At 42.7% G+C, this 144179-nt stretch overlaps 3 protein-coding genes, 1 long non-coding RNA gene and 1 pseudogene across 4 annotated transcripts; 2 read left to right on the top strand and 3 right to left on the bottom strand.

Annotated features, from left to right (window-relative positions):
* Positions 1–9226: 9226 nt before the first annotated feature.
* On the bottom strand, positions 9227–30397 carry eif3i (eukaryotic translation initiation factor 3, subunit I). The gene is made up of 11 exons (XM_080211337.1): positions 30331–30397; positions 27219–27311; positions 25546–25633; positions 24138–24203; positions 23208–23357; positions 21570–21697; positions 17615–17725; positions 16740–16829; positions 12111–12184; positions 10703–10795; positions 9227–9684 (listed from the first exon to the last, which is right to left on the bottom strand). The coding sequence occupies exons 1-11, from the start codon at positions 30331–30333 to the stop codon at positions 9603–9605; spliced, it is 978 nt and encodes a 325-aa protein (XP_080067463.1). The 5' UTR covers positions 30334–30397; the 3' UTR covers positions 9227–9602.
* Positions 30398–30413: 16 nt separating this feature from the next.
* tmem234 (transmembrane protein 234) lies at positions 30414–40055 on the top strand. Its single transcript, XM_080211336.1, has 5 exons — positions 30414–30448; positions 31338–31489; positions 34160–34226; positions 36827–36919; positions 38393–40055. Exons 1-5 carry the CDS (start codon positions 30436–30438, stop codon positions 38467–38469), a joined length of 402 nt encoding a protein of 133 aa, XP_080067462.1. The 5' UTR covers positions 30414–30435; the 3' UTR covers positions 38470–40055.
* A 2134-nt stretch (positions 40056–42189) lies between these two features.
* Positions 42190–42331, bottom strand: LOC145358046 (U2 spliceosomal RNA; annotated as a pseudogene).
* Positions 42332–63357: 21026 nt separating this feature from the next.
* LOC145357860 (uncharacterized) lies at positions 63358–74787 on the bottom strand. Its single transcript, XR_013889377.1, has 3 exons — positions 74577–74787; positions 64656–64766; positions 63358–63639 (listed from the first exon to the last, which is right to left on the bottom strand). It is a non-coding gene; the product is annotated as an uncharacterized LOC145357860 (long non-coding RNA).
* A 4133-nt stretch (positions 74788–78920) lies between these two features.
* On the top strand, positions 78921–135698 carry dcdc2b (doublecortin domain containing 2B). The gene is made up of 11 exons (XM_080211322.1): positions 78921–79241; positions 98323–98380; positions 105362–105435; positions 111441–111572; positions 112892–113038; positions 115578–115617; positions 117263–117319; positions 118684–118867; positions 124653–124756; positions 129212–129274; positions 135104–135698. The coding sequence occupies exons 1-11, from the start codon at positions 78964–78966 to the stop codon at positions 135122–135124; spliced, it is 1158 nt and encodes a 385-aa protein (XP_080067448.1). The 5' UTR covers positions 78921–78963; the 3' UTR covers positions 135125–135698.
* Positions 135699–144179: the final 8481 nt, after the last annotated feature.

Below are 144179 nucleotides of genomic sequence, written 5' to 3'. Positions count from 1 at the left end.
CTTCGAGCCTGCCCCGCCATTCAATAAGATCATAGAACATTACAGCGCAGTACAGGCCCTTCAGCCCTCAATGTTGCGCCGACCTGTGAAACCAATCTAAAGCCTATCTCACCTATACTATTCCAATATCATCCATATATTTTTCCAATGACCATTTAAATGCCCTTAATGTTAGCAAATCCACTACTGTTGCAGGCAGGGCATTCCACGGCCTTACTACTCTTTGAGTAAAGAACCTACCTCTGACATCTGTCCTATATCTATCACCCCTCAATTTAAAGCTATGTCCCCTCCTGTTAGCCATCTCCATCTGAGGAAAAAAGCTCTCACTGTCCACCCTATCTAATCCTCTGATCATCTTGTATGCCTCTATTAAGTCACTTCTTAACCTGCTTCTCTCTAATGAAAACAGCCTCAAGTCCCTCAGCCTTTCCTCATAAGACCTTCCCACCATACCAGGCAACATCCTGGTAAATCTCCTCTGCACCCTTTCCAATGCCTCCACATCCTTCCTATAATGTGGCGACCAGAACTGTACGCAATACTCCAAGTGCGGCCGCACCAGAGTTTGTACAGCTGCAACATGACCTCATGGCTCCAAAACTCAATCCCTCTGCCAATACCATACATCTTCTTAACAACGCTATCAATCTGGGTGCCAACTTTCAGGGATCTATGCACATGGCCACCAAGATCTCTCTGCTCATCCACACTATCAAGTAACTTACCATTAGCCCAGGACTCTGTATTCCTGTTACTCCTTCCAAAGTGAATCACTTCACACTTTTTTTGGTGGAGGAGGGTGGCACAGTGGAACAGTGGTTAGCACTGCTGCCTCATGGCGCCAGGCACCTGGGTTCAATTCCTGGCTGGGGTCACTGTCTGTGTGGAAACTGTATGTTCTCCCTGTGTCTGCATGGGTTTCCTCTGGGTGCTCCGGTTTCCTTCCACAGTCTGAAAGAAGTGCTGGTTAGGTGCATTGGCCCTGCTAAATTCTCCCTCGGTGTACCTGAATAGGTGCCCGAGTGTGGCAACTAGCGGATTTTCATGGTGACTTCATTGCGGTGTTAATGTTAGCTGACTTGTGACAATAATACATAAACTGAAACATAAACCTTGGATGGAGCTGGAATAAAGTGATTGTATCACAGCAGCTAGGTAATAGGCTCAGTAGATGTGATACTGAGGGAGTTCACTCTGGAGTTTGTAGTCTTTTGGATGTGAAATGTCCAGAGTAGGGCAAGGAATAGACCACAAGTCCCAGAGTGCCAGACAACCTACTTCTCACTGCCCAATAAATAACATGGGAACAGCCTATGGCGGTAAGCTCACTAATGCTCTGTTATCAGAGAACAAAGAAAAAGAACAATACAGAACAGGAACAGGCCCTTCAGCCCTCCAAGCCTGCACTGATCATGTGTTCCTAACTAGACCATCCGTTTGTTTCCCTCTATTCCCAGTCTGTTCACGTGGCTATCTAGATAAGTCTTAAATGATCCTAGCGTGTCTGCCTCAACCACCTTGCTTGGCAGCACATTCCAGGCCCCCACCACCCTCTGTGTAAAATACATCCCCCACATATCTGTACTGAACCTTGCCCCATTACCTTGAACTTGTGATCCCTTGTGTTTATCATTTCCAGCCTGGGAAAAGCTTCCAATTGTTCATCCTATCTACGCCCTTCATAATTTTATAAACTTCTATTAGGTCACCCCTCAACCTCTGTCTTTCCAGGGAGAACGACCCTAGTTTACTCAATCTCATCTCATAGCTAATACCCTCCATACCAGGCAACATCCTGGTAAACCTTTTCTGTACTCTCTCCAAAACCTCCACATCCATCTGGTAGTGTGGCAACCAGAACTGGACACAGTATTCCAAATGTGGCCTAACCAACGTTCTATATAGCAGCAACATCATACGCCGACTCTATGCCCCGTCCAATAAAGGCAAGCATGCTGTACATATGCCTACTTCACACCTTTTCCACCTGTGCTGCCACCTTTAAGGATCTGTGGGCTTGCACACCCAGATCCCTCCCATCAACACCCCCATTTAAACTACTTACAGCCTGTGGGGAAAGGCAATCCTGATCTTTAAAGAGAATTTCCTCAGCATTTAGCCCAGATATTATAGAACACTGTGGGGTGAGATGAAACATCAACTCTACAAGTTTTCATGTTACAGTAGTTAACACATTTGAAGGTGTTAAGAGAAGAGGGTAGAATTGTTCCAGCATTTCCCTTTCCTTCTGGATCTCATATCCAATTTACATCAGACATGTCAATATCTCTCCTTTGCAATTTGTTTTTCCTTGCTCCCCCCAACTGGAGTTTACTTTTACAGTTGAAATGGAATATTAAGCCTCACGTGTAGCGAGGTTGCTGTCTCTGAGACATTGCTATTGCTGGATTGGTTAATCAGCTTCATTCTGCTAATGTCTACATCAGCTCACTGTTCATCATCAATGAATATTGTTTTAGACACAGGAGAACGGTGAAAATGAGAATGTTGCTTTAATCGCTTGTGAATGGAGAATAGAATTTAAATGGTATGATGCAGAAATGAAAGATTACATTACCGACTGTATTTTTTAGGATTTGAATGTTTCAGAGACACCCACAGTTTTTTAAATGAACGGCAGTTGGGGTGAAATGCAACAATCCTGCCCAGGATCCGGCAAAATGAAACCTCAACTTTCATTATTCAAATCAACCAAATCTTAAAACAAAATCATGTTTAAAAATTAATTCCCCTTTTCGATAATTAGCCCCTCATATCTAACTCTGACTGCCAATCATACTCAGCAGAGAACACAGTAACTTTCTGTTTGATCTACATTTTGATAATGACAATAGGATAATTGATGTTCATAATAATCGACAGAGGAACATCTGCTTCCAATACTCTCACTGTTACAAACACACAGAAAATATTATACAATTCATATATATAATGTTAATAATCATTTCCAGAATAAAATGTGTGTAACTCAAGACACTTCTTGCTAAAATGATTAAAACAGTCGTAATTTACACATGGAAGAGTAATCTCACAATCTATTTTTTCCCAGAAATATACTTAATTCTTAAAACTAATGAAAGTGAATTATACCATGGTTTAACAAGGATGAAGTACAACAGATCATCTTCTTTCAATACAGTAGGTGAGGTGTCTCAGTACTCTCGCTCTTACAGATTATATTTACAATGTACATTTACATTTCGTGTCAAACATTCGCTGAGCAAACTTCCCCAGGGGCTTTAAATAATGTCCAACCCTCTGTATAATATAGCAGCAAGGTGTCAATCTCACAATCCTATTTCCTTTAAGGTTCAATAGTGAAACTGTACTCCTTTCAGTTTGAATTTTAAAATTGGTCAAATCAGAGAAGTCGTATCAATAATTCATTAACACGTTACACTGATTAAGGTCACACTGAACCTCACAGAATAATTTTAATAGGACAACGCCCTGAAACAAACAAGAAATCATACACATATTTATTCAAAACCTGGAATGAGACAGTAAGTTTCCTTCATATTATTCTCATCATTCCAACCCACACTGCGAATGAACCTGCGATATTGGGGTGACACAGTGGTTAGCACTTTATCTCACAGCACCAAGGACCCGGATTCCATTCCCGGCTTGGGTCACTGTGTGTGCAGAGTCTGTATGTTCTTCCCGTGTCTGCGTGGGTTTCCTCTGGGTGCTCCGGTTTCCTCCTCAGTTTGAAAGGCATGCTGGTTAGGTGCACTGGCCATGCTAAATTCTCCCTCGGTGTACCCGAACAGGCGCTGGAGTGTGGCGACTAGAGGATTTTCACAGAAATTTCATTGCAGTGTTAATGTGAGCCTAAAGAAAAATTGCTGGATAATCTCAGCAGGTCTGGCAGCATCTGTAAGGAGAGAAAAGAGCTGATATTTCGAATCCAGATGACCCTTTGTCCAAGCTGGTTTCAGATTCCAGCATTTGCAGTAATTTGCTTTTTTAAAATATAACCCTACTTGTGACAATAATAAATAATCTTTAAAAAAACTTTCAACTTTAAAAATTTAAAAACTGCTGCAAGTTTCTGCCGTGACTTTTCATGTGGCTAAAGAGACCAGTCCCTGCTCCATGGGGCAGAACTTTCCACAAGGTAGCAGAATTTGGAGTTCAGGATTTGCTTCCTTATCTGCCTCTGCTCTGCCTCACCATTGGGACCTATTTTAGCTATGAGGAGAGATTGGACAAAACTGGTTTGTTTTCACTTGAACATTGGAGGCATCGAGGTGACCTGATAGAAGTTTACAAAATTATGAGAGGCATGGACAGAATGGATAGTCAGACTTTTCCCCAGGATGGAAACATCAATTACTAGGGCATCTAGGTTTCAGGTAAAAGGGGAAAGTTTAGGGGAGATGTGAGAGGCAGTTTTTTTTTACACACAGGTCAGTAAGTGTCTGGAATGTGGTCAGAGGAGGTGATAGAAGCAGATACACTAGCAATGTTGAAGAGGCAACTTGACAGGTACACGAATAGGCAGCGAATAGAGGGACATGGACCATATAGAGCCAAAAGTCTTAGTTTAGAAAGGCACCGTGTGTCAGCGCAGGCTTGGTGGGCCAAAAGGCCTGCTCCTGTGCTGTACTGTTCTTTGTTCTAAAGCATGACGCAGTTGGACGGGTAAGTTCTCATCATTCTGAATAATTGGTAACAAGTTGCTGCCTATCATTAATGTCATTGCTGCTGAACTAGAAGGAGAGCTTCAGAGTGTCTTTGAAGCATTTTCATTTGCAGTATACATTCCTGTACTCTAATCTCTTTTCCCTTATTTAAAACCCCAACTTCCTCAGGCAAATATGGTGTGTGCGTGTGTGTGTGTGTGCAATTTCCAAGTAATCTGTCCATCTGGTAATATTTAATCAAATATCACCACCCTACTAAATGCCCTTCCACTTTTAGAAATCTGTGGACCAATATGCCAAGGTCCCTTTGTTTCACGGAACTTCCTCATGTCCTCATATTTGTTGAGTACATAAATAATTCTTATTTCTAACGGAGGTAATGGCCATCTTTCCAGCTTCTGTTTCCACCAGTGTTTACAGTGTTTAAGAGCTTCTCCAATCTGCAGAACCTGCATGAATAATTGAAACATCCCAAGTTTTCACTCTTTACTGCAAAGTATTTTCTGAGATGTCTTGAGCTAAACAATCTCCTCTGGAGAGATCCAGGTGGCCATTATGATCCTAGGTAAGAATATCATCCGAGCAACACAATAAAACCTTCCCTTTGAACTGTCATTATCCCAGGTCTGTTTGATTTGTACTTGCTTCAGGGTTGTTCATCAGTTTCTCAATCAGGTATTTCCATTTACCTTGCATTTGAAATTCAATTCCTAAAACTAAAAGCAATACCTATACATGAATTACGAACGCAGACATTGATAACATTTATCTCAGTCTAAGTTACTGTCAAGTATGCTTTTGTTACAGTGTTTTGTATTCCATGTTCATCTACACATTCCATATCATTAAAATAAGGTCAATCCCATAATCCTCCCCAAAAGTTGTCTGTCAACCAGGATACACATTTCAAAGATATAAGAAAGGGTTGTCTACCCAGTTTTCCATTTGTTGTTCTGTAAAACACACTAAATCAATCAAGCTCATTCTGAGATGATGACCAGTTGAAGATTGAGTTGCCAGCCAGAGTTTCCATAGCTTCTCTCTCAATGCCTTTCCATTTTTGTATGACTCAATAATGTGTCGATTCCTCTATCAAAACTCCAACGTACCCAGTTGAAAGTCAGATAAAAATGATTGACAAACAGTTTTTATTTGTCTTTTTCTAGGTAATAGATGTTAACCGGCCTGCAATGATTTGCGCTTGAAGGGGCAAGAAAAGCTGTTAGCCAGAACAATTGTTGCAACGTGCAGAGGGTATTTCAAGGACTTTTTAGGTTTCTGAGATCATCATCTCAGCAATTCACCAGATATGCCGACCATGGGCACCAAGAAGCTGCTAAAACCCAACTCCCCAGGATCTTGATCACAAGTCTCGAAAGTTTTTAAACAGCTTCTGGTGCTGTTCTTGTTCCTTTGCAATTCTGTACAAATGGTGTTAATGCCCTTGGAATGACCCTAGTTCTTTGTTGAAAATTGCTTCTTTTACCTTTCCCCATTATTTCCCTGTGGAGCTGTTGCACTCTGTGTGACCACCAATAGACTGGGGCACACTTCATGATATTTTCATTTATGTTGCTTCTACAAATTGGGAATGGATAAAAATGGCCATTCAACATCAGCTGAATTGGGGCATGCCAGTAATAAGGACTAAGCACAAAAAAAAGGGCAAGTGTACTCTTAAATCTCACTTTATTATTTTATAATAGATTTGACCACATTTACTGCGTTCTTGAGACAAAGTTCAAACTACTTCCAATCCCAAAGTGTAAAAAATAAAAAAACAAGTAAACTCTGAAATATCTATTGTTTGCAGTTTTCAAAATCTGATCCTGTACTTATTCTATTGCTCTGATCTCACAGCCAGACATTGAGCCGATAAAATTTCTGAACGTTGAAATTCAGAGGAAAGATGGAATTAAATGTCTAATTTTTAGTCGAGGGGAATTTGCAAGAGAATCTACTTCCATCAGGATTCCGGGCCATTTGATATACATTCCAGTGGGAATAATCAGGAACAACTCTTAAATTAGGAAGATCTCTGATTTTTGACTGGAACACAGATTTAGCAATTACTGTTTTGAAATGTTTGAACCCAACAATGACATTGTCAGCGCTGTAAATCACGCTGACCGCAGTCCCACTCCATCACCATATCACCTTACTCACTCAATTCTACCTGCCCCAGTTCATTTGCTGCTGAAACCTATGTTCAAATGCCTTTGGCTTAGACTTAACAATTCCAAAAAATCCTGGCTAACTCTACAAATTCCATCCTTCATAACCTCCAACTCATCCAAAACTCAATGCCTACAAAGTCACATTCGTCTGTTACTCACTGTGCCCCTGAGTAATGCCTCATATTTAAAAATTCACATCCATGTTTTCAAATCCCGTCATCACCTCTGTACCAGCCTCCAGCCCCACTACTCTCTAAGCTATTTGCACTCACTCAGCAGATGACATGCGTAATTAATCAAGTACATCAAGTCTTAGAGTCAAGTAAAAACAAACAAGGTGCACCATCACTGGCTACTTTTTATCATGTTGGCCAAATGCTGCCAAGCATATTAGTAAAACTCTTACTAGACGATGGTCTAATGGTATTTTGCTAGACTATTAATCTGGAAACTCAGCTAATGTTCTTGGGGACCCAGGTTCAAAGCAGATAATGGAATTTGAATTCAATTTTAAAGATCTGGAATTAAGAATCTACTGACAACAATGAAACCATTGTTGGAGAAACCTATCTGGTTCACTAACATTCTTTAGAGAAGGAAATCTGCCCCCTTACCTGATCGGCCTACGTGTTACTCCAGAACCACAGAAATGTGGTTGACTCTCAGCTGTCCCTCTGGACAAAAACTCATTCAGCTTTCTGGAATGAGCAGTAAGTGTTGGCCCAGCCAACAACATCCCATGAATGATTAAAAAAAACAATTTTCTTGTTCCTTTTCTCCCAACTATTTAGCTGATGGATGGCCAATGAGCTTTGAAGACAGCAATGCTCAGAGAGACTGGGGTTGGAGGCAGGAGTATGATCTCCAGGAACCGGAGACTGACATCGAGGTCGTAGAGGTTTACAGCATGGAAACAGGCCCTTCGGCCCAACTTGTCCATGCCACCCTTTTTTTTAAAACCCCTAAGCTAATCCCAATTACCCGCATTTGGCCCATATCCCTCAATACCCATCTTATCCATGTAACTATCTAAATGCTTTTTAAAAGGCAAAATTGTACCCACCTCTACTATCATCTCTGGCAGCTTGTTCTAGATACTTACCATCCTGTGTGAAAAAATTGCCCTCTGGACATTTCTGTATCTCTCCCCTCTCACATTAAACCTACACCTTCTAATTTAGACTCCCCTACTTTTGGGAAAAGATATTGACTATCTAGCTGATCTGTGCCCCTCCTTATTTTATAGGTCTCTATAAGATCACCCTTCAGCCTCCTATGCTCCAGAGAAAAAAGTCCCAGTCTATCCAGCCTCTCCAACTCCACTCTAAACAGCAATGATGTCAAGTTGGCTCAAAATAAAAAACTGCATTGAGCCTTCTTCATGCATTGCATTTCAAACTCTTTGTTGAAAAGTGTGACAATATATACTAATTATTTACACAGACCTGAAAAGCTTACATTGCTGTATTAAGGTTTCAGTGTAGAAATTGTTAGTCAAAATTGAACACGTTACAAAAATCAACTCAAAACGTACTAGGGTTGCAAAGGAACATGCCCACGTCCCTGTCCATTCCAAGCCATTATTTGATACTTGACAAGAATTAAGCCTTTTTAGACTTGTCTATAATATGTTAATTGGACTCAAAATTTCTTTGAAGTTCTGCTGTAACTTCATCAGGAGACTTTCCAATCTGAATATATAATAGATATTGATTGCAAACAATCACAATTGTGTTGGATTATGTAAAGGTTTACACTGAACCCAACAATTCAAGATTGAACTATCAGCAGCTGTTTTATTGCATATTAATTTTGAACCTCAATAATGGTGTTTGTTCATAAAATAATCAATTCATAAAATCATCATTAATACTTTTCACTCTGACAACGACAGCCATGACCAAAATTTAGACAACTGGTACTGGATGCAAAATCTAGTACGTACATTTCTTAAACAAGTTACACAAAAGGTTTGGTCGAAATTATATGCAAATCAATAGAAATATCTAACTGTTGGAGGACCGAAGAAATGGTTCCTGTGCTGTAATTTCCTTTGTTCCAAAACATATGCAATAAGATCAAGGCAAGATATTTTTAAAACTAATTATTAGTGGCTTACAGTTAGCAAAAAAAACCGAATCAATTGTACAACAAAACCCATTCAGGATCAACTTTTGTCGCAAGATACGATTCAATTGTGGCCGTGAAACCGAGAAATATGAAAAATCTGGTTTGAATGTCTTTCTTTCACAAATACACTGCACTTGTAAAAGTCCTCACTATACACAAAATCAAATCAGCTACAAGAGCCTGAACATCAAATCATCTCAACAATGTGGACAATACTGGTTTAAAATAACTCCACAGATAACAAACTGGTGCTCAAATGGCTAATTTTTATTTCAGAACATTGGTGAAACAGTTCTTTATGCCAGTGCTCTAATTCAGAATATAACTTACAAGGGTAATGGAATTACATATTGTACCAACTTCATAAAAAACAATTCATTTGGCAACCTTTGCAATTTGGTCCAGATTACACATCTGCAAAATGACACCAAATTTAAAGGGGAAAAACGATTTGGATTCTTTTGTGTCTAAATTGTATGTTTGCTTTGTAAAGGTCCAATGAAAAGAACAATTGAATAAATGAATTACAGAGTAATTGATGTCAATGATATTAATGTTCTTTTGTATTCCTCTATTTAACAAAATAAATCTTGAAATACAATTTGAAAACAATGATCTCGCTTTAAAATTCCATCTCAAATTCAAAATACTGTGGGTCAAAGTGATGTATTCTCACGTAACCATCTTCACCTCCACTACTGTAACTATAAAGAAGAACAAGTATTGATTAGATTAGATCGTTGTACATCCTAATCTTCTCCAAAATTTGAATGAGAAAACAGGGCAAACATTTAGGTACAAAGATTGGTGCAAATATCCACATCATCAACTTTGGAATTGAGTTTGTGGAACTCATTCCTTCTTTTCCCCACTCTTCACTCAGACAGTTTGTCGTTCTTGGAGTGTTTTAGTAAGAGCTTTCCAGAATTCAATCTGTTCTGGCAAATTCAAACCCTTACTGCACCAATCTACTAAATTAACTTCCTCCATCATGTTACTAAGACATCCAAAAAATGATAAAGATAATTTTTCACCGTGAATATCTTCTTAGCAGTCAGCCATTCGATCCAGTTGTGTAACTTATGTAATGATAATTTGTTTGCATTAAAATGTAAACTAAAGCCATGTAAACTAACATATCTGTAATATCTTTAAATGTGTTAGCAGTTAAGTATAAAATCCCTTTAGTTTCCTACATACTCTCAGAAGTAGGAAAACAAGAAGCTCCATGTGACAAGTTGTCTCTGAACATTCCTGAATGGAAATAAAATAGGTCTATTTGGATCACTGAATCCTTACAGTGCAAAAGGAGAACTTTCAGCCCTTCATGCCTGCACCAACTCTCCAACAGAGCAATCTACCCAGGCCCTAATCCCATAACCCCACATATTTATCCCGCTAATCCCCTTAACCTACCCATTGTGATACGCTAAGGCAATTTAGCACGGCCAACCCACCCAACTTGCACATCTTTAGACCATGGGATGAAATAGGAGCACCCAGAGAAAACCCATGCAGACGCAGGGAGAACGTGCAAACCTCACATAGACAGTCACCCAAGCTTGAATGAACCTGGGTTCCTGAAGTTGTGAGGCAGCAGTACTAACCACTGTACCAGCCACATGTATAACATTCAGGATTTAAAACAATAAAAATGAAAATCCATCTTCTGCTAGTTTCAATGCAACTCAACATGAGAAAGTTTCAAATGACTGCACTAACCTTTTCCCATCAGGGTGGAAAGCCACACTGTTGATTGGTCCAAAGTGACCCTTGACTCTACCAAACTCCTCTTCAAATGACAAATGGAAAAACCTACAAAAGGAAAAGGAATTGATTTAAACTATCACACACATACCTATTCATTCCATAGCTACCGATGGACAACAGCCCCCAAGTATACTATAACACTGGGAGGGTGAAATAAACTGATTTACAGGTTGTTTGGCAACTCCTAACATTACCTCTGCAAGCATCCAACTGCACAATCTTGTGCCTTTGCTTACAGCTTCTCTTTCCTCAAAGTTGGGCTGCAAATTCATTTTTAGTTAAAAAAACTAAATATCTTTGCATATTCTGCCTCATCTCTGGTCAATATCAGCTTCATTAATAATGGCCAAAACATAATTATCCAATGTCACAATAGGCAGTTTGTACTGGCCATTCAGAATCGTATTGATTGAAACTCAGTCACAGACATCTACAATCAGGAAACCAAGTGGAAAAATTTGGTTAAACACTCGATCAGTAAAGTCCCTCAACTAAGATTACTGATGACAATTTTAATTTAGAACAATTATAAAGAGCTGTTTTGAAGACAAAGTAAAGTCTCTGTCTCCGTTATCAAGAACGGAAAGTTCCTGGTTGAGTTGCAGGTTTGTGTTGAGTTTTGAAATAGGGAGCAAGCAATAAAGCTCGACTGAACTGTCCCCAAATTCAGCTTCTGCACAGATGGTGCAACAACATTTCAGGCTGGGCAATACAATTCCAAAGTGGTTTTATAAAACAAAAAGAATAAAAGATGTGCAATGGAGCAATGTCTAGCATAGAGGCAAAGCTGCAGTAACAGCTAATCTGTATTCCACTGTGAAATCACAAGTCCAACATTTAAGTAGACATTTCCTAATTCAAAAATTGACAGGGCAGCAGCTAATCACATTCTTCTGAAAGTAAACTTTTCAAAGACGCAAGTCTCCCAGTGGTGCACAATAATACTCCTAATTAATTGAGGTGATGTGGAGATGAACTGCATTGGACTGGGATGGGCACAGTAGGAAGTCTCACAACACCAGGTTAAAGTCCAACTGGTTTGTTTGGAATTGCAAGTTTACAGAGCTTTCAGGTGAGTGGCAGTCGGTACATTAGCACTCACCTGATGAAGGAGCAGTGCTCTTAAAGCTCATGATGCCAAATAAACCTGTTGGACTCTAACCTGGTGTTGTGAGATCTCTTAACTGTAATTAATTGAGAATAGGGCACAAAGCTTACTGAACAAACTAGATACTAGTAACGCCATCTTAGATGCATTCATAAATACAAAAGCATTGTTAGGCTAAACTCACTAAACCAGCAGATGACATATCAAAGTGAAGGTCAGTGAATTAATTCCAGACCGGTATCTGCTGCTTACCGGGCCTCAAACTTGCCAATTCTGGTGGAGGTCGTTGTAACATCCATTGCTTCTTGACCACCACCAAGGACAACCTGTCAAATCAAAATCTAGTGTTGAGACAATTAACCAAAGCAGACTGCAAGAATATAATATTAATAACATCATTCACTTGTCAGACTTGCAAAGGATGTTCTACGATGCAATACAATGGCTTTTGGCAATTTATTGAAAGGGAGTGATATCCAGGCATCGAAACATGTAACACAATGTATTTTTTAAAATTAATTTTATGGGATGCAAGTGTCGCTGGCTGGGCCACCATTTATTACCTGAACCCATTTTCCCTTTCAGACGGCAATTGAGTCAACCACATTGCTATGGGTCTGGAGTCACACGTAGGCCAGACCAGAAAGACTGTAGATTTCCTTCCCTCAAAGACATTAGTGAACCAGATGGGTTTTTACGACAATCGACAATGCTTTCATGGTCATCATTAGCTTTTCAATTCAAGGTTTTATTGAATTCAAATTTCACCATTTGCCATGGTGGAATTCAAATCCAGGTTCCCAGAGCATTACCTTGGGTCTCTGGATTACTAGTCCAGTGAAAATGCCACTGCGCCACAGCCTCCCAATATACTAACAATAAGCAGAATGCAGCCTAATTGGGGAGAATTGCAATAATCAGGTATGTATTAGAGCTGTTATGGTTTGCTTCTTTTTAATATATCAGTTTTCAAATTGTGCAGAGTCAGGTAAAAAATCTTCCACATGAAAAAACATCCTCAGGCCATAAAATACAATCCAACCTGCACACCATCAAGGTTTAACAAAAAAAAACAATCACCCTTTAATGTTCATTGCATGCATTGCAAAGGGTGCTCTCATCACTGTTTAGTTCAGCATTGGATATGGTCAATTAAACAGGAAAGTGTGTCATTTTTCATGAACACTGCTACTGTACAGATATGCCCTAAAGATCCTGTTACATGACTTAACACAGAATGAGTCGTACTCAGGATGATTTAATTTCACATGAACAGTGTGTTGGGTCACAAAATTACATGACACTTTAACCATGACAGAGTAAAATTTGATGACAGCTGTGTTAGTAATCAAAAATGTTGCCTAAGAAACCTGGTGTTAGCTGTAAACCATTATATCGATGATTTCAGAATCAGTCTACAATACGAGAAGAAATTTCTTCACCCAGAGAATGGTGAGTGTGTGGAATTCACTACCACCTAATATAGTTGAGGTCAAAATGTTATCTGATTTCAAGAAGAAATTAGATATAGCTCTTGGGGCTAAAGGGCTCAAGGGACATGGAAGGAAGAGGGGGAGATCAGGATATTGAAATCGATGATCAGCCATGATCAAAATGAATGGCAGAGCAGGCTCGAAGGGCCAAATGGCCTCCTCTTGCTTCTAGTTCAATGCTTCTATCTGACACGTCATTTCTGTTGGCAGCCCTGATCTAGCAGTTAATCTAGATCAGCAGAGTTCAAGTTTTTTGATGTTGTGGCTGATGAGCTGTAAAGCAATTCAAATTAATATTCTGATGAATTTACACACAACCCAAGCCACCCATACTAAAAGATCCTGGTGCTTTGATATAGAATCTATGCACAACATTCAAACTGAAGAAACTCATGAATTGGTAGAGTGAAATTAAACTGTTTGGCACTGCAGGGTAGATTCCTGTCAATCAGGCCACAGAACCATAAGGAGAAACCCTTGATTAGATAAAGATTTTCTTACAACTGTAAATTGCAGGACACAACTGAATGTCACGAGAACCCGTTATTTACTTTCAGTGACTACACTGCTTTAAAATGTGTTTCGTTAACATGTTTCTCCCACTGGAGGAGACATAGCATTTTTCAGTTTTGTGGAAACAACAGGTTTGACCACCAGCAGTAAGAAGTCTCACAACAACAGGTTAAAGTCCAACAGGTCTATTTGGAATCATGAGCTTTCAGAGAGCTGCTGCTTCCTCAGGTGAGTGGAGGAGTCACATCTACCGGAGAATCACGTACAGCTCATACTGCGGAAGCATGGATCTGTATTCATCTCAGGTACAGAAACCAATCAAAGTGATGCTGCACTGTTTAAAACAATTCCCCAGGCCAGAATTTAACTACAGCTAGATATTTTAGATTAAAATATTTGTTTTTAATCAGCAGACAATATTAAACATTAGTTAACATCCATTGGGCTTTAATTTTTGTATATTTAGACAAAGTAATGTATTATCAACTTTAACTTGGACATCAGTTCTGGTGTGAAATAAAAATATGAAATAAGAAATATTAATTCTGTTCCTGTGGTTCATTCACACAGACCAGAATCTGCCTGTCAATCTCAATACAGGCAGATAGTCTCATAATATCCAGTAGTTTTCTAAATAGAATGCAAATTGATTATATTCCAAATATCTTTCCATTGTGGGATATTTAGAGTAGCAGACTCTATACAGATAAAGGGATTTTGCATTCTAAACTCAGACAAAGTAGCTATGGGTTGTGTCGTCTTCCATCCCTTGCAAAGAATGAGCCGAAGGAAATGTGTGGAGAACAGTTTAAATTATAAACCCATAGTAAAATATTAAACTGTGGTAGAAAGCACTGTTCTTTTAGAGGATTAAAATTGGAAGCAGTTGCGTCAACCTCAGAGCAGGTCTCAGCAAGTAGCCAGGCAGATAACATTAGTACCAACACATGAATAACTTTCATCTCTAAGTCACTGAGGCAGAAACAGCTTAATTGAAAATGACCTTTTCCATTAAGCTGAATGTCTACAAAGGGTGATGTATCGAGTCAGTTATTGCACCCATAGAGGTAACGATAGCAGTATCAGCTTTCCTCTATCTACATCATCAGTAGGAAAAGACTGCAACTTGTGTGAAAAATAGAGCTGGAAGCCAAAAGTGAAAGGTAGCCTTCTACATTGCAATATAATAAATGAAGTGTAACTGAGATTTAAGTGGAATACTAATCCTTTCTGAGATAGCCTACTCTAAATACAGTAGTGCTATTCCCAACTGAACACTAAAGAGATAAATGGAAGTCACAGAATGAAGTTTATTTACAACCATTTGACAAACTATTAATTTATCAACCATCAAATCAAATCATATGCTTCAATTACTAAACAAATTCCCTAAAATTAATTTGCATTTTGTGCCTTCGACTTCATCATAAAAAGTCCTTTTCCTCCTCCAAAAACTCATTAAATATTTTCAAGTATGAATAGCATTTAAAAAAAAACTTTTAACCCTGGATGTTACTTTCTAAATGAATAAATCATTTACCGTGCAGAACTTTCACCCTTCAACTCCATGAAAAACTGAAACAAAGCTTGTAAAAAAGTTTGAAAATTTAGTCTATTTTTAACCATTTCTCTGCTCTGGAAGCTGAAACATCGTTCCTCAGGTATTAACATTGTCTGTCAGAGCACTTTCACAAGAATTGCACTCATCAGTACTAACTAAAGCAGACAGTACCATGAGCAGGAAACATGAAGGTTAAAGACAATGAGTGGCATGAACTGTAATGAATCAAGCTACATAACCTGAACTCATTTTAACCCCAATTAACCATTTTAAAAATCAATAAAAGCATGCTGAAACTTGCGATAGCAACAGGAACACTGCTTTCCACAACAGCTTAATACTTCACCATGGGCTCATAATTGAAGCTGCTCTCTATAATCGCAATAAATTAATATTGCTGTAAGATATTTTAGAATATAGTGGAATCGTGTAAAATGGAATCCTGTAAAATAGAAACTGATCAAATGAACTTTTATTTCACACAACAGGATCAGTTTTGTAACATTTATAAAATTTGCATGAACTATAGAAGCAATTTGTTTTTATATCAAAATACTGCATCATTTTAATTGTACTTTCCTCACAGGATCATCAGTAGTAGCCCATTCGGCCCAGTCTGCCCATTCACTAGATCAGGGCTGATCTGCTTATGACCTTAACTCCACTTCCCTGCCTGTCCCCCATAACTTTTGATTCTCTGGCAGAAGGACCTAGTTAGAAACTTCCAAGCATTTTCTATTGATTAAATTGCACTTAGAATAGGGAACAGTCACATTGGTGAGCTATCTACATCTACCATTCTTTTTGTAGTTTAGAGTGCGTGGAAATAAAACAGTGTGTAAATGATCTGGGGGGTGTTCCAGGAGTTACCGTGCAGAAGAATCATCGATAATTACGCATGGCCCTAAATACAGGAAGGGAAGGAGCATCAACTAAGCTAAGTACTGTAGTTTGGAGAAGAAATATTACTAGCAATATAAAGTACATTACACAAATGAGCTGAACTGCACTAGTGTTTAGTAAGACGTATTCATGCACATGGGGCGTAGTGGCATTGATCACCGGACTAGTAATCCAGAGATCTAGCCTAATTCTCTGGGGACCCAGGTTTGAATCCTTCCACAACAGATGGTGAAATTTGAATTCAAAGGAAGGAAATTTGCTGTCCTTACCTGGCCCACAGCAATGAGGTTGATTCTTAATTGCCTTCTGAAATATCCTAGCGAGGTTCAAGGGCAATTACGGATGGGCAATAAATGCCCACGTCTCATCAATAAAAACACACAATTCATGTATGATAATTAAACAACTTACATGTTCCACAATAGGTGAAATAGCAGCTGAATTCACAGGACGTTCAGTCCTGAATGTTTTCAAATGTTCCAAAGTTGCAGAATCAAACAGCTGTAATAGAAAAAAGAAATTGAAAAAAACTAGTTCAAACTAAGGTGATATATTTGTTGTTATTTACACACCTTTAAATATCTGATTCTACCTTCACTGCACCAGGCCGTCTTCATCAATAAACTTCCTACATGCTTTAATTCAACCTTTCTAAAGAAGTTGGTTTTAGTTTGGAGACAGCAGGGGTAGCCAGTGGGCTGGGTGGGTGTCAACATGGAAAATCTGGGCCGGCTTAAATGATCCTGATGGTCTTTTATCACCCACTTTTTGTCGACTAGAAAAATTACATCAATTAAAGGTGAGAAAAATAATCACTTCACAAATATGCTTACATTAGCAAGAATATTTAAGCTACAAAATGCTAGACAAGCTAAATGGTAATTTGCATTGCAATAACTTAAATTCAAACTGCAATTAATAAAGATTTAAAAAATTGGTGACACCGACTACTAATAAACTGAGCTTCAATGTTTAGTTTGATTGTGCCAGAACCATGCTGTTCTAACCTTGTTCCAGCCCTGATCCAGAACTGGGAGCAAAAGCTGGATGCTGGCAATTAGAGAGTTGCTGCATTTGACTGAGTAAGACAGCAAGGAGCCTTAGTAAAACAAAGCTGTAAACAAAATTCCACACTTTTAATGAGCAGACTTTGTACATAATGTATTGATATTGGTGAGATTGGAACAGTGCGCAGAATCTGGTCAATCCACAGCTAAACTTACACCCAACAAATTACAAGTGATGACATATGAATCAGTGGCTGTTAAATAAGAAAAAATCCATACCTTAGCAGTACTATCCTTTGAAGCAGTGATAAACATGGTCAGGTCTAAGGATGTTTGGATGTCGTTTATTTGCTTGGTGTGTTCTTTTACTTTTGTCATTATTTCCCCAGACTGTCAATAAGGCAAGATGAAAGAAACATTAATAACTGGATAAATCTGTTCTGAGGAGCCATATTTGTCTCAAAAAATTAATAGATGCTGCCAGACCTGCTGAATATTTCTAGCACTTTAATTTTAGTTCAGAGCTCCAACATCTGCAATATTTTGCTTTTATACAAATAATGAAGCACTGATCAGTCATTTTCAATATACACATTTCATAGCACAGTCAAGATTCTCAATAAGGAAGGAGAACTCTCCCAATGGTTCAAATTCACTTATTTAATTTAGCAAATGCAAACTCCTTAAATCAAGTTTCTTCCGGCCCTGCTGCGTTGAGTGCAAATAAGCTTCCACTGACTCTGTGGATGGGACACACTTTATAAAGTAGTGCAGAGTTTGTTCTCTCACTCAAATTCACTGACCGAGGTAGAACAGAGACATCCAATCCAGGAACACTCTTTTCATACAAATACGTTTAGCGATAAAGAAATGTAACCGACAGATCTTAATGTGTTCCAACTGAAAACAAGCCAAAAGATAAAGGACTTGGGAAAAGTCCTTCAAAATTCACCATTCTCAAGACCTGTGATTTTTTGAAACATAGAAACTAGAAGCAGGAGTAGACCATTCTCCCATTCATTTTGATCATGGCTAATCATCAAATTCAATGTCCTGATCCCTCCTTCCCCCTTGATCCCTTTATCCCCAAAAGGTATATCTAATTTCTTCTTGAAATCTTACAATGTTTTCAATGTTTTCAGGTACTTTCTGTGGTAGTGAATTCCACACATTCACCACCCACTGGGTGAAGAAATTTCTCCTCAGCTCAATCTTAAAAGGACTACGACTCCAAGCTCTGGACTCACCCCACCATCGGGAATATTCTCTGAATCGACCCTGCCTAAGCCTGTTAAAATTTTATAAGCTTCCACGAAATGTTTATAAATCAAAACCGCTTAATGGAGAAACATCTTGAATCTCATCAGAAGAAATACAAGCAACGATATTCCTTGCCAAGATAATATTAAAAACATACACAGTGAAACAGCTTGCAAAAAATTGTTTAGAAAGGGAACTGAGGAGGTGCTCAATTGTCACGTGGGCAATCACAATTTAACATCACTCAAGAATCAATTAACACTTGCAGACGATGTAAATTTGCTGGTTAGCAGTGACATTGCAGATTCATGTCAAGCAGGGATACCTTTCCATTTCTGGCAGGTGACCCAAATTTGAAAATATTCCACAGAAATCAGACAGGATCATCTATTAAATTTACCTTGGTGATATTTCATCCTAAATGCCTGGGCTGGAGCATTTCAGCTACAGAGAGGCTGGTAAGGCTAGGGTTATTTTCCTTGAGCAGAGAAGGCTAAGGGGGGATCTGATTGAGGTGTACAAAATTATGAGGGACATAACTAGGAAAAAACATTTTCCCCTTAGTATAGAGGTCCATAACCAGGAGGCAGAGACTTAAGGTAAGGGGCAGGATATGGAGGGGACTTGAGGTAAAAACGTGTCACCGAGAGGGTGGTGGGAAAATGGAACTCACGGCCTGAAAGGGTAGCAGAGGCATTTAATAAGCATTTGAAATGTTGTAGCATACAAGGTTAAGGACCAATTGTTGGAAAATGGGATTAAAATAGGTAGTTGTTTGATGGCCAAAGGGCCTCTTTTCCTGTGTAAAAATGCCATGGCAGGAACCTTCCCAAAAATGCAGAGCGCTGGTTCAGGCAGAAAACCAGCATGAAGTTTGCAGGCCACAGAGCTGGCTTTTTTCGCCATATTGAATTGCAACGTGTGACATTTCAAAGGGAAAGCAAGATTCAGACAGTCGGCTGGCGGGGCAGGGCGTAAGAAAGTTGGCAATGCTTTTTAAAGGGTTCCCTGATCTCCGCTTTTATGTAAAGGCATCCCTCCAGGCACTGAAATGCCCTACAGATCAGGGGATCACCCCTTCCATGGATAAGGGGAATCCCCTGCAATGAGCTCACCAGACGGCCCCCTGGCATTGCCAGGGTACTGCTGGAGTGCTAGGGAGCAATGTTCAAGCATGCCCCACCCCCAGGAGCTACAATTGTGGGGGCGCCCCTGGCACAGACATCAAGTGGTTTCTGCTTTTGAAACCATATAGTGATCCGTACTGGCATGATGTCACGACAGCTGGGTGAGTAGGTAGTTAGGATGAGGGTAGATGTAGTGGCTTAAGCCTGTTGATGTGATGTTAATTCATGGAAGTCAAGCTCACGTCTTTCCTAGGCGTGAACCTGATAACGTCACCAATGGGGGGAAAACAGGAAAAACCTCATTCTTGGATCTCACCGGCACGTATCCTGTTTTAGCCTCGGGAGATTTAGTGGCTATTACGGGATTTGTGCCTGCAGTCATTGGAGGCCATTTGATGGCAGCTCTGATTCTGTAACTAATGAATTAACAGTAATAGTCAGCAACAAACTAACTGCATCCCTTTTCCAGCATTACTGATGAGAAAAACTGAAGTCATATTTTCCTGGACAATTCCTTGTATATCACTGATATACAAGTTGAGTAATTCAAATGTTACAAGATTGATATGTAGTGGGAGCTGATAACATGTGGCCCTTTCACTCCATGTAACTACAAATGAAACAGGTTGTTAGAAAGTGTTAATAAGATAACTCCCAATTTGAACCAACTAATATATTTCTAATGAAAAATGAAATTAACTTAATTGTATAATCAAAAAATATTTTCTAGCTTTAACCAAGTACTAAAAACATAGCATTCTTAGCTGACCAGATAAATACACTTCTGTGCAGCTCTATACACGTATTAATTACAACAGAATTGGAAAAGCCTGATTGATAATCAGGTAGATGTTCGAATACTACTCTAAGACATCTGGACAGGGATATCAGTCTAATACATACACGGGCACTGTTATCCATTTTGCAAAGCAGGGGCTTTATATATTGTTTTTCTCTCTCTGACAGATATCCTGAATTGTAAGAACAAAATAAATTACAGCACAGGAACAGGCCCTTCAGGCCTTCACTGACCATTCTGCCTGTCTTAACGAAAACCCTCTACCCTTCCGGGACCATATCCCTCTATTCCCATCCTATTCATGTATTTGTCAAGACGCCCCTTAAAAGTCACTACCGTATCCACTTCCACTACCTCCCCCAACAACAAGTTCCAGACACCCACTACTCTCCGTGTAAAAAATCTGCCTTGTACATCTCCTTTAAACCTTGCCCCTCACTCCTTAAACCTGTGCCCCCTAGTAAGTGAATCTTCCAGCCTGGGAAAAAGCTTCTGACGATCCACTCTGTCCATGCCTCTCATAATCTTGTTAACTTCTATCAGAAAACTTGAATGATGTTATTTTTATCCACACTGATTTTGTTTCCTACCTCCAGTTCTTTGATGTGCTCATGCTATTTCTTGGTCTATTTAATTATTACTGAATAATCTATAAGTTAAGAAATTCTTCAACAGATTTACTAATACCCCTTGAAGAAAATTAAATTGCTGTAAACTATAATTATTTAGGCAAACCTCCCTTCTTGCTCACATCACTGGAGACAGATGAGTTCTACCTCACTGTTTAACAGCATATGGGTTCCTGATGCATTGACTTGTCATTCCAGCTACAGATCTTCTGATTTTAAAAGTTTTCCATAGGCCAGTAACAACAAATTTTGTGGCACTGGGAACAGTCAATTGCTTTTGTTTTGTTTTTCGTCTAGAGGTGGAGAAGAAACTAACCTCTTTAGGTGATAATCCCTGCCCCAGGAAGCATACACAGCACTTCATTTATATGGCAAAGCTGCCACTAGGTTCCAGACAACCATTCTGGAATTTCTTTTACCTTAGCACTGTATTGCACCAATTCACCACTCTCATGTCCTGCAATGACAAATTCTCCAAGAGGTCCCCAAACAGCACTAGTGATCTTTGACTCACTTGCTGGAACCTTCATGTACGGTTCATTGTTAGCTAAAGAAAAATAAGGAAAATAAGAAATGAAATTAGCCACTTTAATATAGGCAAATCACTGTTAGAGAATAGGAACAGCACCGTCTCTTTCCAGCAGAGCTAATAAAGGTAAGCAAAAGATTAAATGAATAGCTCATGTTTTGAAAAGAGGGGGTTGGAAACTCTCTGACTGACAAGCGAATGGGGAGGTTTGGTAGAATGCACCGGAGGCCACAGTAAGGGGGAGTCAAGATGCTGTGGCTGTAAGAGTGAAGAAGATTGCAACGATGGGATGGGTTAATGTTCTGACTTACTATTGGCTAAGTTAGGGGTTCCATTCGTAAACATGCAGGGTAGAATAGGTGTAGGGTGATGCGGCGGCGCGGGCTTGTTGGGCCGAAGGGCCTGTTTCCCGTGCTGGGTTGTTCTTTGTACTATTGAGATTACAATAAAAATAGAACGGTGGGATGTAGCACTGGGAGGAAGAAATTATCCAACGAGTGGTAGATAAATTAATGCAAGTGGCATCATATGTAGCATGGTTTCAGCCGCTGGTGCACAGTAAGTGCAAAACATTGAGTAATGTAAGCCAAACAGTAATTGGGTTTGTTCATGGACAACTTAAAACTAGGCACAAAATGAACAAGCTCCCTATTGCCTTTGTTCAAATGTGCCACATTGGTGTACTGTTTATACATAGCACATGTAAAAACATATAATTGGCAAACTCTGAGCAAGCAAAGAAAAATGAGAAAAAATATACCAAAAAAGGAAAGCCTATAAAACCACACTGCCATAACTTCAAGGGCTGTGGGCCAAGCACTGGAAAATTGGATTAGTGTAGTCCAATTTTGCTGACCAGCGTGAACTTGACAGGCCAAATGGCCTCCTTCTGTGCTGTAAACGTTTATCAATCTAGGGGTAGGGAAACCGCTACTGGTACAAAAGATTGTCGAAGAAGAGAGTTTGCTATGCAGATCCGCCTCACTGTGGAAACAGCACCATCAAATGGAGATTACTGAGAAAATCAAGTCCAATTTCAGTTCTAGAAGGCTTTTATGTTAAAACTTGACTTTTCAAAAGCCCAACACAGGCAAGTCCAATAACAGGGTGTTCCATCTTTAAATTGAACTGCTAAACATTCCCACTGGCCCATTTAACTAGCAAACAATTTTTAAAAACTGCCCCAAATTAATTATGTTACAACATAAAATTCCATAACAATTGTAAATTGATATGTAGCAAAGGGAAGAGCGTATTTATTGTTTTTATATTCCCAAGTAGTTGGAAACCACACGGAATCTACCTATCTTGTAAATGTAGGCATTGAAAATGTTCATACCTACAGAACTCTGCCTACTAAAAACTCAAGTGGATCAAGGAGGATTACAAAATTAAACTGCTACAGGAGCTGTGCTTGTACCACATCTCACGAGGTATCTTAAAGACAGGTTTCCTCTGTAAATTGAACAGCTGGTAACACATTTGAAAGATTTTTTGAATATATCCGTATATAATACATTCTCCTTACTTATCTGAGCAGGATCCCGTATGTCAAAGAAGCTGACGTAGCAATGATAGCCCATCTGTTTATCAGTCGTAAACATGATGATGTTGCCGCCGAAATCAAAGCCGCCCGTCCTGACTGCAGAGCTCGTCTTAAACAAAGCAAGTTGCTTCCCTAATAATGAAAATGATCAATCAGATGAACGCAAAACAAACAGAGCCAGCAATAAAAATGGCAGTGCTACAAAAATGATAAAAAATAATGAAACACAGAATTAAAATCTGCAGAGAACACACTTAACAAAATTACCAAACCTTTTTTAACACCAAATCATAACACAAAAAAACTAATTTTAAAATTAAATACCATATTTTTGGCAGTGTACACTACTCCCCAAGATGAATGTCAGACTTGGATTTATATAAACATGATCACTGGCTGTCTCAAAGTATTTTGTAGCCAATGAAGTTCTTTTCAAGTGTAGTCACTGTAGCAATGTAAGATCTCTGCTGACTCAACCATTTTATTTAACAAGTAACTGAGGTGTGAGAAACCTCTGATCCAAACTTTGTTCCATCCTGAATTAGCTGATCTCAGCCAGTTGCCGTGGTAGAGCATTCAGGGAGACTGAAAATAGAAATATTTGGCCAGAGTTTCTCTCGCTGTTCATCTCTCTAGCAACTCTTATTGAGGTGCACATGTGTGGAAGTCAGACACAGGGTTAAGCACAGTTTCCATGCTTACCACTTCAGAAATCATCCTTACACTGTCATGGTTTGGGCGCCAATATTGGTGAACCGAGCAGCATGCAAGAGGATGCAGCTCTCAGTGAAACAACCCCTAGCTGGAAAAGTAATATCCTTACAAAGACAGGGAGATGGTGGGGGAATCTCTTCTCTGAAATAACAAAGAGCCACAAATGTAAACGCGGAAAGTAACATTGCAATATCTCACCTGTTTCACAATCCCAAAGTCTGCATGAGTTATCTGCAGAACCAGTTAACACTTGCTTTGTGTCCCCTGATTATGAGATTAAGGATAAAATGAATCACTTAATGGAAATTCAAACACATGAACAGGTTGCTGAAGGAAGCAATTTGTATTCCTTCAAATAACATTGAACATCCATAAATGGCAATCAGAAGTGCCCAAGTACAGTGTCATATCTTAAAAGTGACATTATGTTATTTGATGGCCTTTTAGAGTAATCAAGATACGTCCAGTAATAAGAATTTTCTCAGTCTGATTAAGATTTGCCTGTAACATGTGAATCATTATTTTGCCAGGTGGAGCCCTTTTTAGAAAGGAGGATCACATTTCTGGACCTTTTATAATGTAACTCTGCAAGATTTCACCCGTGCAATTACAAGGTCAGAAGCTACAAAATCAAAGCTGCAGTAACCAAAGACATTTTACTATCCATTAATGCATAAACTGCACTAGTCCCATCAGAGATCAGCACTCAAAAGAATGGTTGACACAAACAGTAACTGGCAAGTTTCAGCGATTATACAAAAACCACGTGGACATGTTTGATATCAAGGGTCATTACAATCAACATGGGCTTTCCAGCATTGCTGCAGTAGATTTTTCCATTGGATAAGAACTGAAAACGTGTTTTCTTTAGAAAATTACCAATTTTATGAGACTACACAAAAACGGAAGTATTTATTATTGCTCTCTGAAGTAATTTATATTATCGCGCCACAATACCAACAATAACCCATCTGCCAGGAAGAATTCTTGACATTCAAATTATCCAGTCTTACAATTTCTGGAATCTCCCAAGGAGTTTCCAGAAGAGTATCTCCCAGGAGGGTTATGACAGGTATCAAAGTCTTTATAAAAATTGGAACTCGGGTTCCCTAGGTTGTGGAAGTGGAAGAAACGCATTAATGTCGCATTGTGAAACCATCACGCAATTCTAACTGACCGACCTGACCTTCCTACATCTTCATAAGTTCATAAGATATAGGAGCAGAATTAGGCCATTTGGCCCATTGAGTCTGCTCTGTCATTCAATCATCAACCTCTAGAGCATATCAAAAAGCCGAATAAAAACAAATACAGAAAACTAGAGGTTTTGGTGGTTACAGCGTAGTTGACTGAGTGTCAGAGTGATACTTGGAAGCTCACAATCAAATCCAAAACTTCCTTCAAAAATGGGTATTTCAGTAGAAAACAAGCTCAATCTCTGGACTGAAAGATGTTGACATAGTGCCTATTATAGTTTTAGCCATTTTGACCATTCTCATTGCATAGTACTCTTAACCATGAATATATGTAGCAAATGTATCCACGAATCACACCGGCTACTATCTAATATGTTAAGTACAAATTACAACCTTGCCATTAAGGATACAGTCAACATCCACACACCATACTGCTCCAGTGTGTCCATTGTACGTGCCAAGTCGTTCACCATTCAGAGAATACCAGACATTAACAACCTGTACAGCACAGAAAAGAAAAACAAATACATTTAAATCCGTGGACAATTTGCATTATTTTATCAAAATACAAATAAATTACTTTTTAATACAGCATTCCCTTGAGTTGAAGCAAGTATTGTTAATTTGATTGGACCCAATTACAAGTTAGATTTTATTTTAGCTAGTTAAACATTTACACTACTTAAACATTGGACATGCGTTCTTCATACGCATGCCCGGGGGGTAAAGTGGAACCATGTCTGCTCAAGAAGGTTAACACATGGATTCATCCATTTTATACTACGCAGCAATGGCCCAGCCAGGGTGCTAGAAACATATAAAACAAAATCAATATCATCTGATGGTCTTTGAGTAACCAAGAGTTGATTAGCAATAAAAGTTTCAACAGTCATTGCATATTTTAGCTCATTTTCTTAAATATCTAGCCAACTTCACTTTTGCATATTAGAAAATGATCAATGTTCTAACCTCACAATTCAAAGTTAAAAGAAATTTTCTACAATTTACCACTCAAAACATGTATTGTCATTGCTGTCATTATCTGAGATGAGCAGAAGGAGACTGACAGGAATTCATTTTTTTTCTGTTGGATTACAAAAAACTTTTCATTGAGATTTCAGTTTAACTCTGAGTTCAACAACATCACAGATGTTAACACCGGCCGTGGCCCGGGTCACCAACTGGCCGCGGCCTAAGACAGCTGGTGGAACTGGAGCCTCAACCAAGGTGGAGGTAAAGACAAGAGCAAAGTAAAAGTTAAATCAGCAGTTAGTCTTCAAACACAACTGCAATTAAAATCGTACTCACAGACAGCCAAAGCCTCAGGTACATTATATCACATTTGCAATGCTGATCCTTCATAAAAAGTTATAAGTAATTTTGCTTCACCAAGGACATAATGAAAAGATTTGCTGCACTAAGTGGCGTAAAGCTACATAGGACAGCCGCTCAGTTCCCAGTTTGAGTTGAATTAGCCTTTGGTTGAGCCAGTACAATTATCCACTGCTCTGGGCTAAAAAAGGGCAGAAAACAAGGTAGAGTCTACCATTTTACAAGCTGGGTGAAATTAACACTGAACCACTAGAAAATGCACCTGAACCAAGGAATGGGTGCATCTTTACAGCTTTTAAAAGATACAACTGGAGACTCACCAGCAGTTCAAGAAGACAGTGCACCATCATCTTTGCAATGGCAATTTGGAATGGGCAATAAATGCTGACCTTGCCAGAGATGTTTACATCCCATAAACAAATAAAAATGGAAGAATTTCAAAACATCACATCATAATTGATTTCAAGAGTGCTGTTTTAATTTGTGCTTTTAGGAAAGTCAATAAATATTTTTCAGTCTCTGAGAGAAGGAAAGGCTCATAACTCTGCACACTGTGCTGAACTGAGTTACCAGGGATTTTCACAAAGGCATTAAAAATACATCACTGTTTCAATGAATGATCAGTGATAGCTTATTATATAATTGGCCACAATTTCATGTATTTATGATCATTCATCTTCACAAGACATGTCAATACCAATTTCATGAAATAAATGTTGACAATCTTCTATAGTTTGCAAGTTATACTTACAGTATCTTTTGCACAGGAGAACACCAAGTCACCTTCTCTGTTGTATTTAATCTGTGTGATTGATCTTTCATGACCTTGTAACAAGATGGGTTTCTAGCATACAGCAAAACAAATGAAATAGGATACATCACAGTGTTGATACAAGGTGGATTAACTCTTTAACATCAACACATCCGTCCTATGTACATGGTGGTAAACATTGAGAACTTGAGAAAATTTAGAGCTTTGGCAGTCAAAGGGCTACAGTGTTTTTTTTAATCTGAAAAGCAAGTGAAAACATTCAACTGCAACATGAAGAACAGTGTCAAGAAAAAGCAATAACAGGACAGTTATAACTAACCAAAACAATTTAATCGCAACAGTTTGAGAGTTCAAGATTCACATTATTGAAAATCCAAGTGCATAGGGAGCACTGGACTGGATAAAACATTAAATGGAATCATCATCTTTCTCTATACCTTAGCTATGACTCTAACACTACATTCTGCACACTCTCATTTCCTTCTCTATCAATGGTATGCTTTGTCTGTGTAGCTCGCAAGAAACAATACTTTTCATTATATATTAATACGTGTGATAACAATAAATCAAATCAAAAAATCTGACAATACCACAAGATTATTAAAACAGTCCCAACGATTAGTTGTTCCATACGCAACAAACACAGGTTAACTGGTCATTTATCTAATTTGTAGTTCAGGAGCTGGCCACCACTTTTGTTTAGACAAGTGGCCACACTTGAAAAGTAATTCATTGTCTCTATAACACTTTTGGGTGTACAAACCATCTAACTAGGGCTGTTTAATATACATTTTTTTCAGGATAAATTCATCCATCACCCCTGCGCTTGCAAACCTATAATCGGCTCTCAGTAAAGAAACACCTTCATTCCAAACTTCTCACCCTAGTTTCCAAATCTTTCCATGGTCTCACCATCCCCACCCCTTGCTCTGCAATCCTCTCAAGCCCCATGACTATTCTGAGGTATCTGCACTTATCTGAACATATGAATTAGGGGTAGCACTGGGCCACTCAGCCCTTCAAGCCTGCTCCACCATTCAATAAGATCATGGTTGACGTGCTTGTAGCTTCAACCCCACATTCCTGCCTACCCCGATAACCTTTCACTCTGTTAGTCAAGAATCTCGCTAGTTCTGCCTTAAAAATATTCAAAGACTGCTTCTATTACCACTTGAGGAAGAGAGTTCCAGAGATTCACAACTCTCAAAAAAAATTCTTAATGGAGTGACCCCTTTTAAATAACGACCTCTAGTTCTACATTCTCCCAAAGAAGAAACATCTTCCCCACGTCCACTCTGTTGATACCCCTCAGGATCTTAAAGGTTTTGATCAAGTTACCTGTTATTCTTCTAGACTCTAGTGGATACAAACTTAACCTCTCCAATAAGACAACGTGCCCATCCCTAGAATTAAATTCTCGTGAACCTTCTTTTGAACTGCTTCTAATGCATTTACATCCTTACTTAAATAAGGAGACCAATAGTGTACAGAGTACTCCACACATGGTCTTAGCAATGCTCTGGACAACTGAAGTGTAACCTTCCTATTTTTGTACCCAACTCCCTTCAATATAAACAAAAACATTCTAATTACTTGCTGTACCTGTATACCTATCTTTTGTGATTCATGCATTGGGACACCAGATCCCTGTGCCTCAGAGCTCTGCAATTTCCTCACCATTTAAACAATATGCACCTCTTTTATTCTTCCTGAACAAAATGGACAATTTCACACTTTCCCACATTATATTCCAATTTGCTAGAATTTTGTCCACTTACCTAATCTACATCCCTCTGTAGCATCCTTACGTCTTCACAACTTACTTTTCTACCTATCATTGCATCATCAGCAAATTTAGTAGCTATACTTTCAATCTCTTCCAAATAATTTATATAAATTGTAAAAATTTAAGGCCCTAGCACTGATCCCTGTGGCACCCCTTCCTATTCTGGACCCTGGATTCCTGATTTTAATTGCTTCACCATTTGTGGCCATATTTTCAGCTACTTTAGCACAAGTTCCGAAATACTCTTCCTAAACCTCTCTTCTAAAAATCATTTTGCCCATTTAAGACACTCCTTAAAATTTATCATTTTAACCAAGTTTTTGACTATCTACACTAATATCTTTGTATGTTTCAGTGTCAATGCTTACTTTATAACACTCTGTGAAGCACCTTGGGACATTTACTACATTAAAGATGCTATACAAACAAGTTCTAATTGTTTTGCATTTTGCATCAAACAGATTACATTGAGATAAAGTATGCTTGGAATTATGGAGATGGTTTTCTAGTACAGGTATTTAGAATGTGGAAAATGCTCAAATCTGAATGACACATCTAAGCTCGAACAGAGGCCAGGCCTCTCCCTCCTGACACTGAGGCTTCTCCCAGCGGTTTTAGGACTACAATCTCATCTAAACAACCACCTGTATTTATACAGCATCTTCAACACAGTAAATTAAACCAGCCAAAACTACTCCACAGGAATGTCGTTACCCAAGAATGTATTGGGACTGGTGACCAAGAGTTCAGAAGCAGATTTGAAAAAAAGGAGAAGCCACTCAGCCCCTCTATTGGATTCTGGCATTGGGTCACTGTCTGTATGGAGTCTGCACATTCTCCCCGTGTCTGCCTGGGTTTCCTCCAGATGCTCCAGTGTCCTCCCACAGTCCAAAGGTGTGCAGATTAGGGGGATTAGCCATGGTAAATGTGCAGGGATGGGGCGGGGAGGGGATGGTCATGTGGGGGTGGGGATGTTCTACTGGCCAGTCAGTGCAGACTGGATGGGCCGGATGGCCTCTTTCTGCAGCGTAGGGATTCGATCTCCTTCCAGCTGCTCGGCCCCCATTTAACAAGAGGCCCGAATGGCAGTAGAGCAGAGAGAGGAAGGCAGAACAAGGCCCCTGAGCCAGGGTGGGAGAGTGTTCTCCAATTCCCCCAGTCTCAGCCACACCACACCGGCCCCCCCGTCCCCCCTCTTTCTCACATTCACCACACTGTCTGTGTGTGTGTGTGTGTGTGTGTCTCTCTCACCATGCTGTCTCCCTATCCTCTGTCTGTGTGTGTGTCTATATATCTCTCACTCACCATGCTGACGGTGTCTCTGCGCCGCCGGGGCGTTGAGGAAGAACCGGAAACCGCGCCGCCGGAAGTGAACCCGGGCGGGGGGGTCAGAGGTCAGGGGCTGCTGCCATGGCGACTGTCAGTGAGTGACCCTCCCGGCTGGAGCCGCCCGGTCGCCCCTCCGCAAACAGAGAGAGCGCCGGCTGCCCACCTTCGGCCCGCCGCACAGTCTGCACAGCACTGCCTCCTCTCACTGAATCCCCACAGGGCAGACGGAGGCCATTCGGCCCATCGAGTCTGTACTGACCATTAATCCCACCCAGACCCTATCCCCATTACCCCATAGATTTACCCTAACTAGTCCTCCCGACAGTAAGGGGCAATTTACCATGGCCCAGTAACTTAAACCACACATCTGCATGGGTTTCCTCCGGGTGCTCCGGTTTCCCCCCACTGTGTGTGGGTTAGGTTGATTGGCCATGCTAAATTGCCCCATAGTGTACTAGGATGCTAAAGGTTAGGGGGATTAGTGGGTAAAATAAGTAGGGATATGGGGGTAGGGTCTGGGTGGGATTGTGGTCCATGCAGACTCGATGGGCCAAAGGGCCTCTTTCTGCACTATAGGGTTCTATGATCTCTGGATTGTGGGAGCAAACTGGAGCACCTGGAGGAAACCCACGCAGACATGGGGAGAATGTGCAAACTGCACATAGCCAGTGACCCAAGCCAGGAATCAAACCCGGGTCCCCGGTGCTGTGAGGCAGTAGTACTAACCACTGTGCCATCATGCCGTCCACACGTGCTGTCCCACATACCCCACACACTGACCCCTGTCTCTTGTTGTGGAGATGTGGGTGTTGGACTGGGGTAAACACAGTAAGAAGTCTCACAACACCAAGTTAAAGTCCAACAAGTTTATTTGATAGTAAACAGCGTTCTGAAATCTTGTGGCATTTAGTATCAAATAAATCTCTTGAATCTGCACCCATAGCCAAGTGAATCTGCTGAGAATCTTCTTCCTTCTGTTTCAGTTCAGGTTTGCAGCCTTCTCCTCGTGGCACTGCTTTGGGGTGGAACAAACCCCTTTTTGAAAAAGGGTACAGAGGGGATAGAGAAGGTTCAGTCCAGAAATGGGGTCATTCGGCTTTTTGCAGAAATGAAGTTTTTATTTCTCAATTACAAGGTGAGAAAATCATTTTAAAATATGTACTGACATTATTGCATTCTTTAAAACATCATGAGAAATGCCACGTCAGGAGATCACTATATTTTAGCTTTAATCATCTTTATTTTAGATAGAAGTTGAATTGGTGAATCATTCTACATTGTGAACCAATCCACAATTTGCCCAGCTGACCTTCAACATCAGTTTAATTTGTTAATAACATAAGACCGAACATGTATCCTTTTAGTGTTTCCTTTCTAGCAGGCTGCATATTGCATTATGCCAGAGGCCCTCCCTTTTTGTCATTGCTTATTCCTTAACTCAATCAGACTATTTAACTGAATCCAAGTATCCATTCACTTGTGTGACCCTTTCATGATGTGGAGATGCCGGCATTGGACTGGCGTAAACACAGTAAGAAGTTTCACAACACCAGGCAAAAGCCCAACAAGCTTATTTGATAGTAAACCCACAAGCTTTGGGAACACTGTTCCTTCATCACCTGAGTGTTGTGAGACTTCTTACTGTGACCCTTTCACACCATTGCTACTCAATTTTCCAACTCTGACGACCATTCGTTTAACCACCCTTCTCCCAACACTGCTGCAATATCGTTCCAGCTCATGAGCTATGTCAGAATGACTACCAGTTCCTTCTTGCTTTCCAATGCTTGCTCCCCAGTCTTTCTTAACGCTCTACCATCTCTGACCCGCATTGAATTCAGCTGACAGGTTGTGCAACTTACATTCATTTTTACCCTTGATTGATGTTAAAATCAGTGAAACAAAAATATGCCAAAGTAAATACAGTTATCGGAGATAAACTCCAGGAGCTGGGAATCTTAAATACAGCTTCAGTTGTAAGAAAGTCTTGCATCTAGGTTGCAACTTATCGTATCTCTCAGCAACATCCCAAGAAACATCAGATCCAATGGATTACTTTGGAAATGCAGGAACTATTGCTGTATAGACAGTAAGTTGCCATTTTACACACAGCAAGATTCCACAAATAGCACTGAGACAAGTGACCAATTAGTCCTTTTGTGGGGATAATTGAAGGGTGATTGTTATTCAAGACTCCTAAGAATATGTCTTATTCTGAAAAAACCTCTGTCACCATATTGTTAACAGAATTATTCCATAATCCAGAAGGAAAAGAACAGTTCAGACCAATATTCTTAATTTCCCTGCTTTTTTTTCCTTCTGGGAATGCCTCTCAAGTACTTCCAACATCCAGCAGCACCTGTCCCCAGTGCCCTCACATCTGGACTCCATTGAGTTCTACTCTTCACTGACTCCTCAAAACATTTCCAGAACTCTTTCCCAATATGTTCAAATATCAGTGCCCCTACCAGCACTGCTTTCTTCCACCCAAACTTCCCTATTGCCCTGAGCTTCATCAATACTCTTACACTCCCAAAAATCTCCCTTCTAAACTGAGGACTACCCTTTCAACAAACTAAATGGTGAAAAAGAGCTTGTATTCTTATTTAAGATCACTGATTTACAGTCTCCATGTAAATTGGGATGCAGTAAGAATTTTGAGTAAGAAAATATTACTACAATATTCTGTAATAGGAAATTTGAAATGACTGTACATCAGTTATTCTGATAGCAATTGGAGCCATGCACAGCATTAAACTATATTTTCGAGCATTTTTGCAATTCCCTTTAGAAAGTTACAATTGAATCTCTTCCACCACCCTTTCAAGGAGCACATTTGAGATCGCAGCAACTTACTGGATAAAAAAGGAAGAATGTGCAGAGGAGCCTTGAGAATGGCCTGAAGGAAATTGCTTATTTGGAGGATTGGTGCAGACACCAAAAGCCAAACAATTCTGTGCTTTGATAATATCCTCTTTCTCAACATAAGTGAAATCAGGAGAAATCCACAGGTCTGCCTCAATGTGTTGTTTGGCCCTGAGCTGGATCTGATTGACATACGCCCTAAAACGGGATTATCCAACATTTTCGAGCCATTGGACCCCTAGTGACCTCCCAAGAGCATCAAGGAACTCCAAACATTCTCAATGTCAAAGCCTCTTTTTATGCCACAAAATAGGTGCGAACACAGAAATTGAATGTAAATGAGTTTTTTCTCGCTGTATCTATACATATTAGTCTGGTAATAAGTTCTCTGATTAAAGCTACGTAAGTGGATTGTCATTTTTAGTTGTAGGAATGATGCTGGAAAGCTGAATCTAATATCAGACACATACATCTCTTTCCCTTTCTCACACATGCTCACCTTCCTGTCTCACATTCACACACAACTAGGCAGCCTGTCAGCAGCCAATACTCCTAGAGGCCATGCTCTGATTGGCTCATTTGATTTCCCTATTCTTTTTAAATTTTGCACCTTTGAACGGGTATTTACCACCCATGTGATGGCTGCCAGCTTCCAGGACACACACGCTCATCTCCCCTCCTCCCTGGAAACCTTTCATGAACCACGGGGGGGCCTGTGGACACCAGCTTGGGAACCTGTGTGCAAGAAAAAAGCCTCAGTAATTCAAACCAGCTCCAATAACCTGGATTAGTCAGTTGAGCTCAGGAACTTTAAAGGGAAGAGCTAAACATCAGACCTATTTCAGACTCCAGATAACTGATGAACAAGATAATCTGATAGTGTTGGAAGAAAGATTGAGAATTGATGTTCTCTTATCTTTCTTTCATTTATGTTTTTCAGTATTTGGTACCTTTTCTCCTTAACCAATGTGGATCAGTCATTTACTACTTCACACTGGCATCTACAGGTCAGTCTACATTTTCATTCCAGCAGATGTTTTACAGCGCTGATGCCACTGTTTTTATACTGCAATTTTTTTAAAATCAAATTCCATTTTTGGAGGCCTTTCGAATTATTTGTAATTGCAAGTGTAACTTAGAGCTTCTGTGCACATCTTAGACATATTCTCATCGTCTTCTCCTTGTCAAAAAACAACTTTGTGGTGAATTTTCTTCACAAATAAATTGATCATGATATTGTCATTCCAATCTTTATGCATGTAAGCATGTGGCGTGTCTCAGGAACAGTTAGGAATCAATGACAAATGCTGGCCTTACCAGCAACGTTCACATCCCATGAACAAATAAATGTTTTAAATAAATGCTGTTTAATAGTTCTTTGTGGCAACATTAGTGAACCTCTCCAGGAATATTATCTGGAGCTCTATCGTGCTGTTTAGCTGCCAACTTAATCTGTACTTTTTGTTTTTCTCAATGCAATTTTCTTGGCCAAAAACACTAAGTATCTGTCCCCCTAGAACAAATGATGTGAACAAATGTGTTGGACTGGGGTAAACACAATAAAAAGTCTGACAACACCAGGTTTAAGTCCAACCGATTTATTTGATAGTAAATTCACTAGCTTTCGAGGTTAAGCTCTTCAGGTGAATGAAGAAGAAGAAGAGCCTGAAGAAGAGCTTAACCTCGAAAGCTTGTGAGTCCCCGAGAACAAAGCCAGCAGTGTAATTGCCCTGTATGAGTTACATGATGATAGTGATGTGGGTTGTTTCAACCTCAGATTGTTTCTTCCACTTGGAGGAAGTCTACATCAACGGGGATGAAGTAGAAAGGGTTGAGAGCTTCAGGTTTTAGGTGTCCAGTTTACCAACATCCTGTCCTGGTCCCACGCCCATGTTGACACTATAGTTAAGAAAGCCCACCAATGCCTCTGTTTTCTCAAAAGACTAAGGAAATTTGGCATGCCCGTGGAACTGCTGCTCCCACTTCTATTCCTACACATCACAATGTATGGACTGCATTCGCAGCTTCTCCTCTTCTTGAACAGTTATGCTGCCAATCCTGTCCTTCCTTTAATCAAGTCTCTGTATTGGCAACAGCCAAGTGCTAACATAAGAACATAAGAAATAGGAGCAGGAGTAGGCCATCTAGCCCTTCGAGCCTGCCCCGCCATTCAATAAGATCATGGCTGATCTGTCGTGGCTCAGTTCCACTTTCCCGCCCTCTCCCCATAACCCTTAATCCCCTCTCTTATCAAAAACCCATCAACCCGCTTCTTAAAAATATTTAGTGAGGCAGCCTCCACCACTTCAACGGGCAGAGAATTCCAGAGATTCACCACCCTTTGAGTGAAGAAGTTCCTCCTCAACTCCGTTCTAAACCGCCCCCCCTTGTCTAAGTTCATCTGCCTTACCTGTTACGCTTCTTGCATTGAAACAAATGCACTTCAATCCACCAGACCCTTTTTGATTAGCAACCACATTCTGCCTGCTCTTTCTCTGAGTCTTACCGGCCCCACTTTCTAGGTCCCCTTCAGTTAATTCACCTTTGCTTTGGTTCCCATCCCCCTATCAAACTCCTGTATCCTCTCAACGTTCACTGTTCCAAGGAAAACATTCCTAGCCTATCTAATCTCTCCTCATAGCTCAGTTCCTCCAGCCCAAGCAGCATCCTGGTAAATCTCTTCTGCACCTTCTCCAGTACAATCACATCATTCCTATAATGTGGTGAGCGGAACTGCATGCAGCACTACAGTTATGGCACAACTAGCATTTTATACAGTTCCAGCATGACCCCCTGCTCTTGTATTCAGTCCCTTGACTAACAAAGGCAAGTATCCCAAATGCCTTTTTGATCACCTTATCTACCAACCCTGTCATCTTCAGGGATCTGTGGATATGCACTCCAAGGTCCCTCTGATCTTCAGTACTTTCCAGGGCACTACCATTCATCATCTAACCCATTGCCTTATTAACTCTCCCCAAGTGCATTACGTCACACTTTCCTGGGTTGAATTCCATTTGCCACTGCTCTGCCTACCTGACCAGTCCATTAATGCCCTCCTGCAGTTTATGGCTTTCCTCCTCACTATTTATCACCTGACAAGTTTTTGTATCATCCTCAAACTTGATCGTATCCCCTACATTTAAGTCCAAAACATGTTAGAATTATTGAAAATATTGCCATTAACAACATGGATGTTTGTGCCACATGTAAATCTCAATTGTGATCTAATTCTAAAGCATTGAAATCCTGCACTTGATAAGTGACAGAAATTACAGCTGCACAGGTAAGAATTGTGTGATGTGAGTGCTGTGATTGCAGCTACAGGCCACATTGTTTATAGATGGTCCGCTGGTGTGAGTGAGAGTTACCCTCAGTGGCTGATCTATCAGCTTGGATCAATTTCAACTCAAATTTTAACAGCTTCAGAAATTAAAAGTAGTTGTTTAAAAAATGACAGCTCTGGGGTAAATGGACAGGATCAAGAAAGGTTAATGTTTCCCCCTTTCACTTCAATTCACTTTATTTGTGTGTTTATTGATATAATTGTTTTTCCTTCTGTAACTTTCGAGAAGTCATTATTTAATGAAAATGTCTATTTTTGCAGATCTGTCATTGGCTGTGCTCTTATCAAATTCCCTCACATTTCTTTTCACACTAGTAACTGGAAAGTTGCTTGGTGAAGATATTGGTGGAAAACGTAAGTACAATATGTATAGGCCAGGACTGTCCAATCCTGTTGTGGTGGGACCTGCTGTGGGTGGTTTGAGTGTGACTGGATTATTCTGGTGGTGGGCAGGGCCAGAAAATCCCACCCACAGTATTTACAGTACAGAGACAGGCCACTCGGCCCAACTGAACCTGGCCAGTTTTTATGTTTCACTCGAGTCTCCCCTTATCCTTCTTCATCTGGAGTCATAGCAAAGAGGCCCTTCAGCCCATCATGTCTGTACCGGCTATCAAGCACCCATCTACTCTAATCCCATTTTCCTGCACTTGGTCCATAGTCTTATATGCTATGGCATTTCCAGTGCTCATCTAAGTACTTCTTAAATGTTGTGAGGGTTCATGCCTCTCCCACCCTATCAGGCAGTGAGATTCAGATTGTCACCCTCAGGGTGAAAATGTGTTTCCTCAAATCTGCTCTGTATCACCTGTCCCTTACTTTAAAGCTCTTTCCCTTCCCCCCCAAACCTGGGTTATTGACCCTTCTACTAAGGGGAAAGGTTCATAGAACATAGAACACTACAGCACAAACAGACCCTTCGGCCCACGAGTTGTGCCGATCACATCAACACCTACCAATCTATAGACCTATCTATAACCCCCAATCCCATAAAACCCCATATACTCATCCAGAAGTCTTTTAAAAGACCCCAGCGAGTTCGCCTCCACCACCACTGACGGCAGCCGATTCCATTCACTCACCACCCTCTGAGTGAAAAACTTGCCCCTAACATCACTTCTGTACTTTCCTCCCCACACCTTAAATCTGTGTCCTCTCGTAGTGACCATTTCAACCCGGGGAAATAGCCTCTGAGAATCCACCCTATCTATTCCTCTCAACATTTTATAAACTTCTATCAGGTCGCCTCTCAACCTTCGTCACTCCAGGGAAAAGAGTCCCAGCTCCCTCAACCTAACTTCATAAGGCATGCCTCCCAATCCAGGCAACATCCTTGTAAATCTCCTCTGTACCCTCTCAATAGCTTCTACGTCTTTCCTATAGTGAGGCGACCAGAACTGCACACAGTACTCCAAATGACGCCTGACAAGGGTCTTATAAAGGGTTCCTTCCTGTCTACTCTATCTGTGTCTCTCATAATTTTATACACCTTAATCAGGTTCCCCCCTCAGTTTTCTCTGCTGTAAGGAAAACAACCCCACCCTATCCAGCCTTTCTTCATTGCTGAAACGCTCCAGCCCAGGCAACACCCTAGTGAATCTCCTCTGCACCCTCTCTAGTACAATCACATGCTTCCTATACTGTGGCAGCCAGAATTGCACATAGCACTCCAGATGAGGCCTAACAAGTGTTTTGTACAGCTCCATCACAACTTCCCTGTTTTTATATTCTGTGCTAATAAGGGTGTTGTGAGTCTTGGTTATTGCGTATTTATCAAGTCACTCTTTGAAAATATGCTCTTTTTCCCCCTTTTTCCTTGTTTTGCAGAGGCTCTGGCAGGGATGCTGCTGATTATCATAGGTGTCACTCTGTGTGTTGCCAGCACAGTCAGCGTGGAGACTTGACAGAAAGGGAACCTGGTGCATCAAAAGGACAAAATCAAACTTATACTTGTGCTGTACTTGATCAACTCATAAAATGATGACAAAAGAGAAAAACTCGAATCTGGATGTATCTCAGAATTGGAGGAGAATGGATAATCAACTTCTAACTCAAGAATTTTACAGATATAAACCTGTCCCACTTTTGCTGTGTTTGCCTGACACCAGAGACCTGTGCAGGAAAAATAGACTCTAGTTATCTTCAATCTGGTGTCCAATTGGAGGGCAATCGTTTTCAGTTCTCGATATCTGCTTTTTCAGCAGTTAGCATTTTCAAATGAAGAGCCAGCATTGGTCTTTATACTAGTAACTGGAGGATAGAGCCATGGCTTGGTCCAAAACAATTAGGTATATATTTCTTCCTGTGAGGTGAATGGTTTTGTAATACTGAACATCAAAGAATGAAAGTTACGGTCTATAAAGATAACTCCACTCTGGTGAATGTGTAAAGTTGGTGACAAAGAATGTCAGTGCATCGTACTCTGACAGCTTTTATTGTTTGAAACGTTATCCCAGAATAATCAAGACACTGACCAGTTTTTTTTTAATTCTGTGATGCTTTCTCCCAGCCACTAGATGGTATTAATGCATTTATAAAGCATATATGTACAGGAGCTGATTAATGATATAGTTCTGTTGTGTATCTGTAAATTCATGAACACATATAGCATCTACACATTTATTTTGTGGAATTTCAAAGATTTCCACCAAATAACATAGTCTTCTTCATCTGTGTGCCTGTAATTGGGACAAAAATACATGGAGTTTCCCACAGGGAGCTCCGGGATATGGAAATGATTTATCTGCTACATTAAGTCGATGGGATTGTGGTTCTGAAGGACAAATTGGACAACATGCAAATAGGGAACCAATGTGACCAAAGGGAGTGACCTATTGTGCAGGGATCTTGTTGAATAACATTTATCATCCAGCCAAATCTAATGTTTGACCAAGGTTAATTATGTTCCACTTGAATTATTTTAATTAAAAGATCATTTTTAGTATTTATTTTTAATCTCTTCAGTTGCTGGATATATGTGTGGAAAGTGTTTTCATGAGGCAGTTTGTTCTAAATTGTAGACCGGCTGAAAGTTGTGACACTGTGCATTGATCTGGATGTGGCAGGGACATTCCATCTGCCAAGAACAAGTTTATAAAATACCATAAAAACCATTGTATGAACAAGTAATGCAGAATATCGGCACATAGGATAGAAATGCGGAGATTGGATTTGGATGCAATATTCAGCTGTTTCATGACCAAATTTAACATTAAACGTATCGAAATGTGGACACGGAATTGTGGTTGAGTTTAATATTAACCCACAACTTCTATGTCTATATCCCTTGTCTATGCTGTAAACATTGAATAAAAATTAAATGCTCCAGCTTCGAGGAAAAAGTAATGCAACAAAGGCAAGATTTGCAAACAAAGATTTGAAATTGTTGTAAAACTGAGTTAAGGAAAGAAAACATAATACAGTAGCACATTACAGATGATGATTGTGCATTCCAAGGTGATAGCTAATGGTCTGCTCAATGTATCTGAACAATAAAGGCTGATTGACTGCTGAAGGTCAAGGGTAAAAAAATGTTAAGGATCTTAAATTAGAGTGGCTCACCAGAGTTTATTCTCAGCACCCATTAAACAATTATATAAGGACATTTGGAGGGCATTTGGACTATGTTGCATTGCTGTGGATACAATGAATGAGTTTTGTGCAAATTAAGTATTATTGTGCTAGGATTTGAAAGCATCTTGATTTTAGAAGTTACTTATCTCTAACAGTTGAAACTTTACAAATTCCTCCTTTATTTTGGCAATTTCACCCCAACCCCACACCAAACTTTGGAAGAGGTGAGTTAGTCTGCGCAGTATTTCCAGCCTCTGACCTGCTCTTATAGCTGCAGTATTTGTATTGGGGTCCAGTTCAGTTTTTGGCCAATGGTAACCCCAGGATGTCGATAATGGAGTATTCAGAAATGACAATGCGATGGTTGGATTCTCTCTTGTTGGAGATGGTCACCGCCTGGCAACTTCAATGTCTATATCCCTTGTGAGACACAAATGTTACAACTAATCAGCTCAAGCCTGAGTGTTGTCCAGCTTGTTTAAATGGACATAAATTGCTTCAGTATCTGAAGAATCACAAATGAGTCTGAACGTTTTGCAATTGTCAGGGAATTGACCTTATAATGGAAGGAGGGTCATTGATGAAACAGCTGGGACAAGGACACTACCCTGAGGAACTCCTGCAGTGATGTCCTGGAGCTGAGATAATTGACTTCCAATCTCTGTAACCACTGTAAGGTATGACTCCAACTAATGGAGAGTTTCCCCCCCGATTCCCAATGACTCCAGTTTTGCTGGGACTTCTTGATGTTATACTTGGTTATGGCTGTGTTGATTTCAAAGGTAGTCACTGTCACCTTGAAATGCCCTAACTATGGGATTGTAAGTTCCAACAAAAAAAACATGATTTTCACAAGTAGATTTCACAACAATGACAGATTTGTTGAGCTTTTTCTGCACTGCACAGAGCATAAATTGAAAGTAAAACAGCAGCTTCTACAAACCCCCTTATGACATCACTATCAAAATATGTGATCAATTCTTAAAGCAACCCGCAACCCTTTTAAATATATAATACACCTCACCTCTTGCTTTCATATCTTTGTCCATGTTTGTACCAAGGTTATGATGAAGTCCGGGGCTAAGTGGTCCTGGAGGAACCCAAACTGAGCACCAATGGACAGGTTATTGCTGAGAATATGCTGATTAATAGCATTGCAACAACACTTCTATCACTTTGCTGATGATCAAGGGTAGATTGATGGGGCAGCAAATGGCTAGATTGAATTTTTCCTGTTTTTTGTGTACAGGGCATACCTGGGCAATTTTCCACATTGCCAGGTAGATGCCAGTATTGTAGCTGTACTGGAAGAGCTTGGCTAGGGGCTTAGCTAGTTCTGGAGTACAAGTCTTCAGTAATATTGTCAGAGCCCATAGCCTTTGCAGTAGCCATTGCCTTCAGCTTGGTATCATGTGGAGTGAATTGAACTGGTTGAAAACTGACATCTGTAATGCTGGGGACCTCAGGAGGAGGCAGAGGTAGATCATCCACTCGGTACTTTTGGCTGAAGACGGTTGCAAATTTTTCAGCCTGATTTTTTGGACCCCGCCCTCCCCCTCCTCCTTTTGTAGGAGGGGGGGAAAGGAATATTGCCGATGCTGGAGATCTGAAATAAAAATGAAAAAGAGCTAGAAAAGTTCAGGTCCAGCAGCATCGGTGAAGAGAGAAACTCCAAACAAAAGAGATATCGAACACAAAACTTAACTGTTTCTCCCTCTACAAAAGCTATCTGACCTGCTGAGTGTTTCCAGCATTTTATTTTTATTATAAAGGATGAGGACATTCATGGAATCTCCTGCAGTGAGTTTTTAATTGTCCACCACCATTCACAGCTGGATGTGGTAGGACTGCAGAGCTTGGATTTAATCCATTGGTTGTTGGATCACTTTTTTTTATTCCAATTCAATCAAATCAAGTCCAATTCAGAGTCTCAACAAGTTGAGACATTCCCAATCCAAGCTGACAAGACAGGGCTCTCACCTCCTGTCTTGGGCCTGATCTGCATGATCCAAGCTGATTAGAGTAGGCATAGCTCCTCCTCCAAGGCTTGATCTCATTTGCATCTTAGCCAAAACACCGAGATGCAGCTTTGAAAAATTGCTTCAAATGAAGCTAAAATATAACCTAATGACTTCAGCCAAGCACAGCATGTTGATGCTACACTTGATCTTAGCCAAAAGGCCGAGAAGCAATAACAGATACTACACTTGATCTTGGCCAAGAAGCCATTGGTTGTTGGATCACTTAGCTCAGGCTATCCCATGTGTTTATGCTGTTTAGCACACAAGTAATCTTACGTTGTAGCTTCATCAGGTTGACACCTCATTTTTAGATATGCCTGGTGCTGCTCCTGGCATGCCCTCCTGTATTCTTCACTGAACCAAGGGTGATCCCCTGGTTTGGTGATGATGATAGAGTGGGGAAATGCCAGGCTATGAATTAGATGACATAGAAGATGGGCATTTGGTCCATTGTGCTTATGCTAATTGTTCAGTGGAGATATTCATTTAGAGCCGCTCCCTGCTCTTTCCCATACTCCTTTTTCTGCTTCTACTGCCCTTTCCAACAGTACATCCAGATCACAATGTGCTGTCTAAAATTGTTTACTCATGTGGCCTTTCATTCTTTTACCGATTACTTTCAATCTGCCTCATTTGTCTGGTGGTATTCTGGATTCACCAATTAGGAAGGACTACTAGAAGCCGGAACTTAAACGTGGGCTTTGATTTACCTCCTGTTACTAAGTTCAGGGAAGGTGGTGGCGTAGAGTATTGTCACTGTGCTAGAATTCAGAGACCCAGGGAAATGCTCTGGGGATCTGAGTTCAAATCCTACCATGGCAGAAGGTAAAATTTGAATTAAATAAAAATCTGGAATTAAAAAATTTAGAGACGACCATGAAAACATTGTCAATTGTCAGAAAAACCCATCTGGTTCACTAATGTCCTTTAGGGAAGGAAATCTGCCATTCTTACGCAGTCTGGCCTACATGTACCACAGCAATGTAGTTGACCCTTAAGTGCCTCTGAAACTCAGTTCAGGAGCAATTAGGGATGGGTAACAAATGTTAGCCCAGCCAGCAATGCCCACATCCCTTGAACAAATAAAATAAAAATCTGATGGAGCAGGTAACTAGGCAACAAAGACTGAAAAAGACAAATGGAATCATTTTTAGAAAAAATGGTCACAGGGAACTCTGGATTGCAAGTCTCTGGTTACTACTATGTTTGGACCATGGGGCTAGAGTTCTGGGAGCATACCTCTGTTAAAACCCAGGGAACTTTGGTAGGAGTCTGGAGGAGGTGCGCTTTGAACTTGCTTCACTTGAATGGCAGAAACATCAGAGTCTATGGACAGAATTTTACCGTCCTGCCCACCACTGGAATCAGAATGGGTGAGTGGCAGACCATGGAAAGGCCCATTGATCTCGGGCAGGGTTTTACAGTTTTGGGAAGAGCAAGGCCATAAAATCCCACCTGATATTGAACACAAAACCTAAGACTTAAATCTAATTTTACAGATTTTTGTGGGACAGGAACAGTGAATCTCAAGGAAGCACAGTGGATTCCAGCCTCAACAAATAAGGTCAGTGAATGTCATGTTCTGTGATATCACAATGATCTGGCTCCGAGTCTCTGTTACTAAGGTGATTGCTAAGAAACAATTATGTTTTTCATTTAGAATCTTTGATACTTATTGGAACATTGCTCTCCCATTGGGGCACTGTTGGTTTCAAATCTTGTGAGGTTTATCTGACTCTTAATCAATCATTTTTTCACTTAACAATTTAGCATTTACACTGTGCAGCAGGTAAGCTTTACAAAAATTAAACAGAGAAGGGCATTTTTTTCCCCCCAGAGAGGGGTGAAAATGTAGAACTCGTTATGGAGTGGTTCAACGTTCAAAGGGAATCGAAAGCAACAGGAGTAGAAGGTTACAGTAAATAAAAGCAAAATATTCAGATGCTGGAATCTGAAATAAAAATAAAATGCTGGAAAATGCAGCAGCTCTGGCAGTATCTGTGGACAGAAAGAAATGGTTAATATTATGAGTCCAAATGACTCTGCAGAGTGCTGAAGTAGAGTTACATTGGACTCAAAATGTTAACTCTGTTTCTCTCTCCACAGATGCTGCCAGATCAGCTGAGTTTTTCCAACATTTTCTGTTTTCTTGGAAGCTTGTAGTGGTAGGGTGAGACAGGATCAGTGAGGAGGCTTATGTGGAGCATTAGCATTGATCATTTGGGCTGAATGTGCTTTATTCTATACAATACCTAACTCCACTTTATACATTGAGTATTCCCCCTTTGTATTTCTTTTGTTACACTTCTGATGCAAAATATGACTTCCTTGAACAAAATGACGTGGTGGTGGTGGGGGTGATCTTGAGCCCAGTTCCTCCGAGGAAATGTTTCCCTGAAACCCTGGAAATTGCAGATCTCGCTGGTAGTAGAGGCCGGACTGTGTGGAAATGAACAATGATGAACAAATTCCCCCAATATGTTTGACAGTCAGATCGCTCTGCTTTTAACTCTTTGCGACTGCACAAGGAGTCAGAAAGATTCAGTTGGTCAGGCTATTCAGTAAACTGGTATATTTGATCTTCTTGTCATTATTTCTGGTGGGGGGGGATTTCCCACCTTTAAGATACTGCATTTGTGATAGGTCCAAGTTGAGAAAATTGAATAAATTCTTCTTTCTCTATCAATTGCACCAGAGAAATTTGAGACGGCATTCCCCTCACCACCCCCCCCCCCCCCCCCCCCCCCCCCGGCAACATATGCCTGTCCCCATCTCCATCTCCTGACATTTTATTCAGGGATTTGTGTCAGTACCTCTGATATTTCACCCAAGTCACCATTACAGCCGCAGAGTTGTTAGCAGGCTGTTGAATCAGACCGTGCACTACACCCGTATCCCATTCCATCCTCATCCCAGTTACAGCAAGGATCCCTAGATAACAGTTCTGAGTAGGAACAATGATTGCCCTCCCAGGCATCTGTTGGTACCACAATGAATAGTGAAAAAGATTTTATGTGTTTTCCTCTGATGGAGAAATCTAGCACGAGGGGGCATGGCTTTAAATTAAGGGGTGGTAGTTATAGGACGGATGTCAGGGGTAGATTCTTTACCCAGAGGGTGGTGAGGGATTGGAATGCCCTGCCTGCTGCAGTTGTAAATGCGCCTAGTTTGGGGGCGTTTAAGAGATCCGTGGATAGGTTTATGGATGAAAAGGGGTTGGTTTAGGTTAGTGGGTCATTGTTTTGTAACTGGTCGGCGCAACATCGTGGGCCAAAGGGCCTGTTCTGCGCTGTAGTGTTCTATGTTCTATGTTCTATATGTTTGACTCATCCTCCATCCCCACACCCAGTGATATTGCCTTTGTAGATTTTTATAAGCCATTTGCTCTGTGTTAATATGTGATGGCATCCACATTGGCGGACTCATGGTGCAATGTAATGATGTTATAACTGGGAAATTAAGTATAACTTTTGGAGAAAAAAAGGTTGAGAGGAGAATTGATTGAGGTATTCAAAATCCTAAGAAAAATAGACAGGGAGAAACTGTTCCCACTCCTGGCCTGGAGAAGCCACAATTTTAAAGTAATTGATAAAAGAAGCAAAAGCAACACAAGTAAAAACATTTTCACACAGCCAGTGGTTAAGGTCTGGAATGCGCTGCCTAGAGTGTAGCGGAGGCAGCTTAAATCGAGGTTTCCGAAAAGGGAATTCAGACTGTTATCTGGGAAGGAAGAATGTGCTAGGTTATGGGGAGAAGGCAGGATAAAGGAACTAAATGAATTGCTCATTTGAAGAGCTAGTGCAGACATGATGGGCCAAATTCTGCATTGTAATTTTAACAATGTAAATGCAGCATAGATTTACCCTTGACACAATGAAAAGCTAACGTCGCCATTGCCCCAGGTGACCATTGTCTGCCTGGTGGTGATTTAAAATGAGGATCACCACACCTCAGGCGAGGGACAAGGTTTAGAAGGCAGGGCCTTCACAAATAACCTCAGCAGGCCCAGGAATTGAACCTGTGCTTTTGGCACCGCTAACGAGCTGCCCAACCAACAGAGCTAACCCAACCAGACATAATATGTTGGCCAGGATTCTTCCAAAAAAAGCCTGAAGCGCTGACTTTGCGTAAAAGCAGGAGTAACTCCCGCTGGTTCTTTTCAGCAGGAGTTTCAAAATGAATCTCCCGCAGTCTGCGCTGCAGAGCGCCTCAGCGTGAGTCACGCAGAATTCAAGGGGTAGGATCTATTCCCGCTGGAGAGGCCGGCAGCAGAGTGCTGAGAGGGCCACTGCGCATGTGCAGATCTGTTAGCCCCATATTCCTGGGACGGTCTGTGTGGCCTTCTTTCACTCCAATAGGGATGGTTCCCCATTAGTGGGGAGCTGTTGAAAAACCCCACTCCTGGAGGGTGGGGAGGGGTGGGAGGAAAAAGGCTAGCGGCCTGGAGACTTCAGTCCTGAAGCTGCTAATCAGATTTAAATATTCAAATCAGCCCTGTGCCGATTTCCAGCGCAGATCTGTCAATGCCAGAAATCCAGGGCCTGGAGATACACGGAGGCCATGGTGCCATGTGGAAGCCCGTTAAACAGCCTCTGCTGATGTCTGCTGGCTGGGAGAATCAGTGTGTGTGAATAATGCTAAATTATATAAGGAATAATGGATGATTGTGAGTTTATGGGTGTAGAAACATCTTGAGATTTCAAATAATATCATGGACAAAAGGAGTAAGCGAATTACAATCTGGACATTGGGAGGGGATTACTGTCTCAGAAAAACTCTTCTTCCCTCCAGGTTTTTTAAAAGAATGACTGAGGATTCTGCCGATTCGGAACTTCAAGCTGAGCCAGTGACATTGAATCCGGAGATCAAATCCCTCCCCACGGATTGTCAAGTACCTTCAGTACGTACAAAAGTGAGGAAAGGTATAGAACAGACTAAAAAATACACACGCGAGGTAAATGATTCAAAAATATTTAGTTTATATACATTTAGAATAATAAAGCAAAGTTTCTAGCTTTCTCATTGCAAGAAATAATCTTGAACCTTTATTTGGTATTGGATTTCCTGCTGGAATCAGTGTTGCCTGGAGTGATCCCAGCTAATAGATGAATAATTCACTATTCTATCCCATTTCTATATCGGATCCTGGATTTATCACCTATTTAATGTTTTTATTTCTATCTCTTTGATCGTATAACGATGCTTAATCTGCAATAATTCTGGAAATTCACAATAACCCATAAACCTTAGTGTTTGATTTGCCCTGAAGAAGCAACCATTTGTTTCTGTGACAATAAACTATCTTTTCTAATGCAGAAATGTTTACATTTCTTCCATAAATCTTTGTTTTTTTTTGCATATCTGTTACATTCATAACTCTTAGGAGAAGCATATGATACCATGACATCGGAAAAAAGCACCATTTTCACAAGTCAGATAAATACGTGACTCTGTATAAACAAAGATGGATGGATTTCCCTCTGCATCTGAAATAGGCTCAGCTGCCGAGGTGAATAAACCAAAATCCTGTCACTTGCTGCTTCTGCCTGACTTCAATTTATATTCCCTTCCTTATCCAGCTGTGATCAGCACTTACTTTCCTGACTGCCGGATTTTAAAGTTAGTGTGAGCACAGGGTCCAGAACAAAAGGCCATTCCCCTCCCTTCTGCCCCAGTTACTCAGCTTCCTGTGTTTGTAATGCAGAGGCTGATGATGGGTAAGGGGTAGCAATATCAACCTCGGGGAAGAATGTCTAGTCGAAGCTTCTTCTCCCATGCAGGCCCCTATGTTATTCTCAATCTGTGCTAAAGCTGCAAGACCTTAAACTGTGAGATCTTTCCACACTTTTCAAATTGTCACATTGGGATTTAATGGGCAGACACTGGAGAACTTGATCTTTGAAGTAGATATTTCCCTGCAAATTGTTAGGAACCATTTCAGAAACTCCAAAGTTTATTACAAAGTCAGCTTAGATCCCAACTATTATTGATTTTGGCATTAGTGTGAGTTTAAGATGAAGTGATCAGATTCCCTGTTGATTGGCTTTACTCCGAAGTCCCAGACTTGGGGTCTTGCTGCTTCTTCTGTAGTGGTCGTTCCCAGGTTACTGCAGCTGATGTCTTCAAATCTCCTTTTCTTAATCAGTGCCAGCAATATCTGCTTATGCTTCAGATCATGTACTCACATGACAGGTACTAATCAATCAATGTCTCTTTGGTCACCCATGCTGAAGAGTTGTGCCTCTGTCAGGGGTTGTAATTCTCTCAGGAACATGGCACACAAGGGTCTGTATTCAGTCACTGTTCAAAGACATTACAATAGTCACTGTCCAATGAACTCCCATGTTTGCTCTATGGTTACACATCCTGTTCTTTGTTGCTGTCACAGTCCTTGGACTGATGCAGAGTTAGCCCTTTAACATAGAACATAGAACATAGAACATTACAGCGCAGAACAGGCCCTTCGGCCCATGATGTTGCACCGACCAGTTAAAAAACAATGACCCACTAACCTAAACCAATCCCTTTTCATCCATAAACCTATCCACAGATCTCTTAAACGCCCCCAAACTAGGCGCATTTACAACTGCAGCAGGCAGGGCATTCCAATCCCTCACCACCCTCTGGGTAAAGAATCTACCCCTGACATCCGTAACCATCAGGCTTTGCTGTTGTCTTCATTTTGCTGGTGCCTTTACGGATACCCATCAGGCTATAGTGTGGTGATGAGAGTGAGTGAGAAGTCTGACACAGTGGGTAAGATGTTTCTCCCTCTCCACGGTATGTTTGGTGGTACAGGAGATGGCTGTCACTCACTGGTGACGGTCCTGCTGTTGTCAATGGGATTTTCTGTTGCATGCTGGGAAACTTGTGGTTGGGGTGCGCCATCGGCAGCACCATGGATCCCATCAGCCAGAACTGGAGCAAGATTTTGGCAAGGACGTAAAACAGACTCACACTCACCCCACACACTTACTCAGTCTCTCACACACTCTCCCGTCCCCCCCTCCACATACTCAATCATTCGCTCACTCACTCATTCTCTCCCACACGTACTCAGTCAGTCAGTCACTCACACAATCACTCACTCATTCACTCACACACTCCGACACACACTGACTCAGTCATTCACTCACTCCCACACACACTCACTCAGTCATTCACTCACTCCCACACACTCACTCAGTCATTCACTCACTTACTCACTCCCACATACACTCAATCACTCATTTGCTCACTCACTCCCTCACACATACACACTCACTCAGTTACTCATTCACTCCCACACTCATTCACTCACTCACTCCCCCACACACACACTCACTCACTCACTCCCCCACACACACACTCACTCACTCACTCCCCCACACACTCATTCACTCATTCGCTCACTCACTCCCCTGCACACACTCACTCAGTCGCTCACTCAGTCCCACACTCATTCACTCACTCAGTGACCCATATAGTCACCACAGCGCCATTTCCTCCTCAGGCTCACCGAAACTTCACCCTTCTCGGGCCTGATGTGACCTCATCCTTCCTGGGTCACCAAAACTGTGCCAGATGTACCTGACACCCCTAGTTCCAGCCCCATAATATCCTCGCTTCCCCGGCTGGGACCGTACCTTGGACAAGCCTAATTGACATCAGAGCAGGCACCTAAATAACGTTCCCATTCATTACAAGAGAGGAAGCTGGAAGCACTCAGCAGGTCTGGCAGCACTGACCAGGAGAGGAACACAGTTAACCTTACGAATCATAGACTCTTGGTCGGAACTGAAAGGGGGAAGAATGTTAGAGCTAGAGAAACAGCAACAAAAAGCAGCAACTTTAAGAACAAATGGCAGATCGCCCGGTGCGGGAGTTTATTGAGGTAATACATGTATGAAATATGTAAAAAAAAAGAGGAAAGGGGGTTTAAGCTGGAGGAGATAAGTTAAAATCTAAAGTTGTTGAACTCAACATTGAGCCGTTAACTGTGTTTCTCTCTTAATAGATACAGACAAACCTGCTGAGATTTTCCAGCATTTTCTGTTGTTTCAGATTCCAGCATCCCAGTGTTTTGCTATTTTTAATACTTTTTTTCCCTTTCTCTTTCTACAGAAATGTGTTGAATGCAGCAACTGTAAAGGGAGCAATCAGCACTTAAAGAGAAATTACCAGGGAAATAGTGAACAAACTCCCGCAATTAAATCCTGCAGGTATTTCATTATAAGATGGGAAACAGCAGAAAGATCTCTGTAAGGACAGGTTCATACTCACTAATTATTCTGAACAACAACTCAATGTTTCCTTTCTGTAAATAAATTTTTTTCTCATCTTTAATGAAGTCATATTTAGGTATTCTAACAAAAAAACTAAAACAAAACAATAGCTCAATATTCCATTTTTCTTGGGTATGGAAAAATAATTTTGAGAAGAGAAATTAAGTGATGTAACATTATTCCAAAACTTGACTTAAGTTCAAAACCATTTCAGACAGAAGCGCTTTAACTTCTCCAACAGCCAGCTGCAAGGGACTGATGTGGAATTCACTTCGTTAACCTTAATCTACTGAACATGGACCCACTGTATAAAACTGCCCACCTTTTGACGCACATTCTCAAATTGGGTAATTCTCATAGAATAGAATCATAGAATCTCTACAGTGCAAAAGAAAGTTGTTTGGCCCATCAAGTCTGCACCGATCACAATCCCACCCAGGCCCTATCCCCACAATACCACACATTTACACTGCTAGTTCCCGTGACACTAAGGTGCAATTTAATATGGCTAATCAACCTAACCAGCACATTTTTGGACTGTGGGAGGAAACCGGAGCACCCGGAGGAAACCCATGCAGACATAGGGAGCATGCGCAAACTCCACACATTCAAGGCTGGAATTGAACCCAGATCCCTGGCGCTGCGAGGCAGCCGTGCTAACTACTGTGCCACTATGTCGCCCTAATTCTCACAGAAAACCTTACACATGTTGCTATAGGAAATAGGAAAACTTACGCTGGCACAGAGCTAATCTTCAGTGTTGAGAGTTAAGGCACGTTATTCAGTTCAATATATCCCTGATGATCATTTCTCATTATTTGTGAGTCTATAATTGGTATGTGGCAGAAATGTGAATGAAAGATGTAATTTGCTATTAATTGACAGTAGCCATTGGTCCATCATTATATAAAATCCTGAGAAGTCTTGACAAGGTGGATGTGGAGAGGACGTCTCTTGTGGGAAAATCCAGAACTGGGGTCACTGTTTAAAAATAAGGGGTTACCCATTTAAAATGGAGATGAGGCAATTTTTTTTCTCTCAGAGGGTCACGAGTCTTGGGTCCTCGCTTTCTGGAAAAGTAGTAGAAGCAGAGTCTTTGAATATTTTTAAGACAGAAGCAGAGAGATTCTTGGTGAACAAGGAGGGTGACAAGTTACTGAGAATAGGCAAGATGCATGATTGAGGTTACTATCAGATCAGACATGATCTTATGAAATGGCCGAGCAGCCTTGAGGGGTCGAATACTCTACTGCTGCACCATGTTCATATAATCGTGTGACTGTAACAAGGAATAGTATAACCATAACAAATTCCTCCAAAGATATTTTGCTAGGTATTATAAGTAGCAGAAACATGAATTTAAACAGGAGGTTTGTAGAAGGTAAAATCTCTACAGTGCAGGAGAAGGCCATTTGGCCCATTCTCCAACAGAGAATCTTATCCAGGCCCTGTCCCCATGTATTTACCCCACTAAATCTCTTAAGCTGCACATCTTAGGACACTGATGGGCAATTTAGCACGGCCAAATCACCTAACCTGCACATTTTTGGAGTGTGGGAAGAAACCAGAGCACCCGGAAAAAAACCCAAGCAGACATGGGGAGAATGTGCAAACTCCACAGACAATGCTGATAACTGTGCCACCGTGCTGCTTGAGTATTGTCTTCCCAGAAAGGATTATTATAAGTGTTTACATTCACCTGGATCCACCACATTTGAACTGTTGCAAGTTTCTATTCACAAAAGTTTATCATATTTACATCTGATTGTCTCAAAGTTTTTAATTATTAAACATCAGCAAATTATCGGTGAACTAGACAAATACAATCCAATCAGCAACAAGCAGAAGTGAAAGCAAGTTCCAAAGGTTTTGAGTTTAAATTTGTCGATAAAGCAAATGAATCATTCACACTGATCAAAACATCATTTGAAAATCCTCTCAGTCATCTTCTTAAATTTTTCACAATGCTGAAAAGGAGATTTGTAACAATGATAAAAATATAAAGAGTTAGAAGAAAATAATGGAGCTTTCCTGTGTTTGAAGCTTAAACAATGATTCTGTGGGATCCCTGTATCTTTCTGACAAGAGGGCATAACCTCAGGCTAAAGGGATGATCATTTAAAACAGAGATGAGGAGGAATTTCTTCAGCCAGAGAATCTGTGGAACTCTTTGTCACTGAAGGCTGTGGAGGCCAGGTCATTGAGTGTCTTTAAGACAGAGATAGATAGGTTCTTGATTAATAAGGGCGTCAAGGGTTATGGAGAAAAGGCAGGAGAATGGGGATGAGAAAAGTATCAGCCATGATTGAATGGACTCAATGGGCTGAGTGGCCTAATTCTGCTCCTATGCCTTATGGTTTTATGGACAAGCTCATAAATTCACAGATTTCCCAGAACTTTCAATCAGCTGAAGGAGTGACTGAAAATCCCGAGAAGGCCTGAATCTGTGCGTTCAGAGTCTGGCCAGGATAAGCTATCACAATAATTAATTTTATTTTCCTAAAGATTTTAAACTTTAATACTTTATTGAGATAAGTTTTCATAGGAAAACTATTTTTCTTATAAGAAGACAAAGGCAGGATCGTGAATTTTTTTCCAAAAACATTTCAAAGTGTCTTCTATTGGAAGCAGAATTTGAGATTCTGTTGTTGTAAATCATTGGCCCTAATAATACCTTGCACATTATATAACTGAGTGCTTTTGCCATTACAGAACTGTGTTCCTCTTTTTCACATGGCCAACACTGTGGGAGAATATGTTTATCATAAAACTATAACAGAAATACAATAAATAGAGGAATAGTAAAATTGATATTTTGCTTAACAACAATGTGCTTATGAATAAAGTGACAGTATAAGTCATGTTTTATATTTTTCCAGCGAGGATCGACTCATTGATAAGAGACATAGCCCAACAAATGGAAGAAAATGTTCTAAGAAGACCATGAACTACGATGATGGTAGGTGTGTGTGCACAATCGAATGCCCTTAATCAGCTGTAGATATTCACAAGGAGCTGATAATATGGAATGGACCCAATGCAAAGGGCAGCAGGAAATAGGACACAGCTGCAGCTCCTAAAGACAGCACCTGCTGAGTGGCCATTCAGTATTGTTGTGCACAATCAAAGAGGTTGTTGAAGCAAGGAGCTCATCTGCCCCACTTTCTGGGGGTTGCTTCTTTCGAGGTCTCTTTGTCAGAAAGGCAATAGAGGTTATTTCTGATGAATGCCAGTTTATCTTCCCATGTTAATGTTGTGTTCAGGTTCCTGGGCAGGTATTGGTTGAATTGGATTAATAGGGTATCTGCCATCAAGAAAACCTGGAAACAGATGTGAAAATAACCTTAGCCTGCATTGCACAACATCAAATTACCCCCCCCCACTAACTGTGCACCTTTCATCACATTGACTGAGAGTGGCTGTATGGTCCCTGGAAAGAGGTTCTTTGTAGGCATTGGCCGCATTCACACATCACAGCAAATTAAACTTCATTACCAGTGCTGAAAATGTGTTCTGTGAATGTTTGGAAAGGTAACCCCACAAAGCAAGCCTAACATGTCACTAACGCACACACGGCACAATGCAGGGTGACCTCCAGGTTCCCATTAGTCTGTGCACAGCATCTCATTACTGCTGCTGGCAGGGCAGAGCTGTTAATAACAAAAGAATGTGGAGCTGAATTAGAGGAAAACTCTTGCTGTTCAAACCCCTCACACAGTATGAGTGTTCTTCACTGAATAGAGAGGATCTGGGCCACAGAGAGATGGAAAGCTTCAAGATCAGGAAAGTACCATTCTTCTCTTGTGACCTTTCTTCCCCTCCTCCCATACACTGGCCCATTCACACACAAGCATTGCAGCAAAACATTGTGCACCCAAAATTGCCAATAATCAACTCTTTTTTTTAGCCACCACACTAACACATGGTGCTTTTATTCCTGTAGGTGTGTGAAAAAAGGCAGCACCTCTCAACACTCAGTGTCACTCACTCTATCCATAGCAGCAGTAGAACAGATAGACCCATCCACGTCACTGATTAGAGTACAGCCTGTTCAGATGGACACTTCTCTACCTGCCCTGGCATCACTTTTCACAGTGAGCCACTACCTTTGTGTTGCGACCGTGATTTCTGTTAATCACATAGATGCAGGGAGGCTGAAATAAATCTCTTCAGTTTGGATAGTTGTTACGGAAGAACTCTTTGGTCTAGAGTTTCCACTTGGCTGTTTGTTTGGTCACAATTCCCTGATATCAGTGGAAATGGTGCAAAAAGAATCACTGATTGTTAGGTGCAGATTGGTGCAATTCAAGGCAGCGTCATCCTTTGTACAAATTGAAAAGTATTGTCCACCCACACGATTGGCCATCAGGCATTTCTGCAAATTGTGTTTGTTTGCCGATCTTCAAAGAGGCCCCAAAAAATTAAGCTGCAGCTTTTGGGTGGAGGAAAACTAACAGACAAATTTTCAAAAGTTAGAATGGTTTCTTAATTTACAAAGGACCTGGATATTGTGTTCCAATCTAAATAGAAAATATTTTGGTGTATATTTTTGGAAGCCTGATATGGAATGTATATTGCAAAATAAACAAGAGTACCGAAAGTGTACTGAGGCAGCTCAGAGTGGAACATGTGCCAGAATATTACCGTTCTGCCCCCCCCACGGGAATCGGAGCGGGCGAGGGACGGACAATGGAAAAGTCCGTTGAGCTCTGGTGGGATTTTACGGTTTCGGAATGAGCAAGGCTGTAAGTTCCCACTTCTGACGTCTGGAGAAAATTTAAAATCTACTACACTTCCAGTAATGTACAATTTGAAATGTTTGGGAACATTTACAGGTTTTGTGAATAAAATATAGTTTGGGGAAAGAGCGTAACAGCAGATTCAGGAGGAATAACTGAACCCATCAGTGAAAATGGAGAAAGAAAATGAGCCAGACAGAACATGGACAGCAGTGTGGTTTGGGTTTACAACCATGTGTGTAGCTTACTGCACCTTGATTGACTGGCAGCGCAATGCAGCAGCTCTGAGCTCTGCTCCAGAATTACCCGGCTCAGGGTTCTGTTCATAGCTTAATCCTGGGGCTTGATCCTCAATCGCAGAGTGTGGCAGGCGCTATCATCAGATCCCTTCAGTCATCAAGCTCATGTAACCACCAGCCCTGGGAATATTCTTAACCCTGGTGTTTGTGACAAACGGGAGGTGGGTTACAGAGTCACAGTCATAGAGGTTTACAGCATGGAAACAGGCCCTTCGGCCCAACTTGTCCATGCCACCCCTTTTTTAAACTCCTCAGCTAATCTTAATTGCCTACATTTGACCCATATCCCTCTATACCTATCGTACCCATGTAACTATCTAAATGCTTTTTAAGAGACAAAACTGTACCCACCTCTACTACTACCTCTGGGAGCTCGTTCCAGACACCACACTTTGTGTGAAAAAATTGCCCCTCTGGACACTTTTGTATTCCTCCCCATCACCTTAAACCTTTGCCCTTTAGTTTTAGACTCCCCTACCTTTGGGAAAAGATATTGACTATCTAGCTGATCTGTGCCCTTCATTATTTTAAAGACCTCTACAAGATCACCCCTCAGTCTATCCAGCCTCTCCTTATAACTCAAACCATCAAGTCCCGGTAGCACCTTAGTAAATCTTTTCTGCACTCTTTTTAGTTTAATAATATCCTTTCTATAATAGGATGACCAGAATTACACACAGTATTCCAAGTGAGGCCTTACCAATGTCTTGTACAACTTCAACAAGACGTCCCAACTCCTGTATTCAATGTTCTGACCAATGAAACCAAGCATGCCGAACGCCTTCTTTACTACCCTGTCCACCTGTGAATCCACTCTCAAGGAACATGTGCCCCAAGATCTCTTGTTCTGTAACTCTCCCTAACATTCTACCACTAACTGAGTAAGTCCTGCCCTCATTTGATTGACCAAGATGCATCACCTTGCATTTCTCTAAATTAAACTCCATCTGCCATTCGTCAGTCCACTGGCCCAAAACTGAGTTCCAAACTGAGACTGGAGAACTTTGTTCCCAATCCACATTCCTGTGTCGGAGCCAAGTCAGTGTGAAGGATAAGTTCCCAGTTATACCTCCGCTCTGCAGTATTGGCAGTCCGTCACTGCACTGGCGGTCTGTCACTGCAGTGGCAGTCTTTCATTGCACTGGCAGTCTGTCACTGCACTGGCAGTCTGTCACTGCACTGGCAGTCTTTCATTGCACTGGCGGCCTGTCACTGCACTGGCAGTCTGTCACTGCACTGGCAGTCTGTCACTGCACTGGCGGTCTTTCATTGCACTGGCGGTCTGTCACTGCACTGGCAGTCTGTCACTGCACTGGCAGTCTTTCATTGCACTGGCGGTCTGTCACTGCACTGGCGGTCTGTCACTGCACTGGCAGTCTGTCACTGCACTGGCAGTCTTTCACTGCACTGGCAGTCTGTCACTGCACTGGCGGTCTGTCACTGCACTGGCGGTCTGTCACTGCACTGGCAGTCTTTCATTGCACTGGCAGTCTGTCACTGCACTGGCAGTCTGTCACTGCACTGGCGGTCTGTCACTGCACTGGCAGTCTTTCATTGCACTGGCAGTCTGTCACTGCACTGGCAGTCTGTCACTGCACTGGCAGTCTTTCATTGCACTGGCGGTCTGTCACTGCACTGGCGGTCTGTCACTGCACTGGCAGTCTGTCACTGCACTGGCAGTCTTTCACTGCACTGGCGGCCTGTCACTGTACTGGCAGCCTGTCACTGCACTGGCGGCCTGTCACTGCACTGGCGGCCTGTCACTGCACTGGCGGCCTGTCACTGCACTGGTGGCCTGTCACTGCACTGGCAGTCTGTCACTACAGCAACACAAAGGGTCTGTCTGTCTGGGGAATGTTTGAAGGGGGAAGGAACTCAGTTGATTTGAAGTCCAGGTGGAATCAGTGCTTGTGGGAGTAGCAGGGAGCAGTAGCAATGTATCATCTCAGAATTGGTGCTGCTCTGGTTCCAACTAATGAACTCTCAACATGCATTCTTTCAGAAAGGCAGATCCATAGTTAAATGCAGGGGTCCAGAAAGCACAGCCCCCCAGTCACCATTAGTACCTTAAGGCAGTTACTTAAGGAGTTTGAACAGTAAGAGTTAGCAGACTGTTTGACTATGCAGAACACCAGGGTTGGACCTCAATCTGTCCTCACCCAGAGATCCAGCAATCTGGATCAAGCAGCAATCACAAGCTTGAACTCGGAGTATATTGGTTATGGAACCAGGACATTCTGGTCTGCCTTTAGCCATTACAACATCAGGAAATAGTATCATTTCCGCGTGTTGTGGTTCTGAATGACATTTTTCCATTTTCTCACAGATTGTGAGCTACAGTCTGATAACGGACATTGCAAAGTACATCAGATCAGATGTTACAACTGTGGCCGTAGAAAGAATAAGCAAGAGGACGAGTGTTGTGGGGATAGAGGCAGTCACAGTAATCGCTGTACCAAAGACAGAACAGATGAACACTACTTTGACTCCAGGATAAATGAGGTTCCCTCAAAGCACCTTCAAGAAAGGAGGTTAGTCATAAGTTAATGATATAAAAATATAAACTAAAGTCTTAAAAATCCAGTCATTTGTTTCCCAACTGCAAATCAATTTCCTTCTTGGACCAAGCTATTCCCATGGGGATATCATCATATAACATCCCAGTTATGATATCAATTTTCCTCTGAGTCACAGGGTTCCAGGTTCAAGTCCCACAAAAAACAAGACTGGTGCTCCAGCATGGTGCCGAGGGAACGTTACACTGTCAGAGCTGCTGTATTTTGAATCAGACATTAAAATAAAACCCCACCTGCCTGCTCAGGTGGATGTAACAAAATTCCCATGGCACTACTTTGAAGAAGGACAGATTATCTGGTCACGCTGACATTACTGCTTGTGGGATCTTGCTGTGCACAAAAGTGGCTGCCACGTTCCCAGCACAACAGTAACTACATTTCAAAAAATACCTCACTGGCTATAATCAGCTGGTCAGGCTAGGCACTATATCAATGCAACTATTTCTTTGTTATCAGAATAACATTTCAGTGATTTTGTTACCTCAACATCTTTAATCAGTGTCAGTTTAGTTTGAGTTTAATTGTTGCTGGGAAGGTGGGAACATTTGGTCTGAATGTTTGGTGGCACAGTGCCAGTTTCCAGTTGCTAAATAGGCTTCAGAGCATCCAGGACAGGGGGCGGGAAGTACACACTCAGTGTGAGCCAGAAGTGTGCTGTCTGCCAAATTGCTGTGCCCAGGGAGTTTGTGGATTAGGGCGTGCGTGAGGCTTCTGTGTAATATTGGGTTGCCCTGAGCATGGGTTGCCCTGGAACACCAAGTCTACAGGCAGTGTAACTGGCAATCCTTTCCCAGTCAGTTTGTAAAAAATAGATGCTGCACTGGGGGAGCGCGTTGGAAGGTAGGTCTGCTGAGGAGCAGTGGAGGATCTTTAAGGAGATCTTTCTTGGTGCTCAGCAGAAATTTATTCCGATGGTTAAAAAGGACAGTAGGAAGAGAGGTAATAAGCCGTGGATAACGAAGGAGGTGAAGGAAAGTGTTAAATTAAAAGCGGAGGAATTTAGAGTAGCTAAGAGCAGTGGGCGAGAAGAGGATTGGGAAAGGTTTAAATGTCAACAAAGATTGACAAAAAAGTTGATAAAGGAGGGTAGAAGAAGCTATGAAGCTGGGCTAGCACTTAATATAAAAAAGGATAGCAAGAGTTTTTATAAATATATAAAAAGGAAGAGGCTGGCTAGGGTGAACGTTGGTCCCTTAGCGGATGAGAAAGGGGACCTAGTGGTAGGGGATGGGGATATGGCTAAGGTCTTGAATAACTTTTTTGTTTCTGTCTTCACGGAGGAGGACGTGAATAATTTGCCGGGTGTTAGCGATGGAAAGGTGGTAGGACTGGAGGGTCTTAATGACATTACTGTTACTAGAGAGGTGGTGCGCGACAGACTGGAGGGGCTGATTGTGGACAAGTCCCCAGGACCGGATGGAATGCATCCGAGGGTTCTGAAAGAAATGGCGGAGGTGATAGTGGATGCCTTGGTGGTTATTTTCCAGACGTCGCTGGATTCCGGGGAAGTGCCGGAGGATTGGAAAACGGCTAATGTTACGCCGTTGTTTAAGAAGGGTGCCAGGCAAAAGGCGGGGAATTACAGGCCGGTTAGTTTAACGTCTGTGGTAGGTAAAATGTTAGAATCCGTCATTAAGGAGGAAATTGCGAGGCATCTTGAAGGGAATTGCTTGATAGGGCAGACGCAACACGGTTTCATTAAAGGGAAGTCGTGTCTGACAAATTTACTGGAGTTCTATGAGGATGTGTCTAGGGCGGTGGATAGAGGAGAGCCGGTGGATGTGGTCTTTCTGGATTTTCAGAAGGCGTTTGATAAGGTACCTCACAAGAGGTTACTGCAGAAGGTCAGAGGACATGGAGTTGGGGGTAGGGTGTTAGCGTGGATAGAGGATTGGTTGTCAAATAGGAGGCAGAGAGTGGGGGTCAATGGGTGCTATTCGGATTGGCGGTTGGTGACTAGTGGGGTGCCCCAGGGGTCGGTGCTGGGGCCTCAGCTATTTACCATTTATATAGATGATCTGGAGGAGGGAACCGAGTGTAGGGTGTCGAAATTTGCTGATGACACCAAGATTGGGGGAAAGGCAAATTGTGCGGAGGGTGTGGAGAGTCTGCAGAAGGATCTAGATAGGCTGGGTGAATGGGCCAGGAAATGGCAAATGGAATTTAATGTTGGCAAGTGTGAGGTGGTCCACTTTGGTAGGAAGAATGGTAGGAAGGACTATTACTTACGTGGCGAAAAACTGCAGCAGGCGACGGTGCAGAGGGACCTCGGGGTCCTTGTGCATGAGTCACAAAAACCCAGCCTGCAGGTGCAGCAGGTGGTCAGGAAGGCGAATGGGATGCTGGCCTTCATAGCGAGGGGGATTGAATATAAAAGTAGGGAGGTCTTGCTGCAGCTGTATAGGGCATTGGTGAGGCCGCAGCTGGAGTACTGTGTGCAGTTTTGGGCGCCGCACCTGCGCAAGGATATTTTGGCCTTGGAGGGAGTGCAGAGGAGGTTTACTAGGCTGATGCCGGAGTTGAGGGGGTTGAGCTATGAGGAGAGGCTGAATAAACTAGGCTTGTACTCGTTAGAGTTTAGAAGAATGAGGGGAGATCTCATTGAGACGTATAAGATGATGAATGGGATGGATAGGATAGAGGTGGAAAGACTCTTCCCGCTCAAAAAAGACAGTAGGACTAGGGGGCACAGCCTCAAGATAAAGGGGGGGCAGTTCAGAACGGAGTTGAGGAGGAACTTCTTCACTCAAAGGGTGGTGAATCTCTGGAATTCTCTGCCCGTTGAAGTGGTGGAGGCTGCCTCGCTAAATATTTTTAAGAAGCGGGTTGATGGGTTTTTGATAAGAGAGGGGATTAAGGGTTATGGGGAGAGGGCGGGAAAGTGGAACTGAGCCACGACAGATCAGCCATGATCTTATTGAATGGCGGGGCAGGCTCGAAGGGCCAGATGGCCTACTCCTGCTCCTATTTCTTATGTTCTTATGTTCTTATTTCACCGCACCTCACTGCTGCCTCCAACTTTCCCGTGTGACAGCTCAACTCCCACTGCCGGAAATCTACAATGGGAAAGTCTGGAAAGTCGGGCAGGATTTTCCAGTCTTGGGTGGAGTGAGGCTGTAAAATCCCATGTCACATCTCAGTCTCCCCAAACCTCCCACCCAGATTGGCTCTTCTCTCCCGATCGCCATGACTCCCAGTAACTTTCCTCTTTTCACATGAGAACCACTTCCAGAATTGCCCAGTGGCACCCAGCGGGTGAACTGCCCAGTGACACCCAGCGGGTGATCTGCCCTGTGACACCCAGCGGGTGATCTGCCCAGTGACACCCAGTGGGTGAACTGCCCAGTGGCACCCAGCGGGTGAACTGCCCAGTGACACCCAGCGGGTGATCTGCCCAGTGACACCCAGCGGGTGAACTGCCCAGTGACACCCAGTGGGTGAACTGCCCAGTGTAATCCAGCGGGTGAGGCCAAAGGTCCAATACCAGGAACGCTCTTACACTCAGGAACTCATTTTTGGGTCAGTGTATATTGTAACTGGATTATTAAAAGAACTGAGATCCAGGCGACCCCCCCTCCCTCGCACAGTCACTGATGAATGTCACCAATGGTTACACTGATGGAGTGCGGCTCCTGGACCAGTACAGGAGCAATGTCCTGGACCAAGGTCACCATAGCAACTGCTGATCTGCCAGTGTTGACCTCAGTGCATCGACACCACCAACTCAGACTGAACATGGACAGAATTGTCCAGTCTGAGGAGTACGGCTAATATCACTTCCTGATATTCCTGGGATGGTCCCTGCAGCTCCAGCTGATTTAGGAGTGAGTCTGGAAGCTCATTATTGGATCTGGACTCAGCAGAGTCATGGCCTCCAGCTGCCCTCAGAGTCCCAGTGACTTGGAAATCCCTGTTTCCACCTGCCGTGGGTCAGATTGTGACCCCCAAGGCTGCTGTAGAACACGATCTCACTGAGGTGTGTGTCACTGGGCTGGTGGAGGGTGAGGATGAGTCCAAACCCTGTGCTGGGTCTCCTGCTCTGTATCCCATCCCTGGTTTCTGTATCCAAGGTGTCCTAAAGGCTGGAGCTGAGGGCCCGGTTTGTGATGTCCTTGGGGTCTTTCCAGAGGGGCCAACGAAAGAAAGGAGAGGTTATTTGTACATGGCAGGTGACTCTGAAGCTGGACAAGGCACCCCCAGTGTGGCTGTCTGAGGGATGAGCTGGTGTAAGACCCTCACTTGGGTATGTGCCCTCACCTCGCTGTCAGCACAGGGATGGTCACTGTCCTCTCTGGCAAGCTCTATGGCTTAGTTTTTGAACTGAGAGGAGCTTGTTTTGTGGCACTCTACCCCTCCCACCCCATTCCCCAACCCCACCCCACCCCCATTCCCGGCTTGGGACCTCTCCCTGTGAGCGTGACCTGGATGAAGACAGAGGGAGAGAGTGTGAGCAGGATGCATAACAGGGCAGATGATAAGGGCGGCTGGTATGTGGGCAGTGAGTGGAGCCATGTACGGGAAGGAGATGTGAACTCCAACAGAGATGAGGCCAGATGGAGATGTTAGGGTTCGTGAGTGAATGATGATGTCCCTTAAACTGACCATGAGTGAGAGCCCTCTGAATGTGCAAGGGGCTAGGTGAGTGTGTGAGGGGTGGGTGTGCGAGGGGCTGGGTGGGTGTGCGAGGGGCTGGGTGGGTGTGCGAGGGGCTGGGTGAGTGTGCGAGGGGCTGGGTGTGCGTGCGAGGAACTGGGTGGGCGGGCAAAGGGCTGGGTTAGTGTAAGTAATGCAATGGTTGACTTAATCTCATGGTGCAGATAAGATCATTTGTCCCCTTCCTGCACCATGTTGGCACTGCCTGGCACTGCCCACCGCTGCCACTGCCTCTCAAGCCACTTGCTGGATGTCCTGTGGGCAGAGAGGGTTAAAAGTCAATGCAGCTGGCCTCGATTGCACCCAGCAGGGGCTGTAGTGAGGCTCCACTGAATTTTGGGTCTGTCAGTGGAGCAGCCCTGGTGCTGACATTGAGAACGCTGTGTGATTGTACTGCTGGAGTGAGGAAGCAGTGAGCTGACGGGAGTGGGCGGGTGGGCAGATCAGAGGCCTCTGCGCTCTGGGGGAAAAGCCACCCTCCATCTGTATGTAACAAACCCATTTTTATATTCATCAACACCAGCAGTAGAATATTGCTTGTTTGTGGGATCTTGCTATGCATGAATTGCCTGCCAGGTTTTCTCACGTAACAGCAGGTGGCTCCATTTGAAGAAGGAGAACATTTTGGGACACCCTGAAATTTGATGGAATATTTATTTTTCTTTCATCAGATTTCCTCTCCCCTCAAAACATTTAATTTTTCAATCAGTTTGTAAATCTGTCCGCTGTGTGTGATCCAATCCGTGCAGCCAGGCATCGCCCTCCTTGCAGTTTATCCCCTCCTTTCCATTATAACATTACAGCAATGCTGGATCGAGAATATGGTATCCTGGATACACAAACAAACTGAGAACAAGGTTGGTAAAGTATAAACAAGCTGTGATTAGTGACATGGCCACTTGAACCAGTTGAAATATTTTGATATGAAATAGCAGATGCACGGCACAGTCTGAAAAACAAACATATAATTTGGTAAAGTCAGATATCAGGTAGTAACTCAGTGAGGGAGAAGGACAGGGGGTCAAACACATTGTCCCAGTTGGATTTAGGGTGAAAGTACATTCCTCGGGAAATTCCAATCCCACTGAAAACTGAAGCAAATATTTAAAAGGATCATACTATCTGTACAGCGTAGAAGGGAAGGCAGCTATTTGGCCCATCGAGCCTGCACCGAGTCTCCGACAGATCATCCTACCCAGGCTCTATCCCTAATCCCACATGGTGATCCTGCTAATCCCCCAAACCTACACATCTTGGGACACTTACGGATTGGCCTTGCTAAATTGCCCATCTAACCTGCACATCTTTGGACTGTGGAAGGAAACCCACATAGACACAGGGAGAATGTGCAGGCTCCATACTCCACAGTCACCTGAGGCTGGTATTGAACCCAGGTTCCTGGCACTGTGAGGCAGCAGTGCCAATCACTGTGCCACCATGCCACCCAGAAGTTCCTACCTTGATGGTTATTTTGTTTATAGTATTTCTAAATTTTCCAGTGTGGATTTGATCTGCTTCGAACCAGATTAAGATTTTCCAAATTATTTCTACTTGTGCAAGAGGTTTTTTTTTCAGTAGCCTATTTATTTCTCATAGTTATATTCCCCTTTTCTAGTCTCTTTGCTTGGAATAATGCAACTTTGGAGAGCCAGACTGGCCGAGCTTGGATAAGAGAAAGCTCCTTGATCCTTCCCTACGATTGGGAGGATGACTGTGAAATGATAGACTGGATAATTGATCAGTATGTGCAGGAGGATAACAGCATTTCCGCATTCTACAAGGGCAAGATCATTCAAAACTTAAAGGATGCTTTGGGAATCACATCTGTAGCTGCAAACTCTGAAAATCTCCCAAAGAGACTCCAAAACCACTTGCTGGATACAAACATCCCAGACATCCTGAAGGTAGTCAGCCAATCAATTATTTTCCTTATTCAAATTTAAATAGAAATGAGAAACTGCTCACCCTTTCCAGTTTGCTTATCTCGTCCTCTGCAGTTGATGTCAAGATTTTGTTTCACCCCCACATGTTACAGCTGCTGTCTGTAATCTAAATGTCCACTTCTCTCGTGTGACTCTGGATAAGGAATGGTAATGAACCAATTAACAGTCAGCATTTTCCCAGCCAAACTTCATCCTGTTCTTGTTTAGTGTCAGTAGATAAATATTTCCCAACAATACTGACTGGATAATGAGTAGCAGCAGGATCTCGAGTGGTTTATTTTCCCCTGTCAACTCTCCCACACCTATTACATCTCCAGCCAAGACCCAGCTCACTCTGAACAGAGTGGTTTGGGCAAAGAGACCTTCCCGTTACCCACTGCAGTCAACAATTAAACCATGGGGGAACTTTACAAATGCATTTTCAACATTACATTAAGCAATGCCATCTGAAGTCTGAAGCTCTGACGGCCAAATCAAATACATGGTAAATTTTAGTCAAATAGAATTTTTAAAAGAAATATAATTCTTGGGGCATTGAAAGCCACAGTGTATTTGGACATTGGCTTTTCAGCTGAAGGTTTGTACTTCTGCCTTACAGCGCGAGGGACACATGTTCGATTCCAGTTTGCCGTGTGTCTGAGTGAGTTTCTTCCAGGTGCTCCAGTTTCCTCCCCAGTCAAAAGATGTACAGGTTAGGTGGATTGGCAATGAAAGATGGTTAGACTGTTGCCTCATAGTGCCAGGGACCCGGGCTCAGTTCCTGCCTTGGGTCACTGTCTGTGTGAAGTTTGTATGTTCTCCCTGTGTCCGCATGGGTTTCCTCTGGGTGCTCCAGTTTCCTCCCACAGTGCAAAGATGTGCAGGTTAGGTTGATTGGCTATGCTAAATTGGCCCTAGTATCAGGGAGATCAACAGGGGAAATATGTGGGGTTATGGGGATAGGGCTTGGGTGGGATTGTGGTCGGTGCAGGCTCGATGGGCCAAATGGCCTCCTTCTGTAATAAATGGATTCAATGATTCTATGAAAATGCGCAGGGTTATAGGAGTAAGGTGGAGGGGTGGGCCTGGAAAGGATGCTCTTTTAGAAAGTCAGCGCAGACTCGATGGGCTAAATGGCCTCCTTCTTCATTGCTGGAATTCTGTGAATCCAAGTTTCAGCTTTGGGGCACTTTGTAAATGTACATAACATGGATGTCACCCTTTACCCCGTCTGAAGCATTGCTGGGCTCTGGCAGGGGTAAGGAGGATGCGATGGGGGAATGGGGGACACGGGGTGCCATGTACTGATATACGAAACACCTAGTCAGCATTAAAACCGAAATATTCTGCAGAGCAGGTAGCAGCTGTGCAGAGAGGAACTGAGTTAACACTTGGTTCCAGTGGAAGTTTCAGCATTTTCTGTCTATTTCAGATTTCCAGCCAGCACGGTTTCTGCTTTTTGATTAGTTACTCTGATTATACTGGTAACTATGGAAACAAACTCTTCACTTCTTCCTTGAAAAGAGGCCTGAACAATCCAGCACCACCCTCCTCCGCCTGGCTGAACTCGTTCTCTCTCTCAACAACTTCTCCTTTAACTCATCCCACTTTCTCCAAATCGAAGGTGTAGTAATGGGTCCCTGCACGGGCCCTAGCTACACTTGTCTTTTTATGCAGTATGTGGAAGACACCTTGTTCCTGTCCAATCCCGGTCCACTCCCACAATTCCTTTACCGGTACATTGATGAGGATTTTGGTGCTGCTTCATGCCCTTGCCCAGAACTCGAAAAATTCATCAACTTTGCTTCCAGTTTCCACCCCTCCATCACCTTCACCTGCTCCAACTCAGACACTTCCCTTCCTTGACCTTTCTGTCTCCATTTCCGGCAATAGACTATCTACCAATAACCGTTACAAACCCATTGACTCTCGCAGCTATCTGGACTACAGCACTCCACACCCTCCATCCTGTAAAGACTCTATCCCTTTCTCTCAGCTCCTTCACCTCCGTCGCATTTGTTCTGATGATGCCACTTTCCAAAATGGTGCTTCTAATACGCGCTCCTTTTTCCACAATCATGATTTCCCACCCACCTCAACAGAGTGCAGTCCATCTCCTGCGCCACGACCGTCACCCACTTCCCTCCCTCCCAGAAAGAAGTTAGAGTCCCCCTTGTTCCCACACTTCACCCCACCAGTCTCCATGTGAAAAGCATAATCTTCCGCCATTTTCACCAACTCCACGTGATGCCTCCAAACAGATCTTCACTTCACTACCTCTATCAGCATTCCGCAGAGACTGCTCCCTCTTCCACGATACCCAGCACCTCTCCCGTCACCCATGGCACCTTCCCATGTAATCCCAGAAGGTGTAACACCTGCCCTTTTACCTCTTTGATGCTTCCCATTCAAGGTCCAAAACACTCATTCCAGATTAAGCAGCATTTCACTTGCACTCTTTCAATTTGCTCTATTGCATTCACTGCTCCCAATGTGGGGTCTCCCCTATATCGGAGAGTACACTGGGTGATCACTTTGCTGAGCACCTTCAGTCTGAGTGCAGTCAGGACCCTGACCTTCCGGTTGCTTGGTATTTTGTCACACGATTCTGCTCCCACGCCCACATCGGGCCCTGGCCTGCTGCAATGCAGTCCAACACCGGCATCTCCTTATCATGACTGTTGCAATGTTCCAGTGAAGCTCAGCACAAACTGGAGGAACAGCATCTCATCTTCCGGCTCGGCACTTTACAGCCTTCTGATCTCAACATCAAATTCAACAACTTCAAATGATTTACTCTACCCCACCTCCACTCCTTTGTTTTCATTTTATTTAATTTTTTACTGTTCTCTACCTTTTATTTCTTCATTGTCTTTATTTTTCTTCCCCTCCCATTCTTTCCCCCTATTTTATCCTCCCTTTCCCTTCCTTTTCTCCCCCCACTTCCCCTTTCCCCACTTTTTCTCAATGTTACGTCTTTCCACACACACCCCCCCCAACCCCCACCCCCTCCCCCACCCCACCCCAAAAATCTGGAATTAAAAATCTAATGATGGCCATAAAACCAGTGTTGATTGTGGTAAAAACCCATCTGGTTCACTAATGTTCTTTAGGGAAGGAAATCTGCCGACCTTTCCTGGTCTGGCTTACATGTGACTCCAGACCCACAGCTTTTAAATGCCCTCAGAGAAAGTCAAGCTCAGTTCAGGGGCAATTAGGGATGGGCAATAAATGCTGACCCAACCAGCGATGCCCACATCAGCTGAATAAATAAAGATAAGTTTGGCTGAGACAATACTGACCATTAATTGGCCATCACCTGTCATTATCCAGTGCCAGGGGCATGTCCCTTTCCCCCAGGGGCAATACCCACCCCCAGAGGAGTCCCTTCAACAGCTTCATTTCTGGGTGAACCTGTTGAAAATACAGCGAGGGGGAAATTATAGGGGGGGCTAATTATTACATTAAAATGTATGTAAATACATGGAAATGAGGTTCTCGCACTTTGTGGGTGGAACTTTGCAACATCCTTGGTGAGACGTGAGGAAAATCACAGAACATAATCTCTAAATTTGCAGCCTGCGTCACTGTTCTGATGGTGAACGCAAGCTGAAAATCGCACCTACGTGTAACTGATGTAGTCTAGCAAAGACTAAAGGGCACAGTTAATATGTCAGAGAGCGTAGGAATGCTTCCACCTATACTAAAAGCTTAAAATAATCTCAAATAAGCTTGTTTCCATAGTGACTGTCTGCAGATTATCAGACACTAAACTGATGGAATTGAAGTCAGCTGTGGTCTTTTCATGATGCGATCTGTGAAGAGTTTCAGAACCATTCACAGGGACCTTTGCATCCTGTGGACTTCATTATCAATGGCCCACCTTGTGCTGAGCTGAGTGCGGTCTGCTCTGCTGCTCTGTGGCTGCTACTGATATTCACAGACTGACAGAATGATTCTGAATTTTGCATTAGACAATTTGACCTGACGCCTGATGGGCAAAAGAGTAAGAAAATTCATCATGTTTTATTATAATTGTATATATAATATTTCATCTCACAGAGTGCTTCTCTGAGAAACGTTATCACCAAGACACAAAAACAAATAAAATCAGAAATCCAAATTTGAGCAAATGTTATCTTGTTGCTCAAAGTTGGTTCCGTTCAGATGCTTGCTGTTTAGTGATTAATAGTATAATCAAATTAAGTATTTAATAAAAGCTATTATTTATTTATGAATGTCACAAGTAAGGCTTACATTAACACTGCAATGAAGTTACGATGAAAATCCGCTTGTTGTCACGCTCCAGTGCCTGTTCGGGCACACTGAGGGAGAATTTAGCACGGTCAATGCGCCCTAACCAGCACATTTTTCAGATGCCGATATGCCTTGCTAAGGTTTTTGATTGATTTATAATTTATTTAACATGTTACAAGTGGACAAACTTATACAAAGCAGACTGCTTTGTGAAAAATGATGCTGGAAAAGATGGTGTAACATTCAACTTTACAGCAAAGTTGTGACAAGTTTAATTCAATTTAGTTGGTCAAAGAGGAAATTGAACATCAGTTTTAATCAAAGCTTAATTGTTACTTGTTATAAGATCTCAGTCTGTTTGTCACTTCTCTACTGGGTTACTGCACCATGTTAATGATTTCCTCATTGCCTTTCTGTAGCTATATTCTGAATCAACTGTGACAGATAGCCAGCCACCTGAAGAAGTCTCAGATACAGAATCCCTAAAGCCCCTAAATTCCAGCCCTCCATCTCCTTGTTGCAGCGCTCCTTCAATCCTGAACACTATTAGTGAAACAGTCCAGTCTGAGGAAGACAGCCAGCCAGGTATTGTAGCAAATCAACACGAGTTTATCAGTCTATACCCACAGCTGTGTCTTCCACATACTAATGCTTCCAGCTTGTAAAATATACAGTAACTAACTGCATTTTTCATGATGGAAAATTTCATATCAAAACATTATTGTTAAAGTTACACGTTAGGAATTCCCACTCTGCTGCCCATCACATCCAGTGCAAATTCCTGTGTCAAATGTTTTAAGAAACTGCAAAGAAACATGCAGATAAATGATAGCCAAGGAATAGAAAACCCAAACTGACCTTCTCACCTACAAAGCCACATTTCTGATCTCCAGCCAGAATAGTTACTAACCTTTGAATGAACCCATCCAAACGAGGTTGTGACCATCCTGGGACAGATTTCTCCCAGCTACACGATAATATATATCAGGTGATTGTAAATAATTGGCCACGTTATTTATCTGACCTTTACTCAGAGCAGGCGGAGTTCAGAACAAGAGGAAAAGGCAGTGAGGAGAATAAGGAAAGTATGGGCAGAGAAATCAAGGGCCAGAGACAGATAAGGACAGAGCAAAAAATAGTAGGAAAGGGAGAAGAAATGTTAAAAGTGCTCACATTAAGGTTTTGTACGTGAATGCTCGGAGCATTTGGAATAAAATGGAGGAACTAGTTACATAGATAAATGTAAAAGGTTATGATATAGATGGCATTATGGAGACATGGTTCCAAGGGTGGCAATGAAACACTGAGGGCTATTCAGTGTTTAAGGACAGACAGAAAGGAAAATGTGATGGAGTTGCATTGTTGATCAAAGATTATATTGATATGATATTGAGGAAGGATATTAGTGCAGATGATGTGAAATCTGTACAGGTCAAGTTAAGAAACAGCAAAGGGCAAAAAACATTGGTGGGGGGTGGTATACAGAACATCAAACTGCAGTGGTAATGTTGGGAAAAAGATTAGACAGGAAATGCATGTGTTAAAGGAACATCTGTGATTATGGGTTTCAGTCTCCATATTTGCTTCAATCTTCACAAAGGAAGACATGAATAATTTACCAGAAGTTCTGCGAGAAACAAGTTTTAGTGAGAAGCTGAAGGAAATCCTCATTAGTAGAAAAATGATTTTGGGGAAATTGATGGGATTGAAGGTAAATAAATCTCCAGGTCCTGATAATCTCCAACCCAGAGTACTTAAGGAAGTGGCCCTGGAAATCATGGATCCATTGATGGTTAGATAAGGACACCAAAACTGCTACAACATTCCAGATGTTGCCTCATCAACATCCTATATAATTTCAGCAAAACATCCCTATCCCAATACTCAAATCCTCTCTCTATGAAGGCAACATACAATTTGCCTGCTGTACCTGTGCACTTACTTTCAGCGACTGATGCACAAGAACACCAAGGTTTCACTGGGTGTCCAACTCTCTCAATTTACACCCATTCAAATAATAATCCGCCTTCCTATCATTGCTACCAAAGTGGATAAGCTCACATTTATCCACATTATACCATAGCAGTCATGCATTTGCCCATTCACTCAGCCTGTCCAAATCACACTGAAATATTTCTGCATCCTCCTCACAGTTCACCCTCCCACCCAACTTTGTATCATCTGCAATGTGGAGATAAAACGTTTGGTTCCCTTTTCCAAATCATTAATATATAATGTGAACAGTTGGGGTTCGAGCACAGATCCATGTGGAACCCCACTAGTCACTGACTGCCAATTCTTTGCTTCCTAACTGCTAAACAGCTTTTGCTCCATCTCAAGACACTACCCCCAATCCCATGTGCTTTAACTTTACACAGTAGCCTGTTATGTGAGACCTTGTTGAAAGCCTTCTGGAAGTTTAAATAAACCACACCCACTGGTTCTCCTTGATCAACTCTACTAGTCACATCCTCACATCAGAACATAGGTCAAAAAGGATTGCAGGGCAGGAGTAGAATACTGGGGGAATGGGGTGCAGGGCAGGGGCAGAATGCTGGGGGGGTGCGGGGCAGGGGCAGAATGCCAGGGGAGGGGGGATGTGGGGCAGGGGCAGAATGCTGGGGGAGGGGGGTGTGGGCAGGGGCAGAATTCTGGGGGGGGGGCTGCGGGGCAGGGGCAGAATGCCAGGGAAGGGGCAGGTGGAATATGAAGAAAAGAATCAATTAGATGACAAGCAGAGGCAGTTAAGCCATGGATAATAATTTAATAATTCATATTATGCTTTGCTATTTCCTCAGCTGAGAAAGAGCAACATTGCAAAGAGAATCCTGAAGTGTGCAATTAGACAAAGCACTTTTAATTATCAGCAAAACAATACATACCCAGGTAAAGAGATAGTTATATCCTGATAATGATTTGGTAATTAGGACTTGATTATCCTTAGATTTGGATTTCTATAGAATCACCTTTAATAATAAACAGTTTGCAGAATCACAAGTGTGTTGCACAAGAATCTGAAAACCACACAGTTTTTAAATATGGGCCAATATTTATTGCTGGTCCTTTATTGCCTTGAGAAGGTGGTGGTGAGCTTCCTTCTTGAACGGCTGCAGTTTCTGAGGTGTAGGTACACCCTTGGCACTGTTAGGAATGGAGTTCCAGGATTTTGAGCCAGTGACTGTGAAGGAACGGTGATATATTTCCAAGTCAGGATGATGAGTGACTTGGAGGGGAACCTTGGAGGTGGCGGTGTTCCCAGGTTCCTGCTGCCCTTGTCCTTCCAGATGGTAGTGGTCATGGGTTAGGTGCTATCTAAGGAAAGATGGATATGTGTGTCTGAGCCTCCTTTGTTGTGTGGTCAGTTTAAAGGATCAACAGTAGACTTTTGTGACTTTAAGATTAAAGAAGGTTATTTATTCATATGAGGCTACAACCTTCATCAATTACTTAGCACTCACTCATGCGTGTATGCATGTACACACACAAGAACATAGGCACACAAAAATACATACACAAACGCACAGACACATAAAAATACAGATACACACATGCACACACTCATCTGCATGTTCACGTAACTACATGCACTCATGCAAGTTGTAGTTTGGATGAGTTCAGATGACTGGAGTCAGATATTGGAATTACTGTAGAATTCCCCCAAAAAACAATGATTGTTCAGCAAATCATGGCACTAGGCACTCGTAGCTTTAATATCAGGAGGTCTAGTTTCTTTACAGATGACTTGTGATTTAAGAATCTGAGGAAGCTTTTTGAAGATGTTACTGCCTATTCATAAAAGACAAAGGTCACACTCCCTTTTCTACAGCTGGAATTCTACTGCCCTGCCTGTTACAGGAATCGGAGTGGGCAAGGGGCGGACAATGGAAAGGTCCGTTGGCCTCGGGTGGGATTTTCCAGTCTCGGGGTGAGCTAGGCTGTAAAATCCCACCCATTGTGTCTTTCGGCAGACTGTCCGGATCTCTCTCTGAATCACTCTCTGAGTCCACAGCCAGCACGATGTAACAGGAGATAGATGGTGGTCTTTCACATTTAACTTTGAGATAACTTCCATATTCTCACTAGCTGTGTTTTGTTAAATTGCAAACGTGGGGAGTTGAGAGGTCCTTTGCTTTAGTGTTTGGAGTGAACTTCGAATAATGTCAGGTTTGAATGACACAAACGGGTGCTGTCTAGGCATGTCCATTCCAGGAGGAGGTCCCACCCAGGGTGAATCAATTAGAACTTTCTGGAAGCTTCACATAGTCTGTGTTATACAAGCAAAATTCACTTGACTGGTGGTAGTCATCTTTGCCGCCTTTTGAGTGCCAATTTTAAAATGTAAAAGAAAGTTCCAGAAGCTTCCACAGGAAGACATTCCTGTTTGAAGTTATTGATGTGACACTCGTTCACTGGGCATTACATCCAGTTATCCTTTGCCTGGTATTGGGCAGCGCTTTCAAATCACACCAGGAACCGTCTCTGAGAAATGGACAGAAATAAAAGAGGAAGCCCAATGTTTTATCTCTGCTCACCCAGGCTACAACAGAAAGTCCCCCAGTGTAACTCAAGGCAAAATTCTTCTGAGTTGTGTTAATGCAAAACTTTTTTTTTCTGAGGTTTTGTGCTTACTCAAGTAATGATTAAATAGTCCAACCTTTACTCTGTACTCCCTGATGAATATGAATGAAAGGGTTTTAACCAATCAGAATATTCATAAAATAAATACACAATGCAGATTTTAAATAAGAAGTTTAATTTGCCACCCTGAACTCCACAGCTGTGCTGTAATAGTGGGTGATGGTGTACATGGAAGATCAGATTGTAATTAAGTGCATTTGTAGCATTTTGATCAGAGTTTTATGAAACAGACAGTAATAGTGTTATAATGTTTAATAAAGGAGAAACTGCTATTAACATTGCGGTATTCCTTCTCATTTTTATCCAAAGCTTGCAATAATCCCTGGAAAGGTTGCGGTACTCTCCAAGCAATTCATTGTTTTAAAAACCAAAATCTCATTTTATTGTAGTAATTCATTTCATCATTGCCATAAAATCAGACAAAGGACCAGAGGTCAATCCTTTTGAAGCAACAAAATGTCTGCAAAATAACAGCAAAAAAGATAGCATTGCATCGTTTGATATTTTATATCTTTCTGTTCTTTCCACAGGGAAAACAAATCCAACACTCTGACGTTTACCTGTGACACCGCGAGTGTTAGAAACACCACAATGTGCTAAATCTTACAACAATTTAGAAATTGAAAATCTCCAACAAAATATTCTACTGTAACAGCCAAGCTTTTACTTTAAGAAGTGTTGGAATTAAAACTTCAACATATTCAGATTATTGTTTGTTAGAGAATACACATCTGTGAAATTCTTATTTCTAAGCTATTAATTTTTGACAGGTATCAAAGCAGTTTTTTTTAAATCTCTTGTGAAATTTTATACTGTTATGCTTTCAGTCAGGACCAGAAGTGTTTTTAGCTTTTGTTTAGATTTCGAAAACCCAGATATTTGCAAAAAAGAATAGTTTAAACAAAAGAATTTCAGAAACAGAAAAATCAAAGAACATGAACTGGAACAGCTCTGTGTTATCTTAAAAAGTCGGTTATGTTAAAGATGATAAAAATAAAATGAACAGAATTACTTATACTCTAAATCAAATACATTAACCCCACTTTCCATCTACATCCATTTTACTTACACGCCAAAATTGTCAACTCAGTTCGTTATCTAGAGACCAAGCGATAAACCTGCCACTTCTTGTTAACTGACTGAGAAGGACTGATATTTCTTTGACTTTCCTCTCACTTCCAGCAAGTTGCCCCTTCAAATCTTCTCCAACCATCCGAAGGTTGCAAACTCCCCATTCAGTATAGCAACGTTTTTAGATTTTAGAGTCTTAAAGCTAGCGACCTCGGGAGAGAACTCTCCTGGTTCCGATATTTATTAACTCTGGGAGTTTTGCAACGGAAACTCCCTCTCTCCCTTCAGCTTGTTTTTTTCTGAAATTCTACTTGCTGTTAGTAGATCTTCAGCTAAAACAGGAGTTTAATTTTTTTTCATGTACACCAAGGGCAGATTTTTCCCATCCCACCTGCCATGGGAATCGTAGTGGGTGGGACACGGATCATGCAACACTCTGTTGACCTCAGGTGGGATTTTGTGGCCTTTAGGGGAGCTTGGCCAGAAAATCCCACCCCTAGAATTTCAACTGAAAGGAATGTTTACTTTACCCAGTTTGTTCTAAGTTCTAAAACTCATCTGCATGAACCCAGAACAATACTCCCGGAACTAACTTATGTTGACTTTTTTTCCAATATCTCCTGGGCAACCTGGTCACATGATCATTCACTTTAAGCCAGTGGCTGTTTAGCAGAAATCAGATCCTTTAGAAACTTAGCTGTTAAGGAGACCATCACCCCGAGATAAGAAAACTGTTTTTCCCCAAAGATATATGGGCCGTCACAATGTTGTTGTACATTGATTGCAAAAGCCTCTGACACACCCATTCTATCTTCTCTGACAGACACATTTTTACAGTCAGTGATTAATTTTCACACACAATATACAGGCAGCTGTATCTATGCTGTTCTGAAAATGATGTCTGCATGTCTGATAAGCAAAGCAAAATTAAAATCATGAGGTGACTAGAATAATATGAAGATGGGAAAGAAGGAGTGACAAAGAAAATCGTTTATTTTATAAATAATTTATTAATTTCACCAAAGTGACCCATGATTGAGATCTGTCAACTCTGCACAATAATCCAACCAGAACATTTGTGGCCTGTACGATCCCAGAGCACAACATATTCATCTGATGTCATTTTCACAAAAAATTCTCTCAAGATTATTTTATAAGAGGGAGAATATGAAACTAAAATGGAAATGTAAATATTTTATCACACCAGGTAACGCACTGAGATAGCACAATCAACTTTATTTGTCCACAAGAATCACGTGTTTACAAATGACAAACTGAAGGATCAATTAATTGTTCAGAGTGAGATAATGAGGGAACCTAATAGACTGCAACAGAATCACTCAACATCATCTCGAGGAGACTTCAGACTGCAAGATAAAGACAAAAGGAAGACAATTATTATCTCATCCCTTTCAGCTTTGACAATGGGTCATCAGGACTCGGAACGTCAGCTCTTTTCTCTCCTTCCAGATGCTTCCAGACCTGCTGACATTTTCCAGCATTTTCTCTTTTGGTTTCAGATTCCAGCAGGAATTTGCTTTTATCATCTCATCCCTTCTTTGTTGGTATATCTGTAAAAATGTTACAGATTTTCTAAGTGGCCAGAATAAGTTCTGTCAAAGCCTGTTCATAGAATCCCTACTGTGCAGAAGGAGGCCATTCGGCCCATCGAGTCTGCACCAACCACAATCCCACCCAGGCCCTATTCCCGTGACCCCACATATTTACCCTGTTAATCCCCTGACACTAAGGGACAATTTAGCATGGCCCATCAACCTAATCCGTGCATCTTTGGAGTGTGGGAGGAAACCGGAGCACCCGGAGGAATCCCACGCAGACACGGGGAGAATGTGCAATCTCCACACAGGCAGACACCTGAGGTCGGAATTGAACCCAGGTCCCTGGCACTGTGAGGCAGCAGTGCTAACCCACTGTGCCATCGTGACACCCACTGTGCTGTTTTGTTAATGTGAAAAATGAATAGTAAAGACCAATGGGGAGACATATTTCTGAAATTTCTACTCATAAAATAAAACATTACTACAGAAAATTTGGATCCAGTACCTTCAATCTGCTCATTGTAAAAAATATTAAAGGAAATTAATTTTGGAAATCTCAGTTTAGTTTTCATCAATTGCTGCTCTGTGGTGTAACTTCCCCCAAAGTTTCATTAATTAAGCTGACCCAGGTTGGGTTAAATGTGTGTTACTGGGGGACAGAGATTTACCCCACATGTCATCCACATTATATTTCACTGAGGGAAGTGATTTTGCTATTGACAGATATAGAAAGACACCTGTCTCCTGATTCCCATACAACAGTTTCCGGGAAAGGATTTATCCTCAAACAGCAGAACAAAGAACAAAAAAGAGCAAAGAGAGTTATAGCACAGGAACAGGCCCTTCAGCCCTCCAAGACTGCACTGACCATGCTGCCCGACTAAACTAAAACCCCCACCCTTCTGGGGACCATACCCCTCTATTCCCATCCTACTCATGTATTTGTCAAGATGCCCGTTAGAAGTCACTATTGTATCCGTTTCCACTACCTCCCCCCAGCAACGAGTTCCAGGCACCCACCACCCTCTGTGCAAAAAACGTGCCTTGTACATTTCCTTAAAACCTTGCCCCTCGCACCTTAAACCTGTGCCCCCTAGTAATTGACTCTTCCACCCTGGGAAAATGTTTCTGACTATTCAACTTCAGAGAAATAGTCTCTGGGTCATCCCAGTCTCCAGGGCTCAGAGACTCAGAGCTTTTTCTTCTTTCTACAGCTCCCAAAAAAAAACTGAACCTGGTTTCTCTCTGTGAGCCTAGACCCACCTGGTCAATCAAGCCCCACTCTGCAAAACCCCAGGGGAAGACAGTAAAATAACAGAGGCAGCATTTGGCCAAATTAAAACCAACATTCAAGCAATTAAGACCAATTATGCTGCTGCAGTAACCGCAGAATCCAGACAAAATGGCACTGATAATAAAACAAACTGCTGAAACAGAAGCTGCACAAGAAATATGACCCAAATACATTTCTTAAAGGCACAACATTGTCACAAGCTTTACATTTGAAACAGAGTATAGAACTTAAATGGGTTGTTAAATGGCATCGAACGGTGTCCCCACTGGGTGGGATCAGCTATAATGACCTTTCATTCACCTGAAACAATTTCTCTCACCTTTGAAGGGCATGATATTTCAGCTTAAAAAAGGAAGAAGAAACTTTAAATTCTGTAATCCAATTGGTTGAGAATATATGAATGTGCTTCCAAAATAAATGCTGTAATGTCAATAATTAATATTATCAATTATTATTGCTAATAATTATGAATAATCATTGTTATCAATAAAGTTGTGATACAATAATACTATCTATTAATCAGGACACAGGTTGGAAATAAAGCCTGTAACCTGTTAACCAAGACTCCTGTAAATGTTAAATGAATTAGGTTTGGTGATGGGAATTCAGATCAGCATGTTATCAAACAATTGGAAAATGTGTGGTATGAATCTTTTGGTACAAATATGCCTCATGTAACCTTTCACTGGTTTATTTTCTATAGGAACCTAACAACACAATGCCAGCAGAATGTAAGGTCTGGGGCTGTTACATTCTGCCACCATTCCAAAGAGAGCGATTTGCTCCATTTCGATGTGCATCGCTCTTATTTTCGCACAGCAAAAGCTTTGAATAAGATAGAGAGACTCTCCCCTAATGTGACACTCAACCAAACAGATCTGCCTTGAGATAATTTGTTTGGTTTGATCACAAAAAAACCCAACATCCTCTTCCCATATCTCCATGGTAACCAACATCTTGGGAACCTGCAACAACAAAGCTTTGTCTATTTCTCAGATCACCTGAGGATGTTTAGACCATTGGATTCCATTAGCAGAATGTCAGCTCGAGCCTTATGATGATGTGATATAAATTCCTGGTGTGAGCTCTCTGGTGCATTTCTACACAAAATTAAAGTACAGCACTGGTGATAAACTCCTCTAGAAACCAAAACAAAACAGCCCTGAATGGAAACTGAAAGAGAATTTTATGATTCTATTTGAATGCATTCAGTTTTGGGACATGGACTGGAGCAGAATGTTCTCCATGTGGGGAATGTAGTACAATTACAATCCTCATTTAATACATTTACTCGGGAATGTTTCAGAACTCTTTGATTTAGAAGCTTGTAACCAAACAATAGGTGTAAATTTATCTTAATGACTTGAGCTGCATTCTACTGGCAGCGCAACACACAAAGCAACCATTGATGGAAACAGCACCATGGAAACCAAGGTAGCTTTGCATAGCACAGTCACTCAGGCAGTCCATAACTTTAGCAGTGATTGAAGTGAGCAATAAAGGGAACAAAAGCAGGTCTTAACTTTGGAAAAATGGCCTCACCGGGTATTACCCTTGCCCCACAGGCAAAGAATGTGGTGGTCTTTAAGAATGGAGATCCTTTCTTTACTGGAAGGAAGCTTGTAGTCAACCAGAGGCAGATTCTAACTTTTGAATCTTTTTTGAATGAAGTAACAAATAACATCGATGCTCCAGTTGCTGTAAGAAATATTTACACACCGAGTGGAGGACATCGAGTCCTGCAGTTAAATGATCTACAGAATGGGTGCCATTACGTAGCCGCAGGATTTGAAAGGTTTAAAAAAATTGAGTAAGTATGTTTAAGTTATTCTCATATTGTCTGTGAACTAAAGTTCCTGCTGTTTATTCAGAGTTTCAGAAACTTAATGTTTTTGTCAGCAAAATGAAACAGAAAGTTAACATAAATTAATCTTAACTATTCATATGAAATCTATCTGACAGCCTCTAAAACCCAGTGATAGAATCACTTTAATCCTGTTCACTGAAATTCTTTTAAACTCTATCTGTACTTTAACTCATATCATTGCAGAGGAAATCGAAAGCACTTTTTAGTTTTTTGGTCTCTTTCTCTCTTCCTTCATTTCCTAATCCTGATTCTATTTTCCCTATCTTATTTAAATGTAAATATATTTCCTGTATTTTAGTTCCTGGTTTGGATTCTGTAAGTGGTATTATTAGCCCCCGATATGGTGGAGAGTGCAGGTGGACAAGCGCGAAAAGCTGTACCACCCCAAGCCAATTCCTGAGACGCAGAGTTGGGGGTGGGGGGGATTGGGCAGTGTGGTTGCAGAGTTGTCTGCCTGTGAACACATGAATTCAGCTTGTTAACGGTCTATTCTGTATTAGCAGAGACAGGATTTTTCCGACCAGGCTCTGGACCACCAGAGATATCAGGAAATAGTGGAGCTGCCTCGAGGTGGTCTCTTGATTGCAGACTGGGAATAACCTGTGTTCCACACAGGCTCTGAGGCCTTCTCGGTCTGCCTGGCATCAGCTGCAATTGCAGCAACAAGTTGCCTATTGGAGGCCATCTTGAGGTTCCCTCTCTCAGTCTCCCATCTGAAACAGCAGCCAGCTCTTCCTCGATGCTGGAAGGCCTTTGATTCATGCTCAATCTTCAAGAGACAATTCACAGCAGGGAACCTTGCCTTTATCCCTGACGTAGGCAATTAAGGAAGGCAGGTGAGTCTGAAAGTAGCAGTAGTGTTCTGCCTAAGGTTAGACCCTTTGTCTATTTGCCTTTCTGAAGGGCAGTTAAGGGTGAGGAATAAATACTGGCCTAGCCAGCGATGCTGACATTCCACAAATGAGTAAAAACATCTCTTCATGCCTCATGCTCTCATGTTTGTTTCTACACGTGTCTCTGTCAGGACTGCCCTCTAGACTTGCATCATGTGTTCTTTGTCAGGTTGCCACTCACCTGATGAAGGAACAGCCAGTTCCAAAAGCTTGTGGCATTTGCTACAAATAAACCTGTTGGACTTTAAGCTGGTGTTGTGAGAGTTCTTCCTCCAACTCCCCCGCAGCCCAATCACCAGCCTTGACTTGCCCCAGCCCACCTAAATTTCCACAGTCCCAGTTTCTCCCAACCCCCTCTCCCACAGCTCCAAAACCCCCCCAGTAGGCCGACCCATTCCCCCCCACAACCCAATGGCCAGCCGTAATCACTGGCCTCTCTCCCTCTGTCACCAAGCCCAAGTGCAGAGTGGTATTGGGACCCCCCCATGATCTCCCCCGCCAACAGCCCTGCCCCCAGTAAGTCCCACCCCCTTTGGCCCCACCTCTTTGGCACTGCCCGATGCCTGGTGGGCAGTGCCGTGGTTCCCCTTGGGCATTGCCACTTTGCCCCTTAGGAAATGCCAGGGAGCCAGGCTGGCAATGCCTAGGAGGCACCACACTTACCCCTGATCACCTGGGGGGCCTCCGTAGCCCCTCTTCACTCCAGTGAGGTTGGGCCACCAGCTGCCGCTAGTGGGGAGGTGTTGTAAACCTTACTGGAGTGAACCACTCTTGGCGGGAGTTTGGTGGGGGGTGGGGTGGGGGGGGGTGCACGGGAGGGAGGCGCTAGCGGGTCCAGTGATTTCAGTCCCGGGTCTGCTAATTAGACGCAACTTCTAATTTAAATAAATTATACAGAACTCCATGATGATAACTGGCACGGAGCTGATGGCGCAGAAACCCAGCACCTGGAGATGTGCGGACGCTATGGCACCCACTGGGGAGCCCACTAAACAGCCTCTGCTTGAATCACCCACTCCACCGCGGGCGGGGGTATCGCACCCCCCCCCTCCATATACTGTACACAGCGGGAAGGGGAGATCACTGCTTGTCCCTGCACCAGGCTGTATTGTGTGAATTTCACCCTATGCCAGGCGTACAGTTTGGTTTCTTCCCATTAAACCACCGCATAAAAGATAATTAATTCCACAGATAAATAAGAAATGAAATGAGAAGAGGCTTCGGGGATTATAAATTCAATTGCTTTCAATAGACAAAGTTGCTGGGAATATTCAACAACAACTATATTTATATAGCACCTTCAATAGAACAAAACATCCCAGGATGCTTCACGGGAGTCTCAGAAACACTGAGCCACATTCGGGTGATGTTAGAGCAGATGGTGCAAAGCTTGTTCAGGAGGATAGGTTTTCAGGAGGAGAGAGAAACATAGGAAGCCAGAGAAAACAGGGAGCAGTGAATCAGGCACTCTCTCGACCCACTGGCCGGAATTCTCCCACTCTGCCCGCCATGGGAATCGGAGCGGGCGAGGGGTGGGCAGTGGGAAGGTCCGTTGACCTCGGGAGGGATTTTTTGGACGAACAAGGCTGTAAAATTCTGCCCACTATCTTCATCGCCGGTAAAAACACTGTCACCAGTGAGCAACTGGAACAGGTTACAGGATTGGGTGGGGTGAGGCCATGGAGAGATTTGAAAATGAAGCTGCGAACTTTCAAATCAAGACATAGCTTCACCACAAGCCAGCGCAGGTCATGGAGCACAGCGCTAAACAGTGAACAGGATTTAGTGTGAGGGTCACAGAGTTTTGGATGATCAGATGTTAATGGTGGGTAGAGTGTGGGAGGCCAACCAGGAGTGCATTGGAATAGTCAAGTGGAGAGGTAACATGGATATGGGTTTCAGCAGAAGCTGTGCGGAGGCCGGGGTGAAGTTGAGCAATATTAGAGGTGGAATTCGGTGGTCTTTGTGATTGGATGGATATGAGGTCAAAAGCTGATCCCAAGTTCAAATAGCAGACAAATGTGAAGGAGCTGGGGGAGGCCATGGCCTAGTGGTATTATCACTAGACTATTAATCCAGAAACCCAGCTAATGTTCTGGGGACCTGAGTTCAAATCCCGCCATGGCTGATTGTGGAATTTGAATTCAATAAAAAATATCTGGAATTACTGATAACCAGAAAACCATCGTCGATTGTTGGAAAAACCCATCTGGTTCAGTAATGTCCGTTAGGGAAGGAAATCTGTCTGGCCTACATGTGACTCCAGAGCCACAGCAATGTGGTTGACTCTCAACTGCCCTCCAAGGGGCAACTAGGGATGGGCAATAAATGCTGGCCAGCCAGCAACACCCATATCCCTCAAATGGATAAAAAAAACTGACTGAATGGAATTAGTAACAACAGGACGTAGTTTGGAGAATGGATCAAAGACCATTACTGACCAGTGTTTATTCAAAGAATATAAATAATCACAACCATCCATCAACAATTGACAAATATAATGTGCCTGCTTGATTTATGTTTCCAGTTATGATCTGTATTTCTTAACATTTTTCAAATTTAAATCCATTCCTTAACCAATCTAAGTTTGCTTAGATTCCTGTAATTGCTATTTATCTTCTTCTAAACAGTCACCTAACCACAAACTGTGGTCCCACCTGAAAACTTTGTAATATATCATCATTAAAAGTTCCCTCCAACGCATCATTTATGGGGAGTGTAAATAACAAATGGACACAGAACAATCTCTGTCCTCATTACTTGACTCCCAGCTAAAGTCTTATTTACTTCCCTCCTCCAAGATAATATTCAGTCCAGTTAAAAAATGTATCCTTCATTCAAGACACATCAACATTCTCTTTATAAGCCTCACCTTTGGAACTTTATCAAATACCTTCTGAGATATAATTGTTGTCTTTTTTTTCTCTTTGGTCTAGTTTTGCTATGGTTTATAGTGAATCATTGATTGATATAGTGAATTTAATGTAAAAATTCCCCTGATAACAAAAGCCATTTATATATTGGTTTTTGATCAATACTAGTGAAATATATCAATGAGAGAATTTTCCAGCCTCCAAATGACGGGTTTTCCCATGGTAGCTTGCTATTGGCTGTCCCAGGATTTTCTGGTCTTGCCAATGTTAATGGCAATCTTCATGGTGTGTCCACCTCACTGCAAGGAAACCAAGACCAGGGGGTGGCGGGACTGGAGAATCCCACTGGCTGAAAGGGACAGAACATCCTGTCCAACATTTTATCTTCATTTTGTTTCAAGTTAAAAGTAATTTTAGTTTGTGTTATCCAGCAGTCCACTAACCAGAATTCTCCATTAACCGGAATTTCATAGATTCCTATGTTGCAGAAGGAGGCCACTCTGCCCATCGAGTCTGCACTGATCACATTTCCACCTAGCCCCTATCCCCATAACCCTATGCATTTACCCTAGCTAGTCACCTCGACACTAAGGGTGTCATAGTCTGCAGGGAGACTTAGATAGGTTGCAGAGCTGGGCCGAGAGGTGGCGGATGGAATTTAATGCGGAGAAGTGTGAGGTAATTCACTTTGGTAGGAGCAACAGATGTGTCGAGTATAGGGCTAACGGGAGGACTTTGAATAGTGTGGATGAACAGAGGGATCTAGGTGTGTGTGTACATAGATCCCTGAAAGTTGGGAATCAAGTAGATAAGGTTGTTAAGAAGGCGTACGGTGTCTTGGCGTTTATTGGTAGGGGGATTGAATTTAGGAGTCGCAGTGTAATGTTGCAACTGTACACTACTCTAGTGCGGCCGCACTTGGAGTACTGTGTGCAGTTCTGGTCCCCGCATTACAAGAAGGATGTGGAGGCGTTGGAGAGGGTGCAGAGGAGGTTTACTAGGATGTTGCCTGGTATGGTGGGGAGGTCCTATGAGGAGAGACTGAGGGATTTAGGGTTGTTTTCGTTGGAAAGAAGGCGGTTAAGAGGGGATCTTATTGAAACATATAAGATGATTAGAGGTTTAGATAGGGTGGATAGTGATGGCCTTTTTCCTCGGATGGAGAAAGCTAGCACGAGGGGGCATGGCTTTAAATTAAGGGGGGGTAGCTACAGGACGGATGTCAGGGGTAGGTTCTTTACCCAGCGGGTGGTGAGGGATTGGAATGCCCTGCCTGCTGCGGTTGTAAATGCGTCTAGTTTGGGGGCGTTTAAGAGATCTCTGGATAGGTTTATGGACGAAAAGGGATTGGTATAGGCTAGTGGGTCATTGTTTTTGTAACTGGTCGGCGCAACATCGTGGGCCGAAGGGCCTGTTCTGCGCTGTAATGTTCTATGTTCTATGTTCTATGTTCTAAGGGGCAATTTAACACGGCCAATCCACATAACCCACACATCTGTGGATTTCTGAAAACACATTTTTTTAAAATGAAGTCACATTCACTTTCAGTGTTCAGATAATGTCTTCCTTAAAACAAAATCAGAAGAAAGTATTGTAAATCTGCTGAAGTGGTTCTCAGGTTTTACATTGCAATTAGTAAATTATTGGTTTAGTTTTAGTTATTGGATCTGAGCAAAGGTTTCCTGTTCATACAGCTGGATTCTGTTGGAAAAGCTGCTCTGAAGGACACTCTGCCAGTTCTGGTGTCTGCTTGGTCCTCTGTTATGGTACCTGTATGTGAAGTCCTGCTGTGCTGGGACCCTGGACTGCCCAGTTGCTTCCCTTCAATCCCTCAAGGACAGAGCAGCACCGTGTCCTGTGTCTGAAATAATGTAAGACCCATTCGCTGACATTTTTGGTTGATTGGTGCCTCCCTTTCACCGAGTATTCACCCAGGCCAGACATTGACTAACCTCTGACGCTGATTGGCTAGCAGCATTTACCTGTGTTCACACTGTATTGCTGCTGACATGGTTAGTGTGTGCCCTGTTTACCAATGCCAGTACTGCTTTATGCCTCGCTGCTTGCACTTCACGGGCCTTCCTTTCCACAACCATCCCACTTGCCCCTCTGCCTCTCGCTTCCTTCTTCCCATTAGCACTTGTTATCCCTCTCCTGAGCAACAGTCCCTATCTCTCCTGCACTTGTAGACGGTTCCTGAGGGTTCTCTGCCAAAAAAAAGCAGAACATGCTGGTAGGAGGAAGCAGATCTGGCAGCATTGGTGTTGAGAGAAAGAGAGTTAGTCTGCACCAATCTCCTGAGCTCTTCTGAGCATTTGCTGACTGCATCTTGGTTTCCAGCCCAGATGAAGCCACTACCTCCCCTCTCCCCATCTTTTTGTTTCGCCTTTATTTGCTGACTGCTCAGCCTTTTTCTCAGGGTAGGGTTTGATGAACACTGTGCCAGTTTTCATGCAGGCAGCTGCTTAGGGTACTGCTGGTCTGAACACCACAGTCAATGCAACCAGCGTGGGTAATGTACACTCTGCAAGTCACAGTGTCACCTACCTCGCCGCAGTGAAGGGGCTGTTTATTAATAAATGTTTCATTGTACCCCTGTACTACTGATAATAATGGGCAGAGTTTGAGAGGTCTGGATGATCAAGGATCAAACAAACTTACACACCAACAATCAGTATTTCAGAAAGTGAAATGGAATTAATTATAACTGTTTTTGAAGAAAGGAATTCAAAATATTCCATTTCTGTGATCGAGCATAGTTTAGTTCAAGGAGACCCAACTAACCACAAAGGTCAGAAGCAGTTTTGTAGTATTATTTTTTAAGTAGGAATTCTAATTGGCAAAGTTTGGTTCCCGTTAGTTAATGCTGACACACCTCATTTAAGTTTATGCTGTTTTTATACTGATGTCAGTTATTCCATCAGAAACTCTTCCCTTATAACCAAAGCCTGGTTCTAAAACTCAGTAAAGGAAAAATAAGAAAGGATTTTGGAGTTTCATCTTCTGGTAATCAGCTAGAATAATAATTGTTTATGAAGTGACACTTAATTAGCACGATTACACAGGCTAGACTGTGAATATATTCACTCACTGTAGTTACACTGTAAATAATAATGCATTTGTAATGAGGGTCAACACTCGATGAGGATTTTGGTTTGTAAGTTATGGCCTTGTGCCTTCTGTGAAGGTTAAAGCTAAATCTTATATAAAAAAGAAAGTTAAAACAATATCAAATGAACAGACCAAGTGTATTCAGCAGGATCTTAAAGTCCGTTATAACTCTTATTGTAAATGCTTGGAGAATCATCATTGTTTAAAGCCACAACAGAGGAAATCTTCCTGATCGCCGAACAACTGTTCACTGATGTACCTGTGCCTCAGGCAGACTGCTTCTCAATCAGAAATGGAAGCTCATTAATTAAATAGTTAAGCATGGAAAACAATGGATTAATTTTTTTATTCATTCATGGGACGTGGGTGTCTCTGGCTGGTCTGTATTTATTGCTCACCCCTAGTTGCCCTTGTTCAGAGGGCAGTTGAAAATCAACCACACTGCTGCGGCTCTGGAGCTTCCACTACATTCCATTACATTTCCATTTCCATTACTCTGGCTCTCCATTCACCTGACGAAGAGGGAAACCTCGAAAGCTTGTGCGTTTACTATCAAATAAATCGGTTGGACTAAAACCTGGTGTTGTCAGACTTTTTGCTCTGGAGTCACCCATAGGCCGAACTGGGTAAGCCATGAGGTGGAGATGCCGGTGTTGGATTGGGGTGAGCACTGGAAGAAGTCTCACAACACCAAGTTAAAGTCCAACAGGTTTATTTGGAATCATGAACTTTCAGAGCATTCATTCAGGTGAGATGATGAAGGAGCAGCACTCCAAAAGCTCGTGATTCCAATTAAAATTGTTGAACTTTTAGCTGGTGTTGTGAGACTTCTTACTTGACTGGGTAAGGGTGCAGATTTCCTTTCCTAAAAGACACTAATGATGGGTTTTTCCAACAATTGGCAATGGTTTCATGGTCATCAGTAGATTTGTAATTCCAGAATTTTTTTTATTGAATTCTGCTGTGGCAGGATTTGAATCCAGGTCCCCAAAACATTAGTTGAGTTTCTCGATTAATGAAAATACCACGAGGCCACCAGTTCCCCTGAATGGAGAGCAGATATTTATTTTGAAACATGCAAGAAAAGATGGAATATTTTTGCTGAAAAGCAGCTGTGAGGCATTTTATTAATCTCATAAAAGGGAAATTCAGCACTGGGAACTGGATTCTGTGCTCCACCCAACACACATTAAAAGTTTCACAATTACAACAGATTTATGGACAAAAAGGGATTGGTTTAGATTAGTGGGTCAATGTTTTTTTTTAAAAAATAAGACTGGTCGGCGCAACATTGTGGGCCGAAGGGCCTGTTCCGCGCTGTAATGTTCTATGTTCTATGTTCTATGTTCTCTGTAAGTAATAGTGCAGTCAACGTGTTTGGCTAGCTCGCCCGGCCTGCGCTCTGGATCTCCTGTGCCGAAATGGTATGCCTCTTGTTGTAGTGGATGAGGTGCAATGCCTCAGAGGCGATGCGCTCGGAGATGTCAATCATGAAAGAGCTGATGACGCTCATGGCCTTGGACGAGATGCGGGTGGAGGGGTGGACCTGGGTCAGCAGCCGGTAAGTGGAGTAGCTCTGCTTGCGGGCTTTCCTCCACTTCTTGGACAGCTTCTTGGTGATCTTGATCAGCGACTGCTTGGACACCTTACGGGACACGCTGCCCTTAGCCACAAGACCAGGCATTCCAACACCACTTCATCTGAACATTACTATTTGTAAATTCACAGGAATAAAAGATTAAACTAACTTCACTAAAAGTGTTCAAAAATTTTCAATTGATTGGTAGAGTTTACATAATTTGTATCAAGTTATTTAGATCTGATGGGCGGGATTTTTCCGTGTTTCGTTGCAGTGGGAGGCGGTGTGTCGCTCACTTGTGGTGGGTCGAACCATAAGATCCGATAGTTAGATTAGATACGATAGTGATTTTTAAGGGGCGTCTTGACAAATACATGAATAGGAGGGAAAAGAGGGATATGGTACCCGGAAGGGTAGGGGGTTTTAGTTAAGCCGGGCAGCATGGTAGGTGCAGGTTTGGAGGGCCGAAGGGCCTGTTCCTGTGCTGTAATTTTCTTTGTTCTTTAACCTGCCGGCAAGAACAGCAGCAGGATTTTGGCGGATTTTACAATCATTGGTGAGACAAGGGATGGGAGGGGAGATCTCGTCAGGGACTAATAACATTTTGTTTTAAGTAAATAAAGGTTGAGATTTAAGGTATTTGCTTTTGGACTAAAGCCACAGTTTCTGTGGGTTTTGAACAAACAAAAGCATGATTTGTTCCACAAATTCAGAAAGATTAAAGATTTACAATAAGCATCTTTCACCCTAACATTCAGGTTAAATATGAAGTACATGTGAATTAACAGATGAACTGTGGTCAAACACACCATTCTATAATGCAACCAAGGCAGAGTCCATGGATTTCTCAAGCAATCATTTTTGTCACATTGTGAGACAGCAATCTCATTGAAATTCCTTCTTTTTCACGAGAATTTACATCCTCCATCTTTGAAGATCTTTCTCTGGAATTCTCTCCACATGTCCCTCACACTCGAACGTCATTAACAATGGCCCAGTTTACAATTTAGCAGCATTTCAATCTTACCTTCTGAAATTTTTTCTCCCTGGATACAATCAACACTACAAGCATGCTTTCAGATCTATGGCTGCGCTATGCAGAACACTACTCCAAAGCTGTAACTTTGCCCTGACAAGCTTTGGAACATCATGTATCTTACATGTTACAATTGTCACAGGTGGCTAACTTCGCAGCTAGGGACACAGAATGACTTGAATTCAGAACACCTTTCTCCTGGGAAGAAAGATCTTCACTAAACTGAAAGCTTCTTTAACATGGCTTTATGGGTTTTTTTTATATAAGTATTTGACATCGTAGTTTTAACAGATAGCTTGTTGCATACTATGCAGATAGACTTCTTGTTTTTCAACTATACACGTCATATTATAAAATTACAAAGACTAAACTACAACAAAAATCAATACTTGTAACAAGTCAGATTAATGTGATTTAAGCATCACAGAATGTTTATAACTCGATGCTTGGCTCTTATCCTCAGTCTTTAACTTGGTAACAAATGTTTCAATGAACACAGCCCAATTATCCTTTCCATTAGCTGGAGGCATGATTCCATCTCTAAGGTCATTACTCTTTTTACGATGAAGCAGTTCATCAGTCTTGATTTTTAATTATGCGTTTAACCAACTGTTCATCATCACTTCCTTTTCACATGACTGATGTTCGAGTGTTCTCACCTGCTCTTGTTTGCATTAGCTAGCTCAACGTTTGAGTGAGTGGGCACAAGTTTGGCTGACGGAATATAATGTAGGAAGTTATGCACTTTGGTAGGAAGAATAAAGGAGCTGAATATTATTTAAATGGAGACAGACTGCAGAAAGCTGTAGCACACAGGGACTTGGGAATCTTCCCGCATAAATTATAAAAAAAAACTAACAAGCAAGTTCAGCAGGTAATTGGGGAGATAAATGAAATGTCCTCCTTCATGTCGAAGGGAATGGGGTATAAAAATAGGGAATTGTTGCTAAAACAATACAAGACATTAGTGAGACCACCCCTGGAATACTGTGAACAGTTTGGGTCCTCTTATCTAAGGAAAGGTATAGTGACAGTGGCGATAGTCCAGGGAAGATTCACTCGGTTGACCCTGGATATGGAACTAAAATAGGACCAATTCCCACCACAACGATTCTGTTTACTAAATAATTTTGTAAATTGATCTTATGCAAGGAAACAGATTGATAGATTCCCTGGATATCTCCTGTTAAAATCTTTTTCTTCATCTGACAAGCTGGGACAGGAACTCCATTAGCCATCATCACTGATCTGCCCCCATATTTCTCAAAATACTAACTGGTTTTCTTATTTTGTTGGAGGACAAAGGGAACACTTCTCACTTTGAGATAGAACATTTAGTACATTCATTCACTTCAGTCAAGAAAGAATTCCCTTGACTATCCTGAGCCACATTCCCCTTTCTAGTAGGTTCTGACGGTACACCTTGCACCTATACCATTGCTCTGCTTTTTGTACCCATTTCCTTTTCTGGTACAACCTTTTCCGAGGATTCTTTAAGCATTATTGTTACTGCTACTGTTTTAACTTTCAGCTCCCAACGATGGGCTTTGAGATGCTCTGTCTTATTGCAATAAAATCTTACCAGTTTATTTTGACCCTTTTTATCCTGGATGTCATGGTGACACAGTTGTTAGCACTGCTGCCTCACAGCGCCAGGGACCCAGGTTCGATTCCTGGCTTGGGTCACTGTCTGTGCAGAGTCTGCATGTTCTCCCCATGTCTGCGTGGGTTCCCTCCTGGTGCTCTGTTTTCCTTCCACACTCCCAGGATGTGTGGATTGGGTTGATTGGCTATTGTCCCGTGGTGTCAGGGGGATAAGCAGCGTAAATATGTTGGGTTACAAGGGTAGGGCCTGGGTGGGATTGTTGTCAGTGCAGGCTCAATGGACCAAATGGCCTTCTTCTGCACCATAGGGATTCTATGATTGCTATCATTTTTGTTGACTGTACATTTTCCATCCATAAGGGCCTCTTCCCTGTTCCTCCAGTCTCAAGTTAAGAACTGAACCTGAGCAGTGATATATTACACCCATCTGTCTGAACTGCTGCTACTCATTCCTTTGAAACCATCTAAACATAAGAACATAAGAAATAGGAGCAGGAGTAGGCCATCTGGCCCTTCGAGCCTGCCCCGCCATTCAATAAGATCATGGCTGATCTGTCGTGGCTCAGTTCCACATTCCCACCCTCTCCCCATAACCCTTAATCCCCTCGCTTATCAAAAACCCATCAACCCGCGTCTTAAAAATATTTAGCGAGGCAGCCTCCACCACTTCAACGGGCAGAGAATTCCAGAGATTCACCACCCTTTGAGTGAAGAAGTTCCTCCTCAACTCCGTTCTAAACCGCCCCCCCTTTATCTTGAGGCTGTGACCCCTAGTCCTGCTATCCTTTCTGAGCGGGAAGAGTCTCTCCACCTCTATCCTATCCATCCCATTCAACATCTTATACGTCTCAATGAGATCGCCCCTCATTCTTCTAAACTCTAACGAGTACAAGCCTAGTTTATTCAGCCTCTCCTCATAGTTCAACCCCCTCAACTCCGGAATCAGCCTGGTAAACCTCCTCTGCACTCCCTCCAAGGCCAAAATGTCCTTGTGTAAGTGCGGTGACCAAAACTGCACACAGTACCCCAGCTGCGGCCTCACCAGTGCCCTATACAGCTGCAGCAAGACCTCCCTACTTTTATATTCAATCCCCCTCGCTATGAAGGCCAGCATCCCATTCGCCTTCCTGACCACCTGCTGCACCTGCAAGCTGGGTTTTTGCGACTCATGCACAAGGACCCCGAGGTCCCTCTGCACCATCGCATGCTGCAGTTTTTCGCCATGTAAGTAATAGTCCGTCCTACCATTATTCCTATCAAAGTGGACAACCTCACATTTGCCAACGTTAAATTCCATTTGCCATTTCCTGGCCCATTCGCCCAGCCTATCTCGATCCTTCTGCAGACTCTCCACACCCTCCGCGCAATTTGCCGTTCCACCAATCTTGGTGTCATCAGCAAATTTCAACACCCTACACTCGGTTCCCTCCTCCAGATCATCTATATAAATGGTAAATAGCTGAGGCCCCAGCACCGACCCCTGGGGCACTCCACTAGTCACCAACCGCCAATCCGAATAGCACCCATTGACCCCCACTCTCTGCCTCCTATTTGACAGCCAATCCTCTATCCTCTATCTGGTCTTCCAGGTGTGACTCAATAGCTATTAAGATTTTGAAATTCTCCCATTATCATTAGCTGTCTCACTTTCTCAAATTTTATTCTAATTGTAGTGATCAAAATCATTGGTCCCAAGGCATCTTTTTTCCTGGAAAATTTTACAAATGTTTTATTTGGTCTTTTTAAATCCAAAATTTCAACTGATATGCCTCTGTGGCCAAGATCACAAACATTCCCAACCAAAGCATTTTGCAAAATGAGAGTTCATGGGCAGGATTTTCCAGCCTCGCTCACCCCAAAACCAGAAAATCCCACTTGAGATCAACGGAGTCTTGCATGGATTCCCCTTCCCCCATGGTTGGCGGGATGGGAAAATAATCTCCATGTGTCATTTGGTTACTTTATTTAAATAACTGCCTTTTCAAACTAATAAAATATCTCTCACCCCTGTTTTCAGTGAATTCAGACAATCAATGAAGACTCTTTGTTGTATCAAAGCTCAGAATGAGACTTGATTCCTCATCTGAGCTTCCAGACTCTCTTTGTCTCTGCACCATGAACGTTTCTCTAACCAGTTCAAAATGTCTGATTTCTTTCTCTCCTCAAAACTCAAACTCAAGCTTTCACTTTTCCATTTCTTTTGCTCTTTCTCCTCATTTGCCACTGCAAACCTTTTCATTCCCATTTCTTTTTCCATCACAAGTTGCTTCATTCCTGGTTCAGTTTCAAGTTGCTTTAACTGCTGCTGAATTCTGGCTCATTCAGCTGAATTGCTATCTGGATGTATCTTTTCTTCTTCCACTCCTAGATGCTATGAAGTTGCCTCGATTTAAGGGGAGGCGATGGCCCAGTGGTATTATCACTAGATTATTAATCCAGAAACTCAGCTTAACGTTCTGGGAATCTGGATTCGAATCCTGCTCACGGCAGATGGTAGAATTTGAATTCAATTGAAAATATCTGGAATTACGAATCTACTGATGACCATGAAGCCATTGTTGATTGTCAGGAAAAACCCAAGTGGTTTACTAATGCCCGTTAGGGAAGGAAATCTTTACCTGGTCTGGCCTACATGTGACTCCAGAGCCACAGCAATGTGGTTGACTCTGAAATGGCCGAGCCAAGTGCAACGAGGGATAGGAAATAAATACGAGCCAACCAGTGCCATCAATGTCCCATGAATAAATAAAAAGATTATTTTTGCTTTCTTAGCCCTTGGAGTTTGGTAGGTGAATGGTGAGAGGAATTTGACATTTAAATTAACACTCTTGCCTCATCATTGGTTTCCCACCCACCTGGTGGTTGGACCCGGAGAATTGGAAACTCTTGGAGGCCTGGCAGCAATCCCATTTTAGCCCCAGTGCCCAGCGGGCTGTAGGGATTCCCACCAGAGGGGCCAGGGAATCCCACCCTTTGGGGATGATCTTGAGCCTGCGCTCTCCATTTGCAGGAATGCCGGCAGGGGCTCAAGATCCAGTGAGAGCCAGAAGCCACAAATCCTGGCAGTGAGATTGTGATATCCAATCTTCACAGCCTCTCACTGGTGATGTAATCAGGCTTGAACATGATTTTAATACATTTAAATTTATGTAAATACTATTGATCACTCCTTTGTATATTCACACTGCATTGATATGACGCCATGTTGCAGTAGGCTTACCCAGATGGAGGGGATGTGATACTGGTGATGTTCGGGGTGGGGGGGGCTGCTCGGGCAGGGAGCTGAGTGTGGAAGGGGAAATGTCAGCTCTGATGGTGTTTGAGGGGGGGTGGGGGGGTGTCGTCGTGGGGGGTAATGCCAGACCTAGTGAGATCCTCTCACACTAATGCATTAATGTCATCTCTGATTAACAGTGCTATTCCCCCCCCCCCAACTTTTCCTTTGCCTATTCTTCCAAAATGCTGAATATCGTTGAAAATTCAGTTCCCAGTCTCAGTCACCCACGTCTATATAATGACAATTAAATCATAACCAGCTACCTCTAATTGTGCCTTCAAATCATCTATCTAGTTCCCAATGATGTATGCATTCAGCTAGAGAGTCCTTAACTTTCTCTTTTTAATATTATTTCACATTCTTACCTCCACTTCACCTCCTTCTATTTTCACCTACAATTTTTCTACTTCCTTTTCCCAGTTTTGCTTCCTCCCAATCTAAGCTTGCTCTCAGGTTCCCATCCCCCTGCCAATCTAGATTAAACCAGACACCAAAACACTCGCAATCCTCCCCGTGAGGATGTTAGATCCCGTCCTGCTAAATGAAACTGTTCAACTTGCACAGGTTCTGCCCCACAACCAATCCCAATCCCTCAGGAATCTGATGGTTTCCCTCCTCCACCAATTCTTCAGCCACGTGTCCAATGCTCATCCCTCCTGTTCCTGTGTCATTGGCACACGGCATTGGGAATCATCCTGAGATTCCTGCTTTTGAGGTCCTGCTTTTTTATTTCCTTCCTCACTCCCAAGACCTGTTTCCAACACCTCACCCTTCTTCAGCAATGTCATTTGAACCATGATCTCTAACTTTTAGCCCCCCCCCGCCCCCGAAGAAAGTGTCCTGCAGCCACCCTGTGATACTCTTGATCCTGGCACCAGGGAGGCAACACACCATCTTCGAGTTATATCACAGTCACAGAATGACCTGCCTGTTCCCCTGACTAATGAATCCCCCTATCACCATTGCTCTTCCACTCCAGTTTTTCCTCTGTGCTGCTGAGCCCCCCAGGGCGTCACTGACCTGGGTCTTGCTGCATTCCTCTGAGGAACCATCACCCTCATCCCAGTACCCAGAATAGAAAATGATTAGCAGGTGAGATCGACTCAGAGGTCTTGTCCAGTTCTTTTAGACTGCCCGATGGTCACTCATTCCCTCTCTGCATGCTCCTGATCCGTGGTGTAATTACATTCCTAAACATTCCTATCCACATATTCTCTGCCTCACAGAGGCACCACAGTGACTCCAGCCACCAACTGAATTCTGAAACCTGGAGCTCGAGTTTGTGCAAACAGTAATACTTCCCATAGACATGTTTACCAAGTTACACAGTGCATCCATGACTTCCCACATGCAACAGGACACACACCCGACTTGGCTGAGCTTCCTTGCCATATAGTAATTTCACACACTATTTATTCTTACCAGTTACTCACCATCAGGTTCTTCCTCTGTGCCAAAGTAAGAACCAAAGAGCTGAGGCTGAAAAAGAGAGAGAAAGAAAGAATCACCTCCTTCCCCTCTTCACCGAGCTCCCTCACTCTCCAAACCCCCAGCATTCACTCTATTCAAGCTGTATTCCATTGGTAAGATGCTCGGAGAGCCGTGTGCTACTACCAGCCAGACTCAGACTCAACTATGGTATAACTATATGTAACGTGGATGTATAGCTACATAAAAGTTCCTGAGGGGAATTGACAGAACCATAGGAGCCCTACGGTGCTGAAAGAAGATATTTGGCCCACCAAGTCTCCGAAGAAGCATCTTACCTAGGTCCACCCCCATTCCCTATCCCTGTATCCCTGCACACTTACCATGGCCAATCCACCTAATCTTTGGACTGTGGGAGGAAATTGGAACACACCTCATTTGAGGGGGGGGAGTTTGCAGACTCCACACAGACGGTGACCCAGGACCAAAATCGAACCCGGGTCCCTGACGCTGTGAGGCAGCTGTGCTAACCACTGTGCCACCATGCTGCCTATGACAGGGTGAATACCAAGAGGATATTTCCCTTTGGTGGAGAAACTAGAACTAAGGGAGACATTTTAAAAATCCATTTAAGATGGAAATGAGAAGAACTTTCCTCTACCAGAGGATGGTTGTTCCGTGGAATTCGCTTTCCCGGGGGAAGGATTCATTGTGGAGTTTTTGAGGCTGAGTTTGATAGATTTTTGATTGATGATAAGCAGTGTGAGAGAGCTCCCTCCTTCATCATCTCCAGCCAAGATCACTGACCTCCAGCCAGCTGTCCAACCTCCCCACTGCCCCTCCAATCGATTGGTCTGGTTTGCAGACGCACCTTCCCGCTGCTAACCTCTCTTTGTCTATCAGCTGTGCTGTTGATTGCAGCTGCCGGGGTGGTGGGTGGGGAGGGGTAGGTGGGTGGGTGGGTGGGGAGGGGGGATGGGTAGGTGGGGAGGGGGGGTGGGTGGGGAGGGGTAGGTGGGTGGGGAGGGGGGGGTGGGTGGGTGGGTGGGGAGGGGGGGTGGGTCGGTGGGGAGGGGGGATGGGTAGGTGGGTGGTGGGTGGGGAGGGGGGATGGTTGGTGGGGGAGGGGGTGAGAGTGGGGTTGCAGGGGGACGATGGCTCTGAAATATGTTAATGTGCTTTCTGAGACTGGCAGCATCTCCACATTCCCGGCCTTGCTGGGATTTCTGCTGAATTTTGCCACCTTGTTGTCCGTCCCAGCTCCACATTTACAGCAGTCTTTGTTTCCTTTGATTGTTTTGACACTAATGTGGGTGACACAACTTTCAAATGTTCACATAAAAATAAACTGAAAATACTTTACACTTTTCACTCAAAGACTTCTAAATTATTTTGAATTAAGATATTAATGGCATTTTGATTTGTTAATTTGTTCTTGTCTTTTTCCCGTACTGCTTACAAACACATTGAATATTGATTTATGGCAGCAAATTCCACTTTCTAGATACTCTAAGAATGTTTTTATAAGAAGTTACAATATTGTTTTCTCTATTCTTTAATCAAGAAGCTGGCCTGATTGTTAAATGCTTTTTTTAATTATTGTGTCAACTAATATTTCAAAAGAGTGATTAAGAAAATAATAACTGACAAAGATATAAGACATGGAGGATTATAATGCTGAAACTTTCTTGCAGAGGCTGGCTTGTTAAGTATGTTGTAATCAGTAAGGGAAACGAGGGGTTTTGGGATAAGGCGGGAAAATGGAGTTGAGGATTATATCAGAACAGTCATGATCTCATTGAACAGCAGAGCAGACTCAATGGGCTGAATGGCCTACTCATGCTTTTATATCTTACGGCCTCATGAATTAATGATTAGAACAAAGAATAAAAGAACAAAGAAAATTACAGCACAGGAACAGGGCTTCGGCCCTCCAAGGCTGCACCAACCATGCTGCCCGACTTAACTAAAACCCCCTACCGTTCCGGGGACCATATCCCTCCATTCCTATCTCATTCATGTACTTGTCAAGATGCCCCTTAAAAGTCACTATCATATCCGCTTCCACTCCCTCCCTCGGTAACGAGTTCCAGGCACCCACCATCTCTGTGTAAAAAATCTGCCTCGTACATCTCCTTTAAACCTTGCCTCTCGCACCTTAAACCTGTGTCCCCGAGTAATTGACTCTTTCATCCTGGGGAAAAACTTCTGATTATCCGCTCTGTCCATGCCTCTCATTGTTTTGTAGACTTCTATCAGGTTGCCCCTCAGCTTCCGTCATTCCAGTGAGAGCAAACCAAGTTTCTCCAACCTCTCCTCATAGCTAATGCCCTCCATACCAGGCAACATCCTGGTAAATCTTTTCTGTACCTGCTCCAAAGCTTCCACGTCCTTCTGGTAGTGTGACAGCCAGAATTGAACCCTATATTCCAACTACGGCCTAACTAAAAAGCTGCAACATGACTTCCAATTTTTAATCTCAATACCCCGGCTGATGAAGGCAAGCGTGCCGTATGCCTTCTTGACTACCTTCTCCACCTGCATTGCCACTTTCAGTGACCTGTGTACCTGTACACCCAGATCCCTCTGAATATCCATACTCTTAAGGGTTCTGCCATTTACTGTATATTTCCTATCTGTATTAGATCTTTCAAATTGCATTACCTCACATTTGTCCGGATTAAACTCCATCTGCCATCTCTCCACCCTAGTCTCCAACCGACCTATACCCTGCTATATCTCTCCTTATAACTCAAACCATCAAATCCCGGTAACATCCTAGTAAATCTTCTCTGCACTTTTTCTAGTTTAATAATATCTTTAGTCTGTGGAATTCTCTTCCCCAGAGAGCAGGGAAGGCTGGATCACTGAATGTATTCAGGGCTGAGTTAGAGTGTTAATCAGTAAATTGAGTGAAGGATTACGGAGGCAGGTAGGAAAGTGGAGTTAATGCCTCAGTTACATCAGCCATCATCTTACAGAATGGCAGAGCAGTCTTGATGGGCTGAATGGCCTACTCTTGGTTTTATTTCTTTTGATCTAATGATTTAATCTGTTTAAGTTGCTGATGTTGAAGAAACTTAGTTTGTGATTGAGAGCAGATTAAGAGGTGATATTAAATCTTGCTGAACACAGATGATTTGTCAATGCATTTCCTTTCTGGTCATGTGTGGGTTCTCCAGTTTCTTTCCTCATTAACTATATTGATTTTTCTTTTATTAGCTATTTACAAAATGGAATCCAAAAACCTAATGGAAACAGAAGAAAAATTGGCATAATGGTAAGTACCTTTAAGTAACACATCCAGAATGTTATTATAATAACGTTCACTCTTAAATCCCTTCTGCGATATAATACCATTAACATATAAATGGTTCCTGGTGCAATTAGTGACAACCAAATTAATGCATTTAGATCACATTCCCCTGTCTATATTGTAAATGAGTTAAAAGAGTTGATAAAGGAATATCCTCGGAATGGGTTAAGGCGCTAATCCATTAATAACGCCAATAGAAATAATTACGTCACTGTGTGATTGTCCTGTGTTTAAATTTGCTCTGTCTGGTATCTCAGCAACATACAACATCATGTTTAGGATTAAATGCCTGTGATTGATTGTTAGTTTATATTTTGATCAGTTTTGATGCGTGAATGAATCATGAAACAGACTTTTGTTGGAAGTATTGCTTAGAATAAGAATTAATTATCTGATAGGTCCGTAGGAGTGCCATTCGAAATGTATTTTATGAAAATAAGCTTGGCTGGGTCAGAAATGTCAGTGAGAATGTTTGGATTTGGTTCAGACGGTATGCTGCTCATGGGCTCGATGGGCTGAATGGCCTCCTTCTGCACTATAGAGTTTCTATGATTCTATGTATTGTAAAAGATGACAAATTGTAGAGGCATAATTTGCTGGAACTGGATTAAAGTTGGGTAGTGAATTATACTGAGAGAACCTCATGGAGTATGTGATGAATATTCTGTATTATAAATATTCAATTGGAGGATTAACTTCCTACAGTCTTTAGATAAAGTCTTAAAATGCTCTCAGAGGCACACTTTGTCCCATCTTGCCGTTCCTGTGAGTTGGCTGGGACATTCCTTCTGAGATTGTTCAATGTGGTTTGTAATCTTCAGAATAAAGTTCTGTTTCTGTGTCTGGCAATTCAAATATTGGACCTCGAAATTACACTGTAAATATACGGTTTAATGCTTAATGCGTTTTTATACATTAGCTTTCTGCATAACCTTTACAGAGATGGTAAATCATTGGTTTTAAATAAATTATTGTCTTTGTTAAAAGATGTTCAGAGATGTGTGGGTTAGGTTGATTGACCGTCCTAAATTGCCCCTAGTGTCAGGGAGACTAGCGAGGTTAATAGGGTTATGGGGATAGGGGCTGGGTGGGATTGTGGTCGGTGCAGTCTCAATGGGCCAAATGGCCTCCTTCTGCACTGTAGAAATCTTTAATTCTGTGAAAATAGCAATGCAGAAATTGCAAACAAACATGATGAATATTTCTACAATTGCTTTAACTTCATACTTACATTTTGACAAGGATTGTGTGGGAATGTTAAATTCCTCATCTTATTTTAATGAGAAAGTTTGAAACTATTGTACCCATCCTTCACAAACTCCATTTCGTAGCCACCAGTTCCATCCCCCTCCCCGCGACTGTCTCAGTTTCAGGCAGGTAATTTGTAACCCTCTCTGCTGCTGAAATCTTCATCCACACATTCCTTAGATCGGATTGAATATTCCAGTGAGCTGTTGGTTATCCTTCACCTTCAACTCTCCATAAACTCGATCTTAACCAAAATTCTACTGTCCATATCCTAACTTAAGGACTGAGGAATTGCAAATGCTATACCCTTGTTCAAAAAAGATTGTAAAGACAGCTCCAGCAATTGCAGACCAGTTAGTTTAACTTCAGTGTTGGGGAAGTTTGATGTGGTGTACAAAGACTTTCAGATGGCACTTGATCAATCGAAGCATTCAAGAAGGCATTAGAGGATTATTTGAACAAAAACAATGTGTAGATGTTTGGGGAAAAGACAGAGGAATGGCACTAATTCATGACGCTCATTTGGAGCGTTGGTACAAACACAATGGGCTGAATGGCCTCCTTCTACATCATAACAATTCTGTGATTCTGTGAACTTTCGCCAAATCCCATTTACCCCTCCCCCTGTACTTGCTGACTGATTTAATTCCTGATCTGGCATTGACTCAAAACTTTCATCTTTGCATACAGATCTCCCCCTTCTCTCACCCAGAACTTTCTCTGCATTCCTCTGACTCTGACCTACCGACTGTCCCGACTGCCTTTATTTCGCAGTGCCTTCAGATACCTCTGCCACAAGCTCAGAAATTTCCTCCTTTAACCTTCTATTTCTCCACCTTTTTCTCTGCTCCTTTAAGATGCACTTTAAACCCTACCTCTCTCTGTCCTTATGTGCCTCAGTCTCATGCTTTATTTGACGACGCTCACATTGAAGCACCTTAGGATGTTTTGCCTGTTAAAGGCACCATATAAATACAAGTTGTTGTTGCATAAGAGCCCAACTTTCATAAACTATTCAGGCACCTCCCCGTTTTCGGTGGGGAGATCTCGCCACTTAAACACCTGTTCCAAAAATGGCAACGGCCAGGCCTTGGCTGGAAAGATGCCAATAAATTTATCTTTACTGTTAGTCTCTCAAAAGCAGTGAGATAAAGGCAGGAAATGTTCCCTTTATCTTCGCAAATGAAACTGTTTCACGAATCAAAGCCCCTCCCCTCCCCCAACACCCAGAAGCAACTTCAGCGCAAGGGAAGAAAATTGGAAGAAAGAAATAAGTACTCTTGGAAATGATCTTGAAGCTGATTGTTACTGTGTTAACTGCAGCATGTTCAGACATGTTTCCTCATAATGTGAACCGTGTCAGACTGGAGAAGATAACAAACTATTTTACTCAGTCAGCTATAATTAAAATGATTTTTTTTCTGCATTTTCCCGATTTTGTAAGTGTCTCGGTTTATCTCTGCTTTCTTAAATTGAAATATAAATATGGCCCTTTGATCTTTTTGTAAACACACTCCTCTTCACAGTGCTCTGCTGTTATATCCTCACTCCTGTGATCTGTGGCATTGCCTTTCAGGTGAATTCCACATGTACCCATAGTTTCTGCACTTATCAGATATGACAGCCTTTAGCACTCTGGAGCAGCTAAAGGAGAATTATAATTACAAAGGAGAAAGTGAGCAATCTTTCAGTGCAAACATTCACTTAAAGAAAATCTGATTTTTTTCTCAAGTTCCTACATGTAGATTTCAGAAATAATCAGAATGGCAAGTACAGATCGGGTCTCCCTTATCCGAAACCCTCGCGGTCCATTACATCCTGATCTCAGATCATTTGAGTTTATGGACATGATTCCCAGGACTGTAATGGTACCGTCACCAAAGGATTTATGTCTGGAACACAGATTGGCATTGTTTGCTTTGCCAAAGAGCACACTTGGGTATGATGCCTTTTCTTCTTGTTTGGAATTTAATAATTACTGGGAAGTGGAATAATTTTCTTTGAATGTACAGGGAACAGAGGCAGAGGGGTCTGGGCTCTCCAAATTCAACAAGCTGGCTGTGGGGCTAACTAAGGTCTTGGGCTTGACATAAATGATGTACCTGCAACCCTGACACACTGGCCCAATGAATGCAGCTTCTTTTTGAGCTAGGGTGTGGGGTGTGGGGAGCACGTTGAGGTGGGGGCTGGGGCCTGGATGGAGGCGGGGGGGGGAGTGGGGGCAGTGTTGGTTAGGGCCATTCCCAGGCTGTACACATTGAGTTGGTTTCGGGATGGGGCAGCCTCGGATGTTCCCATTGCTCCTTAAAGGCTCATGACCCAAAGGTTAAAATATAAAGAAATGACACCCCTCCCTGACAACCCCCCCCAACTCCCTCCTAATCCTAACATCTTCCAAAAATATCATAGGCCTGCTTTGTTAAACTCTTCTGTTTTCAGAGGAGCAGCTGAGGCAGAATGTTTCTCTTCACCAATTCAAATCTGTCCTTAATCATTAGAGAACATAAATGTGGCGAACATTGCGGGCTGCTTTGCTCTGGTATGCAGTTTTTAAATCTATAATTTGAGCAGTGTATTGAAGAGTGTTCAGGGCCGTGATGGAGATAATTTCAGAATCTCGGGCTCTGGGTTATGAAGGAAGAGCCGGAACTGAATTTATTTTTATTACAGTGAAAAGATTGAGGAAAGATTCCCAGATTTTCAAAATATTGAGCAGATGGGACAGGCCTGATGTAATGAGGTTATTTTTAACTTATACAGTCAGCGATGAGCTACAGGATATATATATATAAAATGATCGAGCCTCAGGCAAGGATTTTGAAACAAGCTTTTATATTTCTCACAGAAGAGTGAAAGTGTGAAATTGGGCTGTCAAACTGAGATTCAGACATGCTGCTGACTAGAACCCTTTAAAAAAGAGCTTGGTGAACTTAAAGGAATTAATTGACCAAACAAGGGACTAAATGTGAATTTAAAATTGCAAAATTATTCTCACAGCTATAATCTATTTCAAAGTTTAATTGAATGAAATTTGTATAAATGGTCAAATTGAACTCACTAGCAGCTTTTTCATGAGGTGCATGCACAATATTTCATTAATCAATTATTGTCACAACAACATTCACAGCAGGTATCTCGGTTCTCAGGTTCTGCAAGAACAATGTTCAAATGAAGGCCCATAGCTCATTGCGCATTGAAGTTATTTTGACTTTTTGACCCTCTTAATGTTGATTTATAGAAGTTGTTGACAGACTGGGAATCATTGCATTGTGTTCTCCAAATGTGTTAGAGTCATAGAATTCCTATAATGCAGGAGTCCATTCAGCCCATCGAGCCTGCACCAACAACACCCAGGCCATTTCCCCATATCCCCACACATTTACCCCGCTAATCCCCCGAGACTAACAGTCAATTTAGCATGGCCAATCCGCCTAATCCGCAAGTCTTTGGACTGTGGGAGGAAACCGGAGCAATGAGGGGAAACCCATGCTGACACGGGGAGAATGTGCAAACTCCGCAAGACAGCCATCTAAAGTTGGAATTGAACTTGGGTCCCTGGCGCTGTGAGGCAGCAGCGCTAGCCACTGTGCATCGTAATTATTGTCCAATGTGCAAAAGGAGAGTTAAATGAATTCTAAAAATTTGGGCTGGAACTTTCCAGCTGTTCGCTCACTGCTACCGCTGCAGGTGAGGACAGAGAGTTTGGCACTCAGCCAAATCTCCGTTCACTGCAACGGGACAGGAAATTCTGCCAGCGGAATGCTTTTTGAAACATGCATGAAGGAATTGATTTGGAACGTGTTCAATACATCAAAAAACTTGGCACTGATGGAAATGAGTTATTATGCAAATATGCAGATATTCAACGAATGGTTTCATACATTTTGTGGTCAGGAGCAGAGGGGATTTAATCTGGTCACTGCTCACAAGAACTCCTCTGGTTATCAAGAATTTATATTTGTCTGCATTGATCAAGCCAAGGGAATCATGTGCCGACTGTCCACACATCTGTATCAAGCTAAAAGGGCTACTATAGCAACTGGCTCTGCTCCAGAAATGTTATTTAAAACCAACTTCTTCAGTTGCACCAGTTGTTACCATGCCAATGTCAAATTAACAAGCTCAGCATTGAAGTCAAGCTGCCTAGGAAAGGTTTCCAGGCCCCAGTGAGTGGCACTGGCTGATGTGTCACTTTCCAGATGCGATTTCCAGCGCAAGTCACTTTAGAGGAGATGGGTTCAGGAGCTGTACATGGACCTTATCTCTAACTATGCATTTACATTGCACTGACATTCAAGGGTTATTTTTCTTCGAATCAAGTCTGTTTTATTTGTTTGTTTTAAAGATTGGTTTGATGTCACGAGTAGGCTTACATTAGTACTGCATTGAAGTTACTGTGAAAATCCCCTAGTTGCCACATTCCGGTGCCTGTTTGGGTACACTGAGGGAGAATTTAGCATTGCCAATCCGCCTAACCAGCACATCATTTGGACTATGGGAAGAAACTGGAGGAAACCCGCACAAATACGGGGAGAACATGCAAACTCCGTACAGACAGTGACCCAAGCCGGAATCGAACCCAGGTCCCTGGCGCTGTGAGACAGCAGTGCTAACCCACTCTGCCATCGTGCTGCCCTATGATATTATCTCCAAATCTCCACTCCTATATGCTCTTCCTCATTTTTCCATCCATGCTGAAACGTACCCTCTTTGGGGCAATATTCAGGATTTATTTTACCTCCCCAAAGTGGGATGAAATGAGAGAATTGCATCTTATTCCCAATGCAATCCCAACACCTCACTATCTCACTGATCTGAGTTCAGGAGGGGGTGGGGGGGTAAATGAGAGCCGCCTTCATTTAAACAATTAATGCACATCCTGACAATGCCTTATGGGATGTTCTTGGAATTTTACTCCAGGCCTGACGAACGCCTGTGTTGCCACTAACCTGCTGGGAAAAGCTGAATGCAGCAAATCTCTCAAATGCGGCATAAGATTCAGTTCAAAAACATACCGGTGCCACTGGCAGGAATCACTCCGTTTTTCACACCAGTACCAACACTCTGCCACTCCTGGGTACGATTTTGCCCAGGTTTTGATCTAATACGATCCTAGGGATGTGGTAATTGACCGTTTTGTGTGTTTTGAAAGGCACCTTGCGGGTCAGAGGAGCAGGACTGTAAAGTTGTCGGTCTTCATCCTCTCTTCCCCATCGTGACATTTAAATACATTGTTCAAATTCCTTCCTAACAGCTACAGACATTACACTCACAACCTCCATCCTTCTTTAATCAAAATCCCAACCTTGGTGCCACTGAGTTATTCACTCCTGATTCACCTTCTATCATCTCAACCTTGGCAGGATCTGTAATATTTCTCTTGATCTTACAGAAGAATCTCAACAACAAATGAACCAAGGTAACCAAACTAAGTTCAATTATTAAAAGCTTACGTCCATGACATGTTTGTCAATCTCTCCTTCGCTCCGACCTATCACTGAGTTTCCATTCTGCCCAGCCCCCTCTCCAAGTAAATAATTCATCACATTTCTCTCCTCTTCAGATCTGTAGAAGGGTCATTGAGTCTCAAAACATTAACTCTGTTTCCTTATCCACAGATGCTGCCAGAATTCACCCAGCATTTTCTGTTTTTATTTCAACTATTAAAATATATTTTCCCGTTCAATTTGTTTTCAGATGAGGGCTGTTTATTCCAACAGAGTAATCTCTGCTCGATGGAGAAAATACATTCCAATTCCATGTATTATTCAGTGAGTATTACAAACGGATCTGTCTCATTTACTTGATCACAACTGGCTGGATCTTTAGGTATTAACCATTCACTCTCTGCCACCTTTTAGACACGTGTTGGAAATTTGATAAGCAGCGTTCAGCCAGACTCCCCTCTGCCCCACACCCTCCACACCCTCCCCTCGCTCCCCACCATCCACACCCTCCCCTCGCTCCCCACCATCCACACCCTCCCCTCACTCCACACCTTCCTCACCCTCCCCTCACTCCCCACCCTCCACACCCTCCCCTCGCTCCCCACCCTCCACACCCTCCCCTCGCTCCCCACCCTCCCCACCCTCCCCTCGCTCCCCACCCTCCACACCCTCCCCTCACTCCCCACCCTCCACACCCTCCCCTCACTCCCCACCCTCCACACCCTCCCCTCACTCCACACCTTCCTCACCCTCCCCTCACTCCCCACCCTCCACACCCTCCCCTCACTCCCCATCTTCTTCACCCTCCCCTCACTCCCCACCCTCCACACCCTCCCCTCACTCCCCACCCTCCACACCCTCCCCTCACTCCCCATCTTCTTCACCCTCCCCTCACTCCCCACCCTCCACACCCTCCCCTCACTCCCCATCTTCTTCACCCTCCCCTCACTTCCCACCTTCCACACCCTCCTCTCACTCCCCACCCTCCACACCCTCCCCTCACTCCACACCTTCCTCACCCTCCCCTCACTCCCCACCCTCCACACCCTCCCCTCACTCCCCACCCTCCACACCCTCCCCTCAGGGAAGTTGTTCCCACTGGCTAGTGAAACCAGAACTAGGTGGCATAACCTCACAATAATAAGAACATAAGAAATAGGAGCAGGAGTAGGCCAACTAGCCCTTCGAGCCTGCCCCGCCATTCAATAAGATCATGGCTGATCTGTCGTGGACTGCAATGAGGAGGAACCCCTTCACTCAAAGTGTTGTGGATCTGTGGAGTTCCCTGCCCAGTGAAGCAGTTGAGGCTATTTCATTGAATATTTTTAAGGCAAAGATAGATAAATTTTTGAACAGTAAAGGAATTAAAGATTATGGTGAGTGGGCGGGTAAGTGGAGCTGAGTCCACAAAAAGATCAGCCGTGATCTTATTGAATGGCGGAGCAGGCTCGAGGGGCTGGATGGCCTACTCCTGCTCCTAGTTCTTATGTTCTTATTTTCTTTCAACGATATTCTGAAATAACTGATCTACATCAGTTTTATTCCAGAACTATTGTGCACAGATTTACTCAATTATATTCCCTGCTCTGTGTGTTATAGCTGTGAAATCCTCTCTTATCTCATCAATGTGGGTCTACCTCCATGAGGATGACACACAAGTTTCCTGCATTTACTTCAATTCTGGACAGGTGATAATTTCCAGACACAAGTTCAGATGCAGCGTAATCTGTAGTCAGTACACTGTGATTTCCCCAAGTCATCTTTGTAAATCCTGACCTCCCCACGTATTACGTTGCTTTTTATATTCCAATATCGGCTAATCAGATACGCAATAAATTGCATCATTAGTGCAGTTTGCACAATTGGTATATAAACAAGTGTAACCTGTTCAGTTAATGTGTTACAGACAGGAAGGGGGGGTGTTAATTTAAGAACACAAATTTCTCGTCTCACACCCGTCGATAAACAGAAAGATGTTTTGATTGCTTTCCTCTTTATAAGCAGTGGCATACTTCCCAACCCTTCAGTTTTGGTGTGATCCAATTTTCTATTCCTAACCCTATAGTAAACTCAAGCTAGGCAGAACTCATAGGGTTAGTTCATCTGCACACAGTCAAAATGTAAAGGGGGATTTCACCACATAGACCCCTATGTACTCATACAGTAACAGAGGAAAAAAAAAACACAGTGAACACCATGGAGCAAATAACTGGTATTTCATGTGGGTCCCGGGGTCCAGAATGAATGTTCAATGAGAGATTCCTGCGTGGAGATCGGCAGGTTGAAAACCAATGCTGTATAATTCATATTTCCGTTGGTGTTGATTTCATCCAATGAGGTGACATGCAGATATGAATCAATCTTATAGATAGGTGGCATGGTGGCATAGTGGTTAGCACCTACCCAAGGAACTGGGTTCAATTCTGGCCTTGGATGACTGTCTGTGTGGAGTTTGTACGTTCTCCCTGTGTCTGTGTGGGTTTCGTCTGGCTGCTCCGGTTTCCTCCCACAGTCCAATGATGTGCAGATTAGATGGATTGGCCATGCTAAGTTGCCCCCTGGTGTCCCAAGATGTGTAGACAGATTAGCAGAGGAAATACTTGGGGTTCCAGGGATAGTGCCAGGGTAGGATAAAAATGCTGGTTTGGTGCAGACTCAATGGGCCAAATGACCTCCTTTCACACTGTAGAGATTCAAATATTCTATGATAGCACAGAGTTCAAGCAAAATAAATATAGATAGGGCAGGTATGCAATCTGGGCACAGTCCCTTTGCTGTCAGGCTGCCTGTAGAATGGTAAACAGCAGTGTGAGATTTGCATTATACCAAGACAATGTTACTGATCCAAGTCACAGGACTCCCATCTTGCCACACAGCCTTTGACAAGAGACATCTGTCCCTCATCTGAACCCCTGAGATGAATTAAATATTTCAACCATTCAGACTTGAACAGAAGGTTGTTGGGCCCTTTGTCCTAGCAGCTGAATAGAGTCCGGTTGACCAGTCTGCGTTATGGAATTATGAAATGCAGATGGCCTTTGTATAGCTCTCTTTGAATTTGGTCTTTATGGCCCACAATCTGTCCTGAGTGGCTGTTCAGAGATAATGAGGTGCAAATCTTTGCTGATACTGTCAAGGACCTTCTTTTGTTCAAGAGTAAAGATGTGTATTTTAAAAGGTCTCTGTCTAGTTTTCAAAGTTTTAGGATAGCAATGGGGATATCTATATATATTTCATAAAAATACCCCATGTGGGGTCATGGTGCCCTCACACAATGTTAGTCTGTCAGGTTAAGGTGAGGCCATTGTTTGAGTTCAAAGGTTTAATAATTTGACCCAACTTTGACCAAATATTTGCTTCTGCTTTATTTAAACGTAATATTTACAATGGGATTTTGTTTCGTAACATCTCACCTTTAATTTACAAAGAAAGGTTTAGCAAGAGCATGAGATAACTTTGGGTGTTTGTTTCCTGGTGACTGTGTCATATTTAGACTCAATAATGCAGTCAATATTTCAGTATTTCGCTGCCACGCCACGGATTTCTGGCATGTAAACAATTACTGTTGAAAGATCTAAACAGGTTTGTGATAATCTCAGCTTACAAACTGAAAATGTTGCTTTGATAATTGCATAATTAACTCATTTTGACTCAACAAATTGAACAGCAGGGAGTTGCAAACATTACCACACACCTGAACGCAGGAATGGTGGTGGGGGGAGTTCTCTGGGGGCCCTAGCCCCAGGAGGGATCCATGATGCTCCGTTAAATTGGGCATGAGAACATAGAACATTACAGCGCAGTACAGGCCCTTCGGCCCTCAATGTTGCGCCGACCAGTGGAACCAATCTAATGACCCTCTAACCTAAACTATTCCAATGTTATCCATATGCCTATCCACTGACCATTTGAACACCCTTAAAATTGGCAAGTCCACAACTGCTGCAGGCAGGACATTCCACACCCTTACTACCCTCTCAGTAAAGAACCTACCTCTGACATCCGTCCTATAATTACCACCCCTTAATTGAAAGCTACGTCCCCTTGTGTTAGCCATCACCATCCGAGGAAAAAGGCTCTCACTGTCCACCCTATCCAATCCTTTGATCATCTTGTATGCCTCAATTAGGTCATCTCGTAACCTTCTTCTCTCTAATGAAAATAACCTCAAGTCCCTCAGCCTTTCCTCATAAGACCTTCCCACCATACCAGGCAACACCCTGGTAAACCTCCTCTGCACCCTTTCCAATGCCTCCACATCTTTCTTATAATGCGGCGACCAGAACTGTACACAATACTCTGGACTCACAGCACAAATGCTTTCTAATACCTTTCTCTGTTACATTGGTTTGTTTTCTTGCCTCCAAAACCTCTCACCGAGTCCAGAAGCTTCATCTTTAAGACTTTTCATTCCAACTGTGTCCCTTTGCCAAGCTGCAAGATTAGAAATGCTGAGGATTTTATCTCTGAGACACAGGAGGCCGAGAGGTTTCGCTGAGGTGTATAAAGTGATGGGGGATCTTGTTTGATCGGCCATCGGAGGAGCTGCTTACAAAAGCAGAGGTGACAGCAGGAGGCGATGATTAAAAGTGAAAGGCTGAAGGAGTGAAGAGGGAGGCGAGAATGAGGTGGGGATGTGTGGGGGTGGACAGGGCGGTGGGTAGAGGCAGAACGTTTGTAAAACCGTGCAGAGCATGGTTATCCATTTGACAAACCAAGATCTATGAGCCATAGAGTCATAGAGGTTTACAGCATGGAAACAGGCCCTTCAGCCCAACTTGTTCATGCCGCCCTTTTTTTAAACCCCTAAGCTAATCCCAATTGCCTGCATTTGGCCCATACCCCTCAATACCCATCGTACCCATGTAACTGTCTCTACTACTGCCTTGCTCTAGTACTACTCTGGCAGCTTGTTCCAGACACTCACCACCCTCTGTGTGAAAAAATTGCTCCTCTGGACCCTTTTGTATCTCTCCCCTCTCACCTTAAACCTATGCCCTCTAGTTTTAGACTCCCCTACCTGTCCCCTACCAGATCTAGCTGATCTGTACCCCTCATTATTTTGTAGCCCCCAATAAGATCACTCCTCAGCCTCCTACACTCCAGAGAAAAAGTTTCCAGTCTATCCAGCCTCTCCTTATAACTCATGGGATCTATGTTCTTTAGGGAAGGAAATCTGTTATCCTTACCTGGTCTGGCCTACATGTGACTCCAGAGTCACTCTCAACGGCTCTCTGAACAAAGAAACCTAACGATGGGCAATAAATGCTGGCCAATCAGTGATGCCCATTTCGCATGAATGAATTTTTAAAAACTGCCAAGGGTTGGAAGATGAATCCCTTTCAGCCGGCAGACACCTGATGGACTAAATGGCCACCTCCCCTGCTGTTATTTTCTGTGAATCTATAGCTAATCTCCTCACTCCATCCAATGAGACCCGCAGAAGGAACATTCATACTAATTAAATCAGACAGCAAACTAAGTTTGCCATTGACGTAGGGAATGATGCAGAATCTTGCTTATTTGCACATTGGCTCCCAGCTTGTCAAGTTGAGAAATTTGCCAGCTGAAGGTGTAAGTCTGGCCTCTGATGTGCTGGAAATCTGTGAACTGCTTATGTCATATTTGTCTATAACAGTCAGTCTGTGTGGGTGTAAACGGTATTTAAATCCACGACAGATTTATTCTCCCAGAATGCGTAAGATAAGAAATGAGCTAATGATTTTCTAATCAAAGACAGGCTGTGAAGTTTGCAAACTGTCTGTCTTTTGGCCCATAACTTCCTCAGAGTGGCCCTCTCTGTCTGATTGCCCACCAACCCCCCCACCGACACATTTACACACACTGTAATTCCCAAGCTCCTGTCTGGCCCAATCTTCCTCACCCACACCAGGTGGGACAGGAGCAGCGAAACGTGCCCCCAGCTGCATTGGGTGTAAAACACACCCCCTTTTGACAGCACTCGCTGCCGTGAAGGGGAAGTTTACAGGGACAAGGGAGCAGGTCAGTTTGACTGGTGAGTGGTTCAGGCTATCGGGGGGGAGATGGGTGGGTTGGGAGGGAGCATTGGGACAGATTGAGGAGTAGTGGGATGGGGGTTCAATCAGGCAGGGGTAGTGTGGTGCTTGGCTACTAAAAGAGGGGTGATGTGGGCGATCCACTGGGGAATCGTGCATGTGTTGGGTGCCCCCTGCAAGGCTGGTTCTGGGTATTTAGAAAGTTATTTTGGGATTAGAAGTGATTTTTTCTACCTAACTCTTTCTGGGCTGTCATTTCTAACATGTACTGGAAATCCTGTGCTCCTTTAAACAACAATGCTGTTTTTTCAGTATTTTTAGAAATGGAGACCTGCTGAATCCACCTTTTCGATTAATTATTCCCAAACATGTGATGTCCAATTGGGATAAGATTCTTGCCATGATTACTGAGAAAGCAAACATCCGAACTGGAGCTGTCCGCAGGTCAGTGCTACTGAAAAATAGTACATGTTATCACCTTAGTTTCTGTCTGCACCCTTCCAGATGCTATATATTGTGAATGTGCTGATATATCCAGATGTATATAATTAAATATTCCACATGGTTCAGTATTATTCTGGATTATTTGCATTGGCACAGATGCAGATAGGACTGAACCCCCCCGTGGGTCTGACAGTAAGAATTCTTTGTCCTGAATTTGCATCCTTGTGGTGGGCACCAGGAGTTGGGAAAATTCTCTGCTCTGCCCGCCTGCCTCAGGAGACAGTGCCCTCAAAAGGGGTATCTTCACTGCCAGATGGGTTGCAGGCTGGAGTCAGGCCAGCCAACCCAGGAAGAAGTTGGGAAGCAGCCACAGGAGATGTCGGGTGTGGAGCTGGGCTGTTTAAGTGCCCACCTCAGCGCTGTGCAACTTCATCCCACTCAAAATAAAAGCACAAAGATGCTCACCCTCATGCCCACCCACTCACCAGCCCCACATAGTCCCTGTGCCCTAGCTAGGCCATCTCCATGGCCCCATGCCAAGCTATGACATCCCATCCATCCCTCATGCCCCCTATTTCAATCTATGCCACTCCACTCACCCTTATAACTGATCATGTCATCATGCCAATATTAGCTCTTGTGCCCATTTTTTAAGACTTTGTTTTATGGAGCTTGAGCATCGCTGGCTGGGTCAGCATTTATTGCCTGTCTCTGACTGGCCCCCATTTCAGAGGGCATTTAAGAGTCAACCACATTGCTGTGGATTGGGAGTGGCAAGTAGGTCAGACTGAGTAAGGATGGCAGATTTCTTTCCCTAAAGGAAATTAGTGAACCAGGTTTTTACAGCAATTGATTCATGGTCATCTTTAGAGGTTTAATTCCAGATTTGTCTCTTTTATTCAATTCAAATTTCACCACCTGCTGCCTGGGTTCTCAGAGCGTTACCCTGGGTCTCTGGATTACTAGTCCAGTTGCAATACCATTACACCGCCTTGTAGAACCAATTAATTCTATCGTGACAGAAGCACGTGTAAAAAAAGCCTTACAAAAAGTCATTAACTCATTAATTACTTTTCATAAGTTAAAAAAAATCCCCACTCCAAGGTGAGAACGATGTTAATTACCTAGTCTTTAAAATATCAATAATCACAGATATTCGAAACCACTTAAACTTGTGCAAAAGAACACTGGAATGAATAATAAATATTATTCTGCATTATTGCCCATTCTTAAGTTATGAAGTTTTGAAAAGAAATATTTCGCTGAGAAATTATTCCGGTCGATTTCAGACTGAATGAAAAGTGGTTTATTTTCTTCAGACTTTGTGCGTTGGATGGCCAGTTAATAAACAGCGGCGCTCAGCTAGAAAGCGGGCAGTACTACGTCGCTGTTGGATCTGAAAAGTTCAAAAATCTTCCGTACCTCGAACTCCTCGTATGCAAAATGCCATCACAAAATGCCTGCAGGTAATTTCAGCATCAGGTTTTGGATTTATATTGTTCTGTCATGTTACCTGATTACTGAAAGACGTGCTGGTTAGGTGCATTGGCCATGCTAATTTCTCCCTCCGTGTACCCGAACAGGAGCTGGAATGTGGCGACTTGGGAATTTTCACAGTAACTCATTGCAATGTTAATGTAAACTACTTGTTATAATAATAAATACACTTTATGTTCTCTCCCTTTGATGAGAATCATACTGAATCCACTAATTGGGGCTGAGATTCCACTTACTTTGATATATGGATAAATATCTGTTTTGCTTCATAACTCTTGCCTATAAATGAAATTGTATTCTTATAAATCACACCAAGCTCCGCATTGCCACAGTTTGAAGTTGAACTGGGATCAGATCACATTGTTCACATTAAGATCACTAACCAGAGAGTAATGGATGTCAGCCTGATCTAATCAAGGGAATGAACTGACACCATGAATTACATGAACAGATAATGCTTCATCTAAACCTTTGTGTTTACACTATTTGCTGCTGGAGGTGTGTTTTACATTATACCACACTCACTGCGTATTTAACTCCATTCCACCTGTGAAAAGGCTAGAATATCTTGACATTTTACAATCTCAGCCATACGCAGCACCATAGAAAGCATCAACTCTCTCATCTAATGGAAACACAGGAAGGAAGTTGAAATGAGCTGAAATGGATTTTGGTGACATGACTGATTCCTATGATGGAAGCTACTAGCCAAGCATTGACTGAACAATAATGGAACATGGTGACACGTGGGTCTGACTTGTCTTCACTTGTACCTAAGTGTGTTCTTAGTTTGTACTTTCCCGGCTATTGCTAAACGAAGGAAGTCCATTAGGAAGTCCATAGGCTTCCCTATTTCTGTCAGTAATATTGTACTTTGAGTCAGTTTCCAGTGAACTTCAGAAACAACAGCCCTCTATTCTCAGCCCTCAGTGAACATGTGTTTAGTTTCTGTGCACGCCTCACCAGTATATTGCACTGGTAGCTAAGATATTGGCAGTAGCAGCTGTGTCACTGCCTCTGTCGTTCTAGACTGGCTTTCCAATGGGAAACAACACAGTGTACAGTGTATAACAATGGGCTGTTTGAGTGAGTGAGACACCACCTCAGCATGTACCTGACTAACACCACTGACTTACAGCTTTTCTGCTCCATAGATGCATGTAACAGAGGGAGACAAAAAGATACAAATAATTCATAAATTAGGAATTATTCCAGTTTCACAACACATTTATAGATATGAAGAGAATAGGTAGCCACCGTCACATTGTTGGAATTACAGAGAAGTCACTCACTGAGATCACAATCATTACAGACCTCACATATAACTTTGCTGCTGTTTTCTCTGAAAGCTCAACTGGTAAAATCATCGGTATGTGTCAGAACTATTTAATTCGATGCAGGAAAGCTACTCACTTCCTTGTTGATCTGGGCAGAGTTTAGATTTAGTTTATCTCAGCCAGGATGATGATGCTGTTCTGCAAACAGCTCCGATATGAGAGAATTTTAATAACATTCCTTCTCCTCACTCTCACTGTGTGGACAGTGAGTTACCACAAATTGCTCAGAATTTTCAAACCCCAAAAGCGACAAGTGTCAGAGCTCTCTACTGTCTCTGAATTACTTTTCACAAACCTCTCTGCCAATGTCTCAGCTCCAGCCTCTCTCAGACCTTTAAAATATAAACCATCTCCTCAAACATGTTCTTGGTCGCCTCTCTTCAGTTTGCCCAAGTCTTTCCATCGGTTCCTTTTCTCTTCTGATTTGTTTTGAGATTTTGTTTTCTGTATTAAATGACATGACTAAATGGGTCTGCGATATGCGGTGGCACAGTGAATAGCACTGTTGTCTCATAGCACCAGAGACCTGGGTTCAATTCCAGCCTTGGGTGACTGTGTGGAGTTTGCACATTCTCCCTGTGTCTGCATGGGTTTCCTCTGAGTGCTCCGGTTTCCTCGCACACTCGAAAGATGTGCAGGTTACATGGATTGGCCATGTTAAATTGCCCCATGTCCCCAGATGTGGAGGTTAGATGGGTTAAGAACACAAGAACTAGGATCAGGAGTAGGCCATCTGGCCCCCTCAGCCTGCTGTGCCACTCAACGAGATCATGGCTGATCTTTTCGTGGATTCAGCTCCACTCATCCACCCGCTCACAATGACCCTTAATTCTTTACTATTCAAAAATGTATCTATCCTTGCCTTAAAAACATTCAATGAGTATAATCAAGTGTAAGGAGGATAGGGCAGGGGAGAGGGTCTGGGTAAGATACTCTGTCAGAGAGTTGGTGCAGACCCGATTAGCTCATTGGCCTCCTTCTGCACTGTAGGGATTCTATAATCTTCAATGCAGTATACACCAACAAAGATGCAAATGGTTTTACCGACCTGTAAATATGAATATGCAGTAAGCTTCAGAGAGCAGACATGCCACATTTCAATGATTCTTTTAATAAAGATTTTAAATGGGGAAAACAGAAAGTAATTGTTGTATGAACGTTCTTTTTTCAGGCGTCAACAAATGACCAGGCACAAGAATCACAGCAAAGAGGTAAATCATCTCCTGAAAGGGTGAGAGTGAAAAAGTGGGGCTGATCTCTGAGACACAGTAACAAAGTCATTGTCATTTCAGAGTGGCAGTTTCCACTCATTACAGGCCAGCAAGGTAGTGTTAGCGTAAACACTGCGACCTGAAGAATCCAATACATCTTATAGCAAATTGAAAAAAATATTGTAGTTTTGAGTTGGAATCTCCTGTGGGAGTTATTTTTAATAAACTGATTTATGCATTTTGGTGAAAAATGATCTGTTTGCCCTTTTAACAAAACCAATAACATGACAACATTTTCTAAGTCGGTTGTTGACTGACGGTCAAAGTTATTTATTTCTTGTGGTGACACATGGGGAACATTCAAACTCCTCCCACACTCGAAGAACGGGATCTGAATTCTATTTGTGATGTGGTTGTCATACCTGAATTAACTTATTTTAAAATCTATGTATGATGATGGATGGACCTGGTAAAATGTCACTTTGGAATCCTAGAATCGTAGAATCCCTACATTGTAGAAGGAGGCCATTCAGCCCATCGAACCTGCACCAACAACAATCCCACCCGGGTCTATGGTAGTTGCTATGTTGATGTAGACTGTGTCCCTTTCTTCATGGCTCTTACTAAAAGTCATATCGCTCAGTAAATGTGAGGGTGGGCCCTTGAGTTCAATTTGAGTTTAAACAGCAAGTCAAAGGACATTCTGTAATGCAGCAAATTTAGTCCAACATTTGCATACATTGATCAGAAATGCTCCCAGTCACATGGACAATCCTCATCCATTTCATGTTAGCTGAGTGGAATAATTCTGCAGACAGAGTTACATTCTTGGGTATTTAACAAGCCACGCGTCAAATATTGAACAAACATTTTTATTTCTGTTACTGTTGAAATGTTAACTTCACCATTTTCTAATGATCATCCACATAAAACATCAGTAATTACAAAACAATATTAGCATTCCAATGGTACACAGACACATCGCACATCTACAAAAACACAGACATAACTCGGAACTCGTTACAATATAACATAATCAGATTCCTGCTTCTATAAATTCCCAGTTTGTGTTTTCTTCTGTTTCTATTATTTGTTCCATGTGGAAATAATAGTTACTGATCAAACATTGATGCCTCAATATCTCACCCAAGATTCTGATTTGCATCTGTGAACCTTAAGTTATTTTCTGTAGTAATTACATGACTGAAAAAATAGTGTTTGAAAAGCTTGGGAAAGAATTTCAGTACAAAAACAGTAAATGCCTCACAACTGCTATACAGAGTGACACAGTGGTCTTTGAATTTAAAATTAAATTATATAAAAAAGACTTGCACGAACAATGGTGGCACAGTGGTTAGCGCTGCTGCCTCACAGCACCAGAGACCCAGGTTCAATTCCTGGCTTGGGTCACTGTCTATCTGGAGTCTGAACATTTGGTGTGGGTTCCCTCTGGGTGCTCTGGTTTCCTCCCACAGCCTGAAAGACATGCTGGTTGACCTGAACCAGTGCTGGAGTGTGGTGACCAGGGGAATTTCACAGTAACTTCATTCCAGTGTTAATGCAAGCCTTATTTGTGACTAATGAGTAAATTTAACAATTGTGCAACTAATTCTTTTTAATTATTTGCTTCCATTGTGTGAGACAGTACGTCCTATCCCAGGATGGTGTCAGTGATTCTGCGCTTCTCTCTTCACCTGCTAAGGTAATTATCATGATGCGGAGATGCCAGTGTTGGACTGGGGTAAGCTCAGTAAGAAGTCTCACAACACCAGGTTAAAGTCTAACAGGTTTATTTGGTAATACAAGCCACTTGTGCTACCAAATAAACCTGTTGGACTTTAACCTGGTGTTGTGAGACTACTTAAGATAATTATCACACAGACTGGCTAAATAAAAGCCTCCATCCTCTCACCCGTTACAATGAAGGATGATAATCTTCCAGCAGACGTCTCCTTCCACTGAGAATCTGTTTACTACCAAATCCATTTTATCGAGCAGTATTTATCATGTGATGTAATCACAGTACAGGAGTGTAAACTTGCATCGTAACGATCACCGGAGGGAGCCAGCGAGCTCATTTCAAACATAAAATTGGAATTATTCAGAGACAAACACGTACGTGTGAGGCTTATAATTAAAAATGGCTTTGTGATCTTATGACATTTACCCTGTGCTATCCTGAGAATATCCTCACACTTTCCTTTCTTTCTCATATCCAAAAGATAAGAGTGAGCTTTTCCAATGGATTTGTTGATGAATTTAATCTTTCCCAGTATGGGATACCCCTGGGGGATTCCTGCTTTCTGTTAAATCAGGACAATGGGTGTCACGGCAGCACAGTGGGTTAGCACTGCTGCTTCACAGCTCCAGGGTCCTGGGTTCGATTCCTGGCTCAGGTCACTGTCTGTGTGGAGTTTACACATTCTCCTCGTGTCTGTGTGAGTTTCCTCTGGGTGCTGCAATTTCTTCCCACAGTCCAAAGATGTGTGGGTTAGGTTGATTGGCCGTGCTAAAATTGCCCCTAAGTGTACTAGGATGCTTAGGTTAGAGGGATTAGTGGGTAGAATATGGGGGTAGGGCCTGGGTGGGATTGTGGTCAGTGCAGACTCGATGGGCTGAAGGGCCTCTTTCTGCACTGTATGAATCTATGAATCTAAACAATGAGATGGGTGTCCCAGTGAATTCCAACGTCACTGGGCTAAAATGAGCAAAGATAATCAGCCTGGTTCAGGAGCAATGTGACTTGTTTTTAAAGCACTCATATTTGGATAGATGAAAGACCAGAACCAGGTGTCCTGAATGGGGCCTAGCAAAGGCTTCTCAGTGGTGAAACCTTCAGGAATGAGGATTCGTTTAAGGCTCAGCTAGACAGATACATGAGGGAGGAAATAATAGGATGAGATCTCTCCTAACAGCACTGTGGATGTACCTACACCACATGGACTGCCACGGTTCAAGAAGTCGGCTCACCACCACCTTCTTGAGGGCAATTAGGGATGGGAATAATTGTGAAGATGGAGGAGTGTTGTAAGTACAACGTAAATGAAGATCTGAATCTATTTCCAGTCAGACAAGAGGAGGGTCCAATCGACAGGAGATACAGCTCAAGTCCCAGTGTCATCACAGATGATAAGAGGGAAACAAAGAAAGAACAACGCAGAAACACACTCTATATTCTTCGCAAAACCAGTTAAAGTGAAGCCAAATCGGAATCTGTCAAAGAATTCACAGCTTGGGGATGATACCAAAGGTAAGAATTCTCATTTTTAAAATTGAAATTTTGTTGAACATTCATCAGGGACTGAAATTCATTTTCCCTCCCAATATTAGCACACAGCCACAAGGTAATGAGTGAGTGAGAGTGACTGAGTGTGGGGGTGAGCGAGTGACTGAGTGCATGAGTGAGTGAGTGAGTGAGTGAGTAAGGGAATGAGTGAGTGAGCAAGAGAATGAGTGAGTGAGTGAGTGAGAGAGCAAGGGAATGAGTGAGTGAGTGAGCAAGGGAATGAGTGAGTGAGTGAGCGAGCACGTGAGTGAGTGAGTGAGTGAGCACGTGCGTGAGTGAGTGAGCGCATGTGTGAGTGAGTGAGCACGTGAGTGAGTGAGTGAGCGCATGTGTGAGTGAGTGAGCACGTGAGTGAGTGAGTGAGCGCATGAGTGAGTGAGTGAGCGCATGTGTGAGTGAGTGAGCACGTGAGTGAGTGAGTGAGCGCATGTGTGAGTGAGTGAGCATGTGAGTGAGTGAGTGAATGCATGCATGAGTGAGCGAGCGAGGGAGTGTGAGTGAGTGAGTGTGAGTGAATGATTCAATCTGCCATTGTGGTCATATTTCAGGCTATTTTGTGTTATTACATTACGTTACAGTAGATGGAGTCCAGTCAATGCTTTCATCCATTTGTCAAACTACCGGGACAAGATGGAGAAAATAACCAAACGGGAACACACTACTGGAGGAATAAATGGGGGAGCGTGGCTTGCCAAAAGAGTGTTCCCACTTCAATTTTATTTAAATTCCAGCTACCTACACTCAACCTGTACTCACACACTGACACACTCACTATATATATACTATATACACACACACCCCTAACACAAACCCTCACATACACACACACTCACTCACACATCCAAACACACTCCACACTCATACTTAAACACAAACTCACAATCAAACACACACACACATTGATGTTTGAGGCAGGATTTATCCCATCAGCCTCAGGAGCCTCAGTCAGTCTGAAATGGGATTTACAAACGCTCACTGTGTGGAGATCAGGAATTCTCTGCTGATTTCCCCTGAATTAGGAATTGGCCAATTAATAGCTGGTGGGTGGACTTGTTGTCCAATTAAAGCCAGCAAGTGGACACTCGATATTGGAGGGCCAATCACAGGCCCTCCAGCACTGAGGAAGCAGCAAGTGAGGGAAGGAGACATTGGGTGGAATTTTCTGGCACTTTTCCAAAGTGGGAAAAGCAGTGTGCTGCCTGTGCAGGCGGCATTTCCAGAGGAATTCTGAACAGAGACAAGTCAAAAACAGGGGAATTCATAACAGGGAACAAAGAAATGGCCAAGGAACTAAATTCATATTTTGCTTCAGTTTTCACAAAGGAAAACATGAATAATGTACCAGAAGTTCTGAGAGAAACAAGTTTTAATAAGGCAGTGAAAGAAGTCAGTATTAGTAGGGAAACGGTTTTGGGAAAATAATGGAATTGAAGATGAGTATTTGCTGTGGAGGGAATACAGCAAAGGTTCCCCAGGCTGGTTCCTAGGATGGTAGGACTTTGATTTTGATTTGATTTATTATTGTCACATGTATTAGTACGTAGTGAAAAATATTGTTTTTTGCATGCTTTATGGATAGAGCATACTATTCATAGAGAAGGAAATGGGAGAGGGCAGAATGTAGTGTTACAGTCATTGCTAGGGTGTACAGAAAGACCAACTTAATGCAAAGTAGATCCATTCAAAAGTCTGACAGCAGCAGGGAAGAAGCTGTTCTTGAGTCAGTTGGTACATGACCTCAGACTGTTGTATCTTTTTCCCAATGGAAGAGAGACTGTCTGGGGTGAATGGGGTACTTAATTATGCTGACTGCTTTGCCGAGGCAGCAGGAAGTGTAGACAATGGATAGGGGGTTGGTTTGCGCGATGTATTGGGCTACATTTTGTAATTTCTTGCGGTCTTGGACAGAGTAGGAGTCATACCAAGCTATGATACAATCAGTAAGGATGCTTTCTATGGTGCATCTGTAAAGGTTGGTGAGAGTTGTAGCTGGCATGCCAAATTTCCTTAGTCTTCTGAGAGAGTAGAGGCATTGGTAAGCTTTCTTAATTATAGTGTCAGCATAGGGGGACCAAGGTAGGTTGTTGGTGATCTGGACACCTAAAAACTTGAAGCTCTCGTCCCTTTCTACTTTGTCCCCGTTGGTGTAAACACAGTAAAAAGTCTGACAACACCAGGTTTTAGTCCAACCTATTTATTTGATAATATTCTCACAAGCTTTCGAGGGGACAGCCTCTTCGTCAGGTGAATCGTAGACAGGGACATGTTCTCCGTACTTCCTGAAGTCATTGTCTATCTCCTTCATTTTGTTGACACAGAGGGAGAGGTTATTTTTGCTGCACCAGTTCACCAGATTGTCTATTCCTGTATTCAGTCTTGTCATTGTTTGAGATCTGGCCCACTACGGTGGTGTCGTCAGCAAACTTGGAAATCGAGTTGGAGGGGAATTTGGCCGCACAGTCATAGGTGTATAGGGAGTATAGAAGGGGGGCTGAGAACACAGCCTTGTGGGGCACTGGTGTTGAGGATGATTGTGGAGGAGGTGTTGTTACCTATCCTTACTGATTGTGGTCTGAGAGTTAGGAAGTTCAGGATCCAGTTGCAGAGGGAGGAGTCAAGAGAGTTTGAAGATGAGTTTTGTGTTATCTAGATGTTCCAGGGTTGAGTGCAGGGTCAGGGAAATGGTTGCTGTGTACCTGTTGTGGTGATAGGCATACTGTAGTGTATCCAGGTAGTCCAGGAGGCTGGAATTGATTTGTGCCGTGGCCAGCCTTTCGAAACATTTCATAATGATGGATGTCAGAGCCACCGGCCGATAGTCACTAAGGCCACGCTGCTTGGCTTTTCTTAGGTACTGGGATGACGGTCACCTTCTTGAAGCAGATAGGGACATCAGATTGGTGTAAAGAGGGGTTGAGGATGTCTGTAAATACCCCACCAGCTGCTCCGTGCAGGATCTGAGTGCTTATCTGGTACTCCATCCGGGCCCGTCACTTTCCATGGGTTTGAGAAAGCTGCTCTGATTCCTGCAATGATGACCTCGGATCCAGGTTCATCCAGGGCTTCCAGGGTGGGGGGCATGCTGTCGCTGACCTCTTGCTCAAAATGGATGTGGAATGCATTGAGATCATCAGAGAGGGGTGTGTTGGAGCCGGTGATTTTACATGCCTTCATTTTATAGCCTGTTACGTCTTGCAGACCTTGCCATTGTCGGTGGGGTCTGTGTGGCTAGCCTGGGACTCTAGCTTAGTCCAGTACTGTCTTTTGGCATCTTTGATGGATCTCCTTAGATCTTTCTTGTTTGGTCAATGTTGCCTGATTTGAACACCTCACACCTGGGCTTCAGTAAGCAGTGGATATCCCTGTTTGTCCGTGGTTTTTGGTTGGGGAACACACGGATTTGCTTCTTTGACACATAGTCTTCCACACACTTACTGGTGAAGTTAGTGACTAATGACTAATCTCTGTCATATATAAATCGGTTAGGATTACATTCACTGGACTTCAGAAGAGTGAGAGGGGATCATATAAAAACTCATAAAATTCTTACAGGTTTAGACATGCAAGATTCAGAAAGAATGTTCCTAATGGTGAGGGAGTCCAGAACTAGAGGTTATAGTTTGAGGATAAAGGGTAAACCTTTTATGGGAGAGGTGAGAATTCACCAGACAGCAGTGAATCTGTGGAATTCATTACCACGGACAGTAGTTGAGGTCAAAACATGTGATTTCAAGAAAGAATTAGATCTTGGGGCTATGGGATCAAGGGATATGGGGGAGGGGGGAACCAGGATATTGAATTTAATGATCAGCCGTGATCAAAGTGAATGGCAGAGCAGGCTCGAATGGCCTATTTCTCCTCCTTGTTTCTATGTATTCCTTACCCACTCCCAAATCCCATCCCCAAATCCCACCCCTCCATTCACCCAGATCCACCCCACCCCCCTCCCCCGACTCCCTTACCCCAACCGGAAATCCAACCCCAAACCCTCTCGGCTTGGTATTTAAAATGGCAGACAGGGCCAAAAGGAGACAACACGGGACCGTCACTGGCTCTGCAGCCACCAGGTATGACCCCCATCACCTCCATTAAACAGGATTCAATGTGTCAGAGTCACTTCACACAGCGAATCAGGCTCATGTAACTGAACCTGGTCGTTATTTAAGGAAAATAAGGGAATATGTCAATCTATATTTAAATATCTAACCAGGTAGTTAATACCTGCCAGTACCTCGCTACAAGCTGATTATATTGACAGAGCTGAAAGATTGCTCAAATATAAGCTTCCTGCTGAAGAAGCTCAGATTTTGAATATGGTTTAAATTTGTTTTTAGTTAAACACAGCACAGGAACAGGCCCTGCGGCCCTCCGAGCCTGCGCCAACCATGATACCTGCCTAAACTAAAACCGTATGCACTTAGAGTCTGTATCCTTCCACTCCCATCCTATTCATGTATTTGTCTAGTTGCCTCTTAGATGCCGCTATCGTATCTGCTCCCCCCGGACCACCCCCCTCCCCAGGCAGCAGATCCCATTCACCAGCCTCTGTGTAAACGTCTTGCCTCACACATCTCCTCTAGACTTTTCCCCACGCACTTTAAACCATGTCCCTAGTATTTGACTTTTCTACCCTAGGAAAGAGCATCTGACTATCCACTCTGTTCATGCCACTCATGATCTTGCAAACCTCAATCAGGTCACCCCTCAACCTCCATCACTCCAGTGAGAACAAACCGAGTTATCTAACCTCTCCTCATAGCTAATATCCTCCACACCAGGCAACATCCTGGTAAACCTCTTCTGTACCCTCTCCAAAGCATCCATATCTTTCTGAGCATGGTGGTCAGAATTGTACAAAATGTTTTAAATGAAGTCTAACTAAGGTTTTGTACAGCTGCAGCATGACCCCCAATCTTTATACTTAATATCTTGGCCAATGAAGGCAGGCATTTCATGTGCCTTCTTGACTACCTTCTCCACTTGCATTGGTGCTTTCAGTGATCGGTGGACATGTACACCCGGATCCCTCTGCTTGTCAGTACCCCTAAGAGTTCTACCATTTACTGTATAATTCCTACATGCATTGGACCTTCCAAAATGCATGACCTTACACTTGTCCAGATTAAACTCTGTCTGCCATTTCTCTACCAAGACTCCAACCAGTCTTTATCTTGCTGTGTCCTCTTCACTATCCACAATTTGCCAAATATACACTGATTGTTTAATCAAAGCATTGATTAAGGAACATTAGACGCTCTGATTTTTTTTTGAGTTCCTCATTTATCTGAATCAGATATCAGATTGTGTTTGAAAATGTTTTTGCCGATCTGATACATTTCGTCTCAATGGGATAACCTTAAACGTCACACGTTATGTCATAAGATCTCAACATACTTTAACTGATGGATAGACGTGGGCACAATGAATATGGCACAGGAGGGACAGAAACACACCGACGTCCAAAGCAACATTTAATTTCCAGTTTAGCCAGATTTCACCATCCCTGGCATCTACCAATGATGTTCTGGTTGACGTGGTTAATCTGATTTGGTGCCGTCTAGTTCAACACACGCTGGCACAATTCCAGTTGGCAGAGGTGTTAGTAGGAATTACTAATATCCTGCTGCACTCCAGTGATTTTAAGAGTGAACTAACTGGGATAATGTTGCTTCTTATGTGCACTCTATCTGAAATACTCTGATCTTTTCTTTCACTCACTGCTCAATTTAATAAACTTTCTATCCATCAGAAGACAAGAGTGTTTTTAAAGTGAATGAGAAACGGGCTGAGCTGCAAGGAGCTCGGGAAATCCCTGACGATGAAAACACCAAGGTGGAACTGCCAATCGATAAGGTAGGGAATGATTTTAATTGGTTTATTATTCGAGGTTAATTTTCAATCATTATCTCACCATTGGCAGAATTCCTCATTTATCTGTGGGTTGGGTGGTGGTGGGAACCTGAGGGGCAGGTTTTGTTGTAACCACAGTAACTTTAAATGGATTTCTGCCTCCTCGTGGAACTGGCCCAAAAAATGCAGAATCTAAACAATTTCCCTGTGCCCTCCTGGTCCCATGCCACCCTCGTGTGACCTATAAACGGGACAAGTAGGCTTTGGGTGCAAAACATGTCGGCACCTCTTCCAAGGTCAGGGTTCCCACTGTGAGGATAACAGAAATATTGGAGTTTGTTCCCCAAGCCATTTTTGTGTGCTGGTGAGTTTCGGAAGCTCCCTAAAAAAGACCTTCTTCCAGAGTTCAGGACCATTGCAGAAAGTCTGCTGAGAAATAGAAAACGTTCTGACGAGTACCATGGGTGGCACGGTAGCGCAATGGTTAGCATTGCTGCTTCACAGCTCCAGAGTCCTGGGTTCGATTCCCAGCTCGGATCATTGTCTGTGTGGAGTTGGCATATCCTCCTCGTGTCTGCGTGGGTTTCCTCCAGGTACACTGGTTTCCTCCAACAGTCCAAAGATGTGCAGTGTTAGGTTAATTGGCCATGCTAAGAAATTGCCCCTTAGTATCCAGAGATGCATAGATTAGAGGGATTAGTGGGTATAATATGTAGGGATATGGGAGTAGGGCCTGGGTGGGATTGTGTTCGGTGCAAACTCGATGGGCCGAAGGGCCTCTTTCTGCACTGTAGGATTCTATGATCTATGAGTAAGTGTAGAATGTTTCAAGTCCTTCAGATGTCACTATTAAATGTTGTATTTTAACATAGGCATGTTTTTCATGCGACATAGGCCTCTGCCTTGTCCTGAATAGATAAGACACCGCTTACATTAACCAGCATCGTGTAATTCCTCATACACGTTGCAATACATTTTCCAATGCAGAAAGTGCCATAGTGCATTCAGAAGTGTAGAAAAATATGCTGGGAAACTCTCCTGTCTTCTTTTGGGCAACAATTTTAATTTCCTTACTGTTGGATGTTTAAAGTAATCTAAGCACCTCCTCCATTTCACTTATTGACTGGAAATGTACTTTGAAATAGAAATGTAACATAATTGGCTCTTGCAAATTCAAGGTCTTGTAGCTGCAATTGTTTGTTCTGATAGCTGTGGCTATTATGAATGCTTGTCTGATTTCTAAAATCTGAAAACAGCCTGATTTCAGCAGGTGGCCCATTGACACAATGGCTCAGAGGAATGATTGACAGTTTAAAGAGAATGTAATAACATATTCTACCTTTGATGTGGTTTCTCAGTATATGGTTATTTGCTTAAGCAACTTAATGGATACTTAAGGGATTAAACATTTTTTCTATAGGAATATAGTTTTTTTGCAGTGTCAATGATACTGAGATTTTTGAATGTGAGTTTTATTAAATTGTCACAGATTTAATTTTTTACACCTGCATTTAAAATAATTCCCATTGCAATTGCTTGGCTTATGTGGACGGTAAATAATTAATATTGGTGAGTGACTATGGAGGATACAAGAAGGGGCGTTGGGAATGGAGAAGAGACAATGGCCTGGTGGTATTATCACAGACTATTAATCCAGAAATGTTCTGGGGATCTATGTTTGAATCTCACCACGGCAGATGATGGAATTTGAATTCAATCAAAACTGTTTGGAATTAAGAATCTACTGATGACCATGAAACCATTGTCGATTGTTGGAAAAACCCACCTGGTTCACTGATGTCCTTTAGGGAAGGAAATCTGCTGTCCTCACCCGGTCTGGCCTATATGTGACTTCAGAGCCACAGCAATGTGGTTGACTCTGAACTGCCCTCAGGAAACCAGGGATGGGCAATAAAGGCTGACCAGCCAGCAACACCATGCCCCACAATGAATTAAAAAATAAATCTGAGGGGATAAGGAGGGGGTAGTGGAGATCAGAATGGACATGGGGTCAGGGTGGATGGGAGGGTTGAGGTTTAGGGTGTGGTTAAATAATGGTAAGAGTTGGGCTGCTGTCTCCAAGAGGCAAAGAGGACCTTTTATCCAGCTCACTTCCACACCCACCGCACTCCCACACTTCATCACAACACAGAAACTGCACACAAACACGAATCGTATGTGAAAGTATTGCAAAGTCAGTCATGAGTCTTGTGTGCGTTTGGAAGCCACAAACCTGAGGGGAAGATCTGAGCCTTGGAGTTTGTTGGTTGAGCTTTCTTTCAGCATTGAGAAACTTCCCAATCCTTCAAAAGCTCACATATCAGTGAAGGAGTCAGGTTCCTAGGGCAGAGATTGGGATGTGAATTAGTGTGCTAAAATTGGAATTGTTGAAAATGAGTTAGTTTATAAACATGTTGTATGTGATGATAAGTCATGTATTAAAGATGGTCTTTAGAAATTCCACCCAGCCCAATGCAGAAGGAAAGATGATGGCCCACAGGTCAGGCCAGAGTCCACAGGGCAGTCAGTCATCAGTGGGAAAACCTCCCTCCCCTCCCCCCCTCCCCATGAAGTCAGGGGAAGGGGAAGGGACAAATGCCCACAACTTGAGTGTTTGTGGTGGGATTTGTTTGGCTCATTCATGAACCATTTGCCTCTAATTATCCCTGAGCCCACCACAACTTTCTAAGTTTCACTTTGAGAATGTGGGTGTCGCTGGGTAGGTCAGCATTTATTGCCCACCCCTACTTGCCCTTGAGAAGATGGTGGTGAGCTGCCTTCTTGAAACACTGCAGTCCGTGTGATGTAAGTACACCCACGGTGCTGTTAGGGAGGGAGTTCCAGGATTTTGACTCAGCGACAGTGAAGGAAAGGTGATATATTTCCACTTCAAGGCTGTGAGTGGCTTAGAGGGGAACCTCCAAGTGGTGGTGTTCCCAGTATCTGCTGACCTTGTCCTTGTAGATCATAGTGGTTGTGGGTTTGGAAGGTGCTGCCTAAGGAGCCTTGGTGAATTGCTGCAGCGCATCTTGTAGGTGGTACACATGGCTGCCACTGTCTGTCAGTGGTGGAGGGAGTGAGTGTGTGTTTGTAGATGGGGTGACAATCAGGTGAATTGCTTTGTCCTGAATGGTGTCAAACATTTTGAGTGTTGGAGTTGCACCCATCCAGCCAAGTGGGGAGTATTCCATCACACTCCTGACTTGTGCCTTGTAGATGATGGATAAGCTTTGAGGAGTCAGGAGGTGAGTTAATCACCTCAGGATTCTTAGCCTCTGAGCTGCTGTTGTAGCCACAGTATCTATATGGCTAGTCCAGTTCCACTTCTGGTCAATGAGAATCCCAGGATGTTGATAGTGGGGGATTCGGGAATGGTAATGTCATTGAATATCAAGGGGCAATGGTTTGATTCTATCTTGTTGGAAATCGTTATTGCCGGGCACCTGTGTGACACAAGTGTTATACGGTGGCTCAGGGATTAAATGGGAGGCATTTTCCTGAACTTCCCAAAAGTTTCAACTTTGCGGGTGGGTGGCGGGGGGACACTTGTTCACAAATATTCAGTAAATGATTGAAGGACACAGCTTTAGAAAGGAGGGTGGCTCTCTCAAAGCCTTGACCTTGCCATCAACCCAATGACCCTTTGTCTCTGATAACCCCCCTCCCTGCAATCCCTGTCCCTGCGCTGACCTGTGCCCAAGGCTTACAGCAACATTCCCTGGCGTGTCAAGCCTCACCAACTCCAACCACACTGTCAACAAAGGAATTTTCAGCCTCTGATTGGCTGATGGTAGGGTCTCTGGGATCCAAGTTCTAGTGGGAGACCCAACATTAGCCAATTAGGTGGCTGACGGTCACTGAAGTACATCAGGCCTCAATGACAGAAGCAAAGTAGGGATCCCTCTGGTTCTCCAATAGGAGGTGGCCCCCCCCCTTCACCCACATTAAATCCAGCTGTGTTGTCAGGTTAATTCTTGCAAGTTTTTCAAATGATCTTGCGGAAGAGAATGTGTTCTGACCCGCACCGTAGCGACAGGCTGAACTGTTTATCTCGACAGTTACTTTCTGGTACATCTCGATCAGAGTTTTCACTCTGCTGATTCTCCTTCCCAATGCTTCACTTCCACACATCCTGTACACCAGCTTTTCAATTTAGTTTGTAACTGAGACTAAATTAAAACGACAGAAAACAATTTACAACCAAAGTATTATCAAAACAAAACAGCTGCAATTTCTACTCGCATGTCACTTTGCCTGAAGGCAAGCTGTATTGGGTGTGTTTGGAAATGCATGTTTATAACATAAGTAATTGAAGAAAATTACCTCTGACTTCAGGTTATTCCTGAATTTAAGATTGAATTTAATTGTGTGATGGGATGAATGCTGTGAATGTGAAGGTTAAAGGAATAAAACCCGCAGTCAGGTCTGTGTTCAGCCAATCACTTTGATGTTTTGTAGAGAGTGGCTGAAATTGTTGAAGATGAAGTCATTTCTGAAGAGGAGACATATCACATTGAAGAGGTAACAACCACACCAACATCTTTTACTGATTGTTACATTCTCTGGTCATTTCATCGTGTGATAATCCTTCACCAACTACAAGACTAGACAACAAAAGCTCCCAGTCACACTCCTGCTCTACCACATTCATTCTCACATAATATGTAGATAAATAAATGCATTCCTTGGAGACAGCCAGGCATAGCAGGAAGTTTTCTTGGGAACCCTTGGGAATTATGCCAAGTTAACTCATCTCAGATGGGTCAAGAACACGGGTGCTTCAATTAACCTCAGTGCCGATGTCACAGGGAGGAGAAAGTTCAGAAAAGCCATGTTCCTATTTGCTATTCCGTGGCCAATGCAGGGGGCCAGAATTCTCCGACCTTGCCGCGGCTGGGATTTTCCAGTCCCGCTGCTGTGAATGGAAATCTTAGAGTGCCAAATTCTCCATTCTCGCTGGCAGCAGGAGTGGGTCGTTCAACATCGGAGAATTTCAGCCTAGGGGTCAAAGGGAGGAGACAGGATCAAACTCAACTGTAACACCAGTGATTAGACAGATTCATTTTCTCAGTTTAAATATGGAGAATTAATATTTAAACAGTGTAATGGAATCCAGTCATCAACCTCAACACCCTAATCCTCTGAGATAGTGCCTTCAGAGAAAAGGAAAGAGAGTTGGGAGAAAATATACTTCAGTCACTAAATAAATAACTTTATTCATTTTAGTGAATTTACAATTCTTTCAGATTCACTTTCATAGAAGATCAGTGTTAATAACGGATTAAATTTCACGCTGTGTAAGATCACAATAACAATATCACATCCTTGAAATTAAAATAATTACTTGATCTTTTATTCTCACATATTTGATTTTATTATTGTCATATGTATTAACATACAGTGAAAAGTATTGTTTCTTCCGTGCTACACAGACAAAATATACTGTTCATAGGGAAGGAAAAGAAAGTGTGCAGAATTAGTGTTACCGACATAGCTAGGGTGTAGAGAAAGATCAACTCAATGCGAGGTAGGTCCATTCAAAAGTCTGACAGCAGCAGGGAAAAAGCTGTTCTTGAGTCGGTTGGTACGTAACCTCAGACTTTTGTATCTTTTTCCTGATGGAAGAAGGTGGAAGAGAGAATGGATCAGAAGCCTAGACAATGTTCATACCTGCTCTCCCTTATGTCAACTCAAATCTTACTTGACACAAGCTGACCTCTCAGCAATAAAGAGCAGAAGTCTCCACCATGTTGAATGCAGTTTTAGTCTGTCATATTCAGCGGCCAATGCAGGCAGTACAATGGCCCAGAGGTTAGCACTGCTGCCTCAAAATGCCAGTGACCCAGGTTCAATTCCTGGCTCGGGTGACTGGCTATGTGGAGTCTGCATGTTCTCCCCATGTCTATATGGGTTTTCTCTGGGTGCTCTGGTTTCCTCCCACAGTCCAAAGATGTGTCATTTAAGTTGATTGGCCATAGAACACTACAGCACAAACAGGCCCTTCGGCCCACGAGTTGCGCCGATCACATCAACACCTACCAATCCATAGACCTATCTATAACCCCCAATCCCATTAAATCCCATATACTCATCCAGAAGTCTTTTAAAAGACCCCAGCGAGTTCGCCTCCACCACCACTGACGGCAGCCGATTCCATTCACTCACCAACCTCTGAGTGAAAAACTTACCCCTAACATCACTTCTGTACTTGCCTCCCCGCACCTTCAATCTGTGTCCATGCTAAATTGCCCCTTAGTGTCCTGGGATATGTAGGTTAGAGGGATTAGTGGGGTAAATGTGTGGAGTTGTGGGGATAGGATTGTAGGATGAGACTATTGTCAGTGCAGTATCTATGGACCGAATATGATTCTATGATATTCACTCAAATATCTGCCCAAACCAATTTGTAGAAAATAAGACAGATAGTCAATATCTTTTCCTAAAGGTAGAGAAGTCTAAAACTAGAGGGCATAGATTTAAGGTGAAAGGGGAGAGATACAAAAGGATCCAGAGGGGCAATTTTTTCACACAGAGGATGGTGAGTGTCTGGAACAAGCTGTCAGAAGTAGTGGTAGAAGCGGGTACAATTTTGTCTTTGAAAAAGCATTTAGACAGTTACATGGGTAAGATGGGTTTAGAGGGATATGGGCCAAATGCGGGCAATTGGGATTAGCTTAAGGTTTAAAAAAAAGGGTGACATGGACAAGTTGGGCTGAAGGACCTGTTTCCAAGCTGGAAACCTCTGTGACTCTATGAATCCAAGTGTCTGTACAAAACCGTGACAGGATATGATTAATGACAGTTGCTACAATAGACATATCGAAGTTGATTAAAAACAATAAGTGCTGGAAAAACACAGCATGAGTGGCAGCATCAGTGAAGAGAGAAACAGACTTAATGTTCAAAGTCCAATCTGACTTTTCTTCAAAAAAGCAGAGAGGGGCAGGTGGAGCAAAAGAGAACATCAGTGATAGAGAACAAAGATGATAAAGTAACAAAGATATGGAACACAGGACAGAGAGTGATAATGATAATATTAAAGACACAAAGCTTGGTCAGGGTAGGTGTTAATAGCAGAATAAAGGTTAGCATAGAAGGGCAAAGACATGAGAATATATAGACGGGCATTAGAGTGAACAAAATTAAAAATGGAGGAGAGTTCATGGCTTGGAGTTGTTGAATTCAGCATTTGGTCCTGAAGACTGTAAAGTGCCTAATCGGCGGTGAGGTTCTGTTCCTTCACTTTGCATTGGGCTTAACCAGAACATTGTAACAGACCAAGGACTGGCACGTGGATGTGAGAGCAAGATGCTGAGTAAAAATAGGAAGCAACAAGAAGGTTGTGGATGGAGAGAAGGTGTTCCAAATGTGGTCACATGGTTTGTGTTTAGTCTCCCCTGTGTAGAGGAGACCACATTGACAGCAGGAAATCCAAAAGACCAAACTGAAGGAGCTGCAAGTGAAACACTGAAAGGAGTACTGGGGCCTCGGACAGTGAGGAGGGAGGAGGTAAAGGAGCAAGTATTACACATCCTGCACGGGAAAGTGCCGTGTGACGGGGGTGTGGTATTAATTCCCAATGTCCTGTGCAAAGAATCATATGATAACACTTAATGTTTTAAGGGTTTTATCGTTACAAACTAAAGTCAGCATTAAATAGTAGTCAACTCTAAATGACAGTAAGCAACATGGCCTTTATACATCACACTGCACTCTCCACAGAAGTGTGGTCTAGTTTGAAAATCCCAAGCTGCTCCAGGCTCTAACAGGGTCTCCTTGCCCTGCCTCACAAGGATGAATCCTCCAATGTCCTTTCAAACAATGGGTGGGATTTTATGACTTCACTTGTCCCAGAACTGTAAAATTGTACCTGAGGTCAATGGACTTCTCTGTGGTCAGTCCCTCACCTGTTCCAATTCCTGTGGTGGGCAGGATGGTAAAATTCTGGCCAAAGTCCCATTCACTCAATCCTCTGAGTGTAATGGAACGCGCTTTCAGTAAAAAGCTACCCTCTGGTAATTCCTTGGTTTTTAACTCTCTGCAGTCTTGTTTCAACCAAAAGGGTTTCCATCTTCACCAGCCCTCCACTTGCTGCTCTTTTTCCTCTATCTGGCATTACAGCATCAGCTTTTAGTCTCCTCCACCAGACCCCTCGGTCTAATGGCCATGTGCCTGAGATTCTGGCAGCTACATGACATCTGCCTCCTCCTTTGTGCTGAGGTGTTAATGTTTGCACCTGACTTTAAATAAGTTTCAATCTGAGTTTCTGACTCCATAATAAGCAGGACACACATTTGCCCCTGGATAGATCCAGTGCGAGGTTCCACCTCTGCTCCCAGATGCCCCAGTTTACCTTGAATTAAAGGAGACAGTTTAAAACATAGCCTTCTTATAACATCTGGCAGTTAGAATAATTGGTAAATTGTAAAATACTAGCCATCGCGAGCCCTATTTAATGACTGTGGGAGGAAACCAGAGCACCCGAGGAAGCCCACACAGACACAGGGAGAACATGCAAACCCCACACAGACACCCAAGTCTAGAATCGAACCTGGGTCCCTGGCGCTGTGAGGTAGCAGTGCTAACCACTGCGCCACCATGTCGTCCTATTGAATGTTGTTGCTCTGAGGATATGGGTTGGGGTTGCTCGGTAATTGAGTGCCTGAAACTGCAGTCAGAGCTTTGCTGTACATGAAATCAAGAAATTAATGATGCCCTGAGGTTCCTGTGTCAGACTGACCTCAAGCTGAGGGCAGGGTGCAGAGTGCAAGCTGCTCTGATGCTCAGCAGCCAAACCAACTTCCCTGATAGGAACCAAAAAGCCAAATTAAACTCACTTCACTGTTCCTGTCCCAGCTCCACATTAAAACTGCCATCCCCTGACAGAGGAGAGATTGGGTGAGGCAACAAAAGAGAGAGATGGAGAAATAGCTTCACATTTACCAGGACATTGCTAAAACAATATTTACAGTGTTCCTTCAAAAGTCAAAAAATAATTGAGATTCATTTCACAAAGCAGGAGCAAAGGATCCTGAATAATATCTAATTAAACTCAATTTTGCTTTATTCAGCCATTTGCATCGGTCATTTCCTCTACTTGATTGAAACAGTCCCTATTATAAAGTAGTGAATCTTCGGGCAGTGTTTCAGAAGCCGTGCTGGAATATTATTAAGCAGCTTGTTTTGTTAATACACAAACCTTAATTCTTCTTGTTGCAACTTTAAGTTGACCTTTCCTCTCACCAACTCTCATTGTAAATTGGCGTAACATTTCCCATTCACTTTTAATGCCAAACTTCCAATTTAGTTGCAGTTTCTGATCAGTAGGTAACCTTTGGACTGTTTCTGACCTCTCCCTACTGTGTTGTAACACTGCGTGAGCAACACTGTCGATAATTTGCTAGTCCCTTAATTATATTAAAAAATTAATTATGGGTTCTCCAAAAATCCTACTGAGTAAATGCAGCAAGCTTTCTGCTCTGATCTCCATCAAAATGATATTTTGGGCACTAAATCAATCTTTGGGGATTTCCAGCGGCTCTCCTGCTAATATTTCAATAAGGGGACAAGATAATTTCTGTGTGAATCCTTCATCCTATCATTGGCTCATTGTCCAGCATTAAATAGAGGACAAAATCCACTAGCCTACAGTAATATTCAGTATTTGCAATTGGACAGTTGGAAAGTACACATGTGAATGTTCGTCAATGACACATTTGGACTCAGCTGTGATGCCTCTGTGTTCGAATAGCTTGCTGATATTCTCATTTCCCAGCTAGCATAGGAGGAATAAGCAGAGATGTGTCCGTAGTTAGTGAACAAGTTTCCTCACACATCACCACCTTCAGTAAAAGAGGAGTCGCTGGTGTTGGACTGGGGTAAGCGCAGAAAATGATTTCTCAACCCCAGGTTAAAATCCAACAGGTTTATTTGGTTGCACAAACTTTTGGAGCATTGCCCCAGGTCTCCGAAAGCTCGTGCTACCAAATAAACCTGTTGGACTTTAACCTGGTGTGGTGAGATACTTACTATTCAGTAAAGGAAGAAGAAACTGGTGGCAAAAGAATATCAAATTTCCCATGGAAAAAAAAACGATTGATTTTGCACTTTTAGTGTTATCTTTCTCATGAACTTATTTAAATGTATAAGGACCTCTGCAAATGAGCTTTTGAAAGTTTAAAAAAATCAGCCAAGACCCAGCTGCATTTGGAATGAGAAATGATTACATTAAGGTTCAGATGTTAAAAATCAACATTGAAGTTAAGTATAGAGTTCCACTTATGACGGTGTTTATAGGCGGTGGTCTGACTTCACTTGGAGCTGATCACAGTTTCTATATTTTCCCTACAGGGTTTTATAGCTAAACCTTAGTGAAGTCTTCAGAAAGACAAAAGATTGAGAACAGGACAACTGTCTGGTGACACAGTGTTCCAGTGGAAAACAGGCTTATTCAATTCTCCTAGTTGGACACAGAGACACAGAGCGATTAGCCAGCTATCTATCTGACTTTCCCATTGCAAGTTCTATTGCAGAATGAGTCCGGATCTTTGCTCAAAGTGGTATGTTTCATTCCAGCCAATGATAACACCAAGGCGAGAAATAATAGAGATTGCTCTGAACTCCATCTGCTATTGTATTTCAATTAATAACAACCACTTCACAACACTGGTATTTTTAACAAGATTAAACTAAAAGAATTGAATTATAATGAATGTAAAATGGTAATAAAGATTTTTTTTTTCTGGAAATCAATGGAATTGTGTACAGATTATACATTGTCCTTTCCTGAAGCAGCGCAAATTTAAATCAATCATGTTCCTTTGCCTTGAGATGTTGTTTCTCCTCATGGCAAGAGAAACAACCCTTGTTGCTGAACTTTGCCTATTTGGTCATGGAATGTGGGCATGGCTAGGATTTATCGCCAGCATTTATTGCCCAATCCTGAATTGATTTCAGGGGCATTTAAGAGTCAACCACATTCTGTGGATCTGGATTATATGTAGACCAGACCACATAAGGATGGCAGATTTTCTTCCCTAAAGGACATTAATGAACCAGATGTGTTTTTACGACAATGGTTTCACGGTCATTAATTAAGCTTTTAATTCCAAATTTCTATTGAATTTGAATTTCACCATCTGCTGTGATGGGATTTGAACCCAGGTCCCCAGAGCATTACCCTGCCTCTCTGGATTACTAGTACAATACCATTAGGCCGCTGTCTCCCCAACTCAATAAATAGCTGGCAGAATTATTCAGCCAGAAAACTGGCGTTCACCACTAGCGCCAGCCCTGAGATCGTCCCAGTGCTTGTCAATGGGGTTAGGTAGCCATAATCCAACTGTTCCCACCACTTTCTCCAATTAACACTCCTAATCCAGCATTGGGAAACAAAGTCAGTATATTGGTGATGATTGAATGAGCAAAGCGATATCCCTGATGAGGTTACTGAATAGAGGAGACTTCCATTTGAATATTTCTGGAGATTTACTTGAAAAGCAATTCTTGATTTTTTTTTCCTTTCAAGACAATTTTTTAGATTAGTTCCCAGGAGGAGAGATTGAGTAGAATGGACCTGTATTCCTTGGAGTTTAAAAAAATGAGATGATTGCATAGAAACATTTAAAATCCTCACAGAGTTCGACAGGGTAGATGTTGAGTGATTGTTTCCCTGGACTGGAGAATCTAAAACTATGGACTGAGATGAAGAGAAATTAATTCACTCAGTGGGATGTAAATGTTTGGAACTCTGTATCCTGGAGAATTGTGGATGTCCAGTTGTATATCCAAGTCAAAAGTGGATGCATTTTGGGCCATGAAGGAAATCTTGAGATATGAGGATAGGTTGGGGAAGTGAGGTTGAGAATCAGTCAGAATCTTATTGAATGGTGTCGCAGGTTTGAGGGGCTGAATGGCCTCATCCTGTTCTGATTCCTCCTGTTCTTATATTACCTCCACTGAGCCTGGATATCATGAGCTTCGATTGATTGGTGCTGAACTGATGGGTCCTTCACTGAATTTCAGCCAACAGTCTCTCAGTGAAGATTATCTTAATACAGGCTTGGAGGATGAAAGAAATAACAGCTTCAGATATTGTAACTGTCCAAAACATACACCTGACAATAAATCTGGGAAAGAAGAAATCCCAGTCTGTCCCTGCAGGGTTATGTATTCACAGTTCCCTGAGTCCTCCAGTATCATAGTGGCCACTCTGTACGGGTGAGCCTAGGCTGTTTGGCTGAAGAGAGCATTATAAAGAACAAAGAGAAGTACAGCGCAGGAATAGGCCATTCAGCCCTCCAAGCCTGTGCCAATCATGATGCCTGTCTAAACTAAATCCATGCACTTACGGAGCCTGTTTCCATCCATTCTCGTTTGTCCAGTGGTCCCTTAAATGTCACTATCATAACTGCTCCCACCACCTCCCAGGGAGCTTGACCCAGACATTTACCACACTCTGTGTAAAAAAACTTGCCTCGCACATCTCCTCTAAATCTTTCCCCACACATCTTAAACCTATGTCCCCAGTACTTGACTATTCTACCCTAGGAAAGAGCACCTGACAATCCACTCTGTCCATGCCACCCATAATCTTGTAAACTTCTATCAGGTCACCCCTCAACCTCTGTCGTTCCAGTGAGAACAAACCAAGTTTCTCCAACCTCTCCTCATAGCCAATGCCCTCCATACCAGGCAACATCCTGATAAACCTCTTCTGTACCCTCTCCAAAGCCTCCATATCCTTCTGGTAGTGTGGATGCTTTGGGGAGGGTACAAGTTCCAAAGAATATTCAATATGAATAATTTAATCCTCCATTCTCACTTAATAAAACCAGGAACACAATCTCGCTGAATTAAACTCTTATCCTTTAATATCGATCATTCAGTAAAAATATTTGAGAGTCAATATGCAGATCCATCTTTACAAAAAAACCCAAATTTATTTTCCTTAATGCTTACACTCTTCACCAAGGATTGAAGGATTGCAATATTATTGTCTCTAAACCAAGAGTATCGATGCCAGTTATATTACCCTGGCTGATACCAGCTAACTAGCTCAACACACACAGAAAATAAACGCTGAGAATTTACTGATCTGAATCTTCTTGAATAAACTGGATGATTGACAGGGGAAGGTCTGTGTGGGTAATGTATTACCTCCTGGTGAGAATAGCAAAGTTAGCGAAAACCAAAACACAATTCTCTGTTATATTGGAGAATGCCATTGAAAGTGGTTCCTTTCTAATGCTGTTCGTTATAAACTACTGGCTCAAACTCACAAGTAACTGGATTTTATCAGCTCCAAAGCCATTCTCCAACTGCCACGATAAAAAGAATGACCACATCAACACAATCAATGGTGGCACAGTGGTTAGCACTGCTGCCTTACAACACCAGGGACCTGGGTTCCCAGCTTGGGTCACTGTCTGTGTGGAGTTTGCACGTTCTCCCCATGTCTGCGTGGGTTTCCTCCAAGTGCTCTGCTTTCCTCCCACATTCCACAGATGTGTGTGTTAGATGGAATGGTTATGCCTAATTGCCCTTTAATATCATGGGGGAACTAGCTATGGTAAATACACGTGGTTATGAGGATAGGGCCTGGGTGGGATTGATGTTGGTGCAGGTTCGATGGGCCAAATGGCCTCCTTCTGCACTGCTGGATTCTATGACATTGCAACATGCTTGACTCAGCAAAAAACACTAATTTCAGGTGCCTGTCAAGATCTGGCTTCTATCTTAATAAGCTGAAATAGAACAAACTGTATACAGACTGAACAATTCCAAAACTTTGCTTTGAAAGTTCCAAAGAATGTTGAATATGAAGAATTTGATCCTCCATTCTCACATAATAAAACTAGGAACACAATCTTGTTGAATCAAACTCTTCTTCTTTAATGTTGATCCTTCAATAAAACCAGGTGAGGGTCTATGTGCAGACTCATCTTCACAAATTACTCTGATAAACAAAAATTCTCTCGAAATAATTGAGGTTCAGAGATTTACGAGAAGACAAAGCAAAGTCATTTACAATTCTTCCTACATGGCCCATCCATCTGTATCAATCACAAGCCACATTTTAGTTTTATGATTGAATTAGTATAGATGTTATCACAGAGTACTTAATGTCCCTAACCGAGTTCTTAATGTTACCACACACAAGGCATCCATCACTCTTTATAAAATAAGAACAGTTCAAACATCGTCAAAGATATTACCACACAGCCAGAGCAAGTTACCTCCAGTTCATTCCCCTTTCTAGTACAATATTTTACTTCATTATCCATTCCACTTATAAAACTACTTTAATATCAGACTTTTACAGGATATGCTGTATTTCAAAGCTTCCACGTGATTTTTAGCCTGAGGGCAATTAATGGACACAACATTGTACAGCAGGCATCACGGATCAATGTCAAACAGTCTTTGACAAACCCAGCTGCTTCATTCAATGCTGATGTAATTTTTGTAATAATGTCTCCCTTTCTGCTCAGAAATCTAGTGGCTGGGCAGGATTGAGAGTTTACAGATTAGCTGGAGCTGCTTACCAATAAACACTGACGGAAAGAGATGAGACTGACTTGTATTTAAGCAGTGACTACAGTTAATCAGGAGGCGTGGGTCGAAATAGCAGGAGCAGCAGATTATGGAATGTAAACATATAGTAATATAGACCATTCTCTTCCTGTCTCCTTCGCAATCCTTCACCCCATTAGCAGGTGATGGTGGCCTAATATTAAGCGGTTAGTGCTCTGGGGGCACACGTTTGAATCCCATCACAACATCAGGTGGAATTTAAATTCAGTTAATAAGAAAAAATCTGGAATTGAAAGGTAGGCCAGAATTTTACCGGCACACCTGCCCCCAATTCTGGCTCAGAAAACAGCATTCGCTGTTGCCTCAGGCGGGATCGTACCAACCTCGGGCAGATGTGCCGACAAAATTCCACCCCTAGCCTCTGTAATAGTGACCATGACAATTACCATTGATTGGGGAGGTAATGGTCTAGTGATATCATCGCTAGACTATTAATCAGCGAATGTTCTCGGGTTCGAATCCTGCCTCGGCAGATGGTGGAGTTTAAGTTCAATTTAAAAATCTGGAATTAAGAATCTACTGATGACCATGAAACCATTGTCGTTATCAGAAAAACCCATCTGGTTCACTGATGTCCTTTAGGGAAGGAAATCTGCCGTCCTTACCTCGTCTGGCCTACATGCCAACTGAAATGGCTATTCAGGTTAAGGGATGGACAAGTGCTGTCCCAGCCAATGATGCCCACATCCCTGTGGAAGACGTTTCAAAAAATAGTCACACTTCATGTTGAACTTGGGATGGTTACTTGGCCACAGAAACAATAACTCACTCCAAAGCCACCTCATTCCAACAGGCTCCATAAGTAGGAAAGTAGCAGGAGTTGTAGCTCAGTGCTTTCCATCTTCACCTGGAGCACATTAATAATTTAACACCAGGAATGAGTGGATAGTGCACTGTTAATGTTAATGTTAATATCAAGTCGATTCTCTCTGATGGGACAAACATATTACATTCTTACACAATAAATGTATGAGGGATGCCATTTTATATTTTTCTGCACAATAAAACAGCAAAATAAATCAAGCTGATGTTATTGAGTGAATTTTGCTACATACCAACTTACTCTTCATCTGGCACCTACCATTCCATTTTCTACAAGTATTTCAGGCAGCGTAAGTTCAAAGCATCCAAGCAGTCCACTGGAAAGTTTTAAGCTTTAGTTTTGCAAATGAAATGTGTAAAGCATCATGTTTTTGAGACACTAAAATGTATTGCCAGATGTTCACTAATTCAGCAAAAACCTCAAGCCTCTTGGCCAGTTTGATGGTTCATTAACAGCTTCATCTGGTTATCCTGATAGATATTATTACCCAGATAAATAAAGACAAATAAAACCATTCTGACTCAAACAATCTCCTGCAAGATGAAACTCTGACAGTTGATTAATGCAGTAAATACTTCCTAGAGTAAAGTCTTTTTAGTTAGACTGACCTGTCACCTCAACACCATATTTTGTTCTCTGGTTTTGTTTTTATCCCATCGTTTCTGCTCACACAGAGTCACGCTGCAATATAATCCAACTGTTTTATTCTTTCATAGGGATGTGAGCATTGCAGACAAGGTCAGTATTTATTGCCCATCCCTAATTGCCCTTGGACTGAGTGTCTTGCTCAGCCATTTCTGAGGGCAGTTAAGAGTCAAATGCATAGTTGTGGCTCTGGAGTCACATGTGGGCCAGAGCAGGTAAAGACAACAGGTTCCTTTCCCCAAAGAATATTAATGAAACAGATGGGATTTTAATGGCCATCAATACTAGTTGTCATGGTCACTATGCTTAGAATCATAGAAACCCCACCTATTGAGTTTGCACTGACCACAGTCCCACCCATGCCCTACACCAATGTCCCTACATACTTACCTGCTAATCCTTCTAACTTACGCATCTCAGAGCAAAGGAAGGTGCCCCTTTGGCACCATCAGCCTGGCAGCCTGACACTGCCCACCAGGCACCAGACAGTGCCAAGGAATAGGACCAGACCGGGGCAAGGCCAGACCAAGATGGGTCATTCAGTGGTAGGGTGGATTGCTGCCACTCCGCACAGCGATCGATGGAGGGGGAGGTGATCATTCCACAGGGGGAGGTCATGATCATTCTGGGGTTGGGGGTAGGCTTGTGAATGGCCAGGGGTCCCTGCAGGAGTGGGGGTGGGGGGGCTGGGTTTGGACCACAGTGGCCAGCGGATAGCAGCAGAGGCAGTGACAGGATCTGCTCCTCACAGAGTACAACAACCTGCACATGTGCAATGGTGCCTTCTCCTGCTATCAGAGTCAGATGGTCCAGAGGTTTACAGCAAGGAAACAGGCCCTTCGACCTAACTTGTCCATGTTGCCCTTTGTTTAACCAGTAAGCTAATCCCAATTGCCCACATTTGGCCATATCCCTCTATACCCATCTTACCCATGTAACCAACTAAATGCTTTCTAAAAGACAAAATTGTTCCCGCCTCTACTACTACCTCCAGCCCCGCCCACTTCCCCTCCCAACAAGAAACAGGGTTTTTATATTGCAGAGCAGTGACCTTGTCAAAATAACAGATCTGAAACTCTAGCATTTTCACGCTCGTTCTGGACTTCTTGGTAAGAACTCACAGTGTAGAACCATGGAATCCCTATGGTGCCAATGGAGGCCATTCAGCCCATCAAGCCTGCACAGACAATAATCCCAGCCAGGTCCTATCCCCATGTATTCACCCTGCTAGTTCCCCTGACACTAAGGGGCAAGTTGACAAGACCAATCAACCTAACCTGCACATCTTTGGGATCGAGCCATTAATATTTTCAAATAGAGCCCTAATATGGCAGAAGAATTAAAGAATTTAAATTAGAGGGCTTCCGTCAAAATGGGATTTGAATTTAGCCAAATATTTCAAAGTTTGGATCATTTCAGACCCAAATAACAAATCCCACCATTTGGATAATGGCAACATTAGAACATTAAATATTAAATATCAGTGATTAAGGGGGAATGGCACAGAAAAGGGAGCTGAGGCCGATACAGGTCAGCCATGATGGGACTGAGTGGCAGGGCAGGATTGAAGGGCCCAGTGACCACTCCTGCTTCTGTTTCTTGTGTTGTGTCTTTGTGACAGTGAGGAATATCTCGGGGGGAATTCTCCCGTCCCGCTCGCCACAGGAATCCTGGTGGATGGATCATGCAAAGATCCATTGGGGTGAGTGTGGTCGGAGAATCCTGCCCCACGAAGTTGACGAACGGACACTTTGGGCCCAATTTTACAATTGTGTTGCGTTTTTGGGCATAAATACTCGGTAAAGTCGGGCATGAGATCGAGATCCACGCCTGCCTCTACACCGGTTCCCCCTGAAATGGCCACGATCGGGACAGCGCCCGAAATGGGCATGACATCAATTAAATGCATTTGCGTACATTGAAATTGACGTAATGGGCTGCACGCACTTTACCGGTACTTCCCCCTTTACAACTGTGTTCATCCATCCAGAGTAGGCGCAAATCAGACACGCTCCACAAAAATCCGATTTGGATGCTCCAGTTAGTGAGCAGGTAGGTGCCGAGCGTCAGACAGCCCTGCCTGTGATCAGTGTGGGGCGAATGGGGGGAGGGGCCCACGATCAGTCTGGGTAGCAGGGGGGGTGGGGGATAAGAGGGTCAGTAATGTTGTGGGGGTCAGTGGGAGACATTATCCGGCCAGGGAGGGATGTGACAGGAGAGCTGCTTTCTATCATTCCTTTTCTGCGCATGTGCAGTTGGAGGCACCAGTGGCAGCTGTGGGATTTCAGGCATGTTAAGCCCCACCCACAGGCTTCTGCAGTGCAATTCGGAATCGCTGGTATTTTTCAGGCGGGGTGTATATGGGAGCGCCTGAGGATAGGTCTAAAAGTTGGATCTGAAACATTCCCAGTTTCAAGTCCACCCAGACTTTGAATCAAAATGGTAAAATCGGGCCCTTAAGAGGGCAGTAGATTGATGTTGATGTGAGGACAGGTGCAGATTGCACCCTCTGTGGGTGGGTACAGAGCCATATCACAAATCCATGCCAGCTAGGAATGTGATGATTTGAGTGATTGGTTGCTGAATTTGTGACTTTGTAAACTGAAAACATCTGCCAACTGGGGCTCTGGTGGCAACATCTGGTTTCTGGGTGAGTGTATGGAACATCCCAGTAATCTCAATGGGAAATTTAACCTAATGGTAAGGGTGGTTTTATGTATCTGGTCACTCATAAATTGTGGAGGGAATTCTTGTGAAAATGCAAGTGATCCTGATGCTACCTTGTAATAACATCAAAGGCTTTGTGCTTTCTAAGCAACAAAAACATTGTGGCTTAAAGTTCTAAAGGGTTTATTGCCAATGATAAATCAATGTATACAAACAGGGGTCTGGACTGCACTCCACTCTCCTCCCTGCCTCCAACTGAGGACCCTCCCTGACCCGAGACACCTGATTGGTTCTCACACCATCACTCCATAGGGTCTGGCCCAATCATGTGACCCTCAGTGATTGCCTCCTAAAAGGGGCGACACTGCCACATAACTGGTGTGGGTAGTTGATGTGTGTTTTCTGAATTAATGGTCCTTTAATGATGAGATAGTTCCACCAGTGGGAAAGTCTCCAACAAGGGGACACCCCTACAAGACAGAGGGCCGGTCATAGTGGTAGGGGATGGGGATATGGCTAAGGTCTTGAATAACTTTTTTGTTTCTGTCTTCACGGAGGAGGACGTGAATAATTTGCCGGGTGTTAGCGATGGAAAGGTGGTAGGACTGGAGGGTCTTAATGACATTACTGTTACTAGAGAGGTGGTGCGCGACAGACTGGAGGGGCTGATTGTGGACAAGTCCCCAGGACCGGATG

This window comes from Carcharhinus amblyrhynchos, chromosome 24 (assembly GCF_965287045.1).
Source record: "Carcharhinus amblyrhynchos chromosome 24, sCarAmb.v2.hapA, whole genome shotgun sequence".
Lineage (NCBI taxonomy): Eukaryota > Metazoa > Chordata > Chondrichthyes > Carcharhiniformes > Carcharhinidae > Carcharhinus > Carcharhinus amblyrhynchos.
Note: the sequence above shows the minus strand (reverse complement) of the source record. Positions and strands in the feature narration are given on the sequence as shown.

Excerpts from the sequence above, each read along its gene's own strand:
- eif3i (XM_080211337.1), bottom strand. Across the intron at positions 10,796-12,110 it reads ATTGGCAAGTTTGAGGCCCG|GTTTTTCCATTTGTCATTTG; the intron begins GTAAGCAGCAGA and ends TTCCTTTTGTAG. Across the intron at positions 9,685-10,702 it reads TTCCACCCTGATGGGAAAAG|TTACAGTAGTGGAGGTGAAG; the intron begins GTTAGTGCAGTC and ends TCTTCTTTATAG.
- tmem234 (XM_080211336.1), top strand. Across the intron at positions 31,490-34,159 it reads TTTTATTTCTCAATTACAAG|TATTTGGTACCTTTTCTCCT; the intron begins GTGAGAAAATCA and ends TATGTTTTTCAG. Across the intron at positions 36,920-38,392 it reads TGAAGATATTGGTGGAAAAC|AGGCTCTGGCAGGGATGCTG; the intron begins GTAAGTACAATA and ends CTTGTTTTGCAG.
- dcdc2b (XM_080211322.1), top strand. The coding sequence starts at position 78,964 with ATGGCCTCACCGGGTATTACCCTTGCCCCACAGGCAAAGAATGTGGTG. Across the intron at positions 111,573-112,891 it reads CGAACTGGAGCTGTCCGCAG|ACTTTGTGCGTTGGATGGCC; the intron begins GTCAGTGCTACT and ends TATTTTCTTCAG. Across the intron at positions 115,618-117,262 it reads ACAAGAATCACAGCAAAGAG|TACGTCCTATCCCAGGATGG; the intron begins GTAAATCATCTC and ends TGTGTGAGACAG.